We start from the raw sequence: 138173 nt of genomic DNA on the forward strand, positions 1-138173 counted from the left end.
CTTTTATTTTAAATACAATTACACTGCAAGAGCATACTTCTCTTCTTAAAAGTAGTATAGCAAAAATAATGCTCCTAATAGAGATATTAGCAAAGATTAATGTAGCACATACTTTTATTATATGTTTATTTTTCAGTAAATATTGACATATTGTCATTCCTCTAATGGGTGATTTTCCTTACTACAAGACCACTTTGAACTTCACTAATCTATGTGGAATTAAATTGAATTGCTATCCACTGATTTTCTTTTCTTTTTTTTTTTTTTTCTTTTTTTTTTACAACCTTATTTATAATTGTCAAGGTGTTTTCTTTTTATTGGAAAAAAAGCGTGTGCTATCATGGCCATTATTTAAAGCCTACAAAACAAACAACAAGCAAAAACACACACAAAACACACCAAAGAGAAATTTTTCAAATAAAAATCTCTCAGGTATCTGAACTAAAAGAGCATAACTTCTGTCATTTATTGCTGTTTTCAAAAACACCAGTGTTACACTTCAAGGTTCTACCAAAATGAAAGTCATAGCACACATGGATTATTGGTAGAAAAGTGTCTTAGAGATGCACTTGTTTGTAATTTAGCTGAGTTTACAGTAATTTCTCCTTATTGGCTATTGACTGGAATTGATGGCTTCCTGTTTTGCCACAACTGGGACTTAATAAGAGAAAATATTCTCATTAAAACCTATACTAGAGCATTTCGTCACCTGCCTTTAAAAAAGAAAAAAAGGGCATGGATGGCATGGAGATGCCATCCATTCTTATCCCTTCCCTCTTCTCCTCCCCTCAACCCCTTCACATAGCTCTCTTTGAATCAAGAGTTTGAGGAGAATGTTAGAACTTTCTTAAATTTACTTGAGGACAGTTTAATAATGAATGCTTTGAGTTTTACATAAGCATGTATATGAGGATAAATCACATTATGACTTTTACAAATGAAAGATCTAGTCATGAAATAATTGAGTTTATATTAAAAAAAAAAAGCAGAAGCTGTTTACAAGAGATAAAAATAATAGCAGTTGGGTAAGAAACTAGAAGACTAAGAAAAACAGCAACTGAAAACTATAAGATATAAAAACTGGAAACACACAAGTAGATGATTAAGTGCTTCAGATGAAAAGGTAATGCTGAGGGAATGCTGACAAGTGACAACTCACCTGCAGCATACTTCTCAATATATTTGATAGAGGACATTTTCATGTTAGTTATGATTTCTGTTTTTATTGTGTTTATTAAAATAATTGAAATAGCAAAGACTGAAATAAGAACTGCACTGCTGATGTGCAGGCTGCTTGGAGGTACCTTGCTCTTCCTAACAGGTAATGCTGGGGAACAGGCCATGCAGAATGTTCCTAGCATGAAAGTTCATCAGAAAATACTGTAAAGATTTTTCTTTGTTTTGTTTTGTTTGTTTGTTTCTATCATCTGCAGATAATCAGGTTACAGAATGCACCATTCATCTGATCTGAAGTTCTACCTTGCTATTGATAGGATTAATGATACAGACCAATTTGGGAGAGAAAAGGCTGCATGGAAAGGGTAGGAATGAGTCCCTGTGTCATCTGAAGTTTTTTTCATTTTTCTCCAGTATGATACTAGTACTAGTCAGTGTGAAGACTGAAGGCCCTGAAGGCAGCATAGACATGATAGGAGGGAACATATAGATACTCCTCCCAGGACACAGAGCAGCCATCTGGACAGTAGTTGTGCTCATCTTTATTCAGGGAGGCTATACACACCTCAGGCTCTGAAGAGCCATAAGGGTTGACTGATTAGAGAATATTTTCTGAGACTAAATACTGTACTTAAAACACCATGACAATTAATACAAACACAACTGAGAATACGGGCTCAGCTGGGCATGGGTAGCCATGGTTTTCAAATCACTTGCTGATTTTGTAATGGCTGACTTGAAAGTCCAGCTGTGATATGCAACTACTACACATTATAATTATTTGAAAGGGAATACACTAAATGCGAAAAGAAAATGCTAATGAGTTGTTTTGCTTGTTGTTACATTTTATTGTACAATATACTGACAGTCTTCTCAAGATTTATGGTGGTATGTCTTCCAGAATAGTAAATGCTGTTTTATTTGCTGTGTATCTCAGAGCTCCTATGAATATAAAGAATTGGCTTGATACAGAAGGGTGGGTAAGCAGTGTTGTGGGTCTTTTGTACCATAACAGACAAAAGATACCATATTAGGCGGAAAATAATCGATTTTGGTAGAATGGTAATTTATTATCTCCAGTTTTAAAACTGTATTCACATCTTTTCTAAGCACTTCATTGCTACAGGAATCAGAAAAGAGAATTGGCAAACTTACATTTAGATAACCACAGGAAGCAAAAGCTAAGCAGTGACAGCTGAAATGATCAAGTATAACTGCATATATATATGTATAAAGAGTGTTTTGAATAGCTTTTTAAAATAACAGCTTTACAACTAGCAGTTACTGACTCCTGGAAATTCTGGTGGCTGAGTAAGAAAGAGAATAGCCACCTGTGATGAGGGTGTACTAGCAAAGAAAAGCTCTCTCCATTCCCTACACTCCTTATCCCATTTCTAAGCAGACTGCCTTCAGCAAATGATCTCTGCTCACACCACTGCAATGGAAGGTGAATACAGTTTGCACAATTAATAACAGAAGACATTGCATGCTCAAATCAGTAGGTCAAATCAAAACAGTAGTTTCTTTCATATATTAGCCTTATGTTCATTATCAGTAATTCTTTTCATACGTATATTGTATTCTGTGTTGGAGTTATTGTTTTAAATTGAGGCATTGTAACTGAACACATTGATAAGGCTTTCATTGGGCTGCAGATAGGAAAAAAGAATGAAATTTTTTTTTTTTTTTTTGTAGTGTGGTTTTGAAAGCTGATGTTAGAGATGTGTATTAGCTAAGAATGGTAGAGATTCAGCAAAACAAGGGTTGAGGGCTGGGGGCTTAGGTGAAAGCCGAGGTTTACTAATGGCAAGGAGGACTAGGAGACAGTAGAAGTAGACTCTCCCGTGTTGACTCTGCCAGCTCACTGGAATGTTTCTCAAAAGTCCACTAGGAACAACATTAGGTGTAACAGAGGCTTCTCCAAGTAAGAGGCAATAAATGATTGATTGGGTTGTACTTGCTGCTACAACAACTAACTCCTTATTTTGCGTTACTTAATACCAACCCTGTTCTAGATCAGTTCATTTTATCCCATTTGTTTAATAATATATTTTATTTAATATTAGATTCTAAGACTGAAGGAAAATGATCCCTTAGGTAAGCAGAAGAAATAAAACTTGTTTTTTGCCTCCTCCCCTCTCTCAACAGTGAGACAATGTTGATTTAGCAGAGCAAATACAAACTGACAGGGGTTTTCAGTTATTATTATTATTTATGATAGCTATCCTGGTTTGCTTAGATACACATTGAAAAAAAGGAAGTAGTAGTAGAATGATGAGAAACACAATAACACAAAAGGAAAGCAAAAGAAATCCTCTAAAAAAGGAAAGATTCAAGTAAATATCAGCTCTCTGAACTATGAATAAAAGGACTGAACCAGGCTACAGGATGTTTAACTGTAGTCATTCTCATTTTTTAAAATGGAGGAAAAATCTGGAAGGCTTTGATTTCATCTAAATTTTTTTTGATAACACTTTCTCCTAAACCGTTGTATTTTAAGAATTTATACAATTTTAACCCTTTTAGCAGCAAGTGGAATTTACAACATTCAAAAAAAAAAAAAAACAAATTTTTAACAAGATGCTAATGAGGAACACTGCCAGGAGAAACAAAAGAAAATAAAAAGAAAATATGTTAGAGGTAGGTATGCAGCCTCTTGTAAGGGTAGCATTCATTGAATTCACTAGATTTCAGTTAAACTTCTGTGGATATTTTTTCTGGTTTTGTCTTTTTGTCCTATCCCCTTGGTGATACTCTTTACAGTAGGCTGACATGCATTCACAAGATACATCGAAATGAGCTTGTACCCAGTCTTCCAAAGTACATGCTCTACTGCATGTTTCAGATCGTAGGCACCACTTGTAAAGCCTAGGAAAACTATCAGTAGATTGAAATGTGGTTTGATATAAAATAAATTCAAATCTCATGAAAATTTAGGCCTGCACTCGTCTGAATGTCATATTTGTATACAGAGCACATTCTTGGCCAGAGCACATTCTTTGCAAAGATCTAGGTTGCCCAATTTAGCTGCTTCATGAATAAAACATAGGTGTTTGGTTCTGGCACACTCGTTAACATATCTAACTTAAAGTTTCTCCACATACTTCAAGCATGGGTGTATCTAAAACTTCTCTAGCAATATTGGCCAGAGATAAGGCAACTCTTTATTGATAGTTACAGACCTGTCAACAAAGTGTTCAGCCAAATGCACTTTGCCTTTCTTTGGAACTGCCTTAATCAGAAAGACTGTTCATCAGCAGCAGAAGCAGCAGAAGGATACACAAATTAATGCAAAGCAAGCAAATGATCCTTGGAGAGGACCTACTGCCTAATTTTATGATTAAATATGTATATAAAATATCTTTATTTCTGTATTTAAGTAGTTTTGTTTGGGGCAGATTTGACTCTATTTTCTGGGACGTAGTACTTTATGCTTGTCTTTAGTCCTTATTGAATTTTATCTTATTGATTTCAGACTGTTTCTCCAGTCTATCAAGAACATTGCAAATTCCAATCCTGTCCTCCAAAGTGCTTGCAAACATTTCCATTGGATTTTATAAGGAGACCATTTATTCCATAATGAAAATCATTAATGGAGATATTGAACACTTTCTTGTCCCGTACAGACTGCTACTAAACTCCCCTGATGTAGCCTGAGAGTAAATCATGAATCAATAAAGTCAGAGTGTCAAAAAAGTAGTGATTCTTAAGGTATCATAGCTACAGTTTTCTCCACTGTTGACCAAGTGAGTTCTCACACTGAAAGCAAAACAAAACAAATCAACAAACAAACAAACAAAACAAACAAACAAACAAAAACAAAAAACACTGGTTTGACTTAACTTCTTCCTCATAAATTCCTACTGGCCATTTCTAAGCATCTTGTTATTCTAACGAATCAAACTCTGCTCTTCTAAAATTGATTCAGCAATTAATCTTGCACTTTGCTTATGGCACCTCTTTAATCCAAGTTACTTCACCGGAAATTATGACGTTTAAGTGCTTATTCTGTCAGGCATTTATTTCTGGAAGCTGACACTGGGTATGTTACATTAATTACTCTGGTATTTTGAAGACTTAGAACACACACAATTAGCACAGGTGCCCATTTTTATACTTTTCTCATAAGCACGTACTGTATCCTTTGGTTTACTGCATTACTCTTAATAGGTTGAAACACAGAAAATTTTTCATCAAAAAAGGAGGGGGAAGGGAAGAGAAGAGAGACAAGAATGAGGTTATTTCTAACTGTATACTACTGAATTCCTCTCATGGAAACAGACTTCACTGACACATCTATATAGCCTGTTACTTGGCAACCTTGACACATTAGATATTAGATGTCATCTGTGTTGGGAAGGGAAGGGAAGGGAAGGGAAGGGAAGGGAAGGGAAGGGAAGGGAAGGGAAGGGAAGGGAAGGGAAGGGAAGGGAAGGGAAGGGAAGGGAAGGGAAGGGAAGGGAAGGGAAGGGAAGGGAAGGGAAGGGAAGGGAAGGGAAGGGAAGGGAAGGGAAGGGAAGGGAAGGGAAGGGAAGGGAAGGGAAGGGAAGGGGGAAACTTTAAAAAGGCCAAACCAAAATTGGGCTTTGTCTTTCCAATGCACTGAAACATATTCTTTTCAGACATCTCGTTCAGTCAAAGTCTATGTTATTAGCAGTTATTCAAACCAGATGAATATACCTCTAAAATCAAGCCCATAAATAGAGAACTAACTATGAGCAGCTAGAACCAACAGAGTTTTATAATTCATGCTGTTATTAATATCTATTGTGTTCTTTTACCATTGCCTTTTTCCATCTTTATCCCTCCCCCCCCCCCCACCCCCCTCCCACCCTACCCACTCCCCCCCATTTTGGAATGGCAATTAATACAACAGTTCTGTGAAAACAATGAAGTGATGGAAGATAGCCTTTAGTATAAAGCCTTGGCATTATCAGTCACTAAAAATAAATTATGACATACTAATTAGGCCAAAGTATGGCAATTTGAATGAATAAGCTCTTCAAAATACTAGTCAACTGAAATCCTCACCAGGGAAATGGATCGTGAATCCCTCCCTATCCTCCTCCAAAAAAAAGTGTACTGCAATAGGAATGGGGCGATCAAAAGCTGTACAGGCACCCTGGGGAAAAAAAAAAAAAAAAAAAAAAAAAAAAAGAGCATTGGGAGATTACGAAAGAGATCTTCAAGATAATGAGATTTTCGGAAAGAAGAGGGTGGATTGAGATAAAATCTTCACATCTCTGCCAAGATGACACTTATAAGATCCAGGGAAACTCATAAAACTGTTAGACAGTAGGATCCATATTCAAAACATGAAAAAGGTATCTTTCCTTACAACAGATTTTTGCTAAAATACATTCTGGATTTAAGAAGTTAAGAGGGTCTCAGGGAAACCGTGGAAAAAGTTGAGAGGGGCAGCCAATGTGGGTTGCTAAATAGGCCTACCATACTGGGCCTGAAAATCCTTTCATTTGACAATAGTTTGAAGTTTAGATGATATTGCAGGGTATGGGCAAATCTATTTGCCCTGCTCCTAGTCTTCCCTAGGCATCTGCTTAGGTTCAAGGTTGGCAATAGAATGCTGGGTTAGAGTGACTCAGTTTGGACCAGTGAAGTCATTCTCATATTCTTTCACCAGATCAAAGCCTATAAAAGCCATTAACTTTGATTGTGTGGATAATGTGTATCAAGTCCTGCACTGGCAAAAAGATGCATTCGTCAGTGGATGGGCATCCTTAAGTTTGTACTCAATTATGCACCAAAGTATTCTCATCAAACTGTTTATGAAACAGTAGGACAGCTCTTAATCTGGACAAAGAGTTCTGCAAGAATTCCTTGCTGTGTGATAGTGACTGTGCAACTACCATAGTTTTGCACTGAAACATGAAATACGACTAGACTCACAGGAAACTAGAACCTTCATTACTTCTGGTATGTTTTCCACCATGCAGTCACTATGCTCTGCTGTATTCCTCAGTTATTCCAGGAACCACCTGGATTGACACCATTTGTTGTTGTAGCTGACAACATGTACCAGATCACATTCAGTAATAAGCCCAAGGTTCCTCTGCTGAAAGTAAGAGAAGGGTGATAAGGCAAAGAGTGGTCTGCCAGGTAATGGGAAAGCTCAGACTTCTACTAACCCTGCAATGAACTCTTTCAGCAGGTACTACCTAGCACAAACAGACAAAACATTATTTTCCAGTTCTTCGTCCTTCCTGTCCACACCTACCAATCCATAAAAGTGTATAGGCACCTAGGATATCTGTCAGTTAAACCCTAAAATTAGTTTCATACTTAAAGATGCACTGAAGTGCTTTTCTGGACCAGCGCCAGACGCTCAGCATCTTACAAAATCAAGTTCATATTTATGAGTGCTTCATAAGTGAAGAAAATCATAAAATTGAATGGTTTCATTCCCATAAAAAGGAAATATGAAACACTCAGTGAAAAGTAACCATGTGTTAAGCACTCAGAGAATATTTTTTCTTTGTTAATTAAGCAAAAATTTCATCTGGGTGGGGCATTTCCTGGCAGCTGATGTTCAGATGAGAGTCATGAGTTTTAATTGCCACTTAAATCTAGGGCATGTTATTGAGCAAACAGGTGGAGCATATCCACTTTGAATGTATGCAAACAGCTTTATTTATTGTAGATATGAGAATGAGTTTTCTGATTGGTTTCTTTTCATTCCAAGCAAGTTATAGCCAATTGCAGCCAGTGCAGATTTTCTGCGTGGGATATAACAGTGTTTACACAGAGAAACATTTCAAAGAGAACCCTTACTGTTTTAAAATCTGTACTAATGTGAAAGAAAAACTACCAAGCAAGCATATTCCATTTATATGTCAGAAATGAGGGTTATTAATTGAAATATGTGGCTGAAAATAATCTATTAAAGACTGATGGGAATCACTGGCAACCATTTCTAGGCTGACACTTTGCATGATATAAAGGTTGGTTAGGAATCAGCTATTAAAGTATCCAAAATCAGTATCCAATCTACGTACTGGGATCTGGAAAACAAATCAGTGTTTTACATTCCTGTTTCTAGCATACAGAGAAAGGGAGAATGCATTTGTAAAATGTATTCAGTTTTATTCTAATAGTAAGCAGTTAGCAATTAAGAAAACTTTCTCTCCTTTGAATCAATACAAATATATATATATATATATGTGTGTGTGTCATGTAAACAGCTCTCAGAGGCAACATACTAGTTCAATGAGTTTTTAAATTAAGTAGTAGGAGATGATATGCAATCTATTTCACCTGTTTGGGGCAAGTCTGGAAAGCACTTCTGAGCAAAGGCTGTAGATGCAAATTGGATGTGTCTTCAGCCTTTTAGTTTATACTTCTGATTTTCAGTTATCAAAGCCCTTGATTCCTTTATCAGTATATGTGAAAGGTGGAAGTTGACCCTTGCCTATGTTAGTGTTGTCATGCTTTGTGACCTGTATCACTTTAATCATGGTACCTGAGACTGTGAAGTTTACAATGCAGACTTACAGAGCTTACAAAGGATTGCATCTGATGTTCTTTCATTTGACTAACATAAGACAAGTTTGCAAAAATATTTACCACTATGTTTTTCTCTTGCATAAATTTATATATACATTTTGCTATATCCAACATTTCTTCAAGAATAGTAATGCTTGTTCCTATTACACAGAGTATTAAAAGGATGTTATCTTTTGTAAGTGATATCCAATTTAGAAATAAAGCTTATACATTTAAAAAAAAAAAAAAAAAAAGGTTGTTGTTCTTAGGGTTTTTTGTTTGTTTGTTTTTCCCAATAACATGAATTGTAAATTGTTAGTGGAGAACTGAGCCCTGTCAGGTAGAAAAAAAACAAAAACAAACAAACAAAAGAATTCCTGTGGTAATCACATGAATGTTGCGAAAAAGAGATCACCACTTTTGCTACATTTTTGTATGGGAAATGACCTGTGAGATGTACTTTGAGAACCTGTGTGTTTGCCTGTAGGCCATCTTGAGTGTTTACATCTATACTGGGTTGGTTTGAAGACAATGTCAACTATAGGAAATGAGATAAGCTAATGCCTAAACCACAAACAAAAGGGAAGGACTAACAAAAGACCACTTTTGTGATTCAAAGCAAGCTAGGATATGTTAGGAAATTCAGGAACTATGAAATAGAGGGCCAATGGCAAGAGCATGGTTAGAGGACAGACAGATGATCAGTTAAATAGGGAGTCATAACACTTAAAATGACCATGGAAGAGGATCAAGCAAGAAACAGAGGGATGCAAAGTGGTTATAAGCATAAATAATATCTGGAACAACAGGAAGCATGGAGAGCAAATGGTATGGAAACGGAGTATCAATGAGGATCTCAACCAAAGAATTGCTCTCCAGGAAATCTGTATCAACCAAAGAGTCCTTGTCAAGGCATTAGCTTAGCAATTTTGGCTTGGGATAGGGTCAATTTCTACATGTGAAGAGTAATAGCCAACGATGGATTCTTTGCAGACTGTAAAAGTATTTCTATATCAGAAGTAAAAAAAAATATATAAATAAAACGTTAAAGTCAATTTATTCTTAGTAACAAGTGGCTACCAACTCTCACTGTGGTAGGCAGAATGTAACCTTTTAATACAGCCTGAAAATTTTTCCAATGTACATCTGCTTAGAGTATAACCAAACTTCATAACCTGCTTCATAACCAGGAAACATAATATCAGACTTAGAACAGTACTTCAGAAAGGTGGTCACAATGGTAGTCTTGAGTTACCAAAAGAAAACATAATCTTAATTACAGTGAACTGTGTCTTTGACGTGAGCTTTAAAATTATTTCTCTCCTCTTTCCCTAAAGAGTGAATTAATTTAGTTTTGTCATATATCTTAATAGGATTTGTTTCTCAGTAAGGCCTTTTTAATCAGAGCTCATATTTGAAGGTGACAATAACAGTTTTCAATGAGGAGGGATAAAACCAAATCATAAGGAGCTATTGTTAGGACACAATGACAAAAATAAGTTTTTTTTAAAAGAAGAAATATATAAAAAACCTGTGGATATTATTGCTATACAAAAAGAAAGTGGAGATCCTAGAAAACATTTGAACAATTTAAAGTTTGAGAATCTGTTTTACATTTTTTCACTTTAAAGTGTTTCATTCATTAAGGTAATTGCTAATTGTTTATTTAAAATTTTGAGACTTTAAAAACTATTGCTGTTGTTTGGGACATAGATTCCCCCCTCCAGTAAATGCAACTTTTATTTAATTATTTATTGAAAATAAAAAATAAGGAGTAATGAGAGCTATTTGGGTCTTTGTTTTCAAGTCATTAATTTTGCTTAAGAATTAAAATCATTATATAGGTTACAATAATGGGTTGATAATCTCTGTTGGTGTTCTATTGGAGTGTACAATGTGAGAAACAATTTGAAATGAATAAAAATATGACATGATGAGAACCAGCTATTACTGAACGCCAGAAATAATCTTTAAACAATAGCCAAACATAGAGATTGCTTTAATGACACCATATCTGAAGAACGGTTTCAGCAGAATGCAATTGGGATAAAGATGCTGCTTTAGCATTGCAAGGCCATTTGAAGAAAATATCTTTTGGTATTTACTAGCAGGGCTATCTAAAATGATTCTTTCTTTCAAAAAGAAAAGCTGAATTATCTTGTGTTTCCATAGTGGACTAAGATGGATATAGGACAGATCTTCCAATACTTAAAAGGATGTGGCAATGATAGAAAAAATCATTTTGGGTAGAAAAGTATGGAAGAAATATGGGACAGAAAAAAATCAATTCCTTAAAATGTATTTCACCTCAAAGTAGAGTTTTATATATTTTGCTTCTTCTAGAAGACTTGAGCAAAGGCTGTAGCTTATGTTAGCTATCTAAAATTAATTGCCTCAGACCCTGTTCCACTAGAACACAGGAGAAAAATGAGCTGATGAAAAACATACCAAAGAGATAAAATCTACTTCCAGACAGGAAACATACCATCTTAATCCTTCCTCACCCCTTACTTCTGAAGGCAATACAAGTTGTTACAACTGTTGTTATGGTACAAAATTGAGTATAAAATTATCAATGTTCAAATCGTCTCTTGTTATCTGCACCAGTTTCCATCATGTACTGTTTTTTGCCAGGACACTTAATATATTTCTTCATAGTATCTTGTATAATGATATGTTTTGGATTTGGCATTTGTCTTCCCAAGTCACTGATACATGTGATGAGCCCTGCTTTCAAGAAAATGGCTGAACATCTGCCTGCTGATGGGAAGTAGTGAATGAATTCCTAGTTTTGTTTTCCTTGTGTGCACAGCTTTTGCTTTATCTATTAAACTGCTTATCTTAGACCACAAGTTCTCATATTTTTATCTTCCCAATGCTTTTCATCACTGCTGGACATGAGTGAGCAGCCATGTAGAGCTGAGCTGCCTGCCAGGTTTTACCCACAACACAGACAGGTGAAATGATCTGGATGATCAGCTGACATTATTAGAAACAGCTTTTAAAAATATAATTTAACACAATATAATTATCTGCATCAATATCAAATAAAATTTCAAATTTAAAGGCTTGATCAAATATTTACATGTGTTATTTCAAGTCAGTCTAACCACCGTTTTCACCCCCTTTATTCTGAAGACTCAATTTTATTGCATATTGTTTATAGAGAGGGTATGTGCTAGCCTAACCAGCTGTGACATGTGAAGTGAAGGCAGCAGAACCATACCTACAGAAAGTCTTGTGGCTGGTTCTCACAGGAGACTGCTCACGTCTCCACACAGGAGTGCTTCATACAGACTCATCACTGCATGTGCATGATATGACACTGCTTACATCACGTGTATATAATTATCACAGAGCAAGACTTTTCAAATTTGTCTCAATGCTCTATACTTAAGCCCTTTTCACCAAAAATACCTGTTTTTCCTCTTATGAACACTTCTGTTAATGGGCCTTTTGAAGATTATTTAACTTACTCTATTTTATTACCTGCAACATAGCAGTCTTGAAATGGGAACATTGAAGTTAACCATGACCTAACCATAATCTTACAGTTTAAGATTCAACTCTGTACTAGTATTTAAGCATCTGTTGTCTATTATTATTCAACTAGTATGTGATTTTCTCCTAAATTTATTCTTGCCCACATAGCTCCCTTTGCAAGATCATTATGTAGTTGCAATTATTAGTATCCATATTTTAGACACTCCTCAGTTTTGTCTTTATCCATTGACAATTGCTTAACACAATATGCCTAACTTTTATATAGTTAGCAGGATAACAGTTCTTAAACTCTTTTCTGGAAAGGTGAAGCTTTCCAAAGTTTCTTTTTCCCTTTCTTTTTCCAATCTTGTATGCATTTTTTCTCCCTCTCATAAGCATTAATTTCTCTGCAGGCTCTTCACTGTTATTGAAAATTTATTTACTTGAAAAGAGTTGAAGGGATTTATTTCTTGCTTCTTTCCTGCTATGTATTTGGCATATGCTACCTTTTGCTGTTGCAGCACTGCATTTAACATTTCTGTAAAGAAATAGAAGCAAGTGCTACAAAACAAAGAGCACTAAGATTCATGAGAATGCTTTTTCTTCTAATAGTATTACAGTGAAGTTGGATAGAAGTTACTTTTAATGATAAATTCTTTCCAGAGGATTTTTTAATCTATTTTTTCTAGAAATTTCACCTGTATTTTATATAGATAGAACTCTTAAAATAACCTGGCTTTTTCAAAAATGGAATTCAGCTAAAGAATTGAAATGGTAATATTTGTTGAGGAATAAAGTAGGGACACAACTGAACCATACCAATATTAGCACATTGGCATCCATATGCTGATTTACTGAAATCTTCATATGCTTTTTTAGTTATCTAATATTTTTAGCAAAGTCATTATAAAAATGTTTGTTTTTATTATTAGTGCTTCAAAAATCTGCTTCTGATTATGTTTATTGATACTATTAATGCAAGCACATGCTTCACAAATCATGCTAAAAGGAGAATATGTACAATAAAATTAAAAATCTGTCAAAGCTAGAACAAAAGTCTCTAAGCTTGATATCTCATTTCTAAGGCTCTATAAGCAATTTCCTTTTACTGCTTGATAATTGTCTGTTCCATGTTTCCTCTTAGACTACAATAGAGGGGTTATGGAAATCACAAGGTCTTTAAATGTAACAGCAAATATTTTTTATATTATCAATGGTCTATAGCATCACCTATTTGCAAGGTTGTTCAACTGCGGTATGTAGGAATGAAAATAGAATTTTCATTCACAGAATGGAACAGCAATTAAAAATTCATTATTTTCTGTGGAATTACATCTAGTATGCTTTTACTTGGGTTAAATTTTGGAAGACTTCAAAGTTTTTGCTAGTCATTGCTAGGTAAGGAAAAGTTACTTTTAATGGTGCTAAGTGATTCTAACAATTTCTCTGATGAAATGTGTTATTTCATCATGTGTCTTATTGTGTTATGAGAAAGATATCAAAAATTTGATAGGATTTGGTCAGGAATACCTTACTTATTACAGAAGAGGGGAAAGGGTAAGACAGAAATAAAATGTTAACTGATGTGGCTAGCATTAATTCAGCTGTAAGACAGATTGATCCATAAGGAGGGGAAACATAAAGAGAAACAGGTTACACAGACATGGACTGTGAATAAAGAACTGTGACCAAACAAAAGAGATTGTGGAATAAACAGGGAAAACCTTAACATGAGATGGGTTGTCTTCAGATTGGGTAGAGAAAAGAGAAAATGACTTGGTGAGAAACAGGAATCAGATAGTAATTATTCTTTCTGAGGAAAGAAGGATACTGGCAGAGACACACTAGAAAGTAAAGCTAGCTAGAAAGTAAAACTAGGAAGCTGAGGAGGAGAGAGTCCTAATGGGGACTGGGTAAATGGGGTCTGGAAGGAGCAGCCTGAAGAAAAGGACATTGCAATACATATTTGTATTATGAGAGATTGTAATATATAATACTTAAAATAACAAAGAGTCCTTTGATAATTCTTGGCAGTTTGACAAATGCTACGCGTATATGGAAAAAAGGCCGGACTCTGGTGCTCTGTGCTGGAAGCTTCAACACACATAAGCTAACTGTGTAGAGTAGGACTAGGATGATAGGAGGGTGAAACACAGACTAGGGTGGACTGCAAGGTAGGAAGAGAATGCTGTATTTGGTCAAAGTGCACAGCAAACAATGTACATCTCTCTCTCTATATATACGTATTGTGTCTCATTTTCTGTCAAGCAACGCATTTGCAGAAAGGCTGTCTCAAGGTTCACTGGCAAATTCCAGAGTTTTCTAACTTCAAAACAATGTTCTGACAGTTCTTTTAATGAAGTGTTACAATATTTTATATAAGCAATATTTAAAGGAAATGTATTTCTACAATACTATTATTACCCAGAATTGACTGTTTTTTGTGCTAAAAACTAGGACGATGTAATCTGCTGGAGAGCTTGTAACTCAAAGCATCAGTCCTATAAAAAGCTCTTATGGGATTTTTACAGTTTAAAGGTTGATGGGTGTACCATCTCTTACAATTGTTAAAGAGCTTAAGATATATAGTTAGAGAACACCTTTCTAACAGTTGTACAGCCTAAGCTTTAATAGAGCTATTCAAGAAACAGCCTACAGTAACTTCAGAAACATTTGGGTCAGCATGGTTCCTTGGGGAACCATAGAAATTTCTGGATGCCCAAAAGACAAATTGCCACTTACACTAGCTGGAAGTGCTTCAGCAGACCTATGCTGAAACAACACGTCTCTACTCAGCCACAGTAATAGAGTCTGATATCAATGCGATCAAACACCTCTGGAACCAAGAAGACTGACTCTGTCAACTGTGCTAACTAGGTTAGTTTTCTTGTGCCTGAGAAACACCAGCTTCTTGGAACCAAACTTGATTTTGTATATTACAGATAACAATAACAACAAAACACAAAGAACAATAACAGAAAAACAAAAACAAAACCCAAAACTTTCATCAAATATTAAGTCCAAATATATAGTTCAATATATAGTCCATTTCTTTCTAAGGAAGCTGTATTCCATTTTAAGGGAAGACAAATAAGTTTCATTAATTCTATATTCTTATCTATGGCATATCTTTTCCTCAGTAGTATCTGCTAAAAAGAAGGCAAATGGAAAACAACCCAAACAACCCAAACCACCCCATCCAATGAAGATTAAGATCAAAATGAAGATCAAAACAGCATTGCCCCAAGTTACCAAGTGCCTCCTCAAACTCAGGACTTTGTTCAGAGAAAATCCATCTGAGATCCTACTAGCAAGCTGAAATTAATCTAACTCCTGGTAAGATTTGATCTTGGATAGATCTGTAAACTTTGACTCATGCTGAAGTTTATGAATCTCCAGCTCTAACTTGTGAATCTAAAGTCACACACTTGCGTTTTGAAAATCCAGGGAAATAGGTCCTTGCTTTGTCACTGACTGTGGGTGATTAAAATATAAGATTAAACTAGTTCTAGAATAATCTTTTCACTAAAATATGAGAAAAAGAACAAGCAGGTGTATCTGCGAGTACCTAAAGTAAAGGGAGCTATGATGTCAAGGACAAATGTTGGAGAAATGGAGAAGTATGAGTGCATGCAGTTGTAGGAATGTGCGCACACATACCTGTGTTAGTGTGATTACAATACCTTGAGGTTAGCTACAGAACAGCATTTAGAAATTTGTTGTTGTTTCTCAACATTTCATAACAACCTAGTGTTACTGTTTATCTGTTGCACTAATACAGGTTTTGAATGTATAGTCCGTTGACTGTTGTCTAATGATATATCAAATTAACAAATCAATAAACTGCTTCGATCATGATTTGGCTGAAGCTAAGTTAAATGAGTAGTCTTCTCCTGTGACAGTCACATACCTTTAGAAAGAAAAAAAAATCAGTGTGGAAGGCTGTAATATACAGTTTACGCCATTACTTTTTTTTTTTTCCTCTCATATTAAGGGAAACAGAATGCAGGTAAAGTCTATTAAATGAAAAAATGGCGTTGAGTAAGACTAACAAAATGTTTGTGGTGAGGCACAAGACAGGAAAAAAAACACATATGAATATGGTAAAAAGTATTTTAGTATTTCTTCTATATAAATGCAAAACAAATGAAATAACAGAACCCTTTATGGGTTTCTATTATAATGTAGAAAATCTGTTCTGGTATTTGTATTATCCTTTCAATAGTTACATATCTTTTGAAAAGGAACACAGAAATATTAATGGCAATGTACGTACAATGTACGTTCACAGAAGAAAAAAAGGCAGTTAGGGTAGAGACTATAGCTATATGTTTTGTATAGCCAGGTTCATAATTAATATCTATCAAAGTTCAGAAGATCCTTCAGCTGTCTTTAAAGTGAATACTGCAATTTAGTTTCCAGAAAATCTCCATTCTTAACTTCTTTCTGAGCAATCAAATTGCCTTTCAGGTTTGCTTACTTAAAAATGACCTGAGTTATTCAGTTATTCTGAACCTGAAGGGCCCTTTACTATGCTTAAAAATGTAGGGTCTAAGAGTGTCTAACTCTTCACTGAAATGAGACACTACAGTTAAAAAAAAAAGAAAAAAAAAAGGTCAAGTCCTATATGCTATATGTCAAGTTCTTTCTTGTTTCTTGTTAATCCCTTCTTGTATTGGAAACTCCTTTAGAGAGCTCCAGGACTGATCTCATATTAACCAAGAGATAAATACACCACAGAATTGAACTTTGTAATAGTCAAATTCAGTGTTAGCTACTGATGTCATCGGAACATGATTGGTTTCTATCACAGAGCAACTGATCTGCTGTGATTACTTTTCAGAATAGCAGATAATTGACTGACTCTTTTTCCTTAGAAGATGTTTAGAGCTGAAGCAGGGTGATACACACTGGACTGAGATTAGTTTTTGAAGTTGTATGAGTACCTAGAGGTCTTCAAAGAAATATCAACATAATTTTCAGCAAATCAGGAAGCTGCAGCTACTTGCAAAGACTATTACTACTGCTACTAATAACAACTTAGGTATCAAAAATACAAAAATGAAATTACCTTTAACATTCTGCTTAGGATCAGCCTCAATGCTGCAGCAAAGTGGCTGCCTGACGTTTGCAGCCAACACAACTTGAGCTCCTACCAGATGACTTAGCTGTTTGACAAATTTGTAGGGAGGATTGATGTAGTTTATGTGCAGCCTCAAGAACAATAAGCTTATGATGTCTATGCTACTGAAATAATTGGAACATTGATTTAGTGGTTTTGAACAGAAATTATGAGTAAGTTGAGGATCTTAATGTACCCACACTAATGAATAGGTTGTTCAGATTATAGTATTTTCTGAACAGATGCTTATGACTGTCAATAAGAGGGCAGCCTTTTAAGATTTTCTTTGGCTGAAAGACCAGTTCCTAATTATGTCTGTGACTTGAGGCATTTTGGCTTATATTCTCTAAAGTTCTGAAGTGCTGAGTAAAATCAAAATCTAAAGCTTTCATAATCTGCACAAGACAGAAACGGAAATAAATATGGAAATGCACCAAAATTAGCAGACAGGAGAAATCTGTGCCATAATTCTCCCTCCCCTGGGTTGACTTGGAGCTGTTTTCCTTTCATCTCCTTCCTGAGATTTTGCTGAGAGGGAGGCATTCAGCTTCTCCATTCTAAATGTTACTAATGCTTGAAATACGTCGCTTTACAGTAAAACAGCTTAAAATCTTTATAAGCAGATCCAGAAGTGTCATAGTATACAGGAAATAATGCAGTTAAAAAAAAAAAAGGCACAAACTACAAAGAAACAAAAAAACAAACTCACCCAACTCTGACATACATACATGTCCTTCTTGAGGTCTGGCGAAAAACAAACAAACAAACAAACAAACAAAAAAAAACAAGCAGTACGAATCAAATTGAAAAGCCTTTGATAGATTTATTACACTTCACTTAGACTCATCTGAAAATGAATATTGCATTATATTGCATCACCTTAATAAAATACTGCCCCTCTAAGCAAAGAATTTTCATTTTATATAGTGATAATGTTCTAGAGTGATTCCATAGAGTCAACTCAGACTTTTGATCTTCTGGAAGGTTTGACACTGAGAACAGATGTACTCAGTACCTGAGAGTTATTGCATTAAGGCTTTATTATTATTTTTTTTTTTCAAGTCAACAGTGACAGACGTATTGAGTGCTGTTGTTGATTTCACTGTCATTGCATTTCTACAGCTTAAACATTATAATATGTATTTTCAGTTAACACTTTAAGGGAGAAACTTACGGCGATTTCAGATGTGCCATGCCAAAGCTCTTGTGTATCTGCTTGATACTACAGGAGAGAAGTACTTTCACAGTCATCATTTTAATCAGTTCTTGCTCAGCTTTTGTCTGTATTAGTTGCTTTCCTCTCTAGAAACAGACTTGTCTATCACGATGATTTTAAAATGCACATTTACAACTAGAAGGACTTAATCTAGAGGCATGTAATAAATTATTATCAGTACAGAACCTCTCAAATTTTTAAGACATTCATCTTGTTTCAACTCATGTCTGCTTTGTGTTCATTTTCAATTACTCATCTAAACAATTTCTTATGACAGTAGGGGGAGGACTCTAGAAAAAGGGTCTGAAATTCTTAACTATGACAGCATAGAGGTTGCAGTCTGTTCAAAAAACACTTGGTTTCATGTTTATCAGTGCACTCCTGTTGCTTTTTTGTTCCTCTCCATATTTCTGTTTTAGTCAATGATTCTTTTTCTGTCCATCTTTATTTTATTATCTCTTTAGGACAGACAGCATCCTTTGTTCTTCCCCTTCTTTGGTGTATAATCCACGAGCTATTGCTGAGACCACTCAACAGTACTCCTGAAGAACTGTTGTGAGATGAATCATCCATGCTGCATTTTTGTATTAAATTCAATCTCCTGTAGAAAAATGAAAGCAAAATATATGGTTTCTTTAAAGAAGGATACAGAATTTGATTCCAAGCTTTCTTATGCCCTTTAAGGATTGGGAAAAGAGAAAGAAGTATTTATCTAATAGTTATTAAGTATTTTTATTCATATGCATGATTAAACTCTTGTTCATTATAGGACTTACAATATTTTAATTACATAGGTTAAGAAAATAATATAATTCTTTTTCTGGTATGTGTCTCTGTGAAGTGTCAAAACCCTCAGTTCATTGCATGCAGCCTGGTGGTAGCTGGTACAGCTTAGGACATGTCAAATGTGGTGAAAAAAGTAGGAAATAGTTTGAAAATGTTATTCCAGTCATTGGAGTAGAACTACAGAAAGACTTTGTAAAAATTCAAATTTTTTAAACCTTCATCCTGAATTATAAAAGCTATGACAGTACCTTAGGAAAAACAAGTGTTACTTTGTGTTATCCACATGTACACATTTACAGTGTCAGAAGGGCATTTCTTTATCAGGGTTGACATTAGTACATTCAAACATATGTCTCAAGGAACATTACTAGGGACTCATCTAACATTACGTTTTAGTAACACATTGTAAAAGAAATAAATAAATTGTAATTAGTAATTACATTTTAAATTGTACACTGTTATGTGATTGCTAATTTTTACTATTAAAATGTGTTTTTTATGCATGTATATGCAATAACATACAGCAAGATTGTTTGGGGCTTAGGTCAGCTCTTCGTATTTACAACAGGAAGCTACCCAAAGCAAGTAGGTAAGTGAGGTTGACTGTGAGGTAGCTCCCATTCATTTTATCTAAATTTATTTTATCTAAATTTATTCCAACATCATGATATGTCTTTTGGGGGACTTCAGAATAACAGTGGGTAGAAGACTGTGAACCACAGGATCTGCCATTTAGAGCAATTTTGTTCTGTTTTGTCCTCCTTTACTTTTGAAGGTACAGAGAATGCTGCTTTAATCAGCATGGTTATCCTACGGTTTTCTTTTTCTTATTGTTGTATAAATACTTCACTATGGCTGTTCTAATTATAATGACTAGCAAACAAGTGTCCTGTTTGGTAAGTTGAAGAATAGAACCTTAAAACTACCATATTTTCCCTGTAGAATGCCTCTCTTTTTTCCACTATGCTTTCAATACTTTGTCTATACAGCAAATCTATAAGTAAGGTATATCTAAGCTTACTGTGAGCTTAATTTTCTGTTTGTTTTTCTCATCCATATCCAGTTTCATCTGCCTAATCTAATCTTAAGCATCCTTTCAAAATGTTCCACTTTCCTATCTACTCTCCCTGTTATGCACAATATCAATATAGTTTTATTGATAATGTCTATATGATTCTCTAATCATACCACCAGAGTGCTCAGCTTTGGAAACATGCATTACATGTAGGTCTAGGGTCAGCAGTAAAGCCTCCTGAGCATTTTCCACCTCCAATTACAATCAATTCCTCAACTAAGTACACAGCCAAACTCCAGCTGTCAGGCAGAAGAAAATCTGAGAGTGAAGGTCACCACTCTAGAGAAAATCTTTTATGTGGTGATCAGACAGGCTCAATCAGGGAATAACTAACTATGACAGATAAGGTGGCCTTACCAGGCACATTGTCAGTGAGCAAGTCCCTTGTTGAAACCTACACATGCCAGATGGAGAAAATCAAAGTGGGGGCTTTGCATCATTTTTCTAATTGCAACAGGCAATGATGGGGGAGATGCAAAAATGTGTCCTTTTTAAAATCTAAGGGGCAAGCAATGAGAATTCATAATTGTATGATTCTTGGAATTCTGGGATAAAATGTGCTATCCTAACTTTGGCAATATTATTAAAAATACAGAAAATAGTGCAATTTGAAGACAGTAAAATGTAACACAAAGTAAGCCTGGCAATAATAATGTAATTGAATTTTCTTCATAGACACCAACAATTAGCATATTGAGAGAACAGCTGACTCCAAATAGTTTATCTGCTTTCAAACACATTTTGTTTCCACCAAAAAAAAAAAAAACCTTCTTTAATATTCTTGAATTTTTTTAAGTTCTTTCTCAATTTTCAAACATTACAGAACAGTGCCTTCCAATGATATAGGAAGTCCTTCCTCTGAAACTTTTTTTTTGACTAGTACTTTTCCCAAAACAGTGAGAATCAGGTAACTCCCAACTCTTGCTTCTCAGAACCAGAACAAAAATTCCATCACAGTGGAATATGATTTCTCCCCTGTCCCAGCTCCATACCGCTCCCTCAGGTCCTGTCACCGTCCCCAAAGAGCAGAGCTCAGCGCCTGCACCTCCACTCTCCTCATGAAGAAGCTGCAGGCCGCCATGAGGCCTCCCCTCAGCCTCCTCTGCTCTGGGCTGAACAAACCAAAGAACTTCAGCCTCTCCTCATGTGTCTTCCCCTCTATACCCATCACCATTTTCTTAGTCCTTCTTTGGACACACTTTAATTGTTTTATGTCCTTCTTATACAGTGGCAACCCTCTAATTTGTCAAGCTGTCTCTGCATGGCATCTCTGCCCTGGCTGGAGTTAACAGCTCTTCCTAATTTAGTGTTGTCCACAAACTTACTTAGTATATGTTTGAGTCCTGCATCCAAGTAATTTATGAAAGCATTAGAGAAACAGCCCTAAAATGGAGCCCTGCAGACCCCCATTAGTGACTGAACTGAAAGTATTAAAAAAAAAAAAAAAAAAAGACAAATTTACCTGGAGTATTTTTTTTTTTTATATATGTATCATATCCAGAGCAGGTTTTAAGGCTGCAAAGCCTAATTATAATGTCACAATGTAAGTCATATTCTACCAGCTGTGGCCGCAATTGAGGACTAAATCTTTCTTTGTAAAAACACAGTAGTATGAAGAAGTCCATAATTTCTCATCAACTGCCAGTACTTAGACTTCCATTTCATTTCTCTCTGGACATTTTTTTCCCCTCTTTCTTTCAGAATGTATTCAGGTTTCACATTTCTTAACACACTTAACCCTTTCCAATAAACCTTTAAAATTTACTTCTCTGTTGCTTGCATGACCACATCTCTAGGCCTTTCAAATGACCAGTCCTCATGAACTTAATGAAGTACATCAGCCTGCTTATTTGAGTTCATATTAATGACTATTAATTGGTTTTGTAACTTCAAACCTTTCTTTTCTCTTTTTTTTTTTGTTGTTTTGTTTTGTTGTTAGTTTGTTTGTTTTTAATTCATAAGCTTAAACCTTTTCACATAGAAGAATTTCAGTTTCCTTGCAGAAGATGTATCTAATAACTACTAAAATTAGGTGAAAGATAGTTCTGTGGAATTGGAGTATTTTAAGCAAACTGTAATGCAAGCAATGTGTTAAAGTTATGACTACAGGAAAAAAAAAAAAATTACTTTGCTTTGGATCTCACATCTCCGGGCCATACACCATAAATCATAAAATTTTTTTTTCCCACAGCATTTAGTTTTCACTGCAGCACCCTCTTGGTCCAGAAAGAATAACATGATCTGATCATTTAAGCATTCTGTGATAGAGAAGGCTAACTAAATCCTCTGGATACCGCTTAAGTCTCTGCTTCAGGAGATAGTCTCTCCTGTCAAGGAAGATAGTCTAGAGACTATCCAAAAGAGTTTGGCCAAACTAAATATATTTCCCTCATTAATAATGATGTTTAGAACTGAACCAGAATTCTCTTTGCTTCTCCTTGGCTATTTTTTCTCTACAGATTTTGTGTAACATTGCCCCCATCAAAACAGAGGTTCACTTTTTTGTTTTTGTGCTGAAAGAATGAAATTATATGTTGGAAACCCTGCCGTCAGATGTTGCAATTAAAAAAAAAAAAAAAAAAGTTTCCTTTTCATCTCAAAGATGTTTATCTCCTTTGGTACAGTATTTTCACTTATTCTTCCAGTCCATCCTTAGCTTGTCCACAGCTTCCCCTTTCTTCCAAACCATTCTAGGCTTTGTGCCTGGCTCTCTGTAAATCACTCTGTGCTGGATTAGTCTGTATCCTGGCTAATTCTCCTAAAATCTTTATCTAAACACATTAATCATAAGTAGCTATCAGCTAGCCTTCCTTCTTTCCATTTCTGTCTGAGAACGCGAAGTTGTGTTATCTTTCCTAAGAAAGCCTTTTTACATTTTCCCCTCTGTAAACATAGGCTTTCTACAGTATCTCTTGTTAAAGAGGAAGTAAAATAGAACAGTTCAGTTGGAAGGGACCTACAAAGATCGTATAGTGTAACTACCTTACCACTTTAAGGCTAACCAAAAATTAAAGCATGTTATATTGAAGGCATTATCCAAATGCCTCTTGAATGCAAAAATAGGCATGGGGCATCAACCACCTAGGAAGCCGTTTGCAGTGTTTGAACACCCTCACGGTGAGGAATGTTTCCTGGTGTCCAGTCTGACTCTACCACGGAGCATTTTCATGCTGTTCCCATCCTTCCTGTCATTGGGACCAGGGAGAGGAGACTAGCACCTCTCTCTACACTTTCCCTCCACAGGAAGTTGCAGAAAGCAGCGAAGTCACCTCTTGGCCTCCTTTTCTCCAAACTAGACAATCCAAGTGTCCTTAACCTCTCCTTATAGGAAATGCCTTCCATCCCTTTTACCAGCTAGGCTGTCTTCCCTTCCTTGACTTTACATGTCTAAATTACATTCCAGTGAGCTTCAGCTCAGGAATGGCAAGATCTAGGACTATATTTGGAAAAACAACCCCCTTAATAGCTGACAGAAACATAGAGAATAGAAAACAAAATGAAACATGATGCCCCAGTACTCCTTTCAAAATATTATTGTAATTAATTACTCAGAAATAGTCATCTCTTTATAATCCATCCACAGTCTAAACAAAGGATATATATTAAATAATATGCTTAGCTACGTTAAATAATTATTATGCAAACATTTAGAAAAACCCATTCCTGAAATATACTACATATGTGCCATGTATTGTAATGCAGATTTGTTACTTGGCAGCACGGCAGAATTGTCTAATAGACCTAGACATATATAACAGATGTTGCTATGCAGTGTCCTTGAGTTGTAAGATAGTTGATCTCCCTAAGCAAGGCTCATCTGTGTCATATCAGGTAAAACAGAATATTCCCCTGCAGCTTACTCTAGAGATAAGGGGAAAAAAATAAAAAATAATAATAATAAAAAGATTCAGAATGAAATTTGCATTTTTGTTTCTTCATTTTAGGTTTTTAATACTATGTACTTTCTAGAAGCATTGACTGTATATGTCTTGATATTCATTTCAGAAGTGTACCTAAATATATATATATATTTATTATACTGTTCTAGTGTATTTTTGATGATATTAAGTGCACTAACCTTCACAAAAACTTTTTTTTCACATATACTTGTTTTAGAAGTAGACTTTTAGGTTTCCTCTTTCTTTCATTACCTAAAATATTGTTTATTGGCAAGTGAAATCAATAATGGCAATCACAGTTTTAACCCTTCTAGTAATTTCATGGATATAAAATTATGGCAAAGAAAATAAATAATAGATAATTATTAAAAATATATTGTTTTTATTACTTTTAGGTGTTTGTTGTCATGGTTATTAGCTTTGGAGTTCATGTTTTCAGATTGTTGCTCTTTCGCTCATTACGACTTCATGGGAGAAACAGAAATGAGGTATTTTGTGTAATTTTGTGAGTTTATATAACCTTCGGTTAGCAATAAAAACATTATATCTTGTAATGATCAACATAAATTCAGTACACTAGGTCATATTTAGTAGTAGCTTATGGAAGAAACAGCAGGTGCATTATACATAAAAAGTAAGCAGTTATTCTGCATCAAATTCCCCTTCTTGCTTTGATTAACCATCAAGCACAATAGAAAAGCGGTATACAACACACACTCAATTCCAATACACAGATACAACATTCAATACAGTAATAAATTAGCATAGGACTTTGTGTACTTTTTTACATTACTTATCTGATTTTCTAGTATAGCTGTAGAGGACATGCCTGAATATTTCAAAAGCAATCCTTCCTCAAAATCTCTACACTTGTTTTCAGTTATAACTTAAAATACATTTTATTTTACTCTTATATCATAGAGACATTGTGGAGATAGCCTGCTTTTAAAGGAGATTTACTCTTAATTTGCTTTATCTGGATAAGCTGAAGAACATCTTAATAGATTGTTTTACTGAATCACAAAGTTTATGGCACATACATTCTGTCTAACTTCTAGATCTTTAACAGATACCTAGATATCTACCATATATCAATAATGGACCTCTGGAGATTGAGATTTTAGAGGAGAAAAGCCTTCAAATCAAACTGCAAGAGGTATTAAAACAACAGCATTGAAATGAACACAGGAATACCCTGGAAAAAGTCATTCCTCAACTTTATTTACTTACAGGGGCATCACACAACTTAAATGATGTGCTGAAAACAACTTATAAAAGAAAGAAAGGGAACAAACCTAAAAACAACAACAACAAACAGACTACATTGAGCAGTATTTTCAGTCTGTAAGTTCTTTTTGTTGACAATTATTTTTCTTTTTTTTTATTTTTTTAATTTAAATGGAAATTACTTATGCTTAATTAGGCCATCATTTGGAAGAATGTCATATGGTATCAATAACTAACTTTTCAGTAAGATAAAAATGCATAAATGTATGTCAGGTACTGATACTTAAATTCATATTGTTCCATGGAAGTATATCCATAACACTTAACCACTTAGAGCTGACTGACAATGGCTTCATCATATGACTGATTATAGACATCCCAAGGATATGCATGCCATGAGAAGCATATAAAAAAGTTGCTTAACATACTTGTAAAAATTCTCCCACGTGCATCATGTAATCCGTCTTGTGAGGTTGCAAGAATATAACCTTACCCATTTCACTGAAGGTTTCTTTGGTCACAGCAGGTGTCCACTGCATTGTCAATCCTCCTGAGTGAAATAGCTGTTAAAAATAACTAAAAAAAATAAATAAAATATCAGACATTGCTGCTGTCTCTATATAAATCTGGAACACAGAAAGAATTTCAGTATGCCATAGCCTAAACAGGATAAATAAAAAGATAGGGAAAAAATATTCCTTAAAATAGTCTTTTATTTCCTCAAAACTGTTAAAATCCAGGGAAGGTGAGTGGTTTTTTATTTTTTTTCCTGGAAATGAAAGCAGAAAATTTTTGACAGGGTATGTTTTCACTTAGATTTCTAATCTGTCCAGAGAAGATATTATACAGCTTGAAGATAGTTCATTTTATGAAATTTTCTGATAGTTCATTTCTGAACCCTTGTAAATCATTTTTATAACTGTGCCTTCACTTCTTTTTTCATGTGTACAGTGACAGTGCATAGTGAGACTTTACATATAAAATCCTATAAATTCAGTAAACCTAAATTTTTAAACACACTGTTTATATTCAATATTTACTTTAAGTTTCATAACTAACATTATTACTGATTTCTAGGACTGGAAAACTATTACTTATTTTATTTTATCTTTCCTCACAGGGCCACTAAGAACACTTTATTTACATTCTGCTTCATGTCCTAGTATTGTTGGTGGCTTTCTACAGAGATTTACTTTCTACACTTAAAGGAAGAGATAGGTCAGATGTATTTCAGTAAAACAAGAGCTTAGAAAAAGAGATAGCATAGAGTTAGAAATGAAACATTGAAATCACCAGATTGTTGCTGCTATACCTCTGACCTATGCCAAACTTCTTGCCAAACTGAAACATCTGTATCTTAAAATATTTGTTCTGAGCAGAACTTTTATTATCAGCTTAAAAACTGTAATTTATTTTATTTTACTGAAAGCATGAGAAAAGTTATGTTTAACACTTTATTTTCTATGTAGAACTTTGTAAAAGTAAAACTGGCTTCACCTTATGCTTATATCAGCAATCTTGTTTCAGAGCTGTTGGAAACATAATCACTAAAAAGCCAGCAACAAAGGCAAGGAGGCAACCAGGCATACACATGTACAATTCTGGTTAAACTTATTACAATGATCACAAATACAAGAGTTACTTTCAAATATACTGAAAATCCAGGATTCTCATGTTTTAGTCTACATGCAGAAATGTTCTGCTGACTACTGGCTGATTTACTAACAGTAGCTCTGCTACTGTAGAAGGCAATGTTGATTAAGATACAGCTGTATCCTTCACTATGAGTAGGATGCTTTTAAGACTCAAGTGTGTCCATTCAACTGCTGTAATAAATCATCTATTCAAATGAATGGACTACCAGAACACATCAGCTGTATTTGCATTTATCAGCATTAAAAAACTTTTAATTAATTTGTGTTCACCATACCCATGCTAAAATATATTTTAATTTGTTATTATGCAGATTAAGCTTTGCATCAATATTTAAAAGTGTACTTCAACTGTCACCACTATAAATAAATCCAAGACACAGCAGAAACAGTACAGTAAGGGTGAAAAAAGACATAATTCTTTCAAGACAACTCTTCAAAATACCAAAAATAAGCACATTCTTTATCTGAAGGCTAAAATTCCAGTCTTGGATAAAAGCCTATGACCTTGGATTAAACTTTCACCTTGATCTTCCAGGCAACAAAGGCCTTAAACCAGGTTCATTCAAAACCTACTCTATAATACAAAAGCTTTCATAAAGTTGTCAAAATTTGTAGAACTCAGAAATAACATATATCAGGACTCCCATTAACATATGCAGGAGAGAGAAAATCAAGTCACCCAGATACCATCACATGGACAAAGACTGACGAACATATTCTGCTTCTCTGTATTTTGATAGAGGACAAATAACAAAACATTTCATAACTCTCTTGTCCATTTTCATGCTTTTTCAGGAAAAAAATACCTACCTGTGCAACTGAAGGCATTTATACTCCATTGAGGGGAATAGAAAAAAAAAAGTTATGCTATGCCATTCCATCCTAATCTCCAGGTTTATATTAATTGACCTCGGCTGTGGTGGTGGTGCAGTGGTTTCTGTGGTGAAACTCTTATCTGAATCCCTGATGTTACCCCCTTCCCTACAAAAAGATTCAAAGAGATTCATTTTGTTTAACTTTGAAAAAACAAACAAACAACAATGGAAAAGTTCCCAGTTGTGTTCTAAATATGGTGCAAGTTCTCACATGCCACATAGTATGTACTCTTGCTTCTGGAGCTATTTGTCTGTTTGTGGAAGACAGAATAAAATATCACCCATCACATATGCTGCTACTTACAATTTTGTTCGTTTGTTTGTTTTGGTAAGTTTATCTGCTTTCCACAAATAAGTGAAAACTTCCTTGGTGACATTAAAACTGTCACACTGAATACCTGGCAAAGAGTCTTAAATGCAGAAGGCAGAATTTAACAGTAGTAGTCAATAGTCAGACTGGTAACAAAAGAATCAATTTTATTTATTTCATTTAATCTGCTTCTGACTAGAACAGTGACCTGAGGTGCTTTAGATAACTTGTCTCTTGCATAAACCATTCTCATTTGGCCTCCCAAACTGTAAATTACTACTTTTTTTGAGTCTTATTTCAAGTGATAGCCATGTTTAAATTATTTAGAATGAAATCAACACAATAAATAGGCAAAACATTTGAAATATATTCTCTCCTTTCTAGAATATTCCTTCTTTGACCAGTCTAGTCCACTAAAGTGGACAGGAAAGTTAACGGTCTTTACATGGTGCTTGACTGTAATCACATCTGCAGGCTCATGGCCATAGATATGATTAATTTATCATCATTCAGAATGTCACAACTGACTTATCTACTTATTTCCATGTGCCTGAAAAAGCCTTAAATAATCATGAAATCTACCTTTAAAACTCACAGACATCTGAAAATATATGAACTGTTATATTGAGTCCTTCTGACCTGAACAACACACAATATGAATATAGCAGGATTTCTGAGCTGAGTTTCGAACATCACACACACATCGTAAGAATGACATTATTTTCTTCAAAACATCACTATTTTTAGGGACATTGTCATTTTTAATGACCTATTACCATAACTGTAACACCTCTCTATCACTGTAAATAAATTGGGCATGTAAATCCAAAAAGAAATTATAGAGGGACAAAATAAAATTGAGTTTGACAACTAAATTTTACTGGACATTTTGAGGAAGGACTTAAATGTTTGAGAAATACATAATATAGAAATAGGGTTACTTTTTGTAAGAAAGACTCATGTGAAATTAGATTGAGTATGGGCTGAGAAAAAGTAGTTTATAGACTGCTGCAGATAATGATATAAATAGAAATATTAATTTATGCTCTGCCTAGGAATTTCTACCTCAAATGTTACCATGCTTTGTAGCAGGTGACCAAATTTAATGAGACAGATGGTAAAAACAGCTGTGACATTTTAAGAGATTGTCTTTCACCATCCTATTACATTGGACATATTTGGGCATATTGTCCAAAGGTGCAGAAATGCCCTGTTAATACCTAAGTTAAAGATTAATGGAATTAGTCTGAACAGACACTAAAAATGTTTTGAATCAATTCAGCCAACTTTGCATGAAAGCAGATAATGAATGTTCATAAACTTTGTTCTTCCAACCAAGTGGTGGTGTCAATAACCTCCAAATGGAGGAGTAAAAACAGACTAACTAATTAACAGGTTTCACTGACATGGGATCTTCTGTGGTGCATGAATACTGTCTGAGATTAAAAGAAATTTCCCAGTTAAATAAATCAAGATGGAAAGGTATTGGTTTACAGTTTTGATTGAATAACTTTGAAAAGAGTTTATCAAGTGTTTTTTTCCCCCCTCTGATCGTTTAAATGAGCAAGTTGCTTTTAAAGCAACTAACTGTACCCTTACTTCATTCACAGAACTCCCTTTGAAATAGCAATGTGAAGAAAAGAACAACGTAAAATAGGTTTAATGTACAAATAAATATCGAATATTTTTCATTTTTTTTTTTAATTTTAATTATACACTTATTAAAAGTTAAGTGTTCTGTCATATGGTGAAAAAGAAATTATAACCATCAATCATCTTATTTCAACAGCATGTGTTTTATATTTATACATTTGTCTAAGCAGAATGCTTGAGAAAACATTACCTGTTCCCAGTTCAGTCATTTTTCATTTTATTTTTTGTTTAGCTGTATCCTTTGTAAATCTTTAGCATCTCCCCTATTCTGTTTGCATTCTACTTTAAACTCATTTTTCTTCTAGTTTTATTTTCCCCTTGGCTTCGTCATGAAAGTTTGACACTGAAAATTCATTTCAATCATTTAAAATGTATGCTATTCCATATACTGTAGCAGCATGGAGAGAAATATAACATTTGAATTAGCATAGGGAGAAACTATTAAATTCAGCAAACTACTTATAATAATACAATAAAAAAATTTCCAAGCAGCAGTCTGAAGGAAAATGTTGTTTCATACCTTAATTTATCATTTCAACCAGAAAACTTTAATCATTAACAGAAGGCTTTAATGCTATGATGTGAGTGGTAAAGGTAGCATGTAGGTGCGATTATTTTACAGCTAAGAGAGATTATTTTTAAATATTATACGTTAATTTTTCTTTTATCTAATTTTCTCTTTCTCATATGGTATGTTTTCCAATACATCCCTTCATTCCAATCTGCATGGAAAGCAGAGAATTCCTCTTAATAATAGGTAACGTAGACTGGAAAAACAAGTAGGTTGAGTTGTAACATAAGACATTTAAATAAAAAAATAAGCACTCCAATTCACTGATACTTATTCTCACCTTAACTGATTCTTTTTACTTCTGCAAAAGAGGACTAAACCTTTAGAAAAAGGACTTGTTCACTATGTTTCTTCTAGTCATGTTGAAAGTATCCCAATCTCAAGTCTACACAAGAAATTAGGTGTGTACAAAGAGAAATATTAAGTAAGTTGAACATTTTTGGAAAGATTCATATAATTATATATAAACACATAAGAAGTTTGGTTTCAATAGAAACAGTAATATGTTGATAAATTAACAGTATTAGAAAATAAGCATCAATTTTTTTTATTATTATTTTTTTTTAATTTCCCCAGAGGCAGTACCTGTTAAAAAGATGTCTAAAAACATTTACAAGATGCTAAAAAAATTGTCGTTAAAATAAAAATATTCATTTTCAGTCTTCATTGATGAGTATCCTTAGGTTTAAATCTTCCCCAATTATTAAAGGTATATATAACAATGTTTTATTAACAACAGCTCCTGTGCTGTGTATTATATATGGTTTTGGGCTGATACATAATTAAAAATAATTAAAATAAATAAATAATCATTCTTCTGGGCTTTCTATATATTTCTGTGTGTTTAACAAACTGAAGGATTATATAAGCATTCATTTTAAATGTGTGAATGTGTGAGATGTTTTTTGTGTGTGTATGGATGCATGAGTGTGTTTGTTGACACACATGTCTAGCAATTTCTGTGTAAAACAGTGGACGCCTTTGTATGTAGTATTATAATGCATTCATAAGTTTTGAAGTAGTCACAGAAGATTTATAACAGGAGACAGAAATATTTTGTCCTAAGGCAGTTCACCACCACAAATATTATTTTATCATCCTTGTTGAAATATTCTTTTGTTCCTGGAGTATAGTGTATATTTGTAGTTGAAACACAACGTTTCCTTAAAAGGAAAATATCTTCACATTAGGAAAGGAATTAAACAGTCTTAATGCAGGTAAGAATATCATCCTTCTCCCTTTCCTCCAAAACCAAAACAAAACACAACCAACCAAATCAAACCAAACCAATCCACAAAATATAAATGCCTACCATAAAGTAAGCGTTCAGTAAAACAAAATAAAATTGAAGTGAAATGTCTGGCATAGGATGAAAGAGCCTGTGTAATGGTAGTTAAAGCATAATATCTTTAAGCCTGAGGATAAAATGAAGTGCAGATGTGTCACTTTTTGAATAAAAACAAACTAATGGTTTTGCTATAGAATCATAACTACAAGGTTTGTAGGAGCAGTTAAGATTATATCAGTTTTTATGTGCTGTTTAAGGTGTATCATGGTTTCTTGCTGAACTTGTCTTTGGATTAAGAAGCTCTCAATTTCAAAAGTGCTGTCAAATATTCCAAATGCTGACTTTACTTTTCTAGTTAAGAATCATAATACATGGCTTCTACGTACTTTTTTGTTTGTTTGTTTGTTTTTTATGGGAGGCTTTTTTTTTTCTTTAATTTACACAGGATCTGAAACCACATACAGTGGTACATCTTATATTCCATAATTTCTCATTCTTCTTGAAAGCATTCATCTTATTTTTGTATAACTGCCCAATAACCAATATTTTGCACTATATCTAACCGTATCATCACCTTTTCAGAAATAAGTGAGGATAAGGGAAATGGTCTTGCTGTAAAGGAAGCTACTCTTTTTTAAAGGTCCTGTACATGAAGAATTGGATATGGCTGTTCCACAGACTTCCTGAGCTACCTGGGACAATTAGGGGAGGCCACTGCATTTACAAATTGCCACTGAGTAACAGCTAACAACCTCAGAATTACAGCATCAAACCATATTACATTTTACACACAGTTACAATCTTCACCTTTTTCCTCTGTGTCCCTGATACAAGGTGTGCTAGAGGAGAGAAAAAAAACATATTAACATATAAGCGTACAGAATCAGAAGATTCATTCATAGAAAATTACCCTCCTATGTACAGCAGCTTGAACACACTTACTTAAACGTCCTCCTGGGAGAGTTCAGGCATGTAAAGAGGCAACTGTCCTTTTACTCCCCCCAGACATCCACATCCATTTATCTACTTTCATATTTTCTACACGTAGAGATGCTTTTCATTTATATCAAGTCTGCATTAATAATTCTTCACTTTGTCATAGTTTTCAAGTTAAGAGCAGGTAAAACAGGCAAGAGGACTGCATGTTTGTACCATTTACACTACCTGATGCTGCTATAATATGCTGTCTCAAATGCATGACTGAATAAAGGGAGAAAGTCTGGGAATACAAAAGATAATGTTCTAGTTGTGAAGAATGTTTTCCATTTTCTGTACATTTAATTTTTATGTTACAGAAAATAATATTGCAGTAAAGAATTCTTAGACATATAAATTTACATAGAGAGAAAGAAAAATGTTCCATGCAGAATGTGACAAGCAAAATTTTCAGTAGGAAAAGAATACGCAAAAGTTAAATAATTTTTCTTTTCAAAATGATGCTTACTTTCATTAATTTTCTTTTTGTAGTCACATTAGCTGTAGAAAGAAAAAAGGCTACACTCTGTTAATCAGCATAAGCTGGAAACACAATATTAATGCTTGTTACAAACGATACTACAGAAAACTGAAAATCTCTGTGTTCCCGCAATAGCAATATCCAACATTCAAATGTCATAAATGTATCTTAAAGAGGCAGAAAAGCATAATTTCTCAACATACTTTCACTATTAAAATCAGAATTATGCATTGGCAACATATTTAACAGTTCTTATTGCTTCTGCTTAGAAGAAAACTGATTATGCTTATAGAGTAGGGGGAGAGTTTTCCAAATCACTGTCTGATTTTTCTTAAGAATTGAACTAAGCATAGTAGCAGCATTTTATAAAATCTCATGATAAAATTGCATTATAATTTGCAAAACAAGTTTGACCTTCTTTTTTTTTTCCATTTTATTTCAAAACCTACTCAGTCGTATCATTACTGTTATAATAAAAATCTACTTTCTAAATATCATAAAATAGCCTAATATTGTGCAGCAGTGTAAGTTGTAGTCCTGCTTATGTAGTAAATTTTTTATTGTTCCCTGGAATTTTAGTTTTTGTCTAATAGCAGGGAACAAAACCACAAGCAGGGTTAAAAAAAAAAAAAAAAAAAAAAAAAAAAAAGTACAATGTTAAATCGGTTAGAGAAGTGAAAATATATTTCCTGCAACTCATTGTCTGAATCCAATTCACAGAAAGCACACAACATTCTTTTCTTGCTGAATCTATCCAAATTCAAACTCAAATTTGAATATCATTAACTTCTTCTAACAGGAAGAGCTGTTTCAGAAAGGGGAAAATGGGAAAGAGAAAGTGAACTAGTCCAAATTATTTCCACTTCATTCACTTGATTCTCTCCAAATAAACAGTCCAACTCTTTACACACTATTAATTAGCATTGGGATGTGATCTGTGTTTCATATGAGAATTTGGAAACAACACTAGATTTTTCTATGTGTACAAACTTCTGCAGAAAGTCTGTAGTACTGTAGGCTAGACTGGAGCCTTTGGCTGTTTATCGATGAAGGTGGGTAAGAGGAATAAACTGTATGACATTGAAATTTCTCCATCACTGTTAAGAATAAGAGCAGAGAACAACCATACTCTAAAAATCACTCCCTAGAGAAAGAAAACAACACCAACATAGAAAAGAAGAAAAAACAAACAAACAAACAAAAAAATCATAAGACATTCTTTATAAAGTTGAGTCTTCTCAGAATGAAATGAAAACAAAGAAACAAAAACCTGAGTATAGAATATCATGAATGAATATGTTAAATGAAAGAGATACAGTCACACAGAGAAGATGCAAAAGGCAAGAGTTGTTCCTTGCCTGCTCTATTCCAAACCTGTTTGATGGTTTGGATAACAGTCACAAGGGATGCTACTGTTCCCTCACTTCTGATAGAAAAGCACTCACATTGTTTACTATTGTCAATTTCCTCTCTTGCTCCAAGAGAACTACAGCAGCATGACTCCTAGAGATACACTAAACCTAACTCAGGATTAGAAGGGAAAATGATGAGTATCCCCTATTTATTATTTTCTTTTCCTCCTTCATTGCTTTTCTTTTACCTTATTGTTTATAGCTTAGTTAGTGCTGAAGTCATCCAGCCAAATAGCATTTTCTGATCTACAAAATACAAAATGTATTTATAATTTCTCTTAGATTTGGAGAATGAATCATTCCACACAAAAAAATGGATTTGTTAAAGCATACTCCTGAGACCCTTTGGTAGTTATCATTGAACTGTATCTTAACATACAACAGAATACTTTGAAAAGTTTTTATTTTTCTAGTAAGTGTTCTCTGCAACAGTTTTAACAGCAGTAGTAATTCAGGTCATTTTTTTCTTCCTTTTTTACTTGTCTTCTACAAATATGCTCTTTCAGTCATTTTACATGGAAATTGTTCCATGCAGCAACTGAAGTTTTCTTTCAATATTCAACTAAACCTTTGTGAAGAAGTATGAGGTGGGGCAACTTGAGCCAGATATTTACAGTTACATGAATTTCTGTAGAGAATAATTTCTAGGGATAGATTAAAAAAATGCAAAAAGGAAAACTATTAAAAATGTAGTTTATGAATTTATATCAAAATTACTGTTCTCAATGCATTAGTAATGTATCTGTCTAGAGGAGTGTTGGTTTGTGGAGATGATTGTTGATTCTTTAGTCTGTTTTGCTTTGCCTGGTTTCCAACAGCAAAATTAGATTCTCAACTGAGCTTTTGAGCTTTATAAAATGTCCTTTTTTTTTTTTTTTTTGAGTGCTCCCACCATCAATAGGTATTGCTATTGACAGCTTTTATGTAGCTGGTTTAAATTGTAAGAACAGAAACTGCAAGAGTACAAAATAAACACTCAAAACTATGAAAGACATTTTCAAAAGGGTTTTACCACTGTTGCATTTGATAAAAACACGCCAAATAGCATGAGAAAAGGATACAAATGTAAGAGCAAGACAAAAAAGTAAAAGTGTACCGAGTTAATGAATCATTAGAAAAATAGCCTGGTCTCAATTGTCTGATATATCTCATGGAAATTATTTCCAGTAAGGTGTAGAATTTTAATTCTAGTGTATGCAGAAATAGCACCACCAGAAAATGAGGCTCACTTTAGCCAGAAGTTAAAATGGATTTGTGTCATTTAATTACCTACAATTTACTAATAGTACATGGCCTCCCAACGCTTCAAATCAGGCCTTGTCCATGATTTGCTAGCAAAGCTAATATGGTTTTAAAGCAATAAAAAAATAAGAATAAATATCCAACAGGAATATCCAACAGCATGCAGTAGATAGCTGTACTTACTGTGACTAGTTTCATTCTGTAACCTTTTCTTCATAACTTCTACACTCCAAATTATATGTTTAGTGTTTATATGTATCTGAACTTGCCCAAAGAGAGGTTGGCTCCAGCAGAGAAAGCTGGATAGGGAGAAGGCCACTTATGTCTCCAAGGAAGTGCTGAGTATCATCAAGGGAGTATCAGTGGGATTGGCTGGAGAACTGACAAGAGAAACCTAGTGCTGAGGCTGGAGCTCCTGCACCAGTCTACGCAGACACAATGGGTGGCAGGAGGAATTATTATTTTTTTTTTTTTTTTACAATTTAAAAATACAATTTACAAATACAATTTAGGTTAATTTGAACCTTATGCCTTTTGGTCTTTTGGGTGAGTTTCTCCAAGTGGAATCTTAAACATGTATTCTGCAGCAGTAGCTAAATCAATATCACATTTTTATGTATGCACAGATGCAGAGAAAGACTACTGTTAAGACAGTGTGCTCACAAAGGATTAAAAATGGGGGGGGACCGTGCACCTTTATGAAATGATGATGACAATGATGGCTATTATCAGAATATTTCTGTAAGTGATAAGTTCAGGCAAAATGGCAATTTCCTTCACATGTCCTAAAAGGAGGGGGCAGAGTAAAAATCAGCTAACTCTTCTCTTCATTTGTTTCTGTCTCAATCATATTAGTTTGAGTTCCGCTAACATACCACTTGAAATGCTTTCCTACTCTTTATAATGGAAGTAGCACTGCTACCAATTTCACTGGCTTGCAAGTATTTTTTGCAAGTATTACTGAATTAGTTCCTGTAATACTGGTCCCTTTAATAACTTACTAATGCATTTCGGGTTTTTGAACAGATATTTTCTTATATTTTTTATGCCTTTGATGTTATTTTTCTGGCTTGCTAACATCACTTTCTTTATTGTTGACTGATTTCCATTATTTTCCTTTCCATCCTCTATAACTTCATGCCATTTGCAATGAAGTTGCTGAACACTGATCATACCTCTTTTACATCTGTTGCTTTTCCCTACAGTAAGAATCATTTTTATCCATCAATTTTCTGCTGTATTTCTTCATCCCCTTGCCTTTGACAACAAACACAGTACCATTTTTTCCTGTCTCCTTTCTCTTTATCAACAGAAGTAATCTAGATTTTGGTTTAGCATCAAAGACCTAAATAAAACACATCATCAGGAAGTACCTTGCTACAGTGGTACATGATTGTTCTTTATTTCAGTCTGCTTTAATATCATATCACTCCAAATTACTTATCCTTCTTCTCTCAAATAAATAAATAAATAAATACATAAATAAATAAATAAATCTGTGTATGTCAACTTAGACTCATGCCACTTCTTGTGAGAGTATTCTGGAAAATACTTTACTTTTTCTTTCTGAAGAAGTAACTTCTTTTATAAAAGTATAAAATTTTTGATTCGTGCAGAAAAATATCTCCCTATTTGCTTTATTATTTCTTTTCAATTTTTCAGGAAAAGTCTATTCTAAATTCAAAATCAAGTTTTCTCTGATTAGCTGTTATAACTGAGTAGTCTTTTGGAATTCTACACTGCACCTTTTCTGTGGAAATGAAAAACTTCCATAACTGTGTAAAATAAAACTTTCCACTTTATATAACCTAAAAAGATTATGCTGACATATGCTTATTTTTTCCCCTCAACAAGACCACTTTGACCATTGGTTCTTTTTGCAAAGAATCGATATTAAGATTATTAACTTTTTATTTGATTTGAGTTATAGGAAGTATTATCAGTCACAATCAGAGAACACAGAAATCACACGTTTGTTTTGTTAGATGCAGTACAAAAAACAGAAAGATAGTGTGTCGTACCACAACTTTTCAATGTAGAGACATGGCAAATACAGAAAAAATAACAATCAAAAATCAGTACACTTCATGCTTGGTCATATACTTCTATTTTTCTCCTGTTTTCTCGATCCTAGAATAATTTATTCAAATGGCTATATATTTATTCAAACAAAGCTTTCTCCCTGAGTGACTTTCTTTATTTCTACTTCCATATTTACAAGTGGATGTAAATGTATATGGCTTGCTTTATCCAACTCAGTCAAATGTTTTGATTTCTAGATTAATCTTTAAGGTTTACACTCTAGATTACAGGTACAGCTGGATTTAAAAGAAAGTTCCCTTAGTTTCAATACAGACACTGATTTTGTATTAATGGAAATTGGGGTAAAAGTCTAATTCAGGAATTAACTAATTTTATTATTACTAACAAAACACAAAGGACAAAAGTAAACAATCTTACCTAAACTATAAGCTTCTGCAACTGTAACAAAATAAAGAAGTAACAATATAAATCACGCATACTGATGTACCTTTTTTTACACTTTCTTGATAATAGCATTTTAGGTAACTCCACAATTACATTTCAGAAAACCTACTGTAGTAATACTTGAAATGCAACTAGACTGTAGTTTCAAAATACTAAACTGTAATTTGAGATTCCATTAACTGTCAACTTCTTCTAATTAGACTAACAGTCAGTGAGAGTCAAACTTGTAAGTTACACAACTGAAAAAGAGAGGAGAGAAGTGTATTTAACAACCTCACTGGTAAGGGGCATTAAGAGAGAGAAGTACAGAGCAGGAGAGTGGAGGCATGCACTGGGGAAGGCTCTAAACATAAAAATAAAAGAAGGATGAAAAAAGTAGAGCTCATATTCCACCATTGTCTTCCTAAGAAAACAAGAATTGAATGTGGTGTGCAGAGATGTTATAATGTAGAAGGTTATATATTGGACACACGCACAAAAAAATAAAAATAAAATACTTGCAGATAAATCAGTTGTACAAATGTGATATTAAATAGTTAATTCTAAAATGTGTTTTGTGAGGTTTTATTATGTTACTCTGATTAACTGAGTTTCTAATGAGAATCTACTTTTTATTAAAAAATAATGAAAGCAGGGATTTAATAGAGGAAATGAATAGCATAGAGGTGAGTCTTTATTATCAGCAAGTTGAACAAACTTAAAAAAATAATCTGAGTTTAAGAAGAGATTTTTAATGTGTCTTAAATCTATTCTACAGAGGAACCCTACTACTTTTGTTTCAAAGAAGCTTAGCACCATTTTTTATTGTTGTTTCAGTCATAAGATTCTTCTTTTTCTGTGTGGTCCTTCATATTGAAAAACAATGAAATCCTAAGTATACATAGTTTCCTTGGCAGATTAAATTATTCCAAGTTGTCTAATGCTAACATGTCATATGGAAATAGATACTTCATTGCAATTCTTGAAAGAGAGCTGTGGAAAAAGATGAGAAGTAGCACTGTTGAGGAACGTATTTTTTTCTTAGTACCCAGGGATCATATTTTTGTAGAATTTGTATATCTTAAATCTGAACTGTAGAATCTAAGAAGAAAACTTATATGTTATTAGTTGTGGAATATAACTGTGCAAGTTATAATTACTGGAACTAAGAGAAGCTACAGTACGGAAAACGGGCTATTGCCCAGTAAAATTAAGTACTTCCATCTGATTTCCAATATTTATACCTAACATGTTCACCATTCAAAGGTGCTTATCTGTAGTTAGCTCTTGAAACGATGCTCCTTCAGTGCTGGCACCCACATCAATTGTCCAGTTTGCTTACAGCATAGTCTGTTTCTACCAGCACTTCTGTTCAAATTGTAAAGGATAAACTGGCTCTTCTACCTGCACACTCATCACCACCAAGCCCCCCCAAAAAGCCATTTAGTTCTACATGATATGACTTGAGGCCTTACTTTTCCTAAGGTGCTGGAAAAGATCCTGCCACTAGAGTCTCAGGACATTGCCAGCTATGGTAACTGATAAGCGGTGTGAACAGGCTGCTCATAACTTTCCTATGACTGGTTAATACATCTCAAATGGCTGAAGAGAGAACCCTGAAAGTAGTATAAGAACAAGCTCAAAGCAAATTTCCAGCTGTGTTGCATTAGTTCCACTCCCTGGAAGACTGCCTGCTTCAGTGTACCAGGTGAAGTGGTGTCATCAAAATAAGTGTACAGGATTTGACTAGCACAGAGCAGCACAACAGGAAGCTGTGCAAGAGGAAAGCTCTATCTAATACGCTTCTTTTGTGGTTCACAAGCCATGCATTTCTCGTAAAACAAGCTGCAAAACCTCCGTGTTTGGCTTAATGTGTATTGTTTCCTTTAGCTTTCCTTCAGAGGCAGTAGCACTAACAGCACCAGGCATCTGGGACAAACACTGAAGTATAGGATCTCTCAGTCAACATGTATTAAGTGGATTGCCTGAAAATCTTGTAGATTCTGAGCAGTTTTACAGATTTGGGGAAGTTTAAGAAAATCTCTTCTGCTACTAGAGAGGATTCACCAAGAGTAGGAAATCACATATATTTCCAGATCTTAACATGGAGTAGAAAGGCAGGAGAATGATTGAGAAAGTGATTTAAATAAAATAAATGAATAATAAGAAAGGCCATATAAAGTTGCTCTGAAACTCACCTCTCCTTAACGGACAGAGTAGTAGTTGCACAAGTGCAAAAACCAGGACAGCTGACTGCACTGATTTGAAATCCACCTTTTTTTCTCACATTATATACAATTCCTCGAATTGCCATTGTTTTCCACCAGTTTTAGGCTTTTGTAGCCTCTGTGACAGTGATGCTATATACCAACTTAAAACTAAAATGATTCAGTGGCTGATGGGGTCCTGAAATGTTTTCACTGCCATATACAACCCCCTGTACATGTATGCATGAAGTAAGCAGATATAGATAAATTATGAACACAGATGTTCTGTCTCCCCAAGCCTTTTCTACATGGTGTTTTGGTAAACAGTGCATAATAGTGTGCATTATTTTGCCAGACTGAAATGCCATAATCTAACATGAGTATTTAGTTCTTATCAATTATCACTAGAGAAGAAATAGTACTAGAAAACTTCAAAATGCTAAAGAATGTTGCTGATACAAATACCAATGTCAATTATTGTTTAATCAAAACACAACCATCACAACCAAAAACAGTGCCTAGAACTATCCAAGTAGAAAATGAGGGGTAGCAAGATTCTTGTAAGATAAAACAAACATGGGAAATCAGATAACAAATATACAGTGAATGTAAAGTGTGCTTACACTTGGAGAGTATCTCAGCATAAATACAACCACTTAGGTAAATGGACTTTAAGATATATGACAAAACTGCTTATCTTAGAGTACTTGATTGACTGATAAGCTTTAGAAATGTGAGAGCTGATGAACGAAAGAGCTTCTATGAAATCATATTAAAACAAAAGAATATAATTATCTTGTAACACAGAGAATAAATTTCCTCTGAAATAATAAAAATATTTTAAAAACAATAAAAAGTCTTTTTAAGAGTATGTGAATACCATAACACTTTTATAGGGCTGAAGGCATAGATCTATTTGATCACACCTCTGATCTCTCTATTCCCAAATGCAGATTATCACATATATCTTCCATAATGATTTGGTCCTACATTTAACTCCATGGAATCATTCCAGTCTTTTTTTTTTCTCCTTTCCAGAAACATGTTCTTGCTTTCAATTCAATTCATTTTTTGTCCTTCAAAATACAGAAACAATAGCTAAATGCAGATAAGATAACAAAGATAACTTTTATTCTTGTAATGACTTTAAAAAAATATATAAAAAAAATCCCATCCACTACAGCAGTGAAATGATTCAAACTGAGATCTGCTGAGTGTAAAATGCTTTGGTTCACCCCCCCCCCTCTTTTTTTTTTTAATTTTTATTTTAATGTAAATCTCTGAGTGTTAAAATAAGAAAGAGAATGTTTAAATGATTGCTTAACACACTAATGCTTCCTACCTTGGTTCACTGATCAGGTACACTCTCCAGGCCCACTTTGATTCCATTGGGATTTTGGGCTCAGAGACCACAATTCTGAATTTATGCTCTGTTGCCACATAAGTCATCTATTTATTTTTAATTTTTGTCAGGGATAAAGATTGCTTCTAGACAGAAGGAAAAAAAAAAAAGCCATAATCTTTGACAGCATTTGAGTACAACAGCTCATTACACAAGAGTAGACAAGAACAGAGGTTTAGCTTCGGTGAATAAGAAGTTACCATAATCTCAACTTTTATAGAAAGTGTGTCAAGTGGTGAACACTAGAGTTGGGAAGACCAAATGGGTGAAAGTTGGATATGTCAAGGGACAGGAAGATGCAGAAATACAGGTCTTCCCTATCATACTAAAAATGTCAGAGTTTTAAGAAGATAGGGGGTTGGTCCCAAGCCGATTCACTCTGGTGTTCTTTCGTAAATAGAAGTATTTTCATTTGTTTTAACAAAGACAGAAAATTGCTGCCTAGTCTTCTGAGCACTGCAAGAAGATCAAGATTATGCAATGATTCTGAAGTTCATATTTTCCAGAAATACTCTGATTTTCCAATCAGTCCATGGCATTAGGCACTCCTTCTCTTGATATCACAAACCTGAGAGAAGCTCAACTTTTGTTTGATTTAAATACCTTCAGTTTTTTGAAGCAGAACACAACCATTAGGAAGGATTTTATAACCTTGATTCATGGACTATCATGAAAATTCTCCTTCAAAACTGATAACAAAAAAATCTTTTTAGCTCTTCCCTAAATTTCACAAATGCACAGATTCAACTATTCTACAGAATTCCACCCAAAGAGTAGAGCTTAACCTCACAGAAAATCCATAAATGTTTTTTCAAAAATGATTTTTCGAAGAAACCCTCAGCCTGCAGCTTAGCCTAAGGATATTATTCCTTTAGAACAGTTGTAAGAAAATATATTTTCTGAGGAATAAATACGTATGGAACCAGATGCTATTATTTGTGTAAACTGTTAGTGCACCATGGAAAAAAAAAAAATATATATATATATATATATATACACACACACTTATACATATATATATATTTTTTTAAAGCAAGTGAGCTGGTCTTATAAAGAGTATAAATACTTCCCTAAATCAAGAAATACAATGAAACCAGAGGAACCAAATAGTACTTGTAGTACTTGAAGTGAGGCAGGTGCTGAAGTTCTCATTGCTTGGCTTTTATTTTAAAATAAAAAAGTAAAAAAATAAAATAAAAAGTCTCAAATACTGACAGTTGTAATTAGTTTCAAAGCTTTCATTAAATGATTAAATCAATATTTGAATACCTATGGAACTGGGAGAAATAGGTCGTGAATAGTATCAATATTTATTAATCTTTTGCCTATCCTACTGTGCATGCTAATTAGGAAAAGAAAGTTATTAATATACACTAAATGACTAAAATAAAGCACCTGATTCTAGCCTGTAAGAATTGTTCTCAGGAAATCAAAATTCCAGTGGTGTAAGTGTAAACAAAAACATGTGACTATACCATCAGGGAAATTTCACAAACCTTGAAAATATTCTGTGGTAATTTCCTAATATTTATTATTAATTTTATTTTAAAATATCTTACACACCAAGAAATACACTGTGCTTCTTGTGAAACATGAATAAATTATCTTTTTCATAAGGCCCACTCCATTAGTTGTTAATTCTACAATGTCATAAGAATTGATCCATGATATAACACTAATACAAATTGGTATTTAACGGAAAGAAGGTACTTAAAGACTTGTAATAGAACCAGCAATGAACTTCTTAAGTGAAATAGCCAGCAAATAAATCTCTTAGATTTTAATATCAAGCTGCATATCATGACAGTAATTGCATATATGGCATGGCAGAGATCCTATGTGTAGCCCTACAACTGCCTCACTAAGAAGCTGTTAATAGTTCAAAGAGAACTCAAAAAATGGCAACACAAACTGAACATACGAACATTTTTGAAACAGAAAAAAATGAAGGAACATATACCTCGGTTAAAATAGGAATTACAAATGAATGGCTTAGGATAATAACAACCTGCTACTGAAGGATGTAAATCTTTCACTAAACAAGTGAAAGGAAGATGTTAATTGGTCCAGGGAAGTAGGAACACTGACAAATTTAGCCAATAAAAATTAAGGTCAAAACAAAAACAAAACACAAACAAAGCCAAAAAAGCCAAACAAAAATGACATTGTAAATAATGTAATTGTGAAACAATATCTTAAGGTAAACAAAATAAATTATATAATTTGCTTCATTTAAATAACATGCTTAAATCAAAGCATTAGAATACATACTGAGCCCCCCACTTGAGCAGCTATTATTTTGCTCTAATAAAATATCACAAGCCTAGTGATATTATCAAAGACTACTAGACTAGAGCAATTACCTAGAAAAAAAAATAAAAAGAATAGCACATTATAAGTCTTACTTTCTTATATCTATTACTATTATACATATATACATGTAGCTATATAGCTATAGCTATATCCATCAGCATTTTTCAGGCAAGACTGCATGCTTCCTATATTTCAGATAGAGTAAAAGCAAAAATTCCTGCATAAAAGTTATTTGTAATTATCAGAAGACAAGAGAAGCACTGAAAAGAGAGAAAATTCTTACAGTTCTTATTTAAGTTCATTCTTACAATTCTTATTTTTCATTGCCTGAAGCATAGAGAACTAAACACAGTAATAAACTGATAAATGCTGATTACTTAGTTTTTCCTCTTTCTGCAAGTAAAACCTCTACTGATATATTTTAATGCAACTTGTTGACTGAAAATTTGAAAAAAAAGTCAAAGTTGATTTTTCTCACAAAATCCGAAGGACAAAATATACACGTGAAACTGACTTTAGCCTCTCAAGACGTATAAGCATATAACAAAGAAAACTAAGAGCAGCAGAAGCTGGTATATTTATCAGTGAGGTATATTACATGTTAAATAGAAAATTTCTCTTGGATGTTCGTAACTAAGTTGTCATTGCTATCCATGAAAGAAGTTGTTTACAACAGAAAATGATAGTAGAAAAGTATTTTTAGCTGCCTTAGAGGATACAGCAACTGAAAACAGGAGAACTCATATTGTTGCACACCAAGATGTTCTTGTGTACCAGGTTGCTTGGTGTCAATTGCCCTCACAATATTCTTTGAGAACCATTGCTGTAGAATATTTTTTTTAATGCAGTCAAAATGGCTTCTTAACTTTTGTTTCATTTTTTCACTGATTTTCAACTACTTTCACAGCTAATATTTAAGTAATATCTTTGTTTTAGTTAGACCACTATCAGTCAAAGCATCTTTTCAGTGTAGTAGGACTTCAGATTTCAGGCTTCCTACAGTCCTTTAATTCATTCCCATTCAAATTTTCCTTTTTTTTTTTTTTTTTTTTTAAATGCTAGATGAATCTTGAGATAATTTTCCTTCTCTTAAATGACTGAATATTCTGTCAGTGTTGATAGCTCTTGTGAAGGTGGTTTCTTTGTACTACATTTTGGTGTGATGAGTTCTGCATATGACCTTGTGTCACACGACCGTATGTACCTACCAATGGCAATGAAGTGGTAAGAAGAGAAGAGAAGGGATCTGGAGTAAACCTACACTGAAACTTGGACATTTTTACATTATTTCTTAGGTAAATTGGATTGTTCATCTATGAAATTTCATTGAAACTAATTATGCCTGTGTAGATGGCCTTCCTTTACGTTCCATTCAACTGACTCCACCAGAATTGAATTTCTATTTTGTGAACAATTTCCATTTTGATTTAATGTCTTCCTGAATAATTTAAAAATGAAGAGTTAAGGATGTACTTATAAAGATATGCATACAAGTGTAAGAAATTTTCCTTAAGAAAGATCAATGGCAAGAACTAAACTTACTTAAAAATCACTCATAACTGAGATCTGAGTCTTTCAAATAAGATTGTTCTTTTGCAATTAAAGGAATGTCAACATTATGTTGATAACCCCTGCTGCACTGTAGCTCAGATTAAGATAAGACATAGCAGGAGGTATTTAGCAAAAAAATCTGCTATCAACTGTGAAACAGTTCATCTTTTCTTACACATAGCAACACAGACATCTTTGAAACTAGTGACAGCAGTTCCCCATGCAAAGAACCATATAGTAACATACTGCATAGAGCAGAGAGCAAAGACAATATATGACAATGAGAAAGAGTCATTTAGGATTACATATTTTCACAGCAAACACTGATGTGCTGAAGTTGGAGAATGCTAATTTTCTGGACTTCTGAGGAGTATTAAACATTGAGATTTTTTAGAAATGTGGTTGATTAAAAATAAAATGTACTGATGCAACAGGAGATGAAAGGTAGGAAAAATATTAAACACATATTGCAAGATCAGATGACCATACACCTTTCTGGGTCAACATTTTTATGCCCAGGTGCATTTTTTATGCCTAATGCATTCTTAAATCTGAACACTAGTATCTAAATGCAATTGGAGTGCTTTCTGCTTGTTTCATAAAATGGCATGCAACAATATTCTTATCAAAGATTTCTTCCCAGAAAGACACCTCAAATTCATACGAAACTACCTACCTCACATTATACCCATTTGGACTAACATGAACTCGGAGAGTAGATTTTCTGAACACATTAGTAACAAATTAAATAAATATACTGGTAATACAAAGAATAACTTAGTTTGAATTTTATTACTAGAGTTTTACTTCTGCTACTTTGTATGTGACCTACATTTATTTTTTTCTGAAAGCAGGCTCCTCCTTAAACTCTTGCTTTAACCCCAATCCTGGGGCTGATTAACCCCAAAGCCAACAACAAATAACATCTTTCCATAACTGAAAATGTTTTTGGTTTTTAAGTTTACTATTTACAGTTAGCAAATAACTTGAAAGAGAAATGTTTACTAAAAACAGTGCAAACCAATGTATTTGTTTTGCTGGCCAACCAATAATGTACATGGGAATTTTATGAAAAGTTAAAAACAGAAAATAAAAACATCAGTAATGAAATATATTTCCAATATCTTAAAATTTTTGGTAGTAACATTTTTTTTCTGAAAATTTGATATAAAATATTTTCAAGACTTACGGCTCCCTTTACATCTAAATCAATAATATTTTTTCTCTACCTTTATTATTCGCCCCACTAAGTTTCTATGATAACCTTAACAGACTGAAAAAAAGCATGTGCTCACCTTCAGGTGATACAAGTTATTAGTCCATTTTCTTCACAAAAGGTTTTTTTTTTCCCCACACAAAGTAAAACCCTAAAGCTATCTCTAACCTCATTTAATCCTTTCAATACCTTGATAACCTGCCCTGCAGTATTTTGTCTTTATCACACTCATGAAAGAGAGTGCTTTCGTCTGCAACTTTTCATGGCAACAAAATTGCACCTCAGACTTGTGCTATAAGACACGACACTGCAATGTATGAAACATGAGTTATCAAAAAAGTAAAGGAATCCTGAAACTCTTTTCCAAAGGCAAAATTTCAGTGCAGGTTATCAGGCTGGACAGCCTAAACATCAAACCCAGCCCAAATATGACCTTCAGTGAGATGACTCAAACTATCTCAGGTTGCTTCTGGACAATCAGGATTTGTACACTATCCACCTTCAGTATGATTTTTTCACTGAGAGAGACAACAAAACAGATAGCTGCACATCTATGTTTAATGCCTTCTAATAATTTCCTCTTTTCCTTTCCAACTCCAACCACGACCAAAGATAATGCAGTAAGTGGGAAAAAAATAAAAATGCCCTCCCTAAAATCCACACACACAAAAAAAGGCACCGCCTGCTCCCCACACCCCAAAAGACTCCTGAGATAGCTCACAGACCCTGCAGTTTTGAAATGTTAAGATTACTAGCTAAATTTAGGGTCTTTAATTTACATATAATATATAGCCACATTCAGTGGAGTGAAGGATGTGGCTCCTTCTCTCTGGGGCTGGCTGAGAGAGGAAAGAATGTGACCTTACTTCCAATTTAGTATCACACACAGACTTGTCTATCACACTATTATTTATGAAAAACTAAAGAAAGTATCCTGAAAAAAAAAAAAAAGGAAAAAATAAAAATAGCTTAGTGCAGATTCATATGACAGAAATTAGAAGCATTAAGACATTTAATCTAAACATCAAAGCTCAGAGTAAGAAAGAGAAAGAGAATCACAATCACAAACACTTAGTAAAATCTAAGACGGTCTTTTATACCTTTTCCCTCTAGTTTCTTCTTTTCATTTTCCTGAGATTTTCTTATACATTCCTCCACTTTCACCGAAACACAAAGACATTGATAACTTTTCTTCACAGTTTTCATGAACAAAGTGAACAATCAGTGCTTCCTTATCAAAAACAAAAACAAACACATATGAAAACTCTTGAAAAATCCATAGTTACTATATCTTTTTTTCCTAATTGATAATCTTAAACACTTGTTGTAATTTTCTGAAGGAGAAGAATCTTCTTTCTAGCACATAGTGGAGGAAGGGGACGTTTTTATTTGTTGTTACTATTGTAGTACATTTATACACCTTTTTTTTTTTTTTTTAATGATTTTTGTATATCAAGATCAAATTCTGCAAGGGATTAGGGAGGTTCATCCTAGATATGCTGAGTGGCTGTCTATTGACATGAATAGAAGAGTTAGCAGATATTGAGAATGGCTTCCAGCTCTCAAATGATGGAAGTTAGGGAGGTTATAAGTCATGTCTTAAAAATTATGCCTATGTTGTCCTTATGAAGTAAGAACTGTAAGGTGGGAGGCAGATAAGGAAAAAAAACAACACACAAACATCTCAATTCAAAAAGTACTTACACATACATGCTTTACATTAATTCCACTGTTTTACTGGCCTTTGATGGAACTCAAACCACATGGCTACAGAAACAAACTGGATTCAGAATAACTTTGTTATTCTTATTCTCTGTAGGATTGTATTTTCTTAGTTTATAATTAAAAGTTTATGCTTTCTGAAATTAGTATTTCTGGCATGTTTGGGCTTTGTTTACATTTCTGGCTTGTAGGGTCATTTTGAGTTCTTTTTTTGCTAGAGTGCTTTTAATCCACAGGCAAGATGTTTCTATGAGTCATTTAGCCTTTGCAAATGATTTTCTGGTCCTAATGAGTATGTAGTTTCAATGAGATGTTTAGATGAGTTCTCCCACATTAAACTCAATATGGATGCATTCCTATAGACTGTGTGTTTCTGCCACGATTCTTCTGCTATTACCCTACACAATTTTGGATTTCTATTTTTCAGTACACTTGTTCTTTGCTAATTTTAAGCTATGCCTAATATGAGCTCACTTCAGGAAGACAATCACCAGAAGTAAATGTTACCTTGCTTCTGCAAGCATCCACACCTTTTAGAGCTTAAGGGAGGTATATTTTACACTGATCTGCTACCCTTGTTCCATGTTCCCTCTCTCCTTTGCCTCCATTATAAACCACTCTACATCAATCCAAGTAACTGAAAACTATGTGGGAATTGAATTTGTAAATCAGAAATAAAAAGGCTAATGCTTTTTAGGAAGGTTGCAGTCATATCAAAACTGTTTGTCTTCTTCTCTTGCTTACTTTCTAAACCTCAGTTGCTGAGCACAGCACATCATTCACTGAAAGCCAGCTCATACACATCGAGAAGAAAAATGCAATATAATTTTAAATCTCCTAGATATATCTGGAGAAGAGAGGTATATATCATTAAACATTTTGTCAGGTCAAAACTCACAATCATCTTCATATCAATTATTAGTAGTGATTAGAGATTTTCATGCTGAATGTTACACACCACAGTTAGGTCAATACAGTAACAGCTTGCTCACAGAAGGTGAGAAGAAGGACAGAGAAGTTTTTTTGCAGAGAAGTTTATTTATGGACACAGAACTACTAGTAGGGAAACCAGAACTCTTTTCATAAGCTTTTCCTATGACATTAAGTAACAGATGTATGTCACCATCTGTGAAACTAGAATAAGTACTGTTTCCTTTTCATGTGTTTTAAGGAAGGTTTGTCCTCAAACTAAAATAAATAAATAAATAAATAAATACAAAACAAGACACAAAGGAAATTGCAGAAAATATTTTTCAGTTACTAACAACCAAACATATGATAATGAGAGAGAGATTATATTTTCTCTGGTTTTCATTTGCAGTGTATTTTACTTTTTTTTTAAGTGCACAAATGTACTTCTTGGAAAATTTTTTCAATTTTTTTTCCTTTGATCTTTCAAATCTTACATGTTCATTGATAATAAGAGAAGTATCGAAGCAATCCTCTGTTTCTTAAGTATTAAAACAATCCTACATTCTTAAAGCCTTTTCATGATCTACACTTCTATTGTTATGCTTCAAATCTCAGGTCACATTTGTGAAACGTAATTCATTGAACTTTTCCCTTACATTTTACTTTAGCTGTATCTGGTTCTAATGCTAGCAAGAATTCTGTTTCCAGACTTCTCTACTTGCAATAGTGCTTTGCAGATTTTCTGTTATTCATCCTCTCCAGGAAGAAGAGTTAGATTCATTCTAATGATGATTATAAAATGACCGCATGGCATGAAATTTACCAAATATAATTGCGGGTAGTGACATTTCAAGGCTTTAAAGTTAAACTTTGTTTACTTTTAGAAAGTTTACTTTTTTTTTTTTTTTTTTTTTTACTTTGTTTACTTTTTTAAACTTTTCAGAAACTTTTTAGAAAAGTTTTTTTTCTAAACTTTACTTCTTAAAAAAGTAAAAACTTTGTTCAACAGATATATAAGGCTTTTGTGATCCACAAAACTATTTAGAGAAGTTATTTTAGTTAAAAGGGAAAAAAAAATCCTAACAAAAACAATTGAATATCGTCATTTTAGTTTGACATTGTCACATCTAACTGTAGCATGAAACTCACCTGAAACAGTCAAAGGGGACTGCTCTAGTTCTTGATTGTTGCTGCTACAATCTGGTCTAGGATATGTCATCAACGTCCAGGACCCCACAGCTTTGAGCTAACTGCAGCAATGGTAACAGCTGTCTTTCTTCCATCTTCAAAGCCAGCTACGTGGAATACAAGACTACCTAAGTATGGAAAAGCATAACCATCATGTAAGGTTTTGTAGCATAAGGAGGAGGGCTTCACCTGGTTTCCTTACTTGTCAAAAGAGATCTTACGTATATTAATTCTGTCCCTTTTTGTTATGACAGACAAGTTACATAAATATGAGACAGTGTGAACAATTGGCTTTCCTGGTGTGACAGGCTGCACATTACACATCCATAATTACCTTGGACTTTTGTAAAAGGGAGAGACAACTATGGACTACTGATAGTATACCATTAACGATGAAGCTCACGTGAATGAATGGACAGGTTAAGCTGTATGTGCTTGCCAAATTTCTAATCCTTCAGACAATTAATACAAGATGCTTAGGAAACAGATGGTCAGACATCCAAAAGTGAAATCAGAATCTCTCTTATGGTCCACAGGGAACAGTCAACTGGCAACAGAATTGAAGGAGATTAACATGTTGTTGACAGCCTATTCAATCTTCTCCATCATTTATTTAAAAGAAGTAATTATTCTCTGCAAGACACCTGACTTACCTTTCTATCCTTCTAGTGAAATTCTTCCTAAGAGAAGACCTACAAGTGTTTTCTGTCATATTGAGTTTAGACATCTCTGAAGCACAAGAAGCCATAATACTGGTGTTCTCAGTATCTAAAGAGACATTTGGGGAAATGCCAGCATGCCTGTCAGGAGTCAGGAACGTTGTGTTCTTTTATTCAACTTAACATCACCTTTTAACCTGGAGAATGCTATTGTATTCCTTTTTATTATAGACTAGGTAAGCAAACTTAGTGGGAAGTTAGCCTAGTGATGAGTTTAGACACTTAGAAATTTTACTTGCCTTTGCAACTCATATATTTTGTTGCTTTTCGCATGAAGTTTTTCAGTTTGTTTTCTGTCAGTAGGGCATACTATACTGTTGTGTAGTGTAGATATAAAACCATCTGACTGTCTCTAGTCTCTTCCATGGTGTCACAAAACCAGCCTTATGTATGAGCAACTCCAGGAGATGCTGCTGGGCTCCTGAAAAACTTGGACAGGTGGAAACATTCTGATATTTCTTTTCTTGTTGCATTTCACAAGACCATTCCTTGTTCTGGAGTAAGTATTCGAGAATACTGTTCTGATTTTTCTGCCCCATAAATTGATAGGGATTAACCCTAACATGCACTCAGGTCTTTTGCTGAATAGGAGTTCAACAAAAAAAGTCCCTTTATACACCCAAGCCCTTGGCAAATTTAAGATGGACTAAAAAGCTCAGACCACAACAATTTGTGCCCTCACCATGCATAGATTTGTTAAAGCATTTTGAGAAAGCACAATCAGATACTGTGCTGAAATTCATATAGACAGAATTCCCAAGGGATATTTTGCCTTCTTTAAACTATATTTAGAAACAATATTTTAGGCCACAACATCTAAACAAAATGGTAATCCTAAAGGAAGTTGAATCTTTAGAGTAAAATTTATTCTGCTGCCCTTTGATGAAGTACAAATTTGTGAATGCTATCAAACAGTAGATAAAACTGTGTCAAAATACTTCATACAGACACTGAAACTACATTTCTTTGATTCTAGGGATTCAGATAAACTACATTTTTGTTGTTGTTGTTTATAAGAAATAGATAGCAAAGTGTACTAAAATTAGAATTGAATTTATTCCTTTGTATTTAAAAAAAAAAAAAAAGAAAACTTCAGAATCCAGGCAGATTTTTTTTCTACATGAAGATTTGTCTATGTAATTCCCATGAACAGATACTTTTAAATAATATTAGACCATAGAGAAAATGAAGACCATAGAGAAAACACAAACATCTAATGAGTATTATCAATGAGAAAGTATAACACTTGGTTAAACAATGCCTCTGCTCTATATGAACTCTACAGTGAATCTCAGCTGTTCATGTGGTCCAATTTCTCTGTTTTGCTTGTTTGTGTTTTATGTTGTTGTTTTTCTGAAATAATGATATTTATAGTTGTTGATTATCATTATAAAATGATGTTTGGAATACTTTGGTGCAATAAAGGTAGTTTTGAAATGCGTTCATTCTTTCTATGATATTCACAGACATTGATATATCTGTGAGACAGTCCATAAGACAGCACTCCTGACATTTTATAATTTTTTTCATTTAACAACTGGCAACTTTTTCAGCACATTGCACAAGAGAGCATTTACACTTACAAATCATATTTATTTTTTTTTTCTGTTACTCATAATAAACTATTTTTCTCACTTGGTTCTATTATATGATATGAATGTATGGTTACACCAAACTTATGAAATGGACTGCTATATACCTATTGATGCACTGGAGATCAATGAAGTAACCCACAGAACTGACAGAAATCCCATGTATTATTCTTGGCTTTTCTTTTGTGAATTGTGAATATTCTGACAATTTCTACCACATACAATAACAGACAGCAATTTTTACTATCAATATAATAAATCTCAAAGACATAATTAGCCTCATATAGCCTTTTAAGGAACTTTAAAGATGACAAATTTTGTAGGAGGTACCGTTCAAACTTGTGCTCAAGCTCAGCATTGTCTCAGATTTTCAAATTGCTCTCTTCCATTTATTTGTGTCATAAATTGGGTATTCTTATCCCCAAATGCAAAAATTTCTCCTCATCTTTCATGACATTCTACATGTATGTACGTAATACAATAGTGTGTGAAAAGACTCGATTAATTGAAGAACATAAATTACAACTAACTTTGCAGTCTGACACAGCTTGTCTTTCTACTTTAGTTTCCAATTTTGTATGGTGTAGTTTTCTGTTTGACTTCAGTCTGCTTTTGATCTAAGAATATCAAAAAAATGTCAATTACAGTTGACTCACAAAATGCTTTCAAGGTAATTAACTAATAATTCTTATTCAGACCTATATGCAGATTATAATGATTGACATTAAGCAAAATTTTAAATTAATATGTGAACCTCCACAGACTTCCTCACATGTATAACCATCTTTACATGTAGATCCTCAGATGACTTCAAAGTTGTTCATAAGTAAGCCTTTACAAATCTTACCCCTGCTTGCCAAAATATCCTTTTTAATCTCCTAATTCTTTTATTTATGAGTAAAACACTTGGAATTCCTTTGACACTAAATAGGGAATATGTGATGGCAATAATTACCAGCATTATGAAAATGTTGAATATGAAGTAGGAAGACCTAAATTTTGTAATTCAAATCATATTGACTGATCTGGGAAGAACACGTTTTATTTTTTTCCTTTTTTTTTTTTTCCTGATCAGCGTATTTCAGTATGGATCCCTACCTTGCTTTTGCCTGTTTTCACATACAGACTTGCATAAAAATTTCTGAGCTTATACCAAAGACAGAAATAACAAAAAAGATTATTTTTGTTTATGTTTAAGGAAGATAAAGGCTCTTCAAAGAACACAGTCCTAAGAAAATTCTTTAATTAGTCACCAATTCTACTAAATCCTTTCCAAAACAATTAAACTCTGTTATAAAACCAGGCAAGAGTTTTCTTTCATTCCTCGTAGTCTGATAACAAACTGCATTCTCTTTTCCAGGCTAACTTAAATAGCAGGATGTTTGTATCCCTCTGTTCTGACATCTATATTTTCTTAGCTGTTTTTCCCCTCCCTACTCTTAACTATCATCTCCTTCTTCTACTATGATGTATTTATAGACCATTCAGCTTTTGTTTAACAATACTGTTAGCCAAGCTTTTACATATTCCTATTAGTAAATACATTACTCATTTCCATGTTGATCTTGAAGGTAAAGATATCTCTTCCTTTCACTTAGACCAAATTTAGACTACTTACTTTTTAAAATGGATGATCCAGTATTTCATAGAACAACACTAAAAAATGTTGTTGTTATTGTTTTTAAGATCCAATAGAACAACAACAAGAAATCTTTTGGTAGAATTACCCTATGGTTTTCAATATTTGCAATTCCATTTTCACATTAAAATTTTGAGGATGCCAGCCTAGGCTGCTTTATAACTACAACTTCCATTTTAAATTCTAAGCTCATGAACATGAAAGGAAGCACACTTCCTGTTCACATAATGTCCTAAACATACCTGAGCTTCATTTTCATTGAAGCTAATATGTGCAATCTTGTTTCGAGAGACTTCATACCAATAAATATGTCACGAATGCTTTCTTGTTAATGTTGAATTACCTTAATTGAGTTGGCATTCAATTCTGTTAATCAACATTCATCTTACCTTAGTTGAAGTAGTTTAACCTGAGTTCAATTAAATTCATTTTCAGGCTCATTCTTAGAAAATTGCATTCACAATTATACTTTGCACAGGAATATCTATATTGTCAAGAATGAGAACTGTGATATTTCAATTTCTCTATATGCCCCCAAAATAAAAGTTAAATCTGATTTCCTAACTGTTCTCTTATGATTAAGATTTTGGACCCAAGCATTTAACCTACTACACCATTTTTCTCTATTGATTGTATTTTCCTAGTAAGGACTAATAAGGAATACATGCTCATTCTCTCTTCTCTTAAAAAAGAGGGAGAAAGAGCAAGTGAAGCCATGAGGCAGAAAGCTCAAAGCAATCTAAGGTAAATACCTAACAACTATGGAGTGATTTTTGCTACAGGATGTTCTGGATACTGAAATTTACATGGCCTGAAAAAGTAATAGGACAAATACCTGAAGAAAAGATAAGTCAGTGATTATTAAACATATAAATACCACCTCTTGCTGAGAAATACCCTGAACTTTGGAAGCTAGGTTAGTATTCCTGGGAAGTATCACTTCACATGTAGCCTGTTTCCTGCTCTAGACATACATAACTGGCTGTTGATTGCTGCTGAAGAGAGGTCACTTGGCTTAAGATGCATTTGATCTATACTTACATACCCTTATACATATTAGTATGTTCTAACTGCTCAGATATTCAGAATTATAATCCTGTTCAATGACATACAAAAACATTCACCACTAGCACAATGTTTAAGCCAGCACAACCCAGTATCAGGGGAGTCCTCTCCTGACTACATTATTGTAAAGGATGAGGGAAATGCAGGAACAGTAAGTGATGAAGGAACAGGTGCTGACTGCAATAGACATGAAAGTGTAGAGACGTGATCCTTTCTGTGGTCCAGTCTTTACTCTGGCTGGCCTCTGTTGTTCATGTCTATTAGTAATCACCATCTATGTCAGTATAAGTTACTTTAAGGAGCAAAATAACTCAGTATTTTTTCCAGTAAGTAAATTGCTATGAGTCCGTACTGCGGTAATATGGAGTACTGCGGTAATGTGGAGTCCGTACTGCGGTAATGGGGAGTACAGACATGTCTTACATAAATACAAAAGATGTCAATACATTTTGCAGTCACATCTCTTGATATATTTCATCTGTTGTAGCATTTTTTTTCTGTTTTCAGTTTTTTAAAGAAATCGATCCAAAAGCATATACTGTAGTTGTCAAACTACCTCTGTTGAGATTTAAAACCTATAAAAAATATTTTAATTACAGTATGTTCTGATATATGAGGAAATACTTTATGACTCTGGTGTCTATGTTCAATGGTTTTGTATAATTTTTGATTCACAGCACACATATACTTGGCTTAATTCTCTATATTTTACTGGGTAAGAATTTGACATTCTTTAATGGGATATATAATATTAGAATGTTATATTAGCTTCAGATGTTTGCTCTGGGGTAATACTTATTGATAGCTACATATTCACTATGTTGCATATACATTCACTATGTTATTCATGTATTTTTAAATCTCTTGCTTGCTTTCGAGATGGGAAGTTATTTCTTATTTAGTTCATTGCTTGCTGTCAAAGAAGCAGCACAGACTGTTCCTAGGGTTTTCTTTCTTTATTTTTTATTACTCATTTACAACAGAAGTCACTTATGTTTTTCTATAGGTATGAGAGCAAGGTCAAAATTGTAAATTCTATATTCAAACACTAAAAAGGATAAAAGAAAAGCTTGTCCACATTAATTGTTAAGAAATATGTGCTTTCACTGTTTTCTTTGTTTATTATCTTTTGTAGCAGGTCTTGGAGAGATTAAAAATAATCTTAAACAGTACAATACCAAGAGAATAGAACTGACATTCTGTGAATATACAAAAGTGAAGGTTGCAGAAGATGCCTTTCTTGGAATAATAAAGTCTGGCAGTTTTTATTTTATCCTAGCAAACTCATTTCTCAGGTCAATTTCCAAGTTGAGTGAAACAATGGTTAAAAGAAACTCTTAGTTTCACTAACTGCTCCATTCAAGACAGTTCCCTGTTAACATGTGAAAGACTTATAATTTCTTTAAAAGCAGTTCAATAACTAAATTTGACTGAAACCTGTCTTTTAATTACCCGAGTTCCTTTGATGGTCTGTTTTGGGGCTGGGATGGGTTATTCACAAAGGATAGTTTTAACTCAGCTTCCTGAGGCCTTTTCTACTGGTAACAGAATGAGAGATGTTCTTTTAAAAGACAAATTGGAGCACAAAATCACCCTCTGGTAAAGGCTTTCCACTTCCCTAAGTACAGATGAAGCCTGGCAGATGTGAAGACCACAGAAATAAGAGGGTTTTGAAAATTTGAATGTTTGTTAACTTGGGTAATTTTCTTTCTATATAGTTTAAGCAAGGTAACGTGCTATAGTAGGAAGAATAGATACTCGCTAAATCATATTCATGTTTTGAACAAAAGGTGTTAAGACATATCACTTAGAATTTAATATCTCTTTTACAAAGTAAGTCTCATATCTTCTCCTGAAGGAAAGTACGAAGATACTTCAATAATTCAAGACCTCAGTTATTCAGGGAGGCTAGATATTTTAACTACTAAAGCACTGGTGACAAGGACAGCTATGTCTGTTTTTTCATATCTTGCTTTTCTGTCCTGCCTTGACAAGCCCATGCATGACTTCTTTCAAAATGATACTGTGAATACGATTCTTCTGATCACAAATTAATTCTTACCATCAGGAAAGAAGGTTGGCTGGTACAACAGCTAATAAAAATACAGCATACAATTTATCTACTTGAATATTCTGTATTGCTACTGCAGGTAGAGCCTAAGGTTGATGTTCCAAATCTGAAAATAAAGCATTGAAGAAAATACTTAGCTGAAATACACAGGAGCTCATTTCAGTGAATCTTCCTCATCGCTACTAAATGAACCTGATGTTTGCTGATATAATTTTGGCTTAACATAAAGAATTTTTGATAGCAATAATATATGTATATATACATATCATTTTTAATCTGTCCCAGGACAGAAACTTCAAACTTCCTATAACAGGAAATTCAAAGAAAAAAAAAACACCACTATTCAGAAATAGAGATGTGATATTTCTGGGGCCTAGGATTTGAGTCAGTATTTTGATCCAAATATATGGACTAGAAAATATTTCAAACCATAACCTCTGATGAAATATTTTCAGTTTGTCAAACTATATTCTGCAACAAAATCTTTCTTGGGAACTTGTTTCACGTTCTTGTTGTACATCTACAACATTACATGTATTTCAGTTTAGAAAACTATAAATCATAAGCTTTTATCACTTAGAGAAAAAAGATTTTATAGGGCTGTATTATTTGCTAACCACACAGGCATACAGGAAAAAAAAAAAAAGGCACTAGCAATACAGATCCTTGAATATTCACTTCTGTCTACAACTATCTTTATACCTATTATATCTTTTCTAAATAAGGTAACCTATAGTCACATATGCATACATGAAACCTGTTTGCTCTGCACAGCTTTGGACCTCTTTTCTGGAAATATGTGTTTTTAGTATTTTAAATATTAAAATATTTAATGAATACTTTTCGTGCACAATGGTACAAGAATACCTACTTCTAAACAAAGTGACTTGCTATGGTAAGTTACAATAAACTGAAAACTACAGAAAATATATCTACCATATACATTAACAAAGAAAACCAACCAGCCACAAAATCTTACTTATTACTTAAGACACATTACTTATTTTACCTTAAAAACGTTCAAATGTTAGTAGAGACTAATGTTTGTATCTTGGCATTTGTAAATGGTTGAAGTGGTAGACTGAACTGAATCTCCATGATAGATGTTTCTAGGTGATGATACTAAACAAAAACAACAACAACAAAAAAAGCTACCTACCTAATAGATCTTTGTTAGATGTTCTAATATACCTAATACTGCTGTATCTATACATTGCAGTTTTCAGGTCTTTCTAATTCTGCTTCAGTAAATATCAGTGCATTTTGAAGTAACATAAGGAAAATACTTTCAAACCCATTACTGCAACTGGTTAGTTCAGAAAACCATCAGCTGTGGCATTAACTATCCAGACTTCTCCCTCAACGATGTTCACATCTTTTGTGTTGTAAACAACTTTCAATTATGTGGAAAATCTGAGAAAACTAGTGACTGGGAATGGAATTTCATTTTCACAATGTGGAAACAAAGACTTCTCTCAAGTCGACAGCTCTAACACATGTATCTTATGTGCTAAATATGAGGATGTTAACACAGAAATTGAATGCTCAAATCAAATAATGACTATACTGTGACCTATAAGAGAAATGCAGGATATTGGTGTTGATTTCATACTTTTATGCAATTAGATGACAGCATGTTACAATAAAAATAGTTTTCACAGAAATATAGTATTTGGTAAAGTTAGTTTTCAATAAACATAAATTTGATGGTGTGACCTTAAGAAAAGCATTGCATTTTAGTCCACTTGCAAAATCTCCATTGTCAATTTATAACACTAAAACTTTTTAGTTCCAAGGGTTAAGCAAATGTTCAGTGACACTGACTGTGGTACAAAATAATCTTGGTAGCAACCTCCAGATTTTCATTGTGTGTTGAATTATGATGCTGGTGTGTGTAAAAATAAAATATGAAATTAAAATATCAGGACTTGGATAGTAGAACAAGATTAATAATTCCCTAGGATTTCAAAGAATTACAAAGAATTCTTTTAAAGCATTACATAATATGGGCCATTGAATATAGAGATATTGCCATATCTGGCAATAACTCTATCTGAAATAGAAATAGATTCAGAGATATATTTAATTTAAATTTATGATATTTTATCTGGTTATTGAGAATCTATTAGTTATTCTTTTTAATGATTCTATTCAGTTATTAACATTAAATCATAATATTAGCAGTAATATTTGCCTTTTTTTTTTTTTTTTTTTTTCCTTTTTCCTGAATGTATCCAGCAACAGCTTCTGAGGAACAGATTCTGGAATGTCTTTGCCTGGGTAAAGACATTTCATTCTAACAAAGATGGATTTCAGATGTAAATGACAGTTGATTATAACATTATTTTTTTAATTTAATTTCAATAACCTAAAGCTGGTCATTGCAGAAGAATTCCAGAATATTTTTCCAATCTTTTCTATTTCTTTTTTTTGTTTGTTTGTTTATTTTAAGTGTGGACATCAAAACATCCATGATATAGCATGACAATAGAAATGCAAATTGACTGTCCTGCTTCAAGTATTTTACTGTTCATTCAAGAATCATATAAGCCATTTTCTAACCATTGCATTCCTCAGGTGTTTTCTAATTTTCTAGCCATTGGGATGCCTGAGAATGCTTCCAAAAATTGGACATCTGTCCTAAATATATGAGTTGCAATATTCACCTATATGTTTGTAATCCTGATTTTCTTTATATTGATTCATACAGTACAATGAGCTGACTAAAACCAGATTTGCCTGTAGAATTTATTTTTCCTTTACCTTGTACTTCAACACTAACATTTTAAAACCATAATGTTTTATGGTATACCATTAAGTAAAGCATGGACTAAATCACTGAACGTAGTCTTCATTGTGTATGCTTAAAATAATGGAGATTTCCTTTTTAAAATATTATAGTGGCCTTTAATGTGTATGGATATATATTTCTGAAACTTTTTGCCCCATCTCTTCACATACAAATGAAACAAAAATCTAACTGCTACATATACATTCTACTTTTTTCAGATGTACATACAATCTTTGAGCTGTCTGCAGATGAGTTTAGAAGTGGTAAGAACACATTCAGACTTCAAAATATGACTTTAACATTAGTCTAATATAGTGGGATAGAATAATATTCTGAGACTCTCTCTACTCTCTAATTCCAAATTTTAAATAATTTCCTAAAAGATTTCACTACCCATACTGAAATAACCATCAAAACTAACAATTGACAGCACCAAATTATTTTTCATCACATGTATACTAAGCAATAAAATACAAAAAAAAAATCAAGTAAACAAATAGTAAGCAAATACAACATTCATCAATAGGTCCTCCTATTTTGACAAAACTGGTTTCCAAAAAAGGACTAAACAGCAAAGGGAAGACTTAAGTCACTCTCCTCCTTTCAAAACCCCAAATAATTAATTGTTACACAAACTGTCTGAGCAAAGCTAAGATGCTTCTTATAGCATCCATTGTTAATGATTCTATATACAGGGTAGTTGAAAAAGGTTAAATGTCTTAAATATTTCATAATAGGGGATTCTGAGATGTAGCAATGGCATCTTTAACTTGGGGCAAAAGGGTATCAGTGTCAGAAGTACAGTTAAAATCTCACAGGTTTATACCTCCTAGTCCTACACTATTTGTTTATGCTTATTTCTAAGACATCAAGAGCAAAATTATATCCTACAGCCATCTACTAATGTAAAAGCCTTTAAAAAATGTGCATTTGGTTTGTAATATCACGTATATATCAAAAATGACCTATGCCACACTAAGTAGTTCTACAGAGAATCGTTAATGTTATCAAGAATTAAAGCTTAAACCTCTGCTGTTACTAGAGAAAGAATAAGTGAAAGGGAATAAACCAAAGAGCTGTGTGTGTCCTGAAACAGAAACCATAATTTACCACTTCAAAGAGATCATAGAGAGCATGAACCAAAACAGCAGAGCTGGTGACGTAACCTCAAAAGTAATTGAAAAGCATCTTCCCTAAAATTGAGGCATAGGAAGAACAACCATGCATAATAGCAGGATCGAAATGTTCAATAATAATAGTACTGTAGGCTTGGAAGAAAATGCATGCTACAGTCTACATGTTTTCTGAAATGTCAAGCGCGCATCTTGGAAAGGTACAATGAGCATCTTTCCCAGTTACAGAGAACACGAAAATGAGTCTTCTCTAGATACCTGAAGGCTTCTTTCAGCAATCTATACACTCAGTCCTGACACTGATGCCAAGCTACCCTGCTGAGCTTAAATTTAACATCTATGTCAAGAATGAGAAATGAGTTGACAAGATTTAGCTTCTACAAATTGCATTTATAGGCTGTGAATAAGTAATCTAGCATGCTTTTGATTTATTACAATTTGAAAAATTGAAATATAAAAGTGACAATTTCTTCAACTATAATTTCCTTGTTTGGACACTTGTCAGGAAAAGTGAGTACCGTGGAAATAATAGAGCATCTCAACATGTATCACCTTTGTGTTTAGGCTTTTCTCTGTAGTGTAGATCCCTTAATATTTATGTCATTCATAGTGATTAAGTCATACGGCATGATTTTTATGTATGTGTATTTTTATGTATTTTTATGTATATATACACTTGCACGCATACATGTGTGCACCTATACATATACATAAACACACACACACTTAACACATCTGCGGTTTCCCTCTGATTCTTCAGTTTCTTAGGAATCTAAAAAACATCAGAAAAGGAGAGAGGCATCTTCTCATTTCCTTTCAATTATCTTGTTCCTTCTTTCTATCAACTAGAAATACTACAGAGAACCTTTGAATGTTGCAAAATTTCTGTATTTTTGAATGTACAGGAAGATTTAAAAGATGTCAAAGAAATAATTAGGGTCATAAAAGGAGAAGACTATTATTTGTTAGTTTGTTTTTTCTTAATTTGCAGATATACTCCTAAGTAAAATAAGTAAAAACTAAAACTACTGCTTTTTTTTTTTTTCCAAATAAAATTGTAAAAAAAATCCTAAATGCTCAGAATACATCCTCAAAGTATGCAATAATATGAATAGGAAAAACATTGGTGCAAGCATATTTGTTTTACTGTGCTTTTCAGCTCAAATAAAAGGAAGCATAAACAAATTGTTCCCTGGTTTCCCTGATGATTCCAATGTGATACAATAAATAAATAAATAAATAGGATTTGAGTAGTCTTGAGGTTTGAAAAATACTATTGCTTGCTATTGTTTATTAGTAAACATTATTGTTTATTAGTAAAACAAAGGTCTTGTTGGACATCAGTTTTCTTTTGCAATATTATGTTTCAGCCTGATTCTTTATTTATTGAAGGGCACTGGCTTACCATCATTTTAATATAAATAGAGTGTAGTTCCTACTGTATCTTAACTAATGTATAGAATCTAAAACCTTTCAAAATCTCAGATAATGCAATATATGCTCCCATCTCAGAATTAAGAAAAAAGGAAAACCAACTCAGTGGCCTTAGACTAATTAATTAGCTGTCCTTTGTCTATAGCATGTATTCATCAGGATTTTGATTCACTTTCACAGAAAACTGTTTTGATAGATACAACCAGTTAGGCAATTAGAGAGAAAATAGAATATGCGTTGTGTCAAGAGAGCACTAGGTGTGAAAAAGTCTTCACTTCCCATCTAAGCATTATTTCTTTGGCACATTCACCCCTTATTCAGCTCTACTTGTCGTGGTTTAACCCGGCCGGCAGCTAAACACCACGCAGCCGTTCGCTCACCCTCCCCCCTCCCTCTCTGGGACGGGGGAGAGAAATGGAAAGTGAAGCCTGTGAGTTGAGATAAAGACAGTTTAATAAGACAGGAAAATAATAATAACAAAAATAATAATAACAATAATAATAATAATAATACAATAGTGATAATAGGAAAGTAATAATAATATGTACAAACAAGTGATGCACAATGCAATTGCTCACCACCCGCTGACCGATGCCCAGCCTAACCCCGAGCAGTCCGGCCCCCTCCCCCCGGCTAGCCACCCCTATATATTGTTTAGCATGACCCCATACGGTATGGAATACCCCTTTGGCTAGTTTGGGTCACCTGTCCCGGGTCTGTCCCCTCCCAGCTCTTACTGCACCCCTAGCCTGCCCGTTGGTAGGACAGAGCAAAAGGCTGAGATGTCCTTGGCTTAGTATAAGCACTGCTCTGCAACAATTAAAGCATCGGGGTGTTATCAGCACTCTTCTCATCCTAAGCCAAAACACAGCATTCCACCAGCTACTAGGAAGAAAATTAATTCTAACTGAAACCAGGACACTACTGAAAAAGGATAGAGCCATACACTTTTTGTCTCTGGGCCTTTTCTTCTGGTAAAGAACTGTAGTAGTCATGATTTCAGGAACATCTGTTTGCATGACTGCTGTCTTGGCAGCAAAGAGATTTTGTCCAGTAGAATGCCAACACATTCAATATGCTGTTAATGGGTTGTTCACACCTAGAGTCACTCAATCATGAAGTTCCTGAACCCTAAGACATTTCAGCAACTTTTATTCAACTAGTTAATACCTTACAAAAGTTTCCTGTTCTCATCCTCTGCCTCTTCTGAGTTTTACTGATTAGTAAGAAACTACATGAAATGGGAATTATTTCTTTACCACACGTTCCACATGCTAATTTCAGAAAGACATTTTAGTTCACAAATTTAGCTTGTTTGCCTTTATCTAGCATTGTTTTTCCTCCTGTATTCATGACTGCTAAACAATATCAATATCTAACTGAAGTAATTAATAAACAGTAAAAAACTAGCAATGTCTTCTTGAAAAAAAAAAATCTTCGTAAAGCCCCGAAGGCATAATCATCACATACCTGTTATTATCCATCTATTTGGTTATTTAGTTTCACTATTGGTTGGCTTGGTGTTCAAAAGTCCCAGTCTCTTCCTATATAGGTAAAATCTCATAAATAACACAATATCAGAATGTCTCAAAAATAATTCAGAGAGAAACTAAGGATATATTTTGCCTTGCCCTCAAATGCTTGCATCACAAAATTACAGACTTCTTTCTTTCAGTGCTGAGATGAAAACACAAACTATACCCAGGAAACATTTTGATCATCCCCTACTCCATCAATAGCTCAAATGCCACTACCAAAATTAAATAATGTCAGTTTATAGAAAGCATAGGAGACTTTCTCCAGATGAAACTCCTAGTTATCTGCATCTGTCCTTTTTACACTGCTAACCCACTCTGCTTCCTCAGTCTGTCTTCCTAGCATAGTACAGTAATGATGAGAGAGAATATATTTTCCAAAAACTCTCAGCACATGGAAAGCAATGTCAGTAACCACATTTTAATATTAATGAGCGGAAGAAGTTGGTTCACAAACCCTTAACAGTTCCTGATTGGCACAGGTAAGGTGGATTTAAAAAGAAAATTAAGTCTCTCATGTACATTTTCAAAAACTGGTGAAGATCACTACATTCTCTAGATTTATTGCTACTTACTACATTTTATGATAGAAAAATGGACTTCAGGACTGAGAAATTAACATTTGAACGGTAGCTATTTTAATGTATGGTAATCAAGTAACTCTGATGGCAAGGGCTGTTCTAGCAAAGAATGGCCAAAACCAATTATGCCATCCAACCATGCAATTATGTATCACTTAGAGTAATTTTGCTCTCTTATGGAAGCTTATATATTAGAAATATTTATAGGAAGTTATGTTTATTTTCTCTGTTTTATGAGAAAAATACTTCAGTATAATAAAATTATAATTGAAAAAGAAACAAAAGAACTGGATTTATTTTTTCAGGACATTGAAGTTGCTGGATGCACCTATATCACTATACAGAAAACAGTTTACTGAAGTAAGGATTGTTATCAATCTTTCTGCTAGTTAAGAGCCACCAGTTGTTTCAGGTCAGAATTATGAATATTTAATACTAAATACAAGTGCTAATTGTGTTTGAGAAACATGGAATTGGATGCAGATCTGCACAGCCGTTATGGGAATGTAAAACATTATTCTAATTGGACAGTTATAAGTGCTGGGAAAGACGAAAACCATAAAAAAGGGACAGATAATTTTCTTAGGCAAGGGAAAAATACAAACAAATACATATAGTGGAAAAAGCATTTTTATCCATAGACTGCTTTCTGTGTATCATCTGCAGTGGAGCCCAGAGTTTGTCGGACAGAAAGAGTTTTTAGGATCCATATTTTCAACAGCAAGAAAACACAGGAAGCCATGATGCTGAAAGCTGTCTGCAGCTTTACTGGATCATCTATTCATCATTATTGGCAAGGGCTGGATGCTAAGACAGTCTTTAAATCATTGCTTGGCTTTTTTACACTGATAATAGTAAAAAGAGAGCTCAAGTGAGGTGCATATGACAGCATGGCAACCATTTATAAATACCAAAGGACTGACTTGGTGTTGGACAAAGGGCCTAAATATTTCTGAAATTCTAAAAAGAAAAAAATAAACTAAATTGCCACTTCGTTCTAGAAAATGGTTTCAGAAAAGATTTGGCTATAAATTGGTCATTTTTATTTACATTTAGAAGTAAAAATTACCTGATCAACCTATAAAATACCTTCAGTCCTTTATATTTTCCCTACATAATAATGACAGTGTAATTACAATTAGAAATGCTTTCCGGTTTTATATACGCATATTTACAATATGGAAAGAAAGAACATAAACATGCACTCATAATACTAAGATCAAACATCTAAAGATCTTGTTATTCAACACAATTTGGGGGCTGTTACTGATATTAAGAATAACAACAATGCTGGTTTTAGTCATGCAGGCTTGCAAGCAAAAGCTATCTTAGCTGGTCACCATTTCTGCTTTAATTTTACATGGTTCCAACTTTAAAGTGAAAGACTGGTATACAGGAGGCTAGATATGTTCTTCACTTAGGTAAGTACACTTTTGTATCAGTATAAAGACCCTATTCAGACTTTCTGTGCCCTTACACTTGAAGGAAATGAAGAAAATTCAGAATCCTCCATTATGGTCAGTTATACAACATTTTAAGTAGATCTGAAAACTCAAGATGCTACATCATTATCTCAGAAAATGAAGACAGAAACCATAAATAATCTAACTGCAAGCACACTAATAGACAAAAACTGTAACCTAAAACACTCAGCCATAAAAAAGTAAATTTATAAACACCGAGATATTTCAAATTTTACATTTGAAATTTATTTTCTTAAAATTATTAGATTCTTATGTCAAAATTGTACTTTAACAAGCTTTTCTTTATTTTAAGCCAAAAATCTTGAGCTTTTATATTTTTAAGCAGCTGTCATAAAACCTACATACATAATAAATATAACTTTAATATATATATATATAATTAATTGAGGGAGAGAAAAATATATTTATTTCACACAATTTTTCTCAGAATGGGTTCTTTATCTTTTTTAATCAACTCCATGAGATCTTAATTGGATACCTACTGGATACTATAGCAAAGGAAGAAGCAGGAACTGTGTCCATTTACATGTAATTTTGTGTAAGGCAGGTGATTGAAAGTCAGTCATGAATGAAATGTGAGAGGGCTTTACTCTTTACTCTTTTTTTTTTTTCTCCTCGTTTTCTTCGGAAAACTGAAATACAGGGGAATTTTTATGTATCCCACTTACATTTAGACAGTGCACACTTTTACTACACAGCTTAATGCACCTGTGCAGAAGCCAAGTCTCTTTTACCTTTACTCTTGTCACAGTTTCTGTTCTGATGAAGCTACGGAAATACAACACCTAAAAGCCATACCTCTGCATTGTAAAACATACACATTCGTGTTGGTTGCAAACACTGACTTTGGTCTTGACCTTGGGATTCATGTATTTTACACTGGAGCAAAGCGTCATAGAAAGGCAAATGCAGCATAAACGGAGCTGAATAAAAGCAAAATAGTTCACCATTTTTCTGGTAATTTGGTCATAACATTATTTTAGATCATGCTGTAACCCCTCAAGTTTTTAGAAGAGCTTTTTCACTGAAACTCAGTGATAACACAATGCTAACACTGAGAAACAAACCTTGAAACAAGGTTGATCTATTTTTCTTATTCAGCTGCAAGTATAAAGAAATGAGAAATACTCAAAAATGTAATATATAATTATGACATCTGTGTTCATATTTAACTATCAGATTTTCACAATGTACTTCAAACATAGGAACTCTTCTCAAACATACCCAATGGCTCCTTAATATGCCTCTTTCTAGCAAAGATTAATTAAATTTTTGTTTGTTTGTTTTAGTCTGTGTTTATAGAAATAAAGCATACAGACTGAGAATTGCAGTATCCAAAAATGCATTCTGTTACTTTAATTTATCAAACCTCATTTTTAAATGTTTCCATAACCATGGATGGAAAAGAAATCTCTCAATTGAGTATATTAGTTTAACAGAGCTTCACTCTCAAAAAACAAAACTAATGGATTAAGTCTGGCCCCTATAAAAAATATACTGCCAAACTACTGCTAAATAGATAAGAACACCTTGGACACACGGAAAACATTAAAAAGGAAATAAAAATAAAATGTGAGGAAGGAGAGCAATAATATATCTGTCTCACTTATCCTATTACAATCACTGTCAGTCAGCTTTACTTTTGAATCAATTGGCAAAGTCATTCACTTCTCAGGCAGGTAGCACTCAATGTGTTGTTCTATATCAAAAAAAAATAAAATAGTTATGTGCCATGAAAAACAAGATAACACTCAAAACGACAAAAACATTTATAATCATGGTCCATATAAACAAGACCACTCATCAAATACTAATGCCAACAAATGTAGCCGGGCGTTAGATACCATAGGCAATTATAGTGGTCGTCTCAGCAAGAAACAGGACTGCCTAAATTCTTCGTTCATGATTGATTGGAAACGCCAAGTTATTAAAACTGCAATCCCAGGGCAAATGTAGTTTATTCAGGGCATTACTTCTTTTTCACTTTTATCCTTCATCATATGTGACAGGTACCTACACCATCTCTCCTCAGGCTTGAGCAAGATGAAGACATTAGTCTTCAATCCTTTTTTAAAGGTAATTTAGAGAGGTGAACAAGACTTACACAAAAAGAACCATAAGCTGGTGCAATCAACCTTGAAGAAATGCCCCAAAGCTTGGACAAAGCAGCTATGTAGTTTCTCCAATTTAATTGGTTCTGCTGAAGAAGATAGACTGCATTGCTTTTCTTTCTTCACCGAGTTGTGTCTTTAATTACCACTGCTCTTTAAATTCTATGAAAGCATGTCTCAAAAGAAAACATGGTGGTTGGCCACTACCTTGACTAAAGCATCACAAATGCATTTTTTGATGAAGCAGACCATAGCGGTACTTCAGCGGAAGACAGACATATAATAAATGCTCATAACTTCGATGTAATTGGTTGATTGCTTCAGAAAGTGAAGGGATCACATGGATGAACAATAAGATACTTCAACGCAATCCCCTTCAGGTTTAAACCTACACTCCAGATGAGGGCAACACACTCTTGGACACCTTTTATAGAAGAAAACTAGTGCACAGTGAGCTTGTGCAGTCTTAGTGCAGAGCAGTTTACTTACTCCTGGAATATTTCCTCATCCATACTCCCTTCGTACAAACCTCAAGGGACTAGATAATACATAATATAAATGCTAATTCTTTAAATGCACCTTGTTAAAAGGTCTCTTAAAATTTAGTACAACTGAAACTAATATTTGCCATAGGTCAGTAATATGAATCTATAGAAACGGGTACAAAAGTCTAAGGTGTATAAAAAACATATTCTAGAAGCTTTTTGAGTACTAGATGAGATGTAATGCAATTTTCTATGACATACTACAGGACATCTATTGCATCAACAAGGGCTTTTTTCAAGAAATTATTAAATTTTAACGATTATGCTTTCAGCAGCAAGTATAGTAAAAAAGATCCCAATGGTTATGATTAGCATGAGTGGGAACTGCATGACTGATTCTTAACATACAGAAATTTAGTTATGATAAATGTTGGTCTACATCAACTTTTATTACTGTCTAGAAGAGACTTGCTGTACAGAGACAGTACCCACTGAGAAGATTTAACTCCTTCCATAGCTGTAGATGGGGCAGAACAGTTGGGATCCATAACACAGATAAAAGAAGTAAATTAAACAACTGGTATTACACAACTTAACTCTCAAGTCCCTGCAAATGAATCTACAGCAGTAAGATAGAAGTTGTTCCACTGAAGAAATAGGTGGAATTAACAAAAGAAAAATAAAATCATAAGGCTAAAGTGAACAGAAATAAAGAAAATCCCAAGTTTTAAAGAAATTGAAACATGAGTCATATATGGGCTGAATATAACACAGAATTATATCTGAAAGGGTGTATAGAGATATAGCTGTTAGGTTTAACCACTGCAAATTGTCAATCTCACAGGAATTCACTATTGCAATTTAGAAGACAAGAGCACAAGAAAAGTTATTACTCTAAGTACATTTTTGAAACCACATGCCATAAAACTAATTATTTTTCCTCATTCTATCTACTACATATGTGGTAGACCAAATTCAGTTTTGTGGGTTTGGAACAGTAATGTGACTATGACTTGTGTAAGATAAGATATGCCATTAGAGAGATACTGATGAAGAGACACAAAGCTAAATTTTACTGTTAATGTCCTTTGCAAAGGAAAAGACTGGGGAAGGTAAGGTAAATTCATTATTTGGAGAAAAGAAAAAAAAAAAAAAGAGAGAGAGAGAGAAATACTCCCAAATGCCATTGCTTGGTTTTGTTTCTTATGAGGTAATACACAGATAGCTCTACCTCTTCTACCAACAGCTGATCAGAATTACTGAGTTACAACTTATTATTTGTTGAAAGTGTTACTAAAAGAAATACTAAAAAATAGAGCTACTGTTTTCCTTACGATCAGGGAAATGTTTCTCATCAGATGTTGGGATAAAAGTGACAGGACTATCTGGTCTTTAAATTATTCTTCAAATAGACAGAAACATCTCTGTTAAAAAATCCTACTGTTAGAAATATTTCATAAGTGGAAAGATGGGTGAAACAGCTCTGTTATTATTTCATGAGATGAAAGGGCAGATCCTGAGGGAGAACCAAAAAATAAGAGCTCTTCTTATTTTGCGAATGAAGAGAAAAAATGATCAAACTGTCAGGCTTAATAGAAGAAAAAGTTTAATTGAGAGAAACGCTAACCTTCTTTCAGCTCTAATAATTTTTAAGACATTTAGGCCTTCCTTAAATCTTTCTCTGCTCTAAAATGGCTGAGTTCAACATGAGCAAGCTATGGTTCTTCTTTCTACATCAGTTTAATCAAAGCTGCACTTTAACAGAAACAAAAATTTAATTAAGAAAAAAAAAAACAACACTTGCTTCTCCTTTCAGTTAGACAAAATGTCAGAATCCTTTCAGTTTGAAGAAACTGGGGACTGTTCTCAAAATGTCACCTAAGATGTCTGAGTTCGTGGAAACAACCTGAGAAATGTTATACATCCAAATTATCTTGACTTGAATTTTTTTATGTTTGTGTCTCTTCTCTCGCTCCTGTGCACACTGGCTGCACTAATGATGTGAACTGCTGGATCTCTAACTTTAGTATTACTCATGCATTAGGCATTAGTCAAAATGTCACCATAAACAGATGCTAGAGAAAGAGGCAAACTGCGTATCATGTCCTCTCTATTTTCCTTTTGGCTGTGGAACTAGAGGGGTGGGAGTTATTGATTAGTTTTATGTCTGTACCTATATTGTTTACTTTAGCACTTGCTAGAGGCAAAACACTATAGTCTTCTTGCTGAGAAATTTTGTCTGTTTCAGGATACTGTGATGACATATTGCTAAATCCTTATAAATATACTTGTATGTGTACACTGAAATAGCTGCAGAGCATGTCTTTTCAGCCTTCAGAGATCAACACCTGTCAATATTGAAGTTTTACTTGTTAGATGTCTTGCACTTCTTAGAAATACTGTATCTGCTACTGTAAAAAGTTTGCTTCATAAATAATAATGAAAAAAAAAAAAAACACTCTCAGAAATGAGAAAAATACCTTCTTTAAATACAATATATTTATCTTAAATAAGAGGAAACATCAAGGTTACCAAAGAGCAACACAAGAGGCTGAAGTCAAAATAAACTAGAGGAAAAAAGTTAAAACACTTTAAGCATAAAAACAAACAAACAAAACATCTCCCTTGTACTTTCCTGAAGGCAAGTTAAAAATGAGACATCTCCCAAGTCAGACTTTTTCAGCATTTCTTACCTGATCATCTGTGTGCATGATGGCAAATGTTTCACTGTTCAAGAAAGATATGATTTTCAGTATTTTGTTGTGTACTGCTGATCAGATACACGTACCACTTCTGGAATAAACCCACCTCTGAGAAGGTAGTTCTGACAGAGAGAAAATGATAATTCTGAAGAGAGAAAGATGATTATATACACCACCAGAGCTCTTTCTCCATTTACAAAAGTAAACAAATAAATAATCTTGATTGAGTGATTAAAAGATATGAACTCCATCTTTTCCTTATTAGCTAAAACATACCAATCATTCACAATGAAGTTGCTTACTTTATACATCTATTAAACATGTATCTTATTTCATTACAAAATAATATAACTATGATTTTACATGCAAACATAAATGTGTATAACATCTCTATGATTATCATACACATACATTTATGGATATAAAAACACGGAGACCAGAAATCATTTTAAAAGTACAGATTTAAAAAGGGAAAAAAAAAAAAAAAGAGTTGGATTTCACCTATTAAGTTTAAACTCCTAAATCCTTCACTGCAAAATGTCCTGTTTGGACAAACTAAAATACTTTTAAGAAATATGTATATATATATATATATGTATATATGTTTTATATATATATATATATAGAGAGAGAGAGAGAGAGAGAGAGAGATTTCTTCCTACAAACAGAAAAAACAAATTTTGATAATGCTGTTTTCTTTTCTCCTGCTGACAGGATCTCTGCAGACATCACTGCATCTCTGCTGCCTACAGGTGAATAATGAGGTAAGCCTTCCCCCCAGATGACATTACAGATGTTGAGGAGACTGTCCACTGTTTTTCACGGAGTTTAGTGTCAAACTATCACTCAGTGATCTATCAGCTAAACAAGATACTAACTGAATGCAAGTGGGTTAGCATCTAGCAATATATAAACAGTAATTTTCTCTTTTGCGTATTGAATATACTTTGCTACTTTGTATGGCATTTAGTTCCTGGATTACACTAATACACTGAATGATTTTCTCGCACCTTGCCATACAGCTATAGATCTAGTAATACTTCATTTAAATATGCTTAATCTGAAAATAACTTTCATTAGTATAATTGAAACTCCAGTGAGTTTTCGAAACAACTATCCCATGGGTGTTCTCCTTGAGATTGTTCCTATGACATTATATAGAAATCACATGAACTGAAAGATTTTGCATGCCTTTTCCTCCTACCATTTTTACATATTCACATTGGTTGTGCATTTTTCCTGCCCGCAAAAAAAGATGAAGTTAAACACTCTTCAGAGAAAGATTAAAAATTGAATTCACCAAATGACCATGGATTTCAAGACAGATACCTATGTGATTTTTACAGGAGAAATTTAAGATTTTTTAATAAATATAATATATTTTAAAATAGATAAAACGGTAAATAAATAATAACTGTAAATGAAATTAAAAATAATATTTTTTCCATGTTTCTGAAAAAATTCATATTTGTCAAAAGAGGTTTAGTATTTAACAGAGACTTAAACTCTAATTGATAAGATGTGGTCTGAATTGGTTTAAATGGTAAAATGAATGTGACAGCAAAGTGAAAGCAGTGAAAAGTAGCGCAGAAAATGATACCAATAACTATTTGTGAAACAGAACACTGTGAGAACATAGAAATGGCTACGTCAGAGTTCAATATGTTAGTCAGGACCAGATGATTTGGAGAAAAGTTAACTTTCTGAAAGTTCCATCTTTCACAGAAAGTCCTAGTCCCAATCACTTTTGTAATCACTGTATATACCAAGGTAAGACTTTTTTTCATTAATTTATTAATAGCTTGTAATGTCAGAGTGGTTTTTATCTTTGTCTCGATGGCCTTGTCACAAAAAATGCATAATTGCCTCTTCTAACAGTTACCTTAGCTCAGACCTATCATCCTCCTAGGGTATGACTTCACCTTTAAAATAAAGTTATTTAGCAAATCTGGATCCCATGCAGCTAAAGCAGAAGCCTTTTTCTCCTCTAAAAGTAGAAATGCACTAAGCAGACTGAGAAGAACTTAACATTATTTTTTTCTGAACCTCAAGTGCAATGTTGAGAGCTGGGGCAGGACAGATATTTCATTAAGCTGCAGCAGTTGAACAAGTGAAATCACAGCTGCGCAAAAGAATAAAGCACATGCCAAAGCAACATCCTCAAAAATGTGTAGCCCAGGGACCGAGCCCAAGAGTTGGAAAATCTCTGTGAATTCAGTTGCCTTATAAAAGGATAAGATCTAAAGTGCTGAGGGAGGAAAAAGCAGATGCCTGGTTTGGTTCCAGCTGCCCTCACAGAAGAGCTCTAAATCCTGGCCACATTGATGGCTATGAGCATCAATGGCCATTGCCATCTGCACTAACCATGTAATATCAGCTTTGTGGTTTGTATACTAATTTAAGGCAGAAGTGTTAAGGACTGACTTCTTTAAATAAGCAATAATTAAGATTGGTAATGTGTAAGAACTAATTATTAACTCAAATTATTACTAGTGTGTTACTAATGAATGTCGATCAGCTTTCTAAATGCTTCTGACATGGTGATCTCTAACTTTGCAACTAATATACATTATATGTATATATTTATATACATGTACATATATTCAGCTGCAAAGCCTACCATTAAATTTAGGAGTCAGCCTAAAGTAACTTCATGGTGCTGTCTTTGAATAGTGCAATTGCATTCTGAAACACGGGTACATGCATTTGTTGGCTGTTTTTTTTTTTTGGTTGGTTGGTTGGGTGTTTTTTTGTTTGTTTGTTTTGTTTGTTTGTTTGTTTTTGTTTGCTTTTTTAAGCTGATACTGAAAAATACATAACAGTTTGTTTTCTTTAGGGCAGGGGTATCTTAATTATAGATCTAAAGATATTTAAGAACATTTTTAATATCGTCAGCACTGGGAACTGTTCTGTCATGGACAGTATTTTGCTCATTTTGTCTCTCCTCCAGATCATTAACGCTAAGAGTACATTAAACCAGAGTGGTTCTCTTATATTTAAACACACCAGTGTTAACATTTCACCCTCTTCAAAGACGATGACTTCTTCAGGCTCTTTGTTTTCCATGTTACATCCCACTTCTGACCTGTGACAGAATTTTAGCTCTCCATTTACAGCTGTTCATTTTAATGACTTCTTGTGAAAGACTTTGCAAAATGTATTTTGAAAGCTTAGACATGTCTTACCTATCTCCTTCACTCCGTTTTATTGACATCCTTGGGGAACCCTACTACGTTAAATTACAGGCACATTTTTTTCCCTTATAGAAACTAATCTCCTTGTAATATCATACTTATAATATCTCCTTGTAATATCTGTTGTGTTTCATAATTTGATTTTTAAATTGTTATTTCAACCACGTTACGTACTGAAGATCCATGATTTCTAGGATCTCCTATGTCCCTCTTTCAAGAATAGGTAAAATATTCTCTAACACTGAAGCTCATTTTAATGAATCTCTGGGATTGTGTTTGGAAAATTCTGCTGTTTAATTCGTAATTTGGTAACAGAACTGGTTTTGATACTTCACACCCTAGTAGTGTCTCATCTTTAATATCTGAGAAATTAGTATTACTTTTCTCAAAAGCATGAATATTTCCAGAGGATGCATTTAATAGTTATTCACTAGTAAATAGCACTATTGTTCTCATTAATTATGCAAAGACTATTTTATTTACAGGAGAAAAGAAGTGACAGCATCATTCCCTCTGCATCTTCTCCACTTCTCTGACAAAAAATCCTCAAGTTCTTTTTAGAAGAAAGACATATTTATGGGAGTTCTCTTGACAAATACTGGTACTATATCTCTGAGTACTCCCATTTGCCCTAAAATACTGGACATATTGTTAGATTAATATTGCAAAATTAGATATGTCACTAAATACCTGTCTTATTCATTGAAAAGAAAAAAAAAAATCAGTTAAAAAAATCAGTATTTTCACTTATGTATGAGCAGATAAATTTTCCTAACTAATCTTTAAAAGATTTCCTTTTTTTCCCATGAGCACAGATGAAATTAGTTGTGGAGAGGAAAAGCAACTTTCAAATTTCTATTGGAAGCAATTCATGAACCCAATTACTAGAGTGCCAGAACACCTTCTGAAGCATTTTGAAGCATCTTGAATATTTCATAACATTCAGGCTAGACCAGAATATGCATATTTATTTCAAGATGGTTTATGAATATTATATCCTGTTAAAACTGCATTAATTCCAACAATAATTATACTGTATATCAGCTAAAGAAAATAGTATCTTTCAGAATAAGAAGCAAGCTTTAGACATAAAAAAAATCTTGTTAAGATTTTTATTCTCCAATACTAATTTGCAAAATATTTAAAAATGAATGAATGATTCATCACTTCTACTACCTTGGGTATACTGAAACAGTCATCTCACCTATAAGCTATACAAATTAATTGAATAACTTCCTAGGAAGTGATACAACTCAAAGATTCTTTGGAAATTTAATATCTGCAATATGTTAAAAAAGTTTTTGCAATGTTCAGGAACAATGGACCTAATTTCTGACTAGTCTAAAACAAACAAAAATACTACTTCAGAACAAGTAGATATAAATTCAATAAAATGTTACTGATTATGTAAGTTACAACAACATATTTTAAATCAAAAAACATTTTGAATAAGAAATATATTTTTTCCTCTTTCCATGGTCATACAGAAACTGTTAATAGAAACAAGAGATTTTATGGGTATTTAAAGTTCTCTAATACAGGTAATTTATTACCATGATTCACATTTCTGCATGCGTCACTTAAAACCAGTGTTTTATATAATTTTGGTATTCAATATTGAAAAATTTTCTATTTCTTCAAGTAGCATTTTTCACTAAATCACTTATGGATATGTTGTATAGAATTTCTATGGTTATGATTAAAACTCTGGTAATCTACTAATTTATAAAGAACGTTAAATTTAGTCTACCACAAAAAAAGTAACAAAGATGAAGTGAAAGTAAAGCAGACAAGCATACATTAGTAAGGTTGCAGAAAATAATGTACCTAACCCTGCACAGTTATGGAAAATATCTTCCTGGTTCCTGATTAGATGTTGATTATGAAAAAAAAAATCTCATATATACAGTTCTAATTCTCATCTTAGGAAAAGATCAGCTCTAAAATCTTTCAGTCATACTTGCAGTTGAGTAGTCTCTGTTTCATTTAACAAGTGTTTAAGAGTTTCCTCAGTTCCTCAGAAAGTTCTCACAGCTTCAGTCTTTAAAGCTTCTACTCAAGCTCCATGGTTTAAGTTCAATAACCTTTCTTACCTTAAATAATATTGAATGCAACTTTTTTTTTTTAATATTTCTGATTAAAAACTGTTATTACTTTTCCACATCTAATTGAACAAAAGTGAAGTACACAGACTTCAACATTTTCATGTATTTCTTAACTGCCTAAATGAAAATCTACATGCCATAAAATAAATAAATAAATAAATAAATAGGCAATAAATGGGAAAGTATTATAGGTAAAGATGACTGTTTTACCATAAGTAAAATAAAAATCATTTAAATATCATAGAAGTATAGAATAGCTTAGTTTAGAAGGGATATTAAAGATCCTTCCCATTCCGCACCCGTCCCCTCTGCCATGAGCAGGGACAACTCCCACCAACCCAGGTTGCCCAAGTCCCCATCCAACCCAGATTTCAATAGTGCCAGGGATGGGGCATCCGCAGCTTCTCTAGGCAACACGTTCCAGTGACTCACCACCCTCTGAGTAAAGAATTTTGTCCTAATATCTAATCTAAATCTCCCTTTTAGGGATTTTTTAGGGAAGGAGTTCCTCCTTCTCCTATCACTACACTCCCTGACAAAAAGTTCTTCTCTTGCATTCTTGTAGGCCCGTTAGGTACTGGAAGGCTGCTATATGGTTTTCCCAGAGCCTTCTCTTCTCCAGGCTGAACAACCCCATCTCCCTCATCTTGCAACGAAACTCTACACACTTCCACTAAGACAAAGAAACCCATGCTCTTCTGCACCATTTGGATGGTACCAACAGGCACTGCCTGGAATCAATCCATCAGGGGCTCACAGCAGTTCTCTCAGGATTAGAGATGAGCTAAGTAGCTAAATTCAAATTTTATTCCAGTTTTGAATTTTCCACAGATTCACTGATATTTGAAACAAAAACTTTGGTTTAGTCCCGGCTCTAGCTGCCAGGATAAACTGTAGCAAGGATTTGTGTCAACTGTAGTCTGAGAGATCCGCTTTACAAGAGAGCTCTCAGTAAAGGAACAGCAAAGTGCGCTGGCACACATCCAGAAAAGCACTTACATGGATGCTTCAATCAAAACTCCTGAGTCATCTCAATCAATACCTTAAAATCTCATTTTTATTTTTTTTTTTTCACATTTCTATCACTTTGGGCATGTCTGTAGCACTCTGCAGGCTTTAATTATAACTACCCTTTGTCATCTGGCTGTCTAAATTCTGAAAAAAGTAAAACATGCACACAAACTCCTTATGACCTGATAAATGAAAAAGTAAATTACTCTGTATATGGATAAAGTAAAGTCATGTAGCTTAACTGGTTTTAAGATAAAATTAAATGGATAAAATAATAAAACTCATTCTGTTTTTAAAAGCAGCTTGCTTTATGCACATCTATTCCTTGAAGAATGGTTCCTCAGCAATGACTCCACTATTTGGCTAGTTAATTAATCTAATTGTCTACATGACCGCTAAATTTTCCTTTTACTTGATTTGTAACCACTTAAATATGTAGTTCTGCTTCAGATGAGTTCTCTCACCAATCATTCCTACAAATGACACCTACAAAGATCACACTCCTGAAAGTAAACAGGATATTTTTAACTACACCAAATTGTGAAAGGTAACAGAGAAGGAAACACTTTTCATATCCTGAGTCTGCACATACACAAGAACAGACAACCGCAACAAAAACAACAGCATTCTTTTTTTTTTTTCCCTCTGCATTTGATTTCATTGGATGCATAGCATTTCAGATGAAAAACAAAAACAGAAAAACAATAGGAGGGAGGGAGGAATTTGGATGCTATTCAAATGTGTTTTCTCTTTTAATTCTTTTTTTTTTTTAATTTACTTGAAAAAAAAAATTTTTTCCTTTTTTTCCTTTCCCCCAAATTTTAAAGTATCAGTGAGTCACCTACAGAACAAAAAGGTCATACTAGTTTTGTTTTTCCATGTGTTCAATATGATAAGGCACTTACAAGATTACCAACCATTTAAAGTCCATTCAGCAAATGAAACAAGATCCAAGACACAAAATTCATATTTCTGGAAACAATGTTTCTGGCTGGATTTAAGCAGAATTCAGACTAGCAACAGGTAATGAACTAAAACCACATAGACTTAAAAGTCCAGAGTACAACCTGCCATATACATTCACTGGTCTAAACTATTCTCAGATGTATCCTTTGGAGGAGGTTAGGCAGAGTCTGCCTTTTTCTAGTGTTTAATTAATACTTCATGTAATATTATTTTAAACAGTACCTTTGCCAGGAATCCATCTTCAGAGATATGGTTAGTCATTCACATTTATGTATGGTCCTCATAGAACCACTCGTCAGAACCTCCTTGACCTCCATGGGGCATTTGGTTGTGCTATCAAATAAAGCAAAAAAGACAAAGAACTTTCTTTTATCTACTCTCATCTGCTAGATTTACTGATCTAGCTGTTGAAATAACTTATAAATGCCAGATATGACTACCCAGCAAATTCACTGTAAGATGTTCTTTACCAACAATGGTGCAGCCCCGCAGGAGCAAGCAGGACTGGTGATTTAACAAGTGCAGCCCAGTGATCATCAGAAAAGTGTGAGGTGACAGTCAGGGATGAGGTCAACCTTCAAGTCCAGCAAAAACATGGGGGCTAGCAGAGGACTGGGTTGGGCACAGGGTTACATACTCCATAGCTCAGGCAAGGACCTGAGCTTAAAGAAAGCTCCTGAACCAAAGGCAGAGGATACGTGGGTGCACTGAGGCAGTAAGTGTTTGAGGGTGCCTTGGAGCACTAATACCCTGTGAGCAAGTGCTGCATAGTAACAGAGTTATTCCAGATTTAACCAGGTTTTGCCTAATGCATGCCTAATGAAATGTCTATCAGCTTATATATTCATATTCTCAGATCAGATAAAAACATTTCTTATGTCATATAAGTTGGAAGTAATTAGTTTTTTGTGTGTTTTTCATGTTGTCCGTTGCAGTTGTCAAACTTTTGTACCTTTATTTATTCTTGAACTAACTGATTATGGGGTCATTTCAGAATATTTGGATGTTAATTTTTAAAGCATAAATATACATGTGTTTATATTTTACCTAATTATAGTTTTTAGAAAGCTGGTAACGAAATCTATGTCTTACTCTGAGACTTAGCTACATGACAATCTGCAGCATACTATATGCAAAGAAATACAGTATAACGACAGAAAATTGAGTATTCCTCTCCTTATACTTCAGAAAAAAAAAAAAAAAAGGTACTTTTTCTTGATATGTTAAACATAAATTAACCATTTCTTTCCCTCCTTTTAGTCCTTTTATTTAAAATAGCAATCATTGTTTTGGAAAGACATAATTTGTTTGGGAAAATACAATCATAGTTTTGGAAAATACAGAAAGAATGGATATCATAAATATGATGGTCTCTGATATCAGAACTTGGCTTACAAGTAAATATGAAACGAAGTACTATAGGGAAGACTGGAAAAAATCGCTCAACATCAACACCTTCAGAGACTTCACTGACCAAGACACACAACATATTTTTGTCAGAACAAATGCACTTTCTCAAATTCCCCATTTCAGGCATTCTTCCAAACTTTAGCCAATCGATTTTTGGACATCTCCACACATCAATATATTCCAGTCTTTATGTACCACAACTTTTGGGTTCTTGTCCCAGCCATTAACAACCCACTCCCCCTTACTCCTTGCTACAGGATTTGCCCCCACCTGTTCTGCTCAGAATTTTTATCATTGTTAACTTTGCAGTAATTAAGTATAGATTTACAACTAATTTATATATCACAGTAAGAAATATGGCAGAACTCATTTTAGGTGACTTGCTCTCCAGAACATAATGTAATCCCCAAGACACATTGCTAAGTTTCTGGACTCCATTTATGAAGTGTGTAAAAATCTGGGAAAAACAAACAAACAATTAAGAGCCAACCACCTAAGTTAGTCAATGCTAACGTTAATGTCAATGTTGATGTCTGAAAGAAAAGACAACTCATTTAAAGAGATACCTTCTAATCCAATATCTCAACCGTTATCTCTTAGCCAAGTAAAACCAAGATAGCATTCCTTTCTCTTGAGGAAAGAAAAGTGACAGAGAATGCAATTTATCTGTGTGAGAAGGAGTAAAGAAACAAAAACTCAGGAATGTCTGGTTATGGAACAAACTAGAGAGAGTTCTTCACTATTTGGTTTGACACTCTCACAAAAAAAAAGCAAGAAAGAAAATGAATGCTTCTGCCTTTGAAAGAAAGAGATAAGCTAAAAGAGCTTCTAGAGGTAGCAGTACAACCAGTAAGCAAAACAGAGGGTATGACACTGTGCTGGAAAAGATTTGGACTAGATTGCGTTGAGTGTCTCTGAGGGTGGGGCTGAATTTTCACTGCAGCCCTGCTGGATTAGGAAAAACTACATTGTTCCAGAGGTTATAGCTACCATTTCCTCATGGACTATCAGTAAAAAGCAGGCAATAAAGGTTATTTATTACACCTCCTACTGTTTCCTCAAAAGATCAGAACAACATGAGTTAAATTATAGAAGAAAAAGGAAGACTATATCTGAAAAATGTCCTGAGGGAGATTAGCCAGAAAATCTTAATCCTCTTCAAGCAGTGGAAGCCCTGTTGCTTATGATTTAAGAAAATTCTGGACAAAACACTACAAGATGAACAATAGAGAACACTTGTGCAGTGACAGGAGATGAACTCAGTGATCTAATAGGAGTCATCCCCTTCTAGCTTTGATTATTCTGTGTTTAAATCGCTCTTTAAATTTCATGAGTTGTATTAACAATATGCTACTGCCCTAGGATAAACTTTGAAAAATGTATTAAATGCATTCATCCATACTACAGCTCTTTCCATGAGCCAAACTCTTCCTTCTCTCATATTTCTGCAATGTCTTGAAATCAGTACGAGAACTTTGAGTAACTGCTATTTATTCCTTTTGAGGAGATGTGGCTTGTTTAGGATTCAACTGACCGAAAAGTTTTACAGCTCCAAAAACATCTGAGGACTTATGGTTGATTAGCCTGTATCTGAAGACCAAGTGCAATAACATAGCACAAGATAGATTTCAGTTCTGCGTGGGCTAAATACTATATTCAACTGCAGCAGCGTAAAAGACAACAGCATTTACTTTCAGCTCCCATTGCCATAAAATGAAAATAACCTTGGAAGAGAAAGAGTCCTCTTCTGAAAATATAGACATTGTAACCTCTGTGATGTTTATAATACCTCTGAGAAAAAAAAAAAAAAAAAGTATTATAATGGTTGCTTTCTTCAGTGTCTCTGTCACCTGATCCCTTCCCTAATTTTCATTTGATTTGAGTCTTTATAATAATTTTCTCATTTGTGTTAGCGAGCTGAACATGCATGAACTATATTTGCAGCAGTAATAGACTTGTGGATCTTCTGACAAGTTCAAATGAGCTTAAAGGACTGTTTTCTGAATAAATGGCCCTTTGATTCTCCGAGCAGGCTCAAAAGAAAATGAGCCCTATTATCCCTTTAGTTATCTGCACAGAATGTTTCTTTTGAATAGAAGTTAAATTGTTGTTACAAGCTTCTTGGTTTCCCTTATTGTTTGTATATTTTTTAAAGAGTTGATTGAAAAAAGTTCAAGAAATAACCACTTGGAACAAATAAAAGCTTTTCGTTCCTCGGTTTGAAAATACAGCAATGTCAATTATGTCCCAGAGAGGGGCATATTATCAACCACAAAAGTATAAGAGAACTCTGCATCTAATCTATGAGCTAAGCCACAATAAGAGTCTTACAAAAACTGCTGTGGCAGAAGATTAAACCATTTTATTGAGCAGCATGGTAACTCAGTATGGGGACCATTTCTAATGCAGGACTTACTGTTGTCAATTTCTAATGCATCCACCAGGATTAGAAAATATAACAGCAGTCACAGCAAGTTTTCTTTAATAATTATTTTAGCAGTAGGGAAATAGAATTCTTTATGTGGCAAGCAAGAAACCACTGCTTATCCTCAATGAAAGGTCCAACATCTCAATCCAACAAGGTCTTTAATCAAGAATTTAATCCTAAATACATAAGTGATCTAATTGCACTGAACAGTCAGTCTCCAGAAAATCTTATATAACGGTAAACGTAAGTAGCCAGAGCCTTTTCCAATACACCAGCTCAAAACACTTTCTCTCCATCTGTTTTACAGTGTAAAGGATAACCGATTATATATAAAATAGTATGGTAAGATTCTGGCACCAAATCATGCTATCTTCTTTAGCAGAAAAGGAGTATGGTATCTTTTTCCCTTCATTCATCCAGGCAGTAGCAATTTGTCAGCCAGCATGTGCTGATACAAAGCCTGTAACTGTCCTAAAGAAACAGATGAACAGATATTTTTGCCAGAGCTCTTAAATATATTCCTTCCCGCTAGGGGACTGGGGGGAGCCATGTTTATTTAAAAGTACTGAAACTTCTACTGTAAAGCTTTTTTTTTTTTTTTTTTTTTTAAATCTGCTTGGCAGTAAGTTTGTTGTTTCAGGTAAGTGGAGCACCATCCTGGCTAACAACCCGTGCTCCATGTCCACTAGTACAACTGATATACCTACTGCAGCCATGATTTATCTCCTAGCACTGGGCAGTGAATTAATATTAGCTACAATATAAGATTATTTAATCTTAATTAAGGTTGATTTTTGCAATGCACAATGTAGACCACAGTATGACTGGATTTGCACATGCGTAGAGAAAGATGCTAAACCGGAATGTTTTGCGTGCCCATACATCCCAGACACTGTACTATTACTCATGACAAGGAACACCTTGCCTGATCTCACAGGCAACCAATTGCCACTTCCAAAGTACATGCTTCTCTCTAGGAAAGAGGTTTCCCTGATTCAAAGGCTTATCATATTCCACAGAACTCAGTAGCATGAATGAACTACCTAAATCAGGGCCACAGAAGCAAACTGTATACCCTGATGGGACTGAAGACCTTCCTTTGAGGAAATCAAGTGACTGGAGAGGTAGGACACCCAGAAGAAAAGGAAAGTAACAAAGCTTTACATCAGAACAATTTCAAAGGTGGAATAAAAGAGCAAGACCAAATTTACATATGATAAAGTTATTGGTTCAGTTGGTAGCCAGCCTTTTACAAAGCCAAATATTCCTTGTTTTCTTTTTTCTTGCTTTTCTCTTATTCTGTGTTCTATACCTTGAAATTCTTGTCACACATTTTTGTAATCCATCAACACACTGTTACACCCTGCCTGTTGCAATATATGAAACTAGTAAAATGGTTGATGCAAACAAAACCACAACGTGCCTAAAAATCTCTAGTGAAAAAAAATCCAGGTGAGCAGGAATGAAAGAATTCTCCAAAAAAAAACACTGCAAAAGGAAGGCATATCAAGGTGTGGTTTTCTTTTTTTAATGCTACTCTGTTTGTAGAGCATTAAGTATGTTATTGCTGTCATTGGAGTTCTGAGGCAACTTGCTAATCTCAGATGATTAAGAGGACATTCAAAACATATTTACTGTTTCTCTATGAGTTTTTCTCTTCAGCATTATCATATCATAGTTAATGATTTTCAGTGGGACTTTGACATTAATGAGGTTCTTTAATGAGGAAGCTTATTAACATTCACACTTGGGAATTAAAAGGTCATCCTGGTCGATGAGCAAATGAATCTTACTCCCTTTGGAAACTATTAGACAACCTGTGTTTGCCTTTGTTTGATAATCATTGCACCTGCACTACAAGAAGATCAGAAAGTTTGGTGTTACTCTGCAAACAAAAGGCTTTGCCACACATCACGAGGATTTACCTCCCATTTCTCCTTTGTTTTACCGCAAGAGGCTGCTGTTTCATCAGCTGCACTGGCAGACTGTGACTCCAAGCCAGTGCCTTAAATTTTACTCTTCAAACTTACGGGATTTCAACGACAACAAATTGCAGCTGTGTGAATGTGTGCACATGTGGAAACACACATGCCTATAGTAACAACAGACTTTTAAGAGAAAAGCACAACACAAAACACAGTCTAGATTATTCATTATCATGATAATACAAGAAAGATGAGAATGTTTAGTTTTTGTATGTTGGAAAACAGCAGTAATGGCCACTACTTTGTAGAAGACCTAACTTTCTTTGACATGCCTGCATTTCTTAATCTTTAATCTTTCCACTACAGTATCCTTTCAAATCATTTTGGCTAAAAAAGCAACAGTTGCACTCACAAATAATGCAGCTTCCTTTTCCTTTCCCTTTTCCTACCACCCCCCACCCTAATTTTTCCTAATAAATATCAATGAACCATAAGACTACCTTGCATTCTTTTTCCATACAATGTTTTATTTTAAACACAATATAGATATCCAGCATTCCAGAAAGCATGCAAAGGCAAAGAGTTGTTGTAAAAATAATATAACTAATTCAAAGAGCAAACGGTGAGAATGTAGGACACATACAGTAATACAGCAACAGAGAAATGTTGGTATCAAAAAAGGGGAGAGTGGGGGTGGGGAAGATAAATCCTTACTTGGGTTTCATACTGGAATATTAATCTGATGGCAGAATATATAGGAAGGTCTGGAGGATGATAATCATGATATCAGAACACATTTTGCTGCTTACTCCTAAAGCTCAATTTAGAGAGAACTCCATCATGATCTCCAAAGCTTTTGTAATATTCCTGCCTGTGATCCTGCCTGTCTTTGTACCCTGAATCTCTGAAGGTTGGTTTGTTTGTTTGTTTTCCATAATCCCTACCCCTCTCCCTCTCCTCTCTACCTTATTTCATCTGCCAGGCTTTTAATTTTTTTTTTTTTTTTCTTCAGTGATCCAATTTTCCTCTTCTCTTACTCCTACCTTTGTGCTTTGACTACTAGAATAGCTTCCCTTTTTGGTATGTGGCAGTCAAACACACTTCTGCTTTCTTTAAGAGGACCTGCCATGTTCATTTAAGCTTCAGTTTGACAAGCATGCAAACAGAGGCTTAATTTTAGATTTAAACTCCAGTGAGATAAAGCACATCTTCAGTGGCTTCTTTGAATCAGGACCTTAGATTCATAATTCAAATCCTAGGCTCTTTTAAGGTGTTTAGATAATAATTAATGTATTTATAAGTTATGAAGCATGCCAAAAATTTAAAATCCATATTTATACAGCAGCAATATTTCCATATAGAGCAATGAATTCAAAATTGCCCATGTCTGATTCTTTTAATTTGGAATGACTCTGTGTTTTAAACCAATTGAATATTATCTGTGTGTGTTCATTGTCTAAAATCATATTGATAAATTGTATCTAGCACTTCTAAGTTATTTTTATTAAGAAAGTAAGTAAAAAAAATCCTGAATTAATATACAGAGCAAAATATCTATGAAACCCTTCCTTGTTCTAACACTAACATCCAACTTTGAGAATAATAGATCCCAGAAGATAAAAGATAATTTTAGCAGCGATTCAGGTTGTATGTTATCTCTACTTCAACTCTGAAGTGCATACAAATCCCTAAAAAAGTAGTGCTTATTTTTCCAGATTGGTTCTTTCTCAACTTAAGACGTTTGTTATCAATACACATGCATTTATGATAACGAGCTAATGCTAGGCACCAGTCCAGAGTCTGAGCTCCATTTCACTGGTGTAGATCTAGAATAGCTATTAGTTCCAGTAGGACTGTTTGTATTTATACCAGTGTGTTATCATTTCATAACACGAACAATTGTTATTCTGTTTAGAAATGGATTTTTTTGCTGCCATGTTAAATGAGAAAGTTGGGTCTCCATACCAGAAGAAAGCATTTTAATTCTAAATCCTTAATGACTCACAAAATATATTGAAATGATTAAATAATGGTCCTCTCTGAGCTTGTCCATCAGCAGCCTTTTTCTGATTCAGCAGAACACCTGTCTTAAAGGAAATTATTGCAAACCTGGGAATTCAACACGTGTCTTGAACACATCTTGGCATGTATGAAATCTATGGACATTATCAAAAATCAACCAAACAAAAAACAATAGCATTTGCTTCTTTTGCCGTCTATTGCCATGTCCCATTTTACACAATAGCTATACTTCTGAAGCAAACATATAGATATATGTACTGAATGCTATATAATACATTTTAAAAACAGAACTTTTAATCATCATTTGGCAGGTTACAGTCTAGTCATTTAGCAGCAATGTGTGTTATATATTAGTGCAAAGAATACAAGAAGTTTATTACATACTTCCATTCCCTTTCACTTACCCCTAAAAAGTATTAGATGGAAAAATCTAGTTGAGAATTTATGTTCAAAAACCAGTTCAACAGACTGTTGAAGATGTGGTTGCATGCATGAGACATGATAGTTTTGTTTATTTTACTAATATATATTAAGTGGAAAAGATAAACTAATAGTAATATTTATTCAGATGAAACAGACAACTAAGAGAGCTGCTGTTACATTTTAACTTCATTAAGTAGTGTAGTGTTTTTTTTCTCAGTTTGTACATAGTCAGATTTTAGGCCACTAAAAATATCTCCAAATTAAAAACATGTATTTACTTCACATTGTTTTATAGTGCATAAGCATAATAATTTCATATCACAACATGCAACAACAAGAAAAAGCTACAGTTTGAGTCATGAAATTAGATATTATTAGATATTTAAGACTATAAATCTTAATCTTGTTACATTTGCTAGATTTCTCTCCCAGCACAGATCTTTCTACCGTTGGGTCTTGAGTCTCTTGTTTTGCTTTTAGAGCACCACCTCTGACTTAGCTGACTGGTTATTGGCCCATCATTGTTAATACACTTACACAGCAACAGCAAAATTGAAACCCTTTTTAACTTATAAGTAGCTCACCCATTTTACTGTAGCAATGTATACCTTACTTGTGAAAATATTTACTGAACAAACAAGCTACCGTCATAGAAGTGAAGCAATCAGCAAGATATTTTAGCTTACAGCACACAATTATTCACAGTTATCTAAAGTAGTTCCCAAGATCTGCAGTTATCACTACTTATCAGTTTTTTTGGTGGCCTCTTAATGCTGATCAGGAAGGATGAATCACAGAATCACAGAATTATCTAGGTTGGAAGAGACCTGAAGATCATCGAGTCCAACCTCTGACCTAACACTAACAGTCCCCACTAAACCATATCCCTAAGCTCTACATCTAAACGTCTTTTAAAGACCTCCAGGGATGGTGACTCCACCACCTCCCTGGGCAGCCCGTTCCAGTGCCTAACAACCCTTTCAGTAAAGAAGTTCTTCCTAACATCTAACCTAAAACTCCCCTGGCGCAACTTAAGCCCATGAAGTTACACTGCAGCCTGTATGGGGTCCTTATTTAAAGTATGTTACATTGTATTATTCTAAAACAAATAAACAAAAAAACAGCTTTTCTGAACTATATTTCCCTGTAGAAATGTCTCAAGGTCACTCATTTACCTAAAACTGTCCAAATAACAGAGCTAGGACAATATCAGAAAAAGCCCAGTTGAATCTTCAAATTATGAATCAGTGAAATTCATGTTAGTTAAACCAGTAAAGTTAGGCATGTGGAACAGAAAAAATGTTGAAACTAATAATCAAATGATCATGATTTGTATGGTAGTAAACCATACAAATGGTGGTTAAGGAATTATTGAATTAGAACACACACACAGTCATGTGACCGATAACTGACCACTTCTGCTGAAGACCTGTAAATCTGTTACACATGTACATATAAATCTTTGTATGTGTAGATCTGTCTGATGCAATACATGTTCATTGCATCTATAAATCAGTACACTTCAAGTATGTCACATTTTTAGAATATATTATAATAATTTTCAATCCTGGTAATAAAAATGAATAAAATGGTCAAATATAATGCAAACAAATAGAAGAAACCTCATAAAACCATAAATACATAAGGAAGATTATAAAGGATATAAATTCCAGGATGTAATTTCAGTTTTGCTTATCAAAAGAAGTATGAATAACTAAAATAGCAATGGTAGCAAAAATCTCAGTGCCACATATTACTCTTTAGTGAACTTCACTTGGAATGGTGCCCTAAACAATTAGGATAGAACAGTTTTGCAGACTTCTGGTGCAATTATACCAATATTCAGCAATTTCCAAATATCACTATATGATATGTAGTAATAGTAGAAAATAATAGATAGTATGGTACTGAATACACGGAACCAATTCACCATGGCATTCAGGCATGTTTATAAAACCATCAACAGAATCAACTCCGGACGGAGTTGCAAAGAAATGAGAAAAAAATGTAAACAAAAGGTTTCTACTGTGGAATTATATCCAGTATTTCATATGTTCATTATCTTTCTCATTTCATGAAGAAAGTAGTCTGAGAAATACATAGCAAATATTATTGCCTTTACATCATGATACTAGAACTTTTTTCAGATGCAATCCTACTTATGATAAGAAAAAAACAACAAACAAACCAAACAAAGAAAACACACACACACACAAAAAAAGATATTTCATTAGCATTGCACAGACTGTGGAGCTAATACTTCATGACATGAATTCCCAGGCAACTTTCTAAAAGCTTACGTAAGAGAGAGGCCTAGAAAAGAATGTAATCAGTACCAATTTTTCATGTTCGTCTCTAAACTGAGATCTCATTAGACAAGCCTTTTTGTATAAAAACCTAAGAACAATAATACACTAGAAAGAAGTTATAGACCTTTACACTGTTGTACTTTAAAATAGAAGAAAACAAGAAATCAAACAAAAGAATTTTTGGTGCTTTGGTTTTCTCTGCAACTCCCTAAAAGTGTATAGATTTTACACGTTTAAGTAAGTCTACATCTATTGTTTGTTTTTATTTTCCTTTATCCAGAAAAACAGGTATGTTTTTGAATTAAAAGAAGATATTTATACACCAAACATACCTTCCTACTTAATTAAGAAAAACATAATGATAGCAAATATCACGTATTCTAAAATTCAAAACAAAATAAAATTATTTGATTCTGAATATCGTATGTTCTCTTACAGATATTTTTTTGACTATGTTTCCAAGTTTGACTCAATTCTTTGTTGATGCAGACCTGGCAAACAATTCAAAAGATCTATTACAGAAAATTCTCCTAAAATTGGGAATTGACACGAATATTTCTGAAAATGGGATCTCCAGATTGTTTTACTCCCTTTTCTAAGCAAAGCAGAAGAAATAACTTAAGATTTGTATTCTGAAAACACTGGTAGTTTTTGAACTCAGTAGCTTTGGGTCAGTATATGCAAAACTAGGCTATTTCCTTCACTGTGGCAGTAATAAAAAAGACATATTGTGTATGTATATTGTTAATTGCCATTAAAAATGCCCAGAACAATTAGCTTGTTTTGGATGTTTTCTCTATTTTGTAATTAAAATACTTCCATTAGGAATAACAATACACTGCTAAAAGGAATAAATGAAGCATAAACTTGTAGTCAGGCTTCTTAAGACAGAAGAAGGTATTTTTAAAAAACATATAGTGCTACAGTTTTATTATTTTCAATGTGAAGGGAAACGGCAGGAACTTGACCATACTACAAAATACACCTGTGGAGACTTTCAATTTTCACTGAAGGTTTTCACCCTTCACCCAATATCTAGGATCAGAGCTCTATCAAGGATTGCTTTCACTAAAGGTTTATTAATTTTTTGTTGATCCTGGTAATTCCAGCTCAATTTTTAAGAACTTTCTTAAAAAATAAATAGCACACTAAGAACTCCACCAGTACACAAAACTTTTTTGAGCTCTGTGGAAAAACAAAAACAACAAGGAGAACACTGACTCTCTTCACCTTTCACAGTCTTAAGAACATAGTGGACACCTTTCACAGTCTTAAGAACATAGTGGACTCTTGCACTAATACTCCAAGCATAAAGACTTCAGTATTTAGCACCAGATTAGAGCAGGCACAATACAACACAGTCAAAATTCTATTCTAAACTTCCCTAGCAACCTTTACAATTTCACTTACATAAGAATGGAAAACTGATGAATAGTGTTTTGTAGTATTTGACTTCATTTTTTATTAGGAAATAAAAAGTCAGGGGAGGATGAAACGACCTCTGGCAGGTGACAGTGGAACTACATCTGCAATGACCATTCTGACAAGGAACAAGAGCTGTAGGTAGAAGAGACTCTCTCCAACTATCCATAGTCAAAAAATATCACCTGAAGGCTTGTTCTCACAGATTCCCTTCATAGGCTAGACAAGATAAGCACTCAGAGTCCCCTCCTTTTTTTCTGCCTCTCCTTTTTATAATATCTGATGTGGAAATTGTTTATTCTTTAAAAAGCATTATTTCACTCCTCCAAAAAAGTATTCACAGAAATGGATGGTGAAATCTGTATGAGACCAGATACACAGAAATACCAAAACGGTAAGTAATTTCTTAGGAATTGAGTATTCTCACAGTCAAATAAAAGGAGATCTTGAACTCTTCCTGAACAGGCTGTAGAGATATTCTGCCAAGGTTGTTTTACTTGGCAAAACACAGTTCCATTCTCTATAAAATATCTGTATTTCTCATCATGAAGAAAGTAGGCCCCCAGCATAGCTTGCTATAGCAGCCCTCTAGAAAAGAGAAGAGACGATTTTAGTTTTTTTCCTTGTCCTCAGTTTTCTGGATTTAGTATTATTTTCTTTCCTCCCTATAAAAGTCTGAAACAATCTGGAAGTAACACACTGTTCATTCTGTTCTACAAAATCACTGGTTCATTTCAATGAGAAATGACAAAAGCTACTCAAACTCCCAGCTATATTTATTTCTCTTTGGCTGCCCAAACTTACAGTGATCAGCACTAGCTGATCTGCACAGTCTTAACAACACTGTCAATCACAAAGTTGTTTAGTAAAGCATGATCTGCTAGAACTTGGAAACTGACTCACAAAGCTTGTGCTAGAGGCGCTCACAGTATTATTGATTTGTATTCAGACCAGTCTTCCCTCCATTTATCTTTCCAACAAAAAGTGACCTGATATCTATCTGTAAAGCAAATGCATGGGGAGACGTTTCTGGGTGTAGACTGTTATTTATCCTGTACAGAACCATATAAAAGGATTGCAAATTAAAGATTAAGAATTTTATAAATGAAGAGACTGTTTTGGTGGGGTTTCTTTGTTTGTTTGTTTGTTTTACATTTAAGGCTTGGTCTAAAAAAAAGACTGATCTGATCTGCATTGAAAATGTCTCCGCAGAATCTGCTATGTTTTCTAAAAAGAAATGGAAGCAGAATCCAGGCGGTGAATTCAGGCTAGAATTAGCAGCCAGGGGTAGAGACAGATTTTGCTGCCATATCTTACAAGTGTCCTTTTTATACAGATAAATCCTCAGAATGGAAACTAGATGTGGTTAACATTTACTTATGGAAATTACCATTGCACCCAAACCTGAATGAGTTTCTTAAAGACAAAAACATTTAAGTTTAAGATCATCAATACCATGAACTACATAATTCATGAACTTATTAGCACAAATATGTTCTCACAACCAAAGGATAGTAACTAACTACAAATACAGAATTACATGTCATACTGAACATTCCTCTCTCAGAGCTCATCTTCCTAAACACCTTCCCAATAATTTGTTTAATGTCTAAAGTAAACATTTAGAATGTAAGACCCTAAAAGGTTATTGTGATCTGGAAAAACAAGTACATTTCTCTAGTGGATGAGTAAATGCCAATAAAGATTAGGGAGTAACAGTGAAGTAGACAAGGAAAGCAAGACAAGGCAGTCCCAGAGAGCCAGATACTGTCTACTATGCCCTTATCTGCATTAGCTACTGATTAATTGTTGAAGCGTCCTTCACCAGCTTCTTTTATGAAATACATTAAATTATACAGAATATGAGGCAAACTATTAAAGGCATGATTTTATTATCAACTTATTCTGTTTGGTTAGCTAAAACCTTTGCAATATACAGTGGAATTTATTATGCCTCCACTGGAGTTTAATTCATACATAAAATGCTTGGAATAATCTTTTCAACCTGAAATTAAACTGCTTTTCTTTTCCTTAAATTTTTAAGGAGAGGGATCTTTTTTAAAGATCAGCTTTCCTTTCAGATAAAAAAAAAAAAAAAAAAAAAAGGAAATAAAAACAGAGGTCAATTCACATGTCTTTAGGAATTGCTTGTAGTTGTGAGATAGAGCAATTTACTAAATACCAAATAAATTCTTGTTAACCTCCATTTTTTCTATATTAAAATTGCTTTTGTTTTCTAATAATTGATTTTCCAACAAGATGGTAAATACACTTTTACTCAAAATAATGCCGTTGCAAAGCCTGGACAGTCTTTGTTGCTAAAAGAGCAAAAAAGTGCACTTTTAGATTAATACATTAATTCTCTAATGGACTTGTTAATGATTGATGCCTAATTCTAGCTAGAAATAAGCTACAATTTATATTGGTAGATTGTGAGTCTACCCTTATCTTTTATATCTTTGCATTTTCCACTTGTCCAAACATGCCCTAGAATTAAAGATAACTGACATATTTATCAATATTTCTGACAGAAAACAAAACCAACTCTCACCTCCCACCTTCAAAAATTCCTTGTTACACTGAGCAAAAAATAATGGAAAAATTGAGAATTACGATTTTATTTATTTATTTATTTTGGTCTCTAAAGATTATAAATAGGTCAGGAGAGGTTAGGAAAAGCTCATGCTGAAATGATCTCCTTTCTAAAAATGAAAAGTTTTCTTGTAGCTCTAACTCAAGAAATCTTTTCTCCTTAAATGCAGCAATCTACTAGCACTCACTTCTAGAGTGGAAATTATACTACTACTAGTGCATCAACATATCTTACAACATTATCTTCAGATTGCTGGCAGTACCATATCACAATGTCCAATATTATTGTGTTCATATAATAAACAAAATAAGAATCCTGAAAACTCGGCAAGTATGTTTTTAAAATGTACAGATTTTTGCTACTAATGAATCAGTTAGTACTTTTAAAGTATCGTTTTGAAGCTTTATATAGAGAATTCAATGTTTTTTATTCACAGCCATGCCAGACTGCAGAAGATAAGAATTTTTGATTACAAGCTATAAAAACCTGAATTCTGTTATGAAGCTCCAGTAATTCATAACTTTGAGGCAGTACCAATAAATGGAAAGCAGAAAAACTAATCAGAAGAGTTAGAGTTTTGGAGAAAATTGACCATTATTTCTAATGAATTCTCCTTACCTGTTCAGAAATTCCAATGCAATTTCTTCTCTCTATATTTTATGATTTAATATTTTCTACACAATTATAGCTACGCAACTGATCAAATCAATAAGTTACTTCTTAAGAGTCACTTAATTTCTGTACCACTAGGCCAAAATCAAATAAATTCCCTTGTGCATTTTAAATATCCTCTTTGATTAGTAGATAATCTCTAATAAAGTAAAATGTTTTCTTATCCAGGATGCATGTCAGTTAAGCCTGATAAAATACTTCTTGCAAAACAAACCATGCCTCTTTCTTTTCTCCAATATTCCTATTGTGAAATGTGAAAATGCCAGGAGAGGGGAGAAACAAGTAAACTATTTCAAACTAGAATTAGGACAAAAAGAAAGGAAGAGTTATTCTGGCCAACTGTTTAGAAATCAACCAAACAAAATTCCTTACATGTATATATAAACCCAATTTCATGTTTCAAATACCAGACTGATGCTTGATACATCAGTGATACCTGATGAGCAGCACAAGTGATACACAAGTAATACCTGATACTTGAGTAGTAATGTTACCGTTTATAATTGAGAGTTGTCTCTGAATAGAAAAGATGTGCACACATTATCTGTTTCACTCCAGAAACTAGTCTAAAAATAATAATAATTTGAAAATATGTATCTAGAAATCAAAATATTTAAAACATCATACACAGTATGAAATGAGAAGTGAAATATCATCTTTTATCAGTCAAAAATCCTGGGAGTATTGGCCACAATTAGGTATGAATTTGTTAAAGCAAAGCCAGCCCTGGAAATTTCCCATGATTCTAATAAAAGATATCATACATTTGGAGGGATAGTTGTAGCAGGTGTCAAATGAATTCTTGTGTACACCATGTTTTAGGGTGAAAGATTACCCTTATGTAATATTGTTAGGGAAACACAAAGGACAAAAACAACAATAATTCTATTTCCCTATTGCTACATCAAAATGGAAATTACGATTACTAAACACTCCTTTTACCATGTACTTTAAGGAAAAAATCCTGCATGTCAGTAAATAAACATATTTTTGTTGACCTATTTAAATATGAGGTTAGCTTTAATATATCTACAATTCATTTACAAACCGAACAGTTGTAGGCAAGCCTCATACAATATAATCAAAAAGAAAATCAATAATTGTGTTTTGAATAAGCTTGCTTTCCCTGAAATACTTGATTTCTCAACAGTCATTAAAACTTTCTCTTTCATTCCTTGTGGGTTAAGTCTATGTAACACTCTATCACATTCGTATCTACGAATAACATTACCACTGTGTATTAGTGTAGTGAAATTAATATACATTCACCGATTACACTTTTGGAATTTCACGTTATACAGGCCTCTTTTATTCTCATGCCAGAAATTACTTTGAAGCTATTGGGATTAACTGTTGTTCTCCACACAATATTAATGTAAAAGGTTTTTGAGCTCCTCCGCATAAAGTAGCGGCTGCAAGAATGAGTGTCTCCAACATACAAAATAAAAAAAAAAAATGTATCTGCTTAAAATGGCAACTTCGGAGCCTGCTCAAAGAAACTTTGGCTGTGGTTTTGAGGGAGAACTATGGTAGGAGTCTCACTGGAGGACAGCTCAAGTACAACAGCATCAAAATGCAGCTAGATGAAAGATGATGGAGAAGGCTCATGTTCAAACACTCACTGTTACAGCCAAACCCCATTTATTTCAGTTTGCTTTTAAGTACATGAATTTGGACAAGTTACTTACTTTACACTGACAACTCTAAAATGGGCAAAGGTATCCTTTTTTATTATTATTATTTATTATTACTAGTATTATTATTTTCTTAAGAATGCAACCACTACCCTTACAAATAATACAACAACAAAAAAGGGTTAGTAAGAAAAAACGAGCACAGGAACAGGCTGCCCAGAGAGGCTGTGGAGCCTCCCTCCTAGGAGATCTTTAAAAGTCATCTGGACATGGTCTTGAGCAACAAGCTCTAGGTGCACCTAGAGCTTGTTACTAGGGTTGGACCAAAGGTCTTTTCCTACCTCAGCCTAGGATTCTAGGAAAATATTAGGACTAGTATCTAGTTCAAGTAGGTGAATGGTCTCTGTAACTCTTCCTTCACTCTAGATACAAATATTTGCAATTTAGCAGAATTATTTCATGTGTTTTACATTTCATCATGAGATTCTCCAGGGATTTGGGGTCAAGATTTAAATACAGTGAGACAGCACATTCTCTTACGTGTAGTCTAGCATTAGATTCTGTTATGACAGATAACAGTATTTAATTTCTTAATTTAAAATAAATGTAATTTCTCAAAGTCTTTTGCAAAGAATAGTCATATTTTACTGGTTCTGTCTACTTTATTATCATCAACATAATGATTTTAATGTTATTTTGATTACAAAAGTTCTGCTGGATCTCTTAGTATAAAAGATGGAATTAGAAATCTGAAGGTAACATTACTGCAGTCAGTCCTCTGATTATCATGGCTGGCAAAGAAGATACTTCAGAATGGTTATTCAATCAAAACAGCTTTGTATAAAACAGTTCTATCATTTGGCTTTGCTTACCACAGCCTTGCACAATCAATAGGTTTATCTGTACTGCAGCCAGACTGTAAGGTCCCTTCCAACCCAAACTATTCTATGATTCTATAAACATGTGTAAGTATCCAGAGCACAGCAGGAGTGGTCTTGCATGCAGGTGGAAAGAAGGCAGCACAAGGCAGTCAGTCACACACCCCCTTGAAATTTTGCTGCTCCTATGGAATTATATCTTTTGCAGCTATCCTAATCTTGTATCTCAGTCAATCATCTCTTTGGTTGTAATGGGTACCTATCATGAGTAAGAGATGAAAACACAGCATCATAAACCCAGTTTGTGTTTCAAGACTCTTGGCAATTATTCCCAAGTGATTAAAAAAAAAAAGTGTTCTATGATTTGCACATTTGTCCATAACGAAAGGGAGCTAATTCAATAGCTAGTGAACTGAGAGGATACTTACATATTGTTGTCATCTTTGGATGGAAGGGATAGTACGAAGATTTCACATTAGTATTCAGAATGTTTTGGATTTTTGTCTAATATGCAAATAAGATCATGCAATTTAAACCTCTTTGGGACTACATTACTAAGTTCTCAAGAATAGTACATGAGCTAGCATAGTTACTTATTTTTCTATAACAGACATAGACAGTGACTTTCTCATAAACACACAAATTATATTTTGAAAGCTTGATCTTTTTTTTTTTAATCACCCTGCAAAGACTAAAAGAATGTCTAACTAGTGAGTTGACTATTACAATTAAATATTTTTGTTTTGCTTCACACTTCAGGGCTATTTGGAAGTGAGACCTTTCAGAACTATCACAAAGGGTTGCTGATAGCGTTTTGGAACCTATATGGAGAGTGAATGCCAATACATCTATAATTTACAAATAGTATTTCTGCTGAAATACACACACACATACACAAATACACACATACATACTCTTGTGTTACCTTTCAAGATTGAACTAATTTGACATTTGTCAAAAGATCTTTGGTTTTTCAATGTCACATAAAGAAAACATTTAAAAAGAAGCAGCCTCAGTCAGTCAAATATCAGAATTATTTATTTTTTTTTATTATTGAGGGTGAACTGTATTATTTAACCCATCACCTCCAAATTTATAAACACTTATTAAAGGTCACCCATGACAAGCTTTTCTCCTGATTGCTCCCAATAGTTACCCCCAATGTAAAAATATATATTTTTTTCCTCTTCAATCTTCCTTCATTTTTATGCATGACAGTGTTTGTTTCAGGGCAAATAAATTGCACTTCTCCTCATCATATATTTTTTTTTTTTTTAATTACTTGACTATACTAACTCCCTTTTAATATTTTTTTCTATGTTTGCTGCTTCCCTTATAGCTCAGCTGATCCAGATCTTCAACCAAAGCTCTTTCCAGTGAAGTGAAGGAGTAGGAAAAAGGACAGAAAGATATTGGTTAAAATTTGTTTTACCTCTCAATATTTTAGATTGTTTGTAGCAAACCTGATTTTCAATGTAATTTTGGGCTGCTAAAAATAAACCCAGGACATTTTGAAACCAAAGGCCTCAGAAGTTCTCTTCAACAGGGCAGAACATGGCTCTTCCAATGTGTTGCTGACTAGAAAGCAGCATTTAGTCACATGTTGTACCATCTTGCCAGGTAATCTGACCAATTTCTATGAAAATGTTGGCTCTACATTTTTTCAGGATTGTATCTGAAGTGACAGGCTTGCTGTTCTGAACTGTCCCCTCCTGCCATATAGATAGATAACTGTTTCAGTGGTCTTTCAGCTGAACATCATTGCAAAATTAACTCTTCAGCATTATTCTTCCTAAGGTGGTGAGATCCAATGCTATATTGTTCAAACACCAAACTATCATAGCTAGCACAGTATTATAAAATTTCTACATGTATGATTCAGGTTCTGAAAGTAGAAACACATTAGCAGAAATCAAAAAGGACCTTCTTGCCCTTTGTATCACCTTTGTGATCTAAAGTGAAGCATAGGAACCATTGCAGCACTGAGGTTCTCATGCCAAAGCAAAACCCAGTACTCCTCAGCTTATGATGCTATAGTGAAGCTGGAGAACATTCAACACAATTCCTACATCTTTCTGACTAACTAAATACGGGTTGTTATTGTTAGGTCTTCAGTCATGTAAACAGGTTTTAATCAGAGCACCACCGCTTATACAGCATGAGTATGACTGAAAAAACATTACTGCTACATAAATTAGGCAGAAATAAACTCTGCTTTATTGTTAAAAATTAAATATCCATCTGTAAAATTCTGTATGAATGACTCATGTAATAAATTGAAATATGGAATAAAGCATTTGCCTTACAGTACAGTCTCAGAACTTAATCCTAGTCCTTACTAATACTTAGCTGCCCTTCAAAAATAAAAACAAATCTGGTGTCTGCCACAAAACTTTTACATTCTAGAAGAAGTGGCAGAAGAGTGAGAAAGACAATATTGGGTTCAGATCCTTTTACAGCAGTGGGAACAGGACGATATTCATGATACATTTCACATAAATAACTTTATTCATTTGTCTACAATAATAATGATTGATAATAAGTATAATTTTTCTAATTATAAATTGTCTAATGATAATGAGTGATAATATTATATAATGAGATAATATTAAGAGTGGCTAGAGAGCCACAGAAGAAAGGGGTCTAGGGGTGCTGCTTGACAGCAGGCTCAATATAAGTCAGCAGCATGTAGCCAAATGAGCAAACCACATTTTGGTGTGTATTAAACACAAAATAGCCTGCTACGTTTAGTGTTGGTGCAACATCACCAAAATTTAGTTCTGGTCTGGACAACATGAAAAGGATGTTAAGGTCCTTAAAAGAGTCCAGAAGAGAGCAACATAGCATATAAAATTGCTGGAAGGCATGTCCTATAAGGAGAGGGTGAGAACACCTGGGTTGTCTAGTTTGGTGAAAAAGAGATTAAGAAGTGACCTCACTGCTCTCTGCAACTTCCTGCAGGGAATTGGAGAGGGAGGGTGCCCATCTCTGTTCCCTGGTCACTAGTGACAGGACACATGGGAACAGCACAAGGGAATGGGGGAAGGGGAAGTTCACACTGGACATCAGGAAAAATGTCTTTACTGTGAGGGTGGTCAAACACCGTAATAGGTTTCCTAGAGAGGTGGTTGAAGTCCCATGCCTGTCAGCGTTCAAGGGGCGTTTGTGCAATACCCTCAACAACATGCTTTAATTTTTGATTAGTCCTAAAGTGGTCAAGCAGTTGGACTTCATGATCTTTTAAGGTCCTTTCCAACTGAATTATTGATCATATTTCATTATGATCATTTCTATTTATCATGTTTTATTAGCATCATTTCTCTTTAATGAATATAAAGTAGCTATCTAACAGGTCCATACCTTTTCAATTTAGCTCACATTTAGTCCATCACTAGTTGCCACCTCCTCCACTGTAAGCTGGTTGAACCACCACCTTGAAGAAAGAAGTCTTTCATTCATCTATGAAAAGGTATTTTTACAGTTACTTGAAATGTATGCTTTAGCTTCAACATACTATCAAGAATAAACCTTCACCTGTTTCCTTTTTTCTTTCTTCAACTTCTTTGGTTGTATAATACTAAAACAAATGTTTTACTTTTCTATCACTCAGAAAAATCACATATATGATAGGACCTGCCTATTTTGCTACATTCTTCAGTAGTGAAAACAGAATTTAGTTATGTAATATTACAGGTGTTTTTTCTCTTGACATGCTGATTAATATATTACATTTCATAATCTGTGAAAGATTTATTGCGTAGTTAATCCTACACTTTGATATAAGAATTATTTTTATTTTTTTATTTTTTTTTTTAAAAAAAAGAGTCCTCTTGAAATGATCTTGAGGCCTCTTCCAACCTAGAAATTCTGTGATTCTGTGAAATTTCTTTGAAAATCTGAAACATCTAATTACATTTCTTTGTAAGTTGGAATGGTAAAAATATCAAGAATGGAAATTCCACAGTTCCATATACTCAGTGCATTTCAAAAGCTTGCATTACACTAAGGAATATAATCTTAGTTTTTTTTTTTTTTTTTTTAAATGTAGCAATTATGACATTAGTTTATCTCCACAAGCGTTCAAATTCCTCATTGAGAATGCTGGGAAATGCACCTTGAGCCATTTTTAGCATGTGTACAGGAAAACAAATAGGAATTGTTCAGGCTGTCATTGTTCCTTTTTATAATGGCTCACTACTTAAACGCATAATATTACATTTCTTTTTACATAGCTTTCCAAAGCAAAAATAGGATTATAGCATCAGAACAATTTGTGGTTCATGTGATCCTCAGAAATGATGAAAATGATGCTTCTCTCTCAAAAAACTCTCAATCTTCCTACATTTTTTTCACTCTAGTGCAGGCTTTTCTTTTTGATATCAATGGTATCAAAACTTTAGGAAAAATAAAAACACGCACACACAAAAAAACATATCAACACCTGTTTGTTTTTCTAAAAGATACTATATGTTTACAGAGCTTATGTACTTTGCTGAAACCCCAATAAGTGCTTAAGAATATATCTTTTCAGTATTCCTTATAAGAATGAATTCATTACAAGTCTTCTGTCACCATGTATGAAGAGAACATTTCTTTCTCTGTTTATCTGTGGAGTACAACTGATTTAGTCCTACAGAAACACATCAGCCTCCTGAAGGACTCGCAAGTCACAAAGAGCAAAGGTCAACAAAGCACATAGTCAAATATATGCTCCCTCTTATCCTCCTCCTCTCTTACTCCTCCACAGCTGCTGCAAAACTGAAATAGCATAGCTATGAGCAAGAGAAAAAGCAAGGAATAGAGCTGAATGGGAACAAGTATCCCAGCGCAATGACAAACCTTGCCATGGAAAACCCAGGGACTTCAGAAGTGCAATGATGAGAACTTGGGGGAAGAAATGCCAGGACAAACAGCAGGCCCTTGGTCAAGGCCTTCCTCTGTACAGCTACCACAAGCCTTGCCCAGAGCAGCAGCTTTGTCCTGTGGCTCTCACAGTACAGACTTTGCACTAGTTTTTGGATACTTGGCAGAGTAGTTCCATAACAAACTAAAAGATATTTTCATGACAGAAATTTTGTTTGAACTGAGGCATTTGCCACAAACAACATTGATATCTATTACTCGCTTCATTGCGTGCTAATTCTGGTGTAACACCATGATAACAAAAACTATGTTCAGAGGCTTCTTTTAGGCCAGAGTGACTTAGTTTTACAGCAAATATGGATTTCTAACACGTTTTGGGAAAGCAAAATAAACTTCACTATATCACTATCAACCCTATATGTCACATGAAGCTGAGCTGAAACATAAAACAACTCAGATGGCCCTGGCTTTTTTGACACTTGTCTTCTGCAAAGTGCTGGCCACAGCATGTCTAGAGAGGGTGAGTACAGGAGGTAAAAGTCTGGGAGAGAAGAAAAACTCACCACCCTGTCTTTCCTTAGTTGGAAAAAAGTAACATTTTAGAATAAAGCTTAATCCCTGATAAGGCCCTTGTAAAATTTTATTTTTCTACTCCCTCCTTTGAGGATGTTCAGAAGTATTTTTAATATATTTGGCATAAATTATATTTGTTTGTATAGTTATATATAGTGAATGTGTGTGTATAAAATAGTTGCTACTTCTGAGAAGAGGTTTTCTCCCAGGCTATTGTAGCCATAATAAACCAGATCAGGCTGACATTGCATTCAGAAAGTACATACAGAAAGAAGTTAAATAAACAGGGATATCTCATAATGAAGTCTGTTTGGTTGATAAGAGAAACTATCTAAATGCTGAATTCATTTTTCTTCCAGTTATTGCAGAAAAGTACTGCATAAAGGAGACAGATAGTAATGTGACACTCATTTCAAAACTAAAATTGAAGATGTAAAGTTGTCATGAAACCTGGGTCAGATTTGAAGGAACAAATGCCTTGCTTACCTCCCACCTGGATTTATACCCAAACACACTTTTAGTACAGACCCACAGAACTCATGTCTCATTTGGGATTTTTAACTTTGACACTAATTTCTATAAGTTTGCATTAAAAACCAGAGGGGAAGCTGACACCTTTATATTTGCTAGATGGAAAGGGGAATTAATCTGGAAAATCACTAGCTTGCCTCTTGAAAAACAGATATTTAAAGGAAACATTCCATTTTCAGCATCATGCAAACATCTACCACTTTACAGATTCATTGAAGCTCAATACAATAAATAAGATAAATATTTTCCCAGTTTTAACACAACAAAGTCCACCAAAAGTATCTGACAATTATCTAGTATGCTTAGTTTCTTAAAATACAATATATTAGACATACATAGAACTATAAAATCTGTAGATTTTTGGCAAGTATTTGCCAGATTTCCTATTCAATAGTTATGTCATGGTTGCAAGGCAGATTTTTTTAATACCTGAATATATACGGTATGCTACATGTTCTCAAATATTACCCTTCACAAGCATTATCATTCACACTGAATGGAGAGGAAGAAATTGGTCGCTCTGTATTTTACTCTAGGGTTAAAACAAATACACATGAGCAACAGCAAAATAGCCAATAATACTAACACACAGGGATTTGCCAGAGAAATGCAAGGAAGAAGGAAGGAAAAAAATGGAAGAAGAAAAAAAAAAGGAGCAATTTAGCAATCAGCTACCCAGAAGCAGAATTACATAAACACTGAATCCTGAGGGGACGTTCTGTGTTTGTTAAATCGACATAGTCACTACTAAGGAAAGTAACATTCATTCATAAATGAGTGTTTTTTAGCCTCCTGCTGCCATAGTTATTCTCTTGACATAAATAATCCAGTAATTACTGTTTTTCTTCTATTAACAATTGTCGATAAGATTGTATTTCAGCAATTTTGGCTGTAATTGGGTATTCTGAGATTTTTTCTTTCCTCTGTATAACCAAATTTAATATTCAGTAATACATACAGAAGTAATAGTCTTACACTTCAATTTTCTTTTTTTTTTTTTCAGTACTCTCAGAAACCTTTGATACACTGGATGGCAAGATGTCTGAGGATACAGATATGAGAGCCAAGCTCAACTCACTGCATGCTTGTCTTTTCTATGAGGGAGATGAAGACTAAAAATATGCATCATCTCTTCCTGGTCTTGGTCACATAAAAAGAAACTGCTTTAGTTCACTTCTATTCTGATGAGCATATAAATGTACACATGTATATGTTATACATACAAGATAGAGGAAACACTGACTTGGTGGTGGTGGTGGGTTTTTTTCTGTATAATTAGATGCAGATGGTGTAATCATTCACTGTAGTAAAATTGGATTCTTCATCTTTTTTCCCTGCACAGACTGCCTATGCATATAGAGATAATTTTTGCCATAAATATAATAACTGAACACCTGAAAGCCCTTCAATCTTTCAGAACTGAAAAATAAAAAAAATAAAATCGGAAATTCAATGTAAATATTTCTGTCTTCTAGTAACTGAGAAGGAATGGCTGGAAAACCCTTGCTCACTGACCAAAGGTGAGATAGAAGCAATTCCAGACCACTGGCTGTAATGGTTCCTCATCTGTAGGAAAAAAACACCAGTAATGATCAAAGTTTACATTAGGAATGTAAGACCACCAACTAGTTATTCATGCTCAGTTTCAAGCTACCATTGAGGAACATAGCTCTTTTGCATCGAGTATTGTTCAGATACATTACATGTGCACTACTTACAGCTGTCCCTTTCCATCTATACAAACTGTTCCAAATTACTTTCTGCCAGAGTTTACTTCTTAAACAAGTACTACAACCAATTTTGACAATTTGTCACTCCACCAGATACCTACGTCTAATGTTCTTCTGATATATATATATTTTTTTAAGAGTATGAGTTCACAGAAGAGCTATACTGCCCTTCCAAAGCATTTATCTTTTTGTAGAAGTCATGTTAGATTAGCATATATCTTGCTACGAGAAGCTGAACATCGTCATTAACTCCTTTAAACCATGAACGAACATTTATGCTGTTGCATAAGCACAGACTACAAGAATAACCAGTCCATTACATTCGACTGAGATCCTCAATCCATTATTATCCTGGAAACCTGAATCTGTTCTCTCATCACAGACAGACATTCCAACAGGTATCAGTATTTTGTTATCTCCGTACCAGATAAAATTTGTGTCTAACTTCAGTATTTGTCCTATCAACTAAGTCGTGTGCTAGTCTGTCTGCCAGGTTACACAAACCTTTTCCACTGAAAACAATTATATTAACCTTGATAATGACTTCCTCTCCAATCCATCCTTCATTCTTCACTTTTGACCCTCTTGTCATGGCAAATATCACTTGTTTAACCATTCTCATCTAAATGATAGAAAATTACTATTTCTTCCTGCTGGAAGAACACTATCACTCATATTTTGAAATAAATTATTAAGACAGCTAAAGAGAAATAGAGAAGACATATTTCAAATAAATATTAAAAGAGTTCTCCTGAAGAACTCTTTGCTTGGAAAAAAATAATCTTGCTTAAAGACAGTCAAAGCTATTAATGGACAACTGCTTAATTATTATGCGTTAACCAGTGGCATAGCTCATTGTAGTGAGCAAGTTTTTGTTTCCTTTTAGGAATTATGCACTACACAGTATCCTGTGGGTGGATTTCCTGATTTAATTCAGAACAGGATTCTTTGCCTAACAGGCCTGTTTATCCCAATGTTATTTCACAAGACCTGTCATAATTACAGAATTCAAGCAATTAGAGAAGTTCCAACAAACCAATCAATTAACTCCAGTGTGTATCAGAATGTAACATGAGCATGGTTTGTATCATTACAATTTAGGTCACAGTCACAAATTTTCATTACAGTGAGATAAATTCCAAGCTGCGAGCTTGATGAATGTTAGACAGTAGAAGTGTAACAGCAATTCAGCAAGGGACATTAAAAACATTAATGAACAAACATAATGGTCTGACAGTGAAACTTCTAAGAATGCTAAACAGTTCCCTGTAAAAATAAAACCAGGAAACCATAACAGCTTAAAATAAATGCTTTCCCAAAAGACAGGAAACGTAACTGAAAGCAAAATTCTTCAATTAGTAGTAGTTAATTTGGAGCATAACTGGGTCCTGCATAAAGCAACTAGGAAGAGCATATAGTTAATTGAAGACAAAGCTGTGAATTAGTCTCAAAATAAACATTTGGTACTACTAAATTCCACAGAATATGCCTTAAATTAGTATAGCTAAAGATAAGAGAGGTGCTGTAGTTTTCTGGAGCTTCTTATAGTAGAAGCATCTTTAATAACTGAATTATTTCTTCAGTAATCATCATTACCCATTGTTTGGTTGCATTCCCAACAGTTCCTTCGATATCTGCATTCAAGTTTCTTTGATGGTCTGTCCAAGCACGCAAGAATTAAATGTAACTGTCAGTCTGTCTGTAGTCCGAGACCATACTATGACAGTAATAGACATGTGTTACTTGAAATGCTAAGCCAGATGGCAGGCAATGGATGCCTAGCTGATATTTTTTAGCACTGTATACAATATATGACCATTTGAAGGATTCCCACATTAAGAAATAACAATAACAATTTCTGGAAGTGTTTAAAATATACAAAAGCTTGAAAGCTGAAGTGCTGAAAGGCTGCAGGTCAAGAATAAAACTTTGAAGATAACCTTCAAGAAAATTTGTTTTCATAACTCTTTCCAGATAATCACAGAGAAGTAAACTCTTTTAGAAACTTTAATAATCATTTAAAGCTTCTGTATTACCGTAGAATAAGTTAGTGTAAGATGAATTATTCATTTATTAATTCATTAAAAACAGTGATTTTTTCCCCCACATCTTGAGCCATTAAAATAGTATTTCATGTTCTTTTCTGTGCTTTTGTTGATGTTCACCTTATTTTTTATTTTTTTTTAAGTTTCATGCTCTTTTTGGAACACGGCTTTTGTAAATCTCATACAATCTGACAAAAATTAAATTAGCAGAGGTCTAAGATTAATGACAGTTAAAAAGCTGCACGGGCAATTAATTCTCTGTGATTAGCTTTGTTGTTAACTAGACATACTTTTTAAAAAAGGTAAAGTTTAGATATCTGATGAAGGCTACTACAGGGGGACAAAAAGAATGAAAATGCTTCTTTATGTCAATTGGTACTCCGTGCCATTTTAAAGCTGGCATTACAATTTTTGCCAGCCTAACCAGATGGCCATAAGCATTGCTATTCAGGGCAAAACAAAATGTGCATCAGCTTGGAGTATCTGGAAAATGTTCTTATCCAAGGAATATAAAAACTGATATTGGAGCCAGATTCTTATCAGTTATAGAAGTGTAAAAGTATACATATGAAAAGCTGAATTTCCTTTTTGTAGTCTTGACATCAGAGACAAAAACTTTTGTCCTTTTATAGAAAACCATCAGTAACAAATCCAGTTTTAGGTCCACTCAGATCTGAATTTGTATGGATTGCTTCTCAAGACTTAGACTGTCATATGAGACTGACTGCACTATTGTCTTGTTCCTTGTTTTAATGAGTGGACCTATACCAACATTTTATTTTGTAGTCTGGTAGTACACAGAGATTCAAAACTCCTCAGGAACCCACACAACATACACTGTATGTCATTTTTTCACCTTAGGTCTTAATCCAGTTAGGAAAATGGAAAGAAAGTGGATGGAGTGACTATAACTTAATTTTCATCTGGCAAGCAATCTGGATACAACTCACTTAAGTGTCACCTTGAATACAGAAAATGTGACTGTAAACACAGGGGAGTTTTCTTATTTGCTCTGACCATTTCTAGTGTAAGACTAGGTCTAGTGCACTTTAACGTGTATCAAGTAAGATTAGATTTGAATTTCTTACTTTCTTTTCCTTTCAAACATCTACAAGAAGAACTGTCCTAATACATCTTTTATTTGATAACATTAAACATCTGTCTCATTTGACTTCATACTTTAGTACTACCTCAGTTATACAGCCTTTTGTCCAGCCTCAAAAATGAGCAAATATAATCCTCTAGCCATTTTTTATTTTATTTATTTATTTTTTTTTTTGTCTCTTGCTGGTTTGATGACCTTTGGTTACTCAGAGAGAACACTAGAATTACTGATGTATCTTAGACTTTATATTTTAATAACTCTTCAGGTACTAGCAACTCCTGGAGAACACATGCAAGTTTTGTTATCTACTGTGTTACCTACAAAGGATTTTTTTCTACAATACAGAATAAGGAGTCTGGCAATAGAAGGGGAAGAAAAAAAGGAAAGATATACTTAACATACACTTCACTGTATAGACAACTTCAAAAAAAAAAAGAAAATCAGAATTGTTTATTAGAGTCAAGTAAATATTAAATACAGAAACATTACATACATCATGATCTCAGGACCTGTTCATCTATCTAACTCTGTGGGAATGCATCATTTCTCATGTGAAATTGTTCATCCAAACACCTTATTTAAGATTAATACCCAATATAATGCATTAGCCACACATTTAACATGCAAAGAAGAAAATAGTCAAACTACTACTAAAAAGTAAACTTAAGCACAATCGTATTTCCTTTTATCATGAAAATTGTACAACCATTCCTACAAAAATTTTAAAATCTTGTGGCATTGTTAAGATAACATAGTATTTTTTTTTAAACACAACCAAACAAAACAAACAAAAAAGCAAGGAAGAAAAAATCTATGCAAGTTACACCTAGAAAAAACTGAAGTAGAGGTTAGATCAAATAACTTATATCCCTGCAAGCAATGTTAGAGAAGAAAAAGAATTTGAAAGGAAAACCGTAACTTGCATGTCCAGCTGTGACATGATAATACATGTACATCTCCTGTCAACTGCCTCCAGCCTGAACCCAGCTGATTGCTGTTACCCTTCTACCACAAACAATTGCTCCTGGTGATTTTGCTGCCTAAAATTCTCAAATAATTGTGCATTAACCTGTTTCAGTCAAAACTTAATTCACCAAATACCTGGTATTTTGCTTAAATAAGCATTGTCTATTTTATCAAAATAGATTAGGGATTCCCTTCAGACAGAGTATAATGCTATTTAGAAAATGTCATACACTTCAATATTAGCTGTGATCTGTGGACAATGTACATGTATATCTAAGACGCTGTACTGTGTATGTTAATACAGCTGTTTGTACTTTGTACTTGCAACTTTCCTCATTTACATTTAGCTAATCAGCTTGTACTTGTGTCTTAGTGTTATTTATTTACAGTTTTACTTTTTCAAAATGTACAAAAGCAGTTTTTACAGGTTACATTATTTCTGGAAATTTTTACCACCAACAAAGTACAGGACTAATTAAAAATGCTTGATACTTTATAATGTTGAATGACCTGTATTTGATCTGGCTCCAGAACTGAGTCACAGGTGGAAATTCTAAGTTTCTGAGTTTCAGAGCTTCAAAGTAAAACTAAACCATACTGGCATGGTTCATTCGCTTTCAATTGGTCTTGATACTTTGAAAGGTACTAGCTCCTGTAGTATGGGAGAACATCTAAGAAAATAGGTAGATAAGGAAGCAAAATGAAGGTCTGTTGTGACTTAAATGTTAACTCGTCTTGGAGTTAATATTTGCCTAGAACTCCGACAGATGAGAAACATTGACTCTTACAGTAATGAAATTGCAACTAATCATACAGTAAATCTTAAGCCTAAATTTTATCCACTATATGTAGAAAAATGAGTATAAAACACTTTTCTATCTTCGGAGTATTCTATAAATAATCACGCTGAAGCATGTTATCTTCTGCTGCCTCTGCTTTTGACAATAACTCTCATGTAACATTTACAGTGAGTGAGACAGGGAATTAAAGTTAATTAGCATCTTAATCTTAACATTTTGCTTCACAAAAATTAATGGAACTTTTTCACCAAGTTGGAGAAAAAATAGCCCCTAATGATAGCAGACTGACTATAACTACACTTTTAAATACAAATCAAGATTTAAAAAAAAAAAACACAACCAGTTATTTATATAAACACACCAATACAAATATTACTATATATATTTTTTTTTTTTAGCAGGTAACGCATGTAGCCATATAATCAATATTCAATTTTTAGTCTATTTTACATATTGAACTTGAACAATTATGTAGAAAATTGTATAGTAGTCTCACTTCGCATTTCTTTGCTGGAAATTTACTGCTATTTTCTATCAAACATAATGCAATATATGTTTAAATTACAAAAGGAATGCTTTTGTTCCCTAGCTTACTAGCTCACTACTGATATACAATGAAAACAGAAAGTCAAGTAACTATATATGGTGCCTTCAAATGTAATCTCTGGAATGTCAAAACAATTATTGGCTAATGCGCTTACATTTGATTCAGATTATTATATCACTATTTTGAAGTACGGAATATATCAGCACAAAATAATTGCTGTGGTTATCTTATTGTGACATTCGTAACAAAGCAGAAATACTGACATCTATGACTCAGCCAAAGATATTAACCTAATTAACTCTGCAATGAAGGAGATATTGTACTCCTTTCACTTGAATTTCCAGAAAAAAATTCCTTCCTTTTTTTTCCTCCTAAATCTTAAAAAGAGTGTCTGGCTCCAGAACAATTATTTTTGCATCATTGCTATATTGAAAGATAGGAGAAGCACTCTTTGTGCATTTTCAACTCAAAACTAGGTCACCTGATCACACTATTTAGCTAAATTGAAAATAATGATGATTGATAACATCAAAACCAAGTCTTCCGTTGCTCCATCTCTACTCTTCATTCACTGCCTAAAATTGGAGCAGGTAATTTTTGACCCTATGAATATCAATAGCAAACAGTCCCTTACAGTAATGAGATTTTAACCCATAAATTAAGTTTACCATTCATTTCATATTTTATTTCATATAAACATTAAAGGCTTTTTAATATTCTTCTCATTTTATGATTTCATTCATACCTTCAAGAAGTATGAACTATTTCACAAGACACACATTTGTACGTTTTCCTGTAGTCTTTATGGTACTTATGTGGAAAATGGTTGTAAATACAATCACTTCATGAAGTGGAAAAAGGGGTGTGGAGTTAGTATGATTTGTACATTTCTCCTTATGTTCACAATCTTCCAAGGAAAAACCCACACAAAATTATGGAAAAATACAATATGGAAAGACAGAACATGAATATTCAAAAAAAAATCTGAAAATTACTTGAAGGTGTCACTAACATTTTAAATATATTTATCATTCATACACTACATGGTGATCATGTGACACCAACTATTCACAGCTACTGTTGCCTTTTATATATGTACATGTGTACTGCAAATGCATGGGTATGCAGAGGAAAGACCTTTAATAATGGACAGAAGGGTATCATGTTATATTAATTAAAAAAGTCTTTAGAGTAAAAGTGAACATACTATGGAAATTATGGATTTCTAATACTACTGTAGATTTTCAGTATTTTGTTATTGCAACATCAACAAATGTCTGTTTACTAGAACTCTGATCAGCATTAACAATTTGCACTTATTTTGAAGGGTACAGAGCAACAGTTATTTATCAGAGGTAATCTGAAACACAGCCATTATTGTAGGCTTAATTCTATGCTGGTGTAAGGTAAAGAACTAGGCCATTTAGCAACTTTTATTACCCTTACTTGACAAGTCACACATTAAAATACATGTATTTGTAATTGCTTAGAAGAGCACAAAATAAGACAGTCCTTTATGTGGACATAACTCTCCCATCAAATGTAACATTTCATTTTTTCTGTTGCACCAGCTCAAGGACAACAAAACTTAATCCCACAAACCTTACTCAAATAGCTGTGTTCATGTTCACCTTTGTGTTTCTCAGGCGTATAAACACTGTACCTCAAAAACTCGCCCTGAAGGAGCAAAGAACCAACATAAAAATGAAAACAAAAAAAATGTATTTTTTTCCCCAAACCTACTTTTATTGAGTGTAATTCAAAAGATGTATTTTCAGATATAAGATGGAAACTAAGGCTGTTGGCACATTGCACAATGAAGCGTTATGAATCTGAGCAGAACAAACAGATACTCATAAACAGAATACTGATGTCAAAGCTGTACAATGCTCACTTCAGTTGTTTTCTAGCTGTTCTAGTCCCTCTAGAACTTTCACAAATGTTCTATGTAATATATATGGCACATGATTCAGTTGTCTCACAACAACATAAATCTAAGAAATTATTTCCAGTCACTTACTAGAAATACTAACTGAATGTTGCCAAACGGAATAAAACATTGCTAATTGAATGGTAATTATTTCTTAATTATATACTTTTCCACAGTTATCTAACATGACTTGGTTGAAAGCAGATCATTCTGAAGGAATATGTTTTTTGACTTAAAGTAACTAAGATTTTTTTTTTTTAAATGAACAGGATGACATTTTAGACAACATAAAAGGGTATGAGACAGAGAGAGAAAAAAAAAAAAGTCTTACAGATCCCATTAAATGTCCTGGGGTCCAAGCAGTAAAAGATTCTGGTCATTGCATTTCAAATGAAGAAAAGGGGAAAAGGGAAAAAAATTACCACCAAAATACTTTTTGTTTTTTTTTCTTCTTACCAAAAATTATGTTCATTACTTTCTGTACTTATTTCTGAGCCTAAAGTTTCACATGACATGAAAATTCCTCAGTTTTTCTTCTTTAAAGTAAAAAACATAATGCAGTCAAGATTTTTATTTACACTGTCAAGAAACATTTCTAATTTCTTCTGTGACTGATAACTGTTACCACACTTCTAGATACCAGTTCACTGAGAAACATGGATATACTTAAAACCTGCCTGGACACAATCCTGGGTGGCCTGGTCAAGCTGGCCCTGCCTGAATAGGGGAGTTAAACCAGATCATCTCAGAACGTCCCTTTTTACCTCAACCATTCTGTGATTCTGTGAAAAGTGTGGCAGAATAGTTCAAAGAAAAATTAAACTTCCCATATCCCATTATCTTCCCTCTCTATTAAAATGAAGCCACAGACTTCTCCCAGCTTAAGTCTGTGCTAAAGAAAAATAGCACAGGCAAAACTAAAAGAATCTTTTCTCTTTTACAATGCTTACCAACTCTCAAAAGATAGAGGACAAAATCTTGTAGTGTCAAAAGTTTGCAGTTCACTTTTTTCTACCTAATTGATATTATGTCACAAGAATCCAACTTGTAGTGTAGAATAATTAAAAGTGGAAAACGATAATTAGTTGGCTCCTATTTAAAGCTCCCAGTGGGAAAGACACAGACAAGTCTGTACAATATAGTACCTTGCTAAGAAAGGTCAAACCTTTGGGCTGTATTCAGAGTGAGACACAATATGTCATCAACCTCAAAGGTGAACGGCCTTTGCTTCCATAGATTTAAGTGCTTGGATTGTGTTTCAGTGATCTAAAACAAAAGGAATCCTCAATGGGAGTTAAACATTCCATTGATATAAATGAGGGTAATTGGGACTTCGAAACAGACATCATCATTCTGCCCTTCTCATGATTGAAACTAGGATGATCAGAACTGAAGTCTACAACAGAAATAAGTAATCTTTCTTGCTTGCTAGGGGAAGACATTTTGGTAAGTATGGAAACAATACAAAGAAATCATTCCTAATCTTACCACCTTTTCTAAATGTCACAATGCATGATATCTAAAAGCAGTTTTGATTTATTAATCAGGAACTTAAGGTCACGCTGTCTCACAGGCTTGTGTAGAAAGAAGGAGTGCCTGAGAAATACTGTTATGCACAGTAGCTATTTGTCATGGGAGAAGTCTGCCTTCTTTATTTTGTTTAATATAATCTAAAAGAAAAATGTATCATTTGAGTTTTTAAATAAGCCTCTGAAAATGATTGAAGGATGGATATCTAGCTCTGGAGAGATTCCTTTGAAACCTGCTCTTAGATCTTTTAAGTATGTTAATTTATACTATCTATATGTAGATTAGTCACATTCAACACTGGTCACATTTCTAAGAGATTACAAAAATATATAAAATCCCACTGCATAAAATCTGTCCAGTGGATATTATAAAAATTTGGATGACATTTTGTTCCAAACAGCTGTAAAAAAGTTACTTTAACATGTCTCCCTATTTTATATATGTGGAAAATCTGAATGAACTGTGAACTTCACAGTGAATCAATTTTTATGTGAAGTTGCTTAATAGAAAGGAGTTAGTACATATATATATATACACATATATATATATATGTAACTTCTCAAAAAATGTGTATTAACTTTTCTAATTATCCTACAACTTGCTTAAAAACATGCATTCTCAAAACAAGTCACGTTTTAGCATTTCTCACAGCAATGGTTATACTTTATACACAATGAAATTTGTAAGGTGTTTGAAGTGTTTTTCCATTTTCTATCAAGTATTTCATACAGCTAGATTTATTATCAGTTTTGAAACAGCATTTAGGAGACTCAGTTCATTTCCATTTAGATTTTTAACCTTCAGTGTCCATTTTGGTCTTTCAAACCAAAGTCAAGTCAATGACTGGAGGATCAAAACAGAAGTGAGAGCAGATTAAGACTTCTTTTCTTCCAAGTGGTGAAAACAGGATAAGAGTTCTTATTGCAGCCGAGTAGGAAGTGACTTTGACACTGCATTTTCACATATTGCAATGACATAATAAGAAAATGATAAAATGTTTCTTCTTTGGTAATCCAAAACCTAGACAAGTTGTACAATTTGAAGGTTATACCAAATTCATGTCATCAGTGTTGAGTGGACCAGATTCATGAGTCATAATGCATGCTGCATATAAAAATGGTTGTAAACAGGGAGACAGTTCTTGGATGGAACTGCATCCAGTACTAGAACGACTTCAATTAGGAGTCCACATATGTGCTAAGAGTCTAATTACTATTGCCATATGAGGATGGAACACCAGTAAGCATTAGTTGCCAGTCTTGAACCCCACCCAAAATCCCTTACATCCCTTACTAGGTAACAGCTGAGATTTCACACCACATATTTGAGCAGAAGACAATTACGTTAATTTTGTGAAGGAAAAATACAGACTTCAAGGGACAGAAAGGTAGAAAAGCTCTCAGACTAACAAGCCAAGTGCATTGCATACTTTTTTTTTTCCTCCAGATATAATAAAGAAGGCAGCTGATATACAGTAAAGTATCACAAGCAAATACAGCACTTCTAGTGCAGAAGAGTCTGTATTTCACTAATTCCTTGATACTGTGCCGTACAAAGCTATATTAAACAGCTGCAGTACCTCCAGTAAGCCATTGCACAGATGGAAGGAAGTACAGAGCATGTAGAGTTGCAGAGAGTGGAACACACCGCTTTCTCCAATGCTTTTATTCAAGGTGTTCTGTTCAGCCTATATAATCTCCAGGAAATGTCGCTGTGTTTAGGAAAGCATAGCATTAGCTCATGCTTACTCCTGCTGAAATCACTGGAGACCATGCAGACAACAGATCTTGAAAAGCCCTACTGACAAGAGAACAGGCCAATATTTTCATATGAGTAAACCTGAAACGTAACTACAGTAGTAGGAATGTGACAAAATTGTTCAATTAGATGATCTTTAAGGTCCCTTCCAACCCAAACAATTCTATGATTCTTGTGGGTCCCTTCCAACTCAGGATGGTCTGTGATACTAATTCAGCATAAATCAACACCTGCTAATTGCCAGGTCTCAAGCAGGTTTGCCCATCTGTGCTGTACAGCTAGACTGCTACCCGAAGTCACCCTCAATATTTTAGGCTGGCATAATGATTTAAGACAACGAGGAGGGGGCAGAAGGGACATAGAAGAATACAGACATTGCCATAGTTTTAGGCAACTTGGTAAGTCTGAGCCATAAAACACACACACAAAAATATAATATTCATAATATTATATTAAGTTATCATTATTTTATTTTGTTTTTCTTTTTGTGCTGTGAATCATGCTGAAAACCAATGGGCCCCCTTGGTTTCTTGTACATTTGTCAGAAGCACTCAAATTGTGTATAATGTATAAGTATGTTAGAATATAGCAATCAGAATTACAGGGTAGCACAGGCTGTGTACCCACTCTGTCATCTTCCTTGCACAGAAGGATGTTTATCCCCGATACCTCAGAGACTAGTTATTACAGGTGGGGAGGAAGATAAATTCTCTAAGCTGGTGGACCTTTTTCGAAAGTTTCTCCAAAGCTGAGACGGAGGCCTGTAGGGAAGAGGAGAGACTTTCTTTGTACTGCCAGAGTTGTTTAGCCAATTCATCCACTGCATGGACTTTCCAGTGGAGGTGCTCCCTGCTGTAGATGCCTGCCCATATCCTCCCACTCTCCCTGCCACTCCTAACTACCCTGCCTCAGGACAGATCTCTGGATAACACTCTTAAGTATTTGTTTCACCTTAGACAAAACACAAAGTGCGTTCAGGAGACATAACGATAAGAACATGCTGGTCTGAACATCCCAAGGATAGTCAAAGTTTTGGAAAGCTACCATAACACTCCTGGAAGAGAAGAAAGTGAAAGAGAACAAGTAGGAAAAACCACCATCCACGACCCTACCTCAGAAACTACAATTATATCTCTCATGTCTTTTCTTCAGGTAGCCAATCTACAGAAGGGTCAGGGGGAAATGTCCAGCAATAGTTTCTTTCTTTAAAGTTATTTCTGTGAAGCTACAACTTCTGGTAATCTAAAGGATTTTGAATTACATATTGTTTTCACAATATTTCTTTTACCTACAGCCCATTCTCACAATTGACACTTCACAAAAGTAATGAGAACACCACCAGTATCTACCCAAATCTGTTTCTTCTTACTGCAAAGCAAGATTTGAATTCACAGTAAGGCACCTTTTTCATACAGCCTGCTGTACAGTCTTAACAAATACTTAAAAACATTCTTGAAAGTCAGCCTTACCTTACCTCATACACTTGAGCTTCTGAGGTTGTTTTTTTTTTTGTTTTTTTTTTTTAATTATTATTGTGTTTTTTTTTAGTGCTGGGAAGGAAGCTTAGAATCTATGTAAGTAACTTCACTAAAAACAGACAAGGTGAAGGAAGTACTCCAACTCCCCAAGACAAAACAACTGTAGAACCCAGGTAGACTTACCTGCCAGCTTTTGAACTTGAGTCACTGCCAAACTATTTCACAGGGAAGAAGCACCACCAGGGTTTTCCTGTTCTGAGAAGGAACCACCAATGTAACTAGCTCACAGAGTCTCTGAACCTATTTCACAGAGATGGTAGAAAACACAAAGAAAAAGTAGCCTACTGGGGAACACTGAGTCCATTTCACCAGGACAGTAGAAAAGCACCCTTGGTAACCTGAGCCTCAAACTCCCCCAGGAAAGCAATTCCTCCCATAACTCCTCATGCTTCCTATATAGCAAAGGTCAAATGATACCCACCTGGCAGATTTCACTTAACAAGGGTGGAGCCAAGAGACCTTGTGGAATAGGCTCCTCTACCTGGCTTCAGTCTTTTAAGGTCAATTGCTCCTTATCACTAATGGAAATAACCCAACAAGGGGCTTAGTGGTTAGAGCTGACCTAAAGAATTAACTACAAAAGGTGGACAAGGGTCATATTTCTGTTAATCATTCTGTGAGGAAAATTAGTACAGAGCCTGTTAAAATAAACAAACAAATAAATAAAAGGAAATTAAAAAGAAAATGACCTTAAAGGCAAAATTGCTATCATAGATTTTCATCTGTCTAGCCACCACAGATAAAGAATATAGCAATCAGAACTACTTTTCTTGACATTAATGTTATTTAAATCTGCTTTTCTGAGATGTCTTCTTTATGTAGGACTTTTCAAAACCTAGCCCCGTGACCTCTGACCTCACTATTCACTTCGGCTGCGTATAAACTATCATGTATAAATGCCAGGATCCAGATCCTCACTCACTATTCAGGTCAAAGGCTCGGCTGAAGGTTTGGGTTTTGACTTGATTACATGCCTACATTTCTGTTTCCTGGCAGGTCATGGGAAGAAGATTGGCTGGCTTGGGGGAGCTTATTTACGCGTGGCTTTTAGGCTGCAGCCAAAGTGTTCCTCTAGATCTGGAAGTCTGAAGAGGGTTGCAGTCTCCAAGCTCAGATACAACCCCACGTTAGTCTCACACAACTGATTTTTGTGTTCCTTGCACTAGCTGCTCCTTCATCTCCTCTTCAGAGACAAGGACAGGCGTCTCTTTTGTGCTCCTTCATTGGTAAACAAACCAGGACAGATTAAAGCCTCTTTCTTCAAGTCAGTAAGACACTGGGCTACAAAGATGGCGAAGGGCCTAGAGGGGAAGAGGTATGAGGGGCGGCTGAGGTCACTGGGCCTGTTCAGCCTGGAAAAGAGGAGGCTGAGGGGAGACCTCATTGTGGTCTACAGCTTCCTCATGAGGGGGAGTGGAGGGACAGGCACCGTTCTATTCTCTTCAGTCCCCAGTGATAGGACCAGCAGAAATGGTGTCAAGCTAAGGCAGAGGAGTTTTAGGCTAAACATCGTGAAGAGGTTCTTCACTGGTGATGAAGCAGTGGTGGCCGCACACTGGAACTGGCACTAAGCCTGTTGGAGTTTAAGCATTTGGACTGTGCACTTATTCACATGCCCTGAATTTTTGGCTAGACCTGTGTGGTGCCAGCAGTTGGACTCGATGATCCTTACGGGAACATTCCAACTCAGGCTAGTCTATGATTCTATAATTTTGAAGTTCTTTTACTGTTGTCCTGAAACCAGAACTTCTCTGCAGTTCATCTCCCTCAGAGAATATGAAACAGCATGGATGATAAGGGGATGAAGTGCCAAACCATTGGTAGCTATTATGAAAGTTAATATATAGAAATAACTGTATTTTTTGCACTAATTTATATTATTGTGTGAATACATCTCTAACTCAAAGAGTTAGTAATTGATTTCTTCCTATCTCCATATTTTCTTGTTGAAAAAGACTGAAAAAAAATCTAAGAAATGCTACACATCCCTCTAGCCTAGAGAAAACATGAGTTGAATAAAAATACCTTCACATATCTGTCCATGCAATTAAATTAGATCTGAGCTTCAACTGGCTTCTTCAAGGATGGAATTGGACAACAGGCACATTCTGGTTCAATACTTCCAATTCTATGAATCCTTTTTTTGAAATAAATCTATCTCATCCTTACCAAAACTCTAGAGACAATACAGTACTGACCTAAGAACCACCAGCCAAAACAAACATCTAAAAACTGTTTGAGAAACTTTGGTGCTTTGGATATTTAAGGCAGTGAAACAATGTTTTATCTTACACTTACATATAGTACACCTTCAGAAAGTAATGGTGCTTTCACAGAGTCTGACAATAACCAAGTTAAACAAATAATGGTGGCAGTTCCTATTTTGTCACACAAGCAGAATAAGGATTACGGAAGTTATTGAAGATGGAAATGTTATACATGTATAAGATTTACAGCTGCATATCAGGAAACACAGAGGCTATACTTTCAAAAGTATGATTTTCTTCAACTTTTGCCTTAAAGCTGTGATTTGACACAATAATTCTAAATAATAGAAACAACAGCAAAGAAGTACAGATGGTAGTATATAGGGAGCACCATAAGGAGGAGTCAGATTTAGAAAAAGCCCTGTAAGGTAAAGGGGATTGATGATAACTCATATATGATAAGGAAAGGGAAGACAAATAACAGTTTCTCCATCGGTACGCTATATGTGAATAATACATTCATATATTAGACCTAATCCTATCTTCGATATATCATCCATCTTAGACAGTAAGTAAAACTGCCGAGAACAAGAGGAGAATGAATGTGCACTGCAACTACTGCATGTAGAATCTACTGTATAGCGAAAAATATAATGTAATGTAATGTAATATAATATAGAGAGAAATAAGTGAAAAAATGCAGCTTCAATTGAAAAGATGGAAATAAATAATAAAAAAAAATAATATGCCAATACTATGCCTGCCCTCCCTTTTTGCTTGCTGAACAAAAAGTCAGAAGCCTTCTGGGCAACTGCAAAAAGGATGCACTTGAGGATTCATGAAATATATCAAAACCTAAATAAATTAAAATGAGATGGCAGTTACTCCACTTGAAGACTGTGAATGAGATGGAAGTACTAAGGCTCAGAGAAACAAACTATGCCAGATGGAAAAAACAAAAGAGGCATCTTGGAGGAGGAGGGCTCATTAAAAAAAAGTGACTAAAGTACTATGAGATGTGACAGATCTTGTTGTGGGCAAATGGAAACAATATCAATGTGAGATACATGAAAGTAAGTTCATACAGAAACTGAAATTGTACATAAAAACTGTTCTGCCTCAAAGCAGAAGAATAAATGGGGTGTAGAAAGAGGTTTCATGTAAGATGTCATTTAAATAACTGGAATAAAGGAAACAGAAGTTGGGGAGGGGGGTCAGTACATTGTAGTTCCAAGAAGTGAAAGACACAAGAGTATATAAATTTCTACTCATCTCTGTAGACAGACTGTTAGGCTTGAGTTCTAAAACAGTAGAGGATAATCAGATTCATCACTAGAAATTGGAGATAATGAGACATTTTCCACATTTCCTTCAGTTTAACCAAAACAAGGGGCATTCCGCTTCCTGCAGATAGTAATGAAAATCTATTGGACTGGAGATAAAACAGAAATAAATGTACTTTCAGGTTTATAGTTAAAGTACCTCCAACACAGGTGAAAGACACATGTTATAATCCCTACCATAAGTACGTTTGACCTTTAAAACAAATAGTTATTTTCTACCAAAGGAACAAGAAATCCTACAGGAGAGAGCTAACAGCTGCAACTATTCCACCATTAAAAACATACCAGGTAAAGTAGCTCTTGACTGTTTTTCTACACTGGACTCCTAAGGTCTGGGGAAGAGAACACCATATAAATGTTAAGCATTAATTTAAGTTTGATGCTAAGAAGATTCAGGCCACAAATCCACAAAGAAAAAAAAAATACATTAAGATGGAATACTCTTGAATATGTTTGTTTGGACTGCTTTGTTTTGTTTCAGTAAATAATGAGAAATTTTTAATAATTTGCTGTTTTATTAAAATAGTTGCAAAGTTTCACTGGTGGCTGAGCATCTTCTCAGTACAGATGATATGTGTAACAGTCATTCTCTGCACCTGATAAAACCTAGCCCATCAGGAAGGAAGGGTGGATGTAACATCATTAGCAGTTGTTTCATTCCTTTGAACAAAAAGGCAGAATATAAAAGCTTTTGAAAAGCTATTTGACTTCCCTGAAGAGCCAAACTGATAAATTAAGTTTACCAGCAACCTAGTCACTGTTATGTTTTGGAATTTAATAGTGAGAAAATACCCTTTTAAGAAAAATAAAATAAAATAAAATAAAATAAAATAAAATAAAATAAAATAAAATAAAATAAAATAAAATAAAATAAAATAAAATAAAATAAAATAAAATAAAATAAAATAAAATAAAATAAAATAAAATAAAAAACAAAATATTTTGTAGTCTACTAATTTGTCCTTATTACTTCCCTTTAACTCTGCACTATGTACACCCATCTGTTGTCTTCAGCTAAGAGCTTTCAGAGAAAGGACCATTACTTTGTCCTAAGATCCAGAGCAGTCAGAACAATGCACAGTTGTTCTGTGTGCCTCTCACGATACTGTAATGGAAAGAGCTGTTATTGAAAACTAAAAAAGAAAAAAATAAAAGCCAATCCCTACATTGAGCATATTTTATTAGTAAAACACAGAATGAGCCACGGATTAAATAAATCATTAATTTCAATCATTTTCATATTTACTGTAATACTATTTCCAATATATAAACTGATTTTCTCCTTCCTTATTCAACCTAATTTCAAATATAATGCTTTTCAATGTATTTTCTCTGTAACTCAAATTAATCCATGATTTGTTTCTTTTACTACACAGTACTTTTAATTTTCATTCCTAGCAGTTTTCTCAATGTGAAAAACGTTTCTCTCATCAAGAAAGACTTGTATGCTTCAAAGTGTGACTGCCTCTGTCCTCAGCTATGGGGAATCTTGCTGACAATGGACTGGCTTTTGACCCACTTTGCAATGAGAGTCATTTAAAATGCTGCTTCTGCTCTACAGTGTTCCTAATTCCCTGAAGAAGGTCACTAAGTGCAAAAAGCTGGATTGAGCAGTTTGTTTGTGGCTAAAAGATAAATGCATTTTGAATTGCATGCAACTAAAAGTCTTCTCTTGGAGATTTTTTTGAGCTGGAAGGCTGAATCCAATTATGTTTTTACACTGCCATAAGATAAACATGCTTTGAACTCCATCTTAATTTAAGAAAAGAAATTTATTTTTCTTCTAGTCCTGTGTTTGTCAGTGAGTAGCACCTCATTTCCTTAAGAACTTCTAGTTCTGAGAATCAAAATGTAAAAAAGAATGCTCTATATATCGATAATACTGTTGGGAGCACAACTGAAGCACTATATAATTTATGTCAAGTGTTTTTGTATTTTTTTACTCTTCATCTACTAAATGTTTCTTGTCTTGTGAAAAATCCTTCCCCTTCCTCCTCTCCATTCTTGCATCCCTGGCCTTTCCCCTCTCTCTTATTTATTTCAGTATCATGGAGCATGAATCTTCTGCAAAAAGAAAAACACTTCCTAATGAAAGAAAAACACTTCCTAATGAAAGAAAAATCTCCCTCTTATTCTAACATATAACACAAGCAGCAATGACAGAGATCTATCATTGTTCTGTCCTTGTTACCAAGAGCCATATCCCATCTGCAACAGCAAAAAAGCATATGATAAAGTCAACATCAAATACAGATATTAACAACTGAATGCTTAGCATTAAATTAGCTGCTTCATTTCACCAGAGCTTTCCTCCAGCCTTCCCTTTCCTTTCCTGCCCATTTGTTTGCCCACTTCATCATTGGTGTTGTTCTGACCACAGTATGATTGAGAAAGATTTGTGAGGATGCATTTTCTTCTTGTTTTTAAAAGAAAATATTGACCTTCCTTCATTTTTTAATTCCAAAGGTCTTAAGCATCAAAGTTGGAAAGAGCAGAAGAAAGCTCCAAAGGTCTGTAGAGAAAAGCACCTGTTTGGGTTACTGTTCAGATAAACTATCTAGTACAAAAAACAAATATTAGAGAACATGATATACACACTTGGCAAGTTTTGTGAGTTCTTTTTAACTCTTACTTATTCTCAGACAATGTAAGGGAAACTATGCAAGAATCCTGCATACCACAAATTGCTTCAGGTGGCTTAAATCCAAAACATCATCTTGAGCTCAATTTCAGTACTGTGCCAGGTACATCCTATCTTATCCTGGCATCATATTCATCTTTCTTTGGATCATAAAGTTGGTGACTCACATATCTTATGCTATCGAACATCTGCTTTGCAGCACCTTATCAAATCTGTTCAGAGGCAAAAGTAATTTAGAATGCTTTTCATTTCATATTACAAGCTCAAAAGGTTACATGTAAGTTTAAGATCACAACATAATTTTTTTGTTGGCTTAATGACAAATACCTTTCCCTTCTCTAAGGCTTTCTGTTAAACAAACCTCAGATCTAATGCCAACATAGACCAGATTCTAACAGAAACACTACTCTGTGTTGAATCACGAATTGTGTAATTTGCTCAAGGAATTATCAGTGCTCTGTGACATTTTTTTTATACATAAAGATGTATCTACATATATATATATATATATATATATATATATATATATATATATTTTCTTTTTTTTCCCCTGTGGCTAAAAAGTAAAGTGCTCTCTCTGCTCCTCTGTTACCTGCTAAGCGCTTGACAGTTGAGATTGGTGATTCCACAGCTCATTACCTGTTATCACAACCTACCTCTGATCTATTACAGACGTAGTGTCTATAATTTTGCAAAGCATCCTACCTATCTACAACAGTTCCTCTTGTAAAGCAAATCAGTCATTCACATTCTTCTCATTTATTATCAGCAACTTTGGCTGACAGAAGCCACAGCTAAGCATCTCTCCTAGAAGTCCCATATACTTCACTCTATGGTATTATCTAAAGACACCTTTTTTCAACCTACTTTATGTTTGCCAAATGCATTTATGAAAACCCCTGAGCATTTATAAATGTGTAGTAAAGTATCATTATAATATTGGTTGTAGTGGTTTTGTGTTACAATTGCAAAATTTGCTTGCACAGATGTAGGATCTCCGAGCTTACAAAATCAAAATTAATACCTGATGCTCAATCTTTTAGCATTAAACCTAAACACATGCTTTTCTCAGACAATCCAACAACACACAGGTTGTTTATTTCTCACCTATTGACCTTCACTACTGCAACACACGTACAAAATCCATGCAAACTTTAAAAGGAAAAGACATATAAAAGATTACTTCCATTAGGGAAGGTTAAAAACTCTACCAAACAACAACAAAACCAATGACTGAATCACTTTGGCACAGGGAGAACTTCCATTGTGTTTCCATCAAAGCTTTTTAACTTCTGTGTTTAATCTTTCATGACTAATTCTTCTCTACCTGGGCAATGTAGCATTTAAAGTTTCAAGGGGGAAGAAAAACAAACAATCAATTCAAGTATTTTTTTTTCAAAACATGCGATTTAATAAGGGAAGATTTATTTGTATGCTCTCCTTGAATTAGACAATCTTTGAGGACAGTGCATGCGTAATGAAGTTAGCTGAGTATAGCTTCTAAAAACATTAAAACATTCGACCAGCTTCTACAATCTCTTGAAAGGTCTTTCCCTTCTTTCCAAAGCAACAGTAGTTATCACCACGGGACTAGGAAAACTGTGGAATACAAGGTATAAGCAGAGGCATCGATAGACAGTGCTGGAGATTGAGGATCTATCTTAGTTGTGCATAGGGACCCAAGGGGATCAGTAACAAAACACACTAAATTTATCAGTAGCTGTCTTACAGCTGTATGCTATGGCAAGAGAAAATAAATACTACTAATCCTATTTTTTATTTTCAGAGGTGGGATTATATTTGTATTATTTTTGTTCTTATATAATAAATATACAATTGTATAAGCACACACATACATATTTTATTCCCAAGAATCATTCTGCTTACAGCAGAAATAATAACTGACATCAAGGACTAATAAATTAAAATGCCTGAAGAAAAAACAAGCAAAAAAACAAACAAAAACAAAACACATAAAACAGAACTCTCCATTCTGAAATACTAAAAAGATCACAATCACAGCCTGTATTAAATTTATGATCACATTTCCTACAAGCACATTTCCTTCTTCAGGTTTCCTTTTCCAAGCATATGGTCAGCAATCCTCTACAGGATATAATAAGTTCAAAGTTCTAAGAGGATATACTACCTCCTGCTTCCATAAATGAGTTCATTTGCTTATAGGTGTAGTAGGGAAAGTGACAAAGACTAGCTATATCCTTTTCTGGGTTCACAGGATGACAGCAAGGGAAGAAATCAGGACAAATAATCCTTTCAGTTTTCCCCCTGAAATCCTTTTACAGGCATGGACTAGCTTTTAGGCATATGAGTGCATGGAACATTTATTCAGCTTAATATATTTTTTCCAATAGACTCAGTAGCTGGAAAAAAAAAAAAAATCTAGCAGAAATTGAATGTATAAAAACAGGATAAAAACTCTCCTGCAAATACAGAAGATAGGTCTTCAGCAACAGTGATATAAAACGAAACGTTAGAAAGAGATCTGCTGCGGAATGAGACATCACAAATGTGTCTCATGTGTAGCGAAGAGTGTCTCTGCCCATGGTAGATGGAGTAGAAACAGATTATTTTTAGTCTCTTCTAATCCAAACTATTCTATGATTCAACACAGAATGTCTCCATCCCCCTTGAATTTGGTAGTGAAAGAGCCCTAACTCTCGTTTTCCTCACATGCACTGAAGATAAAGAAAAGAATAGATGAGAGGTAAAGGGTGTGTTAAGAACTCTGAGCCCCAAAGTGTTTGTTCACAATTGCTATGAGTTACAGCTCACTGATCAGTATGCAGTTTTAATTTCAAAACCACTAACAAGGTGTGAAATATTGCAACTGTGATTAAAGGCAGAAATGACACAGTACACCCATGAGTGAGGGAACTGATGTTTGACACCCCAAGGGACTATTGAAATTTTTTTCTTCTTCCTTCAAGGCATTTGTAAAATCACTCAAAAGTGTGATCTTTTCCCCTTCCCTAAATAGCAAGTTGCTGTGAATGCTGTCCTAGTTAAGATTAATGTCAAAACAATCCAAATTTTGTCCTTAAAGTTCAGAATAGAAGCTGCACCAGACACTATATAAGCATGTCAACATAGCGTAAGAAAAATAAATATTTAAAAGAATATATTAAAGAAAATAATCAGAAAACTTTAAGTCATGCTGAGTTTAAGACACTTGCTTACTGCATGTTAATAACAGTTTCTGAGAGAAAGGGAAAATATAAGATGTTTTACTCTATTTTTTAATTATTATTATTATTTATTATTATTAATAATAATATTTAACATACTGATGCTTTATGGCTTGTTTTCCCCAGGTAAAACTCCAAGTGTTTCCTCTAAAATCCAAAGATTCATGAAGATTGACCAAATATTGGGACAACTTCCATTCATAAAATTTAATGACCTGAACTCGGATGTTAACGGAAAATATTCATCTAGACATATTCTCCAGTCCTACTGAACTGCTTGGTTTTGTGATCTTGCTGTAAAAAAGAGTGCTTTGAAAACTAAGTTCAGTTGTCTTCCGAATACATAAATTTACCCACAAGAACTGTTACACTTGTGAAATAAAGCAAAGTTTCCTTTTCTTTCCTCTGCAACAGCCTGTCAGTTTGTGAACCAAGCAACACAAACTGCATAGCATACATAAGGTTTTCAAGAGAAATGGAGACTTCACAGGAGTGTGGGAAAGGTGTTTAGCTGTAGGTCAACCTCATGCACGCAGCTGGAAAAATTATGCAAAAATGAGATGAAAAGTGCAAAAGTGTAGGAAAGCTTTAATCCAAAACACTTGCACACACCCTCAATAAAGTGAGAATATCAAAGACAGAGTGCTGCTACTGTAGTCAGTAGACTGGAAGAGCAACTTGATGATCGAAACAGTGACTGATTCTAGTTTCCGTTTAAGACAGGCAATCATCATTTTTGAAGCTGATTGAAGTTTAATGCCTTGCATTTTCTTCCTGATACACACTTCCTCACATAAAGCAATGGAAGGCTTCTCAAGGCTTTCCCAGTGCATATACGCATGTACTGTTCAGAATTAATTTGATGTAACATATTACTCTATGGTATGTCATGACTATCAGTTACCTGAAAAGTCCAAACTTTTGGAAAAGATGAGTAGTTTTGAGTTGCTAAAAAGGCTTTTCACAACAAGGGCTTTTCAAACTCAGGAGCCAAGTTACTTTAACATGCTGCATTGAATTCTACTTGTTGAGGCTTGTGACCAATGGTTCAAACATACACAAGCACCTAGCTGTGTTCATCTTCATTAAGAACAGACCTCCTGAAGTATCTGAGGTAGTCCAGCACTGTATTAAGATGTTGTCCTAAGCAGGCAACATCTTCAGGACAGCTGTTATAGAGGCATCACTGCTTGCTGCTCACAGCAGGACTCATGCTCTTCATGCCTCAGAAATGGGCCTAGTTGCAAACCCTGCTACAAATCAACTGATCGCTTTGCACTGCAGCAGGCATATAATCTTGCAAACGAGAATGGGATGCTAGTTTTCAAGCGCTGGTCTTTTTGCGCTATCTGGGGATCATACATCATTCACAACATGTCGCTCAGATTCTGTTAAAAACATAAATTAGTATATGTCCATAAAACAAAAGAAGGAAATCTATTTTATTAGTCCCCTGGAGAACATAAACAAATTATGCAACATCACACTTTCACCTGGTAGAAAGGAATAAATTATGTATGTAGGAAGGGGAAATAAAAGTGGAAGTATCAAAGAAGGATAGAATATATCATAAGAATGCTGTTCACTTTACAGTATACAAGGCTCTATCACTTTTTCTATTCTGAACCTGCTTGCTCTGGAGGTCATCTTCGCCTCAGAACAATTATTTTCTCTTGACATACTACCCTACAGCAGATGTGCTGTGTTTCTTTTAGTTTTGTCCATCTACATAACCAGCAAGGAAATCCTAAATGCCACTGTACAGGTACCTGTATTGTTGAGATTGAATGGGCAATTACCTCATATAAAATGCCAGCATAAAAGACTATTAAAACTAAAGCATAAGTGTACTGTATTACTGGATACTTAGAGTTTACAATTATCTTATGCACAGGTTAGGAATAGCAGGACCTTTCCCTTCACCCCCTTACCCCCCCCCCCCAAAAAAAAAAAGAGAAAAAAAAGTAAAAAATAAAAAGGATATTGCAAAATTTTGGCCTAAGTCAGAACTGTACAATTATTATTATTTATTTTAAATTGCTTTTCAGTTTTGCCTAAACTATTTGAATCAAGCCTGATTTTTCACAGGGAACAAAGAAACTTCATTTTTCACTTTCTTGAGAGGAAGATCATACATAATGCCTCCATCTATTGCTATGCTGGTATGATCTGCTTATGCACATTCAAAGCTGTTTCCTCGTGTTCCAGCAATATTTGCTAGTAGTACCACTCACCCTAACAGACATGTAAATGTCAGTTGGGAGTTCTGCAGCAGCTTACTGCTGCAGTTAACTTCAACAGGACTGCCGCAGCAAATGACAGGGCATAAATTAGATCTGATGACATTTCTGCCTTTAAAGTCTTGGCTCCTTCATAATGCTGCAGCTGCTTGGATCTTCATAGACCCATCTATCTCTTGCAGAACATTTCTAAACACTCTAAGCTAAGTTCTATCTTACTATTAATCCAGGTATGAGAAAGCAACAAAAATATCACATTCACCTTTTCCTCTTGGATACTATTCTGTAACACGAAGGCAGAATGAAGGCTGCTAATCATGCTAAAGCATTGTTAAACAGGGTGCTTTGGCTAACACAGGCAAGGTATCATTTTGTCCTAATGATAAGCTACAATTTGCAAGAAAGAAGGATACAGGAAGTTTTCAGGGCTCTGCAATTAGGACAATAAGGTCTTAGAAGAACAAAAGGTAATTTTATTTTTTTTTTCCAAATTACGTTTGTATATACATTTTGTAGTTTTATTCACAGAAGAACGTCCAATTACCCTTTTCTATAGGTCACAGTGTTTCTTATCTGGAGTTTCAAAAAGCAAAACAGTGAATGGAAGAGACTGCTAGCCTTAACTTTGCTGACTTAGACCTTATTTCACCAGAAGGGTTAAGGTATTACGAACTTTTGTTCATCCTTGCATCCGTATAAGATGGACACAAAAGATGAAGAAAGAAATGTTGAAAGAAGAGAACTAAAAGAGTACTGTAGAGTACTGTAAAACATCAAGTGCTTATCAAACTGAACTAGGGTTTAGTTAGCTTACTACATTATTTAGATTCCCGTTTGCTTTATAACTAACTTGCAAAGAATAGAAGATAGTACAAAAATAATTTTTCAATAAATATTTCCAGAATGAACCATGTTTGCACTAGGATAAAAACTCATAGCTTGAAACACACAAAAACAAACAGTCCAAACAGAACTAATATCTGATCTGATATTGGGACAGGCTCCTGCAGGTTGTTTGCTCTCCTTTTGACATGTAATAATGGAGTAAGGATCCATTCAGCCTTACTACCCTTTTTGTACTACAGAGAAATAGTGTGATTTCACTTCTATATAAAATCTGCGTTACTTTAGAAAAATTTATTCAAAATATCCTATAGCTTGTCAGCGTCCAAAATGTATTTACATTTAGAGCATTTGATCTTCATCTAGCTGACTGAATTTCTTGTACATGGAAAATTTTTGTTAGAGGTAATAAATAAATTTACTTTTAGTTTCTCTACATCTGGAGAAGCCACAGGCAAGAAAGATTACAGAAATGTCCAAAGATTAGTTACAAATTTGAAACAAACAAAACCTTATAAAAATAACTACTATTTGTCATACAGTTATGCATGCTCCAATAAATTCGAATAAACTTTTTCATCTCTCACATAAGCTCAATTCAACTGTTTAAAATGTAAAAAGATAAGCGTTTACAGAACATAGAAAGTAAAGCCTTATTTCAAAAAGCATTGAAGAGAATTACCACTATCAGTTTACATCTAAGTAATGTAGTTATGTAAGCACTTTAAGAAAAATGGATTCATAAAAGAAAAAAAAATCTTTATGTGCAGTGTCTCAGTTGCTGGAATTAGTTCATTTATGCACAAGTACTTCATGGTTGCTTGAGGCAGTCAGCTGATGTCAAAGGAAGTTCTCCAATTACAATAAATTATGGATGTAAAATAAAGTATAGATGTAGTAAGTGATGGACATCAACTGTTATAAACAATGATGCAGACAAATTCAGTTGCAATTGTTATATAGAGAGACTAGTTCCAAAAGCTAGCAAGTCTTATGTTCATTTTTAAATAACTCAGCTGATGAAAGCAGGTTATCATGGACATTGAAGGTTTTCAGGCTGCATGCTTGAAATATCCAGTGTTCCAAAGGACTACTCGTTTACACTGGGACATGTAAAACCATGATTTTCACTGACAAATACCCCAGAGGACTAGACTGTATTCATAATCAATGGTATCATGGAGGTGTTTCTACATATCCTTACTAGCTAGAGTAGATCCCAACCTCTGGAACAAACAGAATACAGAAGCCCGGTGTGTTCACAACATATGCATTTCATACTGGTTATCAGAAAATATGATCTATGATGGTATGCAACCACTGTCATGCATATACACATACAGACATACAAAGTGGTCTGGAAACCCAGGGTGATGAGGAGAAAGAAAAAAAAAAAAAAAAAAAAAAAAAAGCACATTACCAGAAGACATCTGTGGCTGCACGAAACCTGGGAACTCCTGATTCACTCAGCTGATGGCTATAAGCTGCCATAAGTAAATCCAAGCTACACAGCATGACAAGAACACACAGATACTTGTAAATAGATCCTGTCAAAACAGCTTCTATAAACAGCCTCATGAAAATAATTCAAAACTGTCAGACAGTTTTTTCAGACTGTATTTTCAGTATAAGAGAGAAAATACCTTCATTAAATCCTTTCCCGAATTTGATGACATCTCTTCAGATTGATTTTCCTAAGAATTTGAGATGAAAAGTAAGCGCCTGGATACTAAATTTCTTAATTTTTAATGTTACCTCATTTGTTTTATTTTTTTTTCTGACTCACAGTAATATTATGATTATAATATTATGGCCAAGAATGTTTATCTGTATTCTTAATTAAGAAAATGCAATTAAGACTGTATACTAGTCAACAACTATAGTTTTCAAGTGTTTTGAGGGATTGATAAAACTTTCAAAAATTATTTAAGCTGTATCTGGAGCAAGTTGTACAGGGTTTAGCATAGATTTGTGGATGCTCTCTGTGCCTGCTATGAACATTTGTTGGCTTTTCAAGTGTATATTTTCCATAGCTTAAACACCAAAATTCAGTCTGTTCTTAGAGTTAAGAATAGAGAGCTGCTGGCTTACCATGACAGCCAAAGTCATTTATGTGAGAACAATCTCTGACAGACTAAGTCGAAGTTCTGTACTGTTCACTCCTGTAACAGCAATATGCCACAAACCACCTCTGCAAATTCTTGGTCAAAGGGCATCAGCAATCTCCCTCACAATGGTATAATGCCTCTCACTCCAAATGTTCCTGCATACCAATGTTATCACTATTCATTATAAAACAGAAAGAATTGGATTTGGTTTTTGCCCTCAAGTACTTCTGTTTTTTTCTTATCAAAACACAATTTTTATTTATCTCAAAAGCCAATTTTGTCTTCTGGAACAAACATTAAACTTTGCTGGTTTCCACTATGGGACGAAAACAAAAGAAGTTGTCGTTCTTTGGAATTCTCTTATTATGCTAGTTGTAACTAACTTTCCCATTAGCCCGTTTTTAAGAGAAAAATGTTCAAAACACTAAGTTTAATAGAACAAAAGAAAATTTCTCTTCTGTTCAAGTCTTTCTCTCTACATAAGCTCAACCACCCAACAGAATTCCGCCCTCAAGGTTATTATATCTGCCACCTGATATCTTTTTTCAGCAGTCCTTCCTATTTATAATCTAAGGAACAACTACATACTGGAGCTATTTGGAATCTTATAATCATAGCAAAACTTTTTGAGGGGTTTCTGGCTGTAATCCAGTGCAGGCTTCTTCTGCAAATGAGAACTGCCTCACAGGTAAACCAGGTTTCTCAGAGCCTCACACTAAGTTTTGAAACCCTTCATAGCATCTGAGAGTAACTTGTCCAACAGGACAAGTTCACAGGAAAGATTTATCTTTTCCTTACACCCTTACATTCTATTGCAGACTGTGACTGTCACCTCCACTTCGTTGTGAATGTCTGAGAAGAGTCTGGCTCCCTCTCCTCTGTAACCCTTCTCTATGTTATAACAGACTACAATTAGATTTCTCCCTTTCCAACAGCTTTCCTTTTTCCAGGCTAAATGAACAGAGTTCCTTTGGTTTCTCTTTGCATGTCTACTGTTCCTGCCCACCTTAGTGTGCTCCTTCATAGTTCTTCCTCTGGTTTAACATCTCTTTTGCATTGATGACCATCAAACTGGACACAGGCTGTCTGTAGATGCTATGAGGAAAGGAAGACTGTAGATTTGGGAAAGGAATTGCAAAGAGGAACCAGCTCAGAATCTGCAATTACCAGAATGCCAACATAAAATAATTCCAGGAAGCACCAACATCAGCTTATGTCTATACCTTCTGAGCCTTCCCTTCTGCATTTTGGCTGCTTACTGCAGTGTCCTACCTTTCTCACACAGATGTTTTCAGTTACCTGTTACCCCTTCTTCATATCTGTAGTCCTTAAACTTACCATACATGGAAATACTTAAAGTTAACCAAGACTACTTATTTTCTGATTTTTTTTTTTTTTTTTAACTTCAAATTAAAAACCTTGGGAACTGAGATCCAACAAAAAGCTGAAAATCACTGGTTGCCTCCTAAAATTATACTAGTAATAAAATGTTTCAAATCAAAAGCCATGTGACAGGCCACTCAGAGTGCTCTGCTGTCAGGGTCAAACAACAAATTCTGACAATCCTCTTTAACCCGCTTTTCCCCATCTCAATCACTCCATTTTTCCCACTAATTGAACACACATACTTCTTCCTGTTTCATTCTCAACAGGCCTTTTTCATCTTACCACAAAGAATTTAAAGCATAAATTCATTTTATGCCATTCATGCCAAAGGCTGATTCTCAATCAATCAAATTTTATGCTATCTGCAATCCCTTGCAGCCCTCAACCAAAAGTAATATGACATAATTCGCAACCAGGGATCCTTTTTCCCCCCAAGATCTGCAAGGGAAATGGTTTATTTCCAGTGGTTTTCTGCTTACCTGGACTAGATTCTGTCTTATATATGTGTATATATATATATATATATATATACACATATAAATTTCAATAAAGATCCAAAATGAATATGAAGACTAATGGACGATGAATTCTGCTTACTAGCCAGAATTCTTCTGCTTTTAATCTTCCCCTTGTTTCTTTCTGAAGAAGGCTAAAGCAGATTGATGGTTGGCTTTGCACATTGGTGTTTCTCTCCAATTTAACATCTGCCATTAGCTGTTTTTGTTTCTGATTTTTGCAGCACTATGTAAATAAGCACTAAGCATGGGAGCCAAAAATATAACTAGAAGATTCTGAAGTTATTTATAGCAAAAGGAATCTTTAAAGCACCATATATTATTAAGATTTAAAAATAAATAAATAAATAAATAATACTCCCTGTAATATATCTAGGGTAATTAAGGCCAGTTTGGAATTCACTATCAATTTTCAACTAAGAGCTTTCTGTGAGGTTTCTAAATCTATTTTGAAGTTTGAAATGATACACATTTTAAATCCCGTTCTGATACAAAGTTTGTTTTGTATTTAGGAGTGTCAGTAACATCTTGCTATGAAGGGATGAGTAGAATTGCCCGTAGGCAAACTATTGAAATCCTAGCAATAAAACTCTCTCCTAGAATGCATGACATCTTTTTTTAATGCAGCGTTGTTCTTTATACAAATATATATATATATATATATATATGTGTGTGTGTGTATATATATATATACAGCTTTAATTCTCTTGACAACTGTTTTGCTCTGACAACACACCTTTGTAGAACAAACTCTAGGTGTAAATTTGCTGCATTATCATATTTTACTACTATACAAATATACTTGGTTTTCTTGTTTGGAGTCAGCCTTTTGCTGTCACAAGAAGGAAGGAAAAAAGATAAGAAAACCATTTTTCTAAAGAAGAAACAACAAAATTAAGTACTTGCTCTGTTTGAGAACTTTAACTCATCAACAGTTTAATAAAATAGTTTTTAACTTTGTCTTACTAGCATTGTGTCAAAAGGTCTTATTTAATAGACTGGCTTTTAGTCTGTCACTTAGAATGACAGAAGTTGAACATTTTAGTTCTTATCATTGTACACTGAAAAACATGCAAGAAAGATGTTTAAAATAGAGTTCATCACTTGCTGTTCATTCTGCAATAGATTAAGTAAAGCTTCTAATTGCATAGATGCTCCTGGAGTTTATTCATTAACACCAGACATCAGACACTCTTCCTTGGATTTGGGGTTTATGATATAGAATGCTGCCAAAATGACAGTGTTACAAAAAGTTTTTAGAAAGATATGAAAGGAACGTCTTCTATTTTCTTTCCAAAAAGTATGCTAGAGGGCAGTTATCCATTTGATAAATTTGTGTTTTCAGTCACACTTTTAGTAATGGCTGAACAAAATTCTAACATCTATGAAAAATAAAAAGAAACTGAAAGCTTTTGAAATGTATCAATTCCCCTCATAAAGCACTGTTTTGAGGAAGTAGATCTTGTAATCATCAGAACTCTGAATAAGGCATTTCAGCTTTGGGCTGCAAATTCATTTTTCAATTGAGATTTTCAGGCTATGCAGCTGCACCAGGATGTCTTACAACCTCAGAAGTCCAACAGAAGCTTTGCAAACATGTTTCTGGGATAAATGCACTCAGTAAAAAAAAAAAAAAAGGAAACCTGTGCTAGATACCAAGCAGACTCCCAATACAGGGAGTGACCCCAACCCCCATCTCAGTAGGCCAGAAACCACCTAAAGTCAGTGTCCTTAGGTGTATAGCTCCTTACATCAGGTGGCTAGTGATGGTCTATGGAGAATATGGAAGACATTGCATGTCTGAGTTCAAGCAACTGTATCAGAATAATACGAAATCTCTTATTATTTGGGATCAATAATGAGGAAAAATCAGGAAATACTTCCTTAAATTAGGATCTTATATTCAAACAAACAACAACAAAAGATATATATATGTATGTATGTATATATATATATATATATATATATATATATGTAAAATAGAAGATATATATGTATATATTGTAATAACAAAAAGTACTAGTATGACCATATTTTAACTGGGGTAATACTTGAAATACCAGGATTCCCAAGAAGAGAGAGTACTTTAAAAATATTGCATATCTTATCCTGACATTATAATATATTTGTCTAAACTTACAATGAAATGAGCCATAGATCGGTTACTAATTAAAATCATGTGGGGAAAAAATAGCTTGGCTTTATTCTAACAAACAAAACATTCATTGTTATTTTCCACAGAAGTGAGAAGAGGTGAGGGAGAGCAAAAGGAAAGGTAGATTAGACTTCCCATTTTAAAGCAGTTATCTATTTCCTTTCCTTCTCTAGGAAGATTCAGTTGCCTCAACTGAATGAATAACAACCTATACAAAAAGATCTGAAAAATATGCCATACAATGAAAGAATGAAGGGGGTCAGACTATTCAGATTACCAAACAAAAGGTTAAGGAGTGAATCAATCTCAGTTTGTGAGTATCTACAGCAGGAACAAAGCTTTGGTAATGAGTTTTCCAATCTAACACATAAAGATACAACAAAGATGTAAGAGCAAGAAAACAAAGCTATATAAATTCAGAGTAGCAACACAGTGGTTTTGTTTGTTTCTTTTTTAAACAAGAATTAATCACAGAAGCAATTTTGCCAAGTATTTCAGTGGATTCCCTGTCACTGTCATTGCTAATAATATTTGATGGGATGGCTTTCTTTTTTTTTTTTTTCTCCCCAAAAAAGACATGTTGCTCAGAGATACAAATAAGTCCTATCTTATTTGTATTTGTATAAGTCCTATTAGCTATGATAATACTGTTTCCTTCTTTCTTAATCATCTGAGTAATTATACCAGACATCACTAAGATGTGTATACTTTAAGGGCTTCCATCAATAAATTTACGAAATAGATTTATTGCTTTATATACAAGTGATGCTATATTTTTCTTTGAGAGGGCATAAACATTTTCAGAAATCATAAGGGTTATGTGCACATTCATTCTCCTTCTAGTGTTCAGGGACTATTTGGAACAAAGAAACAGCTAACTACAATGCCTTGAACAATAAATACCCCATGTTTCTGCCCACTTGCCACCCACAGCTATTCTGTAACCAGTTACCATTCTATAAAGTGGATACTTTAAATAGCAGAGACTGATTCTCCCTTCACACATATACCAGCTGAAAGCTATGTGCTGCAGGCAGGAAAAACAAGGTGAAACTTAGTTCTCTAATTATTCTGGTCAAGCTAGTAATAACTCAATGTAACAGGTATGTAAAAAAACAGCAAATACAAGCCACATCTACTCACTGCATAATAGAGTTTATGCATTGACAACTTATTTTTCTTCTCTGCATAACTTTTTCTCCTTCATTTACACCCTTAAATTTCCCCTTGGGTTTCAAAATGCATTGTTATCCAAGGCAAATCAATGCTGACAAAACAGTATGATACCAAACAAGTGTCCTTCAGCAGCAGTTCATCATTGTTTCTTACCTGGCACCATTCCAATATGATGGTAAAAACAACTGAATCCCACTGCCTGAGGACTTTGTGTGCTTACATTTGGCCTTTCATCACAGAACTAGCAACTATTTCACAGAATACCATTTTTGGGAAGGAGAAATGACAAAACGGTGTTAAAAAATTGAACAACGTTAATGATTTTTACTGTCATTCTTCCCCAAAACACTTTTTCAGCTAGAAGTTGCAAATTGTAAAAACTGAGTCTTTTAATGTTTTTAAAACTCCTATTGATTCAGCACATCTCAAAGATTAGACCTGAAGATATTTTGCTTTTTCCTGCTATTTTACTCCTTCTCTTTTTGATTGTCATAAACCATCAAAACATAAAATGGTTACATTTTGATATGTGCTTGAAAGGAAAGTTTCCCATACCAGCTTAAATATTTGCCTCATGCTAAATTGCCATGAATCAGTTCAGGTCATTCTAATCACAACATTTTTCCAGAGGTTGGGGGGTGGGAATCTTATCAGGTACCAGGCCCAAAACCTGTCCTTTATATAATATTAATTTTGGTCAAGCCAAAAATTAAACTAGGTTTTGGGCAGTTTTTTGGTTTTCTGAGTGCTGTTTTAAATTAATAGATCGCATCCCCAGCAATATTTTCTGGCTAGGAAAATAAACTGCACAGGAGGATAGGAAGCAATATCCATGGGAAGTAGAAAAGATTACTTTCTCACCTCAAGGCTAGATGTGTATATATATTTCTACATGGCAACATCCCCCAAATATTTTTTACTTCAAGCTTGTGATATGGGAGAACGGGGCCATGTTATATCTAGACCATAAGAAAAGTTACACTGAATGATGAAATTCATTGCAGATTTTTTACCTGGAGCACTCCACACACACATGATGAAAATGCAGAAAATGTAAATCAATGTTGATCTTAGCCCAAGAATATTGGTCAGAGAATAGTAACTGTCTGGGGCTGGATTAGAAGTGAACTGAAATCAAATGAGAGATTTCTTGCAGACTGCACTTTTGCAGAGCTTTACC

At 34.2% G+C, this 138173-nt stretch overlaps 1 long non-coding RNA gene across 2 annotated transcripts; it reads right to left on the bottom strand.

Moving 5' to 3' along the window:
* Positions 1 to 25977: 25977 nt before the first annotated feature.
* On the bottom strand, positions 25978 to 117709 carry LOC137856119 (uncharacterized). 2 transcript variants are annotated; one of them, XR_011096209.1, is made up of 4 exons: positions 117459 to 117709; positions 117297 to 117368; positions 50885 to 51051; positions 25978 to 26060 (listed from the first exon to the last, which is right to left on the bottom strand). It is a non-coding gene; the product is annotated as an uncharacterized lncRNA (long non-coding RNA). The 2 variants fall into 2 exon arrangements; XR_011096208.1 differs by lacking the exon at positions 25978 to 26060 and adding an exon at positions 31086 to 32675 and having other exon boundaries at positions 117459 to 117706.
* Between the last annotated feature and the right edge of the window lie 20464 nt (positions 117710 to 138173).

The sequence above is a fragment of the Anas acuta genome, chromosome 4 (assembly GCF_963932015.1).
Source record: "Anas acuta chromosome 4, bAnaAcu1.1, whole genome shotgun sequence".
Taxonomy (NCBI): Eukaryota; Metazoa; Chordata; class Aves; order Anseriformes; family Anatidae; genus Anas; species Anas acuta.